Source organism: Nanorana parkeri, unplaced genomic scaffold (genome assembly GCF_000935625.1).
Source record: "Nanorana parkeri isolate BGI_ZX_2015 unplaced genomic scaffold, ASM93562v1 scaffold181, whole genome shotgun sequence".
NCBI classification, from domain to species: domain Eukaryota; kingdom Metazoa; phylum Chordata; class Amphibia; order Anura; family Dicroglossidae; genus Nanorana; species Nanorana parkeri.
In genome coordinates, this window is record NW_017306449.1 from 434,747 (window position 1) to 548,974 (window position 114,228).

At 42.9% G+C, this 114,228-nt stretch overlaps 4 protein-coding genes across 5 annotated transcripts in view; 3 read left to right on the plus strand and 1 right to left on the minus strand.

Moving 5' to 3' along the window:
* SUPT6H (SPT6 homolog, histone chaperone) overlaps positions 1-5,488 on the minus strand; it is a 44,205-nt gene extending 38,717 nt beyond the window's left edge. Inside the window, exon 1 of one of the 2 annotated variants that reach the window (XM_018555025.1) lies at positions 5,485-5,488. The gene's annotated coding sequence lies outside the window, so the exon portion shown is untranslated. Of the gene's footprint in view, positions 1-3,682; positions 3,824-5,484 lie in introns of those variants that run through there. The other variant, XM_018555024.1, reaches the window with a different exon arrangement.
* Positions 4,305-11,374, plus strand: SDF2 (stromal cell derived factor 2). Its single transcript, XM_018555026.1, has 3 exons — positions 4,305-4,527; positions 8,555-8,751; positions 10,696-11,374. Exons 1-3 carry the CDS (start codon positions 4,356-4,358, stop codon positions 10,981-10,983), a joined length of 657 nt encoding a protein of 218 aa, XP_018410528.1. The 5' UTR covers positions 4,305-4,355; the 3' UTR covers positions 10,984-11,374.
* Positions 11,375-32,760: 21,386 nt separating this feature from the next.
* Positions 32,761-106,913, plus strand: KIAA0100 (KIAA0100 ortholog). Its single transcript, XM_018555030.1, has 39 exons — positions 32,761-32,968; positions 43,124-43,256; positions 45,435-45,484; positions 46,325-46,487; positions 49,387-49,505; positions 52,979-53,039; positions 54,451-54,664; positions 54,914-55,022; positions 55,105-55,229; positions 55,730-55,797; positions 56,312-56,457; positions 58,146-58,264; positions 59,890-60,053; positions 61,887-62,172; positions 65,108-65,313; positions 66,234-67,326; positions 70,141-70,332; positions 71,530-71,732; positions 71,807-71,925; positions 75,528-75,748; positions 77,927-78,117; positions 78,390-78,489; positions 80,860-81,041; positions 86,058-86,352; positions 87,566-87,723; positions 88,183-88,389; positions 89,457-89,556; positions 89,649-89,831; positions 91,254-91,375; positions 92,786-92,941; positions 94,124-94,245; positions 94,782-94,962; positions 95,812-95,898; positions 97,481-97,591; positions 98,065-98,200; positions 98,661-98,791; positions 101,672-101,773; positions 104,327-104,461; positions 106,471-106,913. Exons 1-39 carry the CDS (start codon positions 32,766-32,768, stop codon positions 106,645-106,647), a joined length of 6,870 nt encoding a protein of 2,289 aa, XP_018410532.1. The 5' UTR covers positions 32,761-32,765; the 3' UTR covers positions 106,648-106,913.
* Positions 106,914-112,036: 5,123 nt separating this feature from the next.
* LOC108785835 (uncharacterized serine/threonine-protein kinase SgK494) overlaps positions 112,037-114,228 on the plus strand; it is a 12,158-nt gene continuing 9,966 nt past the window's right edge. The window contains exons 1-3 of the mRNA XM_018554990.1: positions 112,037-112,129; positions 112,913-112,996; positions 113,284-113,352. Coding sequence (XP_018410492.1) covers positions 112,037-112,129; positions 112,913-112,996; positions 113,284-113,352 — 246 coding nt within the window. The remainder of the gene's footprint in view (positions 112,130-112,912; positions 112,997-113,283; positions 113,353-114,228) is intronic.

Sequence of the window (114,228 nt, forward strand, 5' to 3'; positions counted from 1 at the left end):
TGAGCTTCCACTGTAAAGCTGGCAGTCGGCTTTACAAATGTAAACACAGTCCCAGTGGCTAGTCTGTTTAAAGGTGCCCGCTGTCAGTGATGTACATCTTTTGCCTTGAGGAAGGGACCATGCGTGGCCCCGAAACGTCGGCTCTTTTTGATTGTCGTGACACAATTGTCCAATAAAAAGGACTTATTCATTTTGAATTATTTTTGAGTGCTGGTGACCTATCTTCTTCTACTTAGTGATGTACAAGACACATCCGTAGCAGCCAAAGGGTTAAAGGTCGGAAGAATTTAAACTACGGTTTCATTTTAACTACATATACATGATCTTTGTTTGCAAAGTTCACCCTTGACACAGGAATGCCAGGGTTCTATGGGTGTCTAAAAAGAAAGAAAGCCAGAAGTGAATCCTTTCAGACACGCTGTCTCGGACTCAAATTTTGGATCAATAAACTGAAAAAAAAGGGGTATAGGTCACTGTTCTGATTCTGTGAGGTTGGTGTAACAGCTGTAATAAGGCCCATAGTAGGTTCACAGCAGCAGCATAGGGGTTACATAAAAGAACTTATATGCCAGTCACACGTCACATATAAACTGCTTTGCAGTATACTAAAAGCCATGATAACAGATGGGGGATCTACTACTGTTTCAACCAATTATATTTGTAAAAGGTTGTAAGGTTTATGGTTCCTTGTCTGTAACTGCATAAAGTAAGCCACTACCCTTTACTGGTCCTCATTGATGGATCTGTGAAACATGCCACTAGAATAGATCATGGATCCAGACAGAGGTTAGCAGTATGTGACATGCCATGGGCCCATAGGGCTCCCAAACTGGCACACACAAAGTTCTAATCTAACTAACTATAGCAAACTAAGCAAGCTTTATATTATTTCCTTTACTTTGTGGATATATACCAGGAGCAGTTCAGCAGGAATAGAAAAGAAATACAGTTGCTTTTGGTATTTTTGCAAGTTTATAAACAAACGTAATTCAAAGTTTTAGAACATTCTTACTTTAATAATAAACAGATCCCAGCACTAGATCTGCTGACAGACTCCTCACACTAAGGAATTTATACTAAACATTTAGGCTGCTATTGCTGACCTCTCCATCCTATTAATATACATTCCTGGTCTGTCATGTCTTGAAATAAGTATGCAGATTGGGAGTCCTGCCTTCGCTCTGGTTTTTCTGATCTGCATACATGTTATGAGTCACGAATACCAAAGGTTTTTGATCCAGACTGCCGGCAACTAGCATGGTCAGAAAACGTTCAGCAATTGCTGCCTATATATTCCTCTCAGTGATAATGGCCCGGTCTCTGCTGCAAAGCTCAGCTGTGTGTGCACATGAGATCCTGGAACTCAGGCCTGTATTCACAGCAGTGCAGTAAAAATAGAAGTTAGAAAGACACTAACTTGCTGGCTGGAAGACATAAAATGCAATATTGATATTAGGGATGCACCGATACTAGTATCGGTATCGGTGCCGATACCGAGTATTTGGGTGAGTACTCGTACTCGCCCAAATGCTCCGATACCTAGCACGAGTACTTCCTGTATCAGGAAGCCGGGCAGCGCATCATTACACGCTGCACGGTTTCCTGATAGGCCAGGAAAAAGCTCCAGGAAGCTAGCAAATCCGGAAGCCGGGCGCTGTGTAATGACGCAGCGCCCAGCATTCTTATTGGCCGGGAAGCCGGCGCCATGCTCCCTCGTCATCTCATGAATCATAATATTAAGAAAGTGACCTTAAAGCATTAGTAAGTATTGCTTAAGAAAAAATGTGACATGTCCCTTTAAGAAAAAGTATCGGTAATTGGTATCTGCGAGTACTTGATCAAAAGTATCGGTATTCGGTCTTAAAAAAAGTGGTTTCGGTGCATCCCTAATTGATATACAAGATTTTATATGTCTCGGGCTACCAAGAATAGGTCAAATCAAAAGATATGTTTTTCTTGCTATAATAGAGAAATCTGGCAACACTATGCATTCTTTTTAAACCTGAATAAATCACACACTGTGTTTGGGGGTAATCAGAATTTAAACCTCTTTATTGTCATTCTGATTGCCTCCTCCTTTATGTCTAATGACACAAAGATATGTCAACAGTGCTGAGAGTGCAATGTTTAAAAAAATACATTTGGTGTTTGAATGTAAGGGCCAAGGTGAAAAATATTTGCCATTTTACCGCTTAAAATGGTGCATGCAGTTTGATTCTAAAGTAAACTTTATGTTTGTAACACTGCATTTGTGTATGTTATTTTAAATGAAGGATGGTATTTCATTTTCTATCTGATTAATCGAAGAAAAAAAAAAAAAATCGGCCAAATTGGCATCCATACATTGTGTTCATACAGCTGACGGGGTCAAGGCTCACTAACAGGGTTATTCACAAAAGGTTGAAGAGTTTGGTGAAGTGACAACATAGCTGATTTGGAAAAATTCTCCAATTCAGCTCACTTTCCAGTTCAGCTATTTTGTCCTAGATTGTTCACTTCTCCTGCCTTCACCAAATTCTTTTGTGAATACGCCTGTAAGAGTTTCTTAGGCTGGGTTCACACCTAGGCGTATCGAATATGCGTGTTGTCGCACATTTCGTGACGCGAGTTTTTACCACGATTTGCGGTAAAAACACGTGACAAACGCACGTTTCCGAGGGCTACTTGGCTGTATCCCAATGGAAACGCGACAAAAACGCTCCTGTACTTCTTTGGGCATAGGGCGTTTTGTAGCGCGTTCATACGGCCTGTAATACGCCCAGGTGTGAACCATACCCATAGGAAATAATGGGATTTCGGTGTTTAAGCGTTTTGCAGAGCGTTCGAACGCGCTACAAAACGCCCAGGTGTGAACCAGGCCTTAGACTGCTGGGATGGGAGAAACATCCCGATCTCTTGACACTCTAGTAAACAATTCTTTTAGATACTTCCAGACGAAGCACACTTATTCTTTCAGTCACATTGCCCTGACAGATCCTACCCTCCCCCTCTATAGATGAATACTTACCTCTATCCGACAGCCGCTGTCACCAGTGGTGTGCATCCTGGCCACACGTATGCATTAGAGCCCCATGGTCCTCTATAGGGCTGTATTTTTCACCATCTACCGTCCTCTCTGGGGCACAGCCCTCCCTTGGGGCACAGCCCTTACAAGTCCATGGGACTGTAATGTGCAGGTGAATCAGGATGTAAACAATCACAGGAGTCGCTGGTTTGAGGCAAGTACACATCTGCGTAGGCGGAGATTGGTTTAGGTCAGGGTAACAGGCACCCCAAAAAAGTGCACTTATTTTTTAATTTTTATTGAACATGTAGCAGCAGGAATTTGCATTGCTTTCTGTCTGCAGTTCAGCTATAAGGAATACATGGGTCAGGAAACTGTAGAACTAGACCTGAGGTGTTTATAGAACACAATGACACCCGCACTAACATATGTCTACCTATAGACAAAGAGAACAATTACTCCCAGAAAAGAGACGGCCTGTCGGGAAAGCCCCCAGTGGCCTGTGTGTGGCTGTCAGAACCGAGTAGGCCGCAGAGCTGTGTGTTCAGGCCTCACCATCAATGCAGAGACCGCTCTATCTCCGCAACATCGCCCAGAGGTATGTCAGGCCTCTGGAAGTGGCAGCAAAGGTACAGGGCCCAGAATGGCGGCCCAAGCACACGAAGAAGGGTGCCTCACCTCAGCTGCCAGGCGCCTCCTGTTCCCGTTCGGTTCTTCCTCTACCGCAATGTGAAAACTGAGAGCCCACTTCCAGCAACGAAACAAACGGAAGGGAGAAGACTGAGAACCACAATGTGACGCCACTTCCGTCCGCACTGCACCCCCTCTAGCTCCCTCGGCCGAAGCCCCCAGCACGCATGCGCGGAGGCGTACCTACGCTAGACTCGTGTTCTACTGCGCCTGCGAAGCTGTAGATTCATCCGGCGCATGCGTTCTGCACAGCCATACTACATTGCGTAACATAGGCCATGTTGTGGTAAACAAATGCTACCGAGTAAAGAAATATGCAGACCGAAACCTCCTGTGGCTTTCCAGTTGGCACACTATAGAGATCTTTAGTGCTTCAGCGGTTAAAATGCTGCAGATAGTCCACTATTAATGTTATGCTAAGAAACGTTTCGTTCCATTCTACGATTACATAAACAGTTTATTTGTATAATAAATTAGATCTAGCTGTGTTTTAAAGCCTGGACTAGCAACGGCTATCTACGAGATTGAGCTTTGTCATTTTGCCAGCAAGCAAAATGGCAGTATGGACCTAACAGTTTCCGGTATGGCGAATTGGTAGCTTCACTTCCGGGTCAGGTTAGGTACGTTTCCTGTGTGCTCCCAACCGGCGGCGGCGAGAGCAATGATGAAGGCGCAGGAAGGAGCGGGCTCTCTCCTGCTGTTTATCACCCCCTTGTTACTTCCACAGACCTTCGCCTCTGAGCTGTCAGTGGTGACCTGCGGCTCGGTGGTCAAGCTGCTCAACACTAAGCACAACGTCCGCCTGCACTCACATGACGTCAGATACGGCTCCGGTAAGGCTCTAGGGCTGCATCTCTGTGATGGCAGGGGTGTGACGTCACTCAGCCAGCAGTGCCTAGTCATGTCTACATTGTGTGTCTTCTGTTTATTTTTTGATGCTGTTTGTGGTCAGTTCATTAGGAAAGGTAATTCATTCATTCAATGGCTGTGACCACATATTATGATTATAATACAGGATTTATAAAGTGCCAGCAATTTTGTGGTTAGTTCACGAGGAAAGTCCATTCACTCAATGGCGGCAACCACTTATTATAAGGATTTAAATTTACATAGCGCCAACAGTTTGGCACAGCGCTTTAGGAAATCAAGGGTACAGATACAATTCAAGGAGGGATCCTATCTTCCAAAATGTTACCCCTGTCAGGTCTGTTTCACACGAGCACAGATAGCCGTGTACGTTAAAACCGTCCAAATCTCTGCTCCTGGCAATAACAGGTGTTGCATACAGTCCTTGTGTTCAAGTCAATGACAGGCTGCGTCTGTACGCTGGTAAACAGTGCTCTGAGTGTGTACATGTGTGCAAGTTTGGCGCTATTCCCCGGGCACAGAACGCTTCCAGGGGCATACGGCTTAATCTGTACAGAAGTGCACGCTTGGAGCAGCATTAACCAGCGTACAGCCACAGCTTATCATTGACATGTACAGTGGGGCTGCATGCAAAACCTGTGGCTCCCGTATGTATAACAGAATACTGCTGCACTCCTTACCGGGTATCCCTGTCAGTATGGGTGCTTGAAATGACGGCAGATAGCGCCGCCAATACTGAAACCTGTTACAGATGTCACCAGGACACCATATTGAAGTGAAGAACACGTCTGTTTATTGGCGCTTCATGTCAAAACAAATAACGTTTCGGGGCCACACTGGGTCCCCTTCATTTCAAGCCTGATGAAGGCTTTGTGTGGCTCCGAAATGTTATTTGTTTTGATATAAAGTGTCAATAAACAGACGTGTTCTTCACTTCAATATGGTGACATCTGTAACAACCTATTGCTCTCGGACGCAGACATCTCATTTAAAGATTTTCCTTCTATTTCTATTCTGGTGACTCCTTAACATTTTCCATGTTCCATCAGTTTCAGACCAGGTCACCGGGGGAAAGCTGTCAATACACGGCTCGAATTTCAGTGGACGAACAGTGACTGTATTCTGCCAGATGCAGTCACTATTCGGGTATTCGCACAGCCTCTGGTGCTACGGCTGCCTGAATGCAATAGCCGGCAGCAGATATTCCTCCATCTATGCTGTTTAAGATGGAGAAATATACTGATTTATGTGGACGTGGCTAGCTAAATTCTCGCTGGTTGATTCTAACCCTTCAACACTACCTGGGAAAAAAGTTTGGGGTTTAGATGCACTTGAATGTGAAAACATCATATGAGTTGTTCTGTAATAGTGATTTATTTAGTGAAATGTAGGGGTCTGGTTATAAGCAGAAATATGGTCTTTCCACAGCCATATCACACATTTAAAATATACAAATGGCCTATTTATTGAGAACAGCACTGTATTTAAAGTGACACTAAACTCAGGCGTTAAATCTTAGACATGCATTCAAGTACCTTCACTGTTAAATGTTTCTTATTTGTGTATCACTCGGCTGTAGATCCTCAAACCATCTCTGAATTGGTGCTGACACTGCCCTTCCTTCTGGAGGGTGGCTACTTTTGTTCCCCATGGTCCCTGTGTGTGTTGTAAAGTAGTCACCGCTCCAAGCTCACTCATGTGATAAACTACAATCTCACGTTTTAGTTTACTAATTTGTATTGAGATTGTAGTCATAGGACAGGAGTGAGCTTGGAGTGGTGACTACTTTACAACACACACAGGGACCATGGGGAACAAAAGTAGCCACCCTCCAGAAGGAAGGACAGTGTCGGCACCAATTCAGAGATGGTTTGAGGATCTGCAGCTGAGTGATACACAAATAGGATACATTTTTGTTAAAGGAGAACTATGGGGTAAGTGTTTTTCCCCATAGTTCTCTTCAGGGTTACGGGAGGACACAAACTAGCGTCCTCCCGTGACCCAAAGCTCAGTATACCGCAAGCTGCAGCTGGCGGTATACTGAGACGGCCACAGCCGGGACGGATCCCGACATTACTGTCGAGATCCACCCAGCTGCGTGATTGACAGCTGGCTCTGCCTATCTAGAGGCAGAGCCATCTGTACCCGCCCCCTCCCCCGTCCGTTCCTCCAGTCAACGCTGGAGGGGAGGAGGGGGAATCCCCGCAGGGAGCCATGACAGTCACCACTCTCTGCAGGGACAGGATCGAGACGTGAGCGATGGTATGTGTTTGCTCACTTCCCGATCTATTGAGTCGACGTGTGACAGTTTCATTGTCACACTTCGGCTCGAACTATGAGGTTGAGTGAAAAGCACTCGCCTCATAATTCTCCTTTAATAGTTAGGGTACCTGAATGCATTTTTATGATTGAACTCCAGAGTTTTAGTGTCATTTTAACAAATGTGTTCCTAAATGCTATGGTTCTATCCTCTGACCCCAATGTCACTGTGCCTTCTTTAGTGACCTAGGAGTCCTGAGGATGGAGCCATGGCAGGGAACACATGCATGTGGCACTCACAGAAGGACTTTGGTATTATACTCTCTTAAAGGAGAACTATGAGGTGAGTGATTTACACTCATCCTCATAGTTAGAGCCAATGTGTGACATTATAACTGTCGCACGTTGGCTCTATTGATTGGAAAGTGTTTAAACTCATATCGTTGCTCGCTCACTTCCCGATCATCTCCCTGCAGAGAGCGGTAACTGTCAGTCCCCGCAGGGATTCCCCCTCTCCGATCCTCCAGAGCTGACTGGAGGAATGGATGGGGGAGGGGGCGGGTACAGATGGCTCTGCCTCTAGATAGGCAGAGCCAGCTGTCAATCACGCAGCTGGGTGGATCTCGACAGTAATGTCGGGATCCGTCCCGGCTGTGGCCGTCTCAGTATACCGCCAGCTGCAGCTCGCGGTATACTGCGTGTGGATCTTGATAGTATCAGCTGTGTGGATCTTGACAGTATTGTTGCGATCTGTCCCGCCAGCGGAGCTCTCAGTATATTACGGGCAACAGCTTTCTATATACTGAGCTTTGGGTCACGGGAGGACGTTAGTATATGTCCTCCTATGACCCTAAAGAGAAAACGTTTTAAAAAAAAGCTTACCCCATAGTTCTCTTTTAAATCCTCCGTCCTGCTTCCTTCACCTGCACTGTTCCCTCGTCTGCACGGGGGTTGGTAACCCAATGCTGCAGATATCGGAGCACTGACCGGTCCCCAACAGACCCCTTGTGCTGATGTCTTTCCTTTTCTGGATCATAAGAGAACCCCACCACTAGACATCCAACAGGAAGTACCCACATCACCCAGGCAGTGACATTTGCACCCAAGGAAAGACCACAGTGGAAATAAACGGAAGAAGAAGATTCCAGTCTAAAGCGTCACATAACTGCGACTTACGGTAAGTTAAAAGGGCATTTAGACATGATATTTATCTATTTCAGAGATCAGGGGGAGGAGTTACTATTTTTCTGGAGATCAGCTTTAAGTGCGACAATGATTGCTCGATAGAAAACAATGTGGGGCCTCAAATGATGTCTTATCCATTTTTCAGGTCGCCAGCCTAGTAGAATTGAACATTTACAGGGTTATTCACAAAAGGGTGAAGAGTTTGGAGAAGGCCGGAGAAGTGAACAATCTAGGACAGCATAGCTGAACTGGAAAGTGAGATGAATGGGAGAATTTTTCCAAATCAGCTATGTTGTCTTAGATTGTTCACTTCTCCTGCCTTCTCCAAACTCCTCACCCTTTAGTGAATAACCCTGTTAGTTTACTTGGATCTGTTAGGAACCATATCTTTTTGAGGTTCCAGAGAAAAGGCACCCTTCCTCATCAGTGGAACTTTGAAATAGACCCCAGGAGGTTGCATTCTAGGTAGTTAGCATAATAGCCAGCTTAAAAATGAAATAGTGATTTATCCGTGTTCAATTTGATAATCATTTTATGATTTCTCTTTAGGCAGTGGTCAGCAGTCAGTGACTGGAGTCACTGCTGCAGATGATGGCAATAGTTACTGGAAAGTCCGTGGAAAAACCTCCACCGTGTGCGGGAGGGGAACACTAATAAAATGCGGACAGTCTATCCGTTTTACACATGTCAGTACTGGACGCAACCTCCACAGCCATCACTTCACCTCTCCGTTATCAGGAAACCAGGTAAGCTGTGTTAGTGTGCGATAGGGCTGCAGCTAACGACTATTTTCATAATCGATTAGTTAGCCGATTATTAAGTTACGACGTGGGCGTGGTGTAAGCAGCGGGCGTGAGCGGCGAGCGGGTATACCGGCGTAGGCGCGAGCGGCTTAACCGACGTGGCGTGAGCGGCGAGCAGGAAATTTGAATTTTAGCCGACGAATCGACGATGGAAAACGTTGACAACCTTTTCCATCGTCGATTTTAATGGCCATACTTAACAAAGTATGGCCATGTTGGCAAAGGGGCAATTAGGGCTTTTCTTGTATCATTAACAAATATATGATTGCTTTAAAAAAAATGATTAAAACCACTTAATTGTCAAAAACATTCATAAATGTATTACAAACATCTCTTAACATTTAAAAAAATGTGGTTTTATTAGTTTGGTTTTCTGGAATTTAAATAAGTGCTCGTTTTGTCTAGGTTAAAAAATAAAGTTCTACTCACCCAAAGCTCAGAGCCAGCCAGCTGGCACATTGCTCCCCCTAGACCAGGGGCGCCCACTATTTTTCGTCTGGAGATCTAATTTTCAAATGACGAGCTCATTGAGATCTACCAACGAAAAAACACCTGCATTCAGGGGCGGGAGGGGGCGTGGGCGCAGCATTAGTGCCTGTGTTCCACTATATGCGAGCACTATTTTTGCAGATCGCACTGGACCGGAATGCAGGCACTAATGTGCCTGCGTTCCGAGTGTGGGAGATCGCACTGTGGGCGATGCCATTGACTTCAATACAGCTCCACACCCCCTCCCGCACCGGAACACAGAGAGTCGGACGGCTTACATTCCAGTGCATTCCAGTACATTACAGGTCCTGGCGTCCTGTCCTCCCGTGGTGCTCGTGTGGCCGACATTGCACATGGGGTGTCCTGCACCTTTCCATCTGCAGCGTCTGACACATGCAGCCGCACGAGCACCACGGGAGCATAGCCGTAGCCAGCTCCTTTTGCGCCTGAGGCAAGATGGGCACCCCTGCCCTAGACTGTCTCCTCCTCCTGTTGCAGCATTGGAATCCTCCTCGACCTGATATCTATATACTGAATATAGACATGATGATTTACAGGACCTTAGACCACTGCAGTGGAGGGGGAGAGATTTTTTTACCCTAGACAACGAGCAGGTAATCCCTGGCAGTGCAGGGGTAGCTCCACTGCAAGGGCAAAGGTCAATTCCTGGAGTTGTTCTTTAACAAACATGACTGTAAAACCTATAGGGCACCACATCCAGATCATTACCGGACCCAAAATGCATCCTAATGTATCCCTATACTATTTCTGGTCTCTGTTCACACCAGTGCAATCCTTTCCAGATCAGAAAAATACTGCATGCCTCATTTTGTCTGGTTTTGAATGCGATGGAACTGTGGGCAGGTTCACACCATTTTCCGGACCAGATCTGGTCTGGAAAATTGTGTGAACCTGCCCTCAGGCCTTGTTCACACGGAAAGCGTGTGCGTTCCAGAGCGGTAGCTGCTGGAACGCACCGCGTTCGCTGAGAAACTTCCCCTTGGGTTTTGGGGCGGGAGGGGGCATGGCTGTGCATTGTATTCAATGGCACTGCTTCCATGTAGCTCGCGGTATACTGCGGCGTCTCAGTATACCGCGAGCAGTAGCTCGCGGTATACTGAGCTTAGGGTGACTGGAGGATGCTAGTTTGTGTCCTCCCGTTACCCTAAGGGGAACTATGGGGAAAAGCCCTAACCCCATAGTTCTCCTTTTAAGGGGTAATGGAGTCACGGGCAGCAGTAAAAAGCTGAGGTTAAAAATATCAGACCTGACAGTGCATCAAAATATTGGATAGGCATTGCTTCGGGTCTTAAGCAGAGAAAGACAGGAGAACCTCCTTTTAGAGGGTAGTCCATGTTCATTATTCTGCTTAATGTGTGTATTCCTTTCTCTGTGCAGGAAGTTAGTGCATTTGGAGATGATGGGGAAGGAGACATCCTAGATGACTGGACTGTCGTTTGCAATGGAGAATACTGGCAGCGAGATGAAGAGGTGCGGTTCAAACATGTGTCAACCAACGTATTGTTGTCTATCACAGGGGAACAGTATGGGCGTCCTATAAATGGGCAGAGAGAAGTGCACGGCATGACGTACGCAAGTCAGCACAACTACTGGAAAGTAATGGAAGGCATCTTCATGAAACCGAGTGAGCCTCCAAGGACTGACTACATGCACTCTGAGTTATGACAGCCGCAACTTAGACTTTATAAAGTCCTCCAGTCTTCTTTCTTAACCGCACAGTGTTGAGTTCGGCAAGGATTTCTCAGAAAACCTGTAAAGCTCAGAGATTTTAGCAATGAATTCAGGGGCACGGTTTGAATGGTGCATCCCTATGTCGGTATTATTCTTATCATTTGATATTTTAATGTTAAGGGAGCATGGGGCCATGCTGTTTGATAGTATGGCCATGCATCAGCAGAACAAATCCTTCTTCCTATTCTTGGCAACAAGTGGTTTAAAATACAAAGGGTTCAAATAATAATTCTATTTGTTAATGTCAATTCGAGAACATTTGTGTATGCCTTACCAACTCCTGTATTCCGTTTTTACTGACAGACACCTTTAACATATGGCAAAAATCATAGTGATGCCAAATGCTACCAATTGTATTATTCTTCTTCACTTTTCTTTCTTTCATTGTTCACTATGTGGTTGCTATTAATAATAATCTGTATACCTTCACCGTATCCTATGATGCCATACAAAGCAAGCATTGACGTTTAACGCATATGTCAAGGCAAAAAAAAATCTATTAAAGGAGAACTATGGGGTCAGGGCTTTTCCCCATAGTTCTCCTTAGGGTAACGGAAGGACACAAACTAGCGTCCTCCCGTCACCCTAAGCTCAGTATACCGAGAGCTACAGCTTGCGGTATACTGAGACGCCGCAGCTGAAGCGGATCCCGACAATTATGTCTGGATCCGCCCAGCTGCGTGAGTGACAGCTGGCTCTGCCTATCTAGAGGCAGTGCCAGCTGTACCCGTCCGTTCCGCCAGTCAGTGCTGGAGGATCGGAGGGGGGAATCCAGTCCCTCCCCTGTCACGGCGGAGAGCCGTGACAGGATCGAGAAGTGAGTGAACGCCGGTATGTGTTCGCTCACTTCCCGATCTACTAAGCCGACCTGTGATAGTTTCATTGTCACAGGTCGGCTAGAACTATGAGGATGAGTGAAAAGCACTCACCTCATAGTTCTCCTTTAAGTACATCTCTAAAATACATTCACTTTCCGCCATGTTTATTCCTTTAAATACACTGCAAGTATGGAAAAATACAGGTGGATGTACCAGAAATCTAGAATGATCCTATCTTTTTCTTTAAAGGGTAAGTTTACTTTCTCACAAAATGTGAACAAATTAACTTACTGACACCTCCGCGCCACACATACCTGTGTGATGCCGATTTATGTATTTGTGGTTCCGAATTCCTAAGTATGTGTTGTCAGAGGTTACAAAGAACACAGATTTTTTTCCTCTTCTCCATAACCCCTCCTTGCGTACAGGCATAGAGAGTACATAACGTTATCAGCACACAAGATTCCTGGCAAAATCAACAGGTAAATATGGCACTTATCGAACAAATATAACAAAGCACGTAATGGTATATTTAGCAGATGAAAATGGAGCAAATAGGAGAAGTAAATTTAAGTGTGTTGTGCTGCACCAGTTCTAAATCTTGTTGGAAGCCTGCTAGTAGCTTGTTTAAATTGCCAGCATTTGCATATGATCTGTGTTCAGCACTCCCTCAGTTGTGGTTTGCCTATGCATGGAAAAGCAACAAGTTTACTTTAATACTAGCAGCTGAATATGCTTTCCCTTAATTCCCCCTGCACTCTGTTTGCCTGCTGCAGCCCTGTGCAAGTTGTGGCTCAGAGCTGCAGGGCTGAGGACTCTCACCTTCTTTGTGTGACAGCTCTGGGTGCCTGAGGCGCCAGTAGCCAGGCACCAGAATTATTATGTGGGAGGAAGGGGAATGAATCTCTGTTCCCAGGCACGTGACTGCTCAAAACCTGATGTATACATTGTTCATAAAGGTAAGCTTTGGCCGCAAAAGGTATAAAAATACACTTTAGGTTAGCTGGGTTGTGTGCGGTTATCCATGTGTTACATCCAGAGGGCCGCTGGGGATATAGTCTGTCATGTCCTGTGCCGGGTGCTGCTGGAGCGACTTGCTGTCTGTACGCTGAACACAAGGAGCCACTTGCTCCCGTACCTCCGCCAGTCAGCAAACATTTTGTAATTTTTAGAAGATTACAAGGTAGTCTCTGATTAGAGGAGAGTGGATGATGTCACGATTATCACCTTATCCAATTAGAAAAAGCCTTGTCTTTAGTGAAAAAAATACAAGATGTTTGCTGAATGGCAGCAGTATGGGAATAAGCGAGTTCAGTGTACAGATGACAAGTCGCTCCAGCAGCACTTGGAACAGGACAGCACTGATTGTATGCAGCACATACTACTACAGGCAACTTCAGCATCCCCAGTGGCCCTGTCGACGTGACACGTGGATAATTACCAAGCTGGCTCAATGTAAGTTTAAAAACTAGATAATTCCTGGAGTTCCGCTTTAATTTGAAGCTCATAGTATGCACTGTTCTGTTCACAATAGAGATTGTTTCTAAACTGACACTGAGCAAATGCAATGCCAACACAATCAAGGCACTAGACCATATATGTGTATGTGTACACCCTCACTCCTATAAACCAGATTCATTTACGATGAATGTATAATAGTGCTTTCTACAATCTGTCACATTCTAAGAAGTGTAGTGGGCTACATATGCAACTGTAATAGCATAATACTACTTAAAGAGAACCTGTTGCTGAAAAGATGCAACAAAAACAAATCGGGAAGACCATTTAACCCCTTCGTGACTGACGACGACTTTTGCCGCCGGGACTCTGTTTAAACTTGTAGAGCCGACTGTCGGCTTTACAACAGAAGCGATCCTGGCGACTTACCTGTCGCCAGATCGCTTCTGCGTCCCGAAGAAGGGGCCGATACTTACCATCTTACAGAGCTAGAGCTGCCTGTAAGATCTTTATTTTGGATTTACTGAACTGCATACTTTTTCAAGGAACTAAGAAAGATTTGAAGCTCTTGGCCAGCAATATAGCCAGGCAAGTAGCATTGTCAGGAGTCAAAGATGGCAGCCTACATGTTTCTTTCGGGAACATTTTCATTTTGCTAATCAGCAAAGGGATAAAACCCTGGATCAGTATTGTACAAAGAAACCTTTCCATTTTTCAGGTTTTCTTTATGTTTTAGAATGGATGGGGGAATTGAGTGTTTGTTTCTCCTTCTGCATGCGAAGCTGATAAGATAAAACGCTAGCAGTGTATGCCCATCCTAGAATAGAAGCCAGGGGAAATTTTTTTTAATGGGAACACAGACAGCAATTAAAATGTGTAGAGGTTTTCATGAGGAGGAATTGGTGAGACATTCACAGGTGTTAATGTGGCCTAAAGAGACTCATTTAGGGCAAAGTAACCATGTCCCCTAAACCTCCTGATACTTACCTTGCCAGAGCTCCCCTGCCACTGCTTCCTACATTGCAGGTGGCTCCAAAATCCCTGGTGTTGGCTCGTGTTGCACGCTATTGGGAAAGGTGACGTGACTCATTTGATAAAACTGACAGAACAGAAAGAAGTATCCCATGGATCCCTGACTTGCTTTAAAGTGCAAGTCAGTACAGGTATTAAAAACCAAAGCTGAAAAAAAGAGATTTTCCTATTTACACAAAAGAGAAGACAATTCAGAATTCATCGTCAAATATCAACGTGATGTAGAAATTTTTATCTGCACTCTTAAAAACTGCTGTGACACTTTACTGCCATAATAATGGAAACCTGCCATTGCGGACCCTATTCGCAGAACACTGTGGTCCGTAGTGCATCTCAACTCTGAAATTGAGGTACACGCACCTGTGTCTATATGATTTGTAATACACACTTTAAACATTCATTCATTTAGAATCACTGAAGGGCGAGGTCATTCTGCGATTGTGCCACTGCCTTCATATTGTTGATGTTTACATCTATGCCCAGCCTTAAAAGAGACATTCACTAGGCAGCGGTGGCAGCACAGAAGCTGAATGACTTCAGCCAGCCAGCCTTCGCTCAATCTGAATGACTGAATACCAAGGTCATTCAACTGCACAGCCCCTGCCTAGTGAATGATTCATTCAGGTCCAGGGGATATCTAAACATCCGCAATGTGACAACATTTCACAACCTGGCACAATGACCACCCCCCAGGATGAGCATACAAAGACTCAGATCTTTACAATAATGCAACTATCTGACCGCGTATAGAGGAAGATCAAAACCGCACCAACCAAAATGATGCTGGCTAGCAAATTTCAGGCAACTACATATTTTCTGATTACCGGAAACCTGTAATAATAGAAATGTGTAGCCTTCCATGGCAGGAAAATCTTAAACTGACCAAGTTGCAATCTGTGCAATTTCCTTTAGATTTACCAAAAACTGTGTAATGTGAGTGGCCACCTAAATAATTCATTCAGGTTGTACCCAGTCTGGGCCTTGTACGATATAGTTGGTAGATCTAAAAGAAATTGTACAATCTGATTGTGAAATGTATGCTCAGTTAAATGAGACTGCGTATGGCTAACGTTACCTGGGCGTTAACTTTTTGTTTCATTTTGAAAAAGGTAAGTTGACTTCCCTGTCAACAGAAAGTGAGATGAAATCCCGGGTTGTCACCAGAATTAGTGTCCCCATTGTAAGATTTCCCCTCCATTTCTGTTATGGTGACAGCTTGAAATTTTTAATTTTTCTTCCACTTTCACTCTCGGTGATCACGTTCAGCAGGACAAATAGGGTGAATCTCCCTAATGGGCACGGATCGCAATAAAAACCTGACAGGTGTTCTAATCCCGCTCCATTCTATCCAAAACTATTGGAAAGTTTTGTCTTCAGGTTTACTTTAAAATACTGTGGTTTCAGGTTTGGAAGATAAACCATTCTGGACGGTATCTATGACTCTTCTAGTGGCCATTGAGTAGTCCAGACTCCAGGCTTCACAAATGAACTGAAATGCTGTATTTATTGACAGATTGAATATTATTGTACAGCCATTTATTAATTCAGTTTTGTGACTCCATCTGGTCACTCCAATGTTTCATAAGTTACTATATCTGCCCAGCTAAACAGAAATATGTTTGTTTTCCATGTCAACAGCTAGACAAACATTTGGAAATGGATGTGCTTGTGGCTTCTTATAGCGGCCCAGTTTATATGTATACCTTTATGACCACATTTCCCAGGTTTGTCCTCTCAGGAGGTGAGATAATGAGAGAAATATGTGCTGCCACTGCTGGCCTCCGAACACAAGGTGAGCGTGTTACTTCCAATGGGGACACGTATCCTAGTGAGCACTAAGAGGGGAATTCGCCTTACTTTGCAGAGGTTTACTCTCGCTTCATGTTGCATCTCTGGTGCAGGAAGTGAAGGGGGATCTTCTGATTGGGACACAGACAGCAACAAATAACTTAATATGGGTTTTAACACTTCCCTACACTATCTTACCTAAAAATAAAAGTTTGGGCTTTATATCTACTTCTTGATTGTCGGGACATTATGGTGCGTGACAGACCATTTTTTTCAAGGGCTGTCTTGACACAAGTCATGTTAACATGCGACACAATAAGCTTTAATGCACCTCCAAAAATGTAAATGGACCCATAGATTTAAGAGACTGCAGATGATCCAACTGTGCAAAATTGGCCAGTAGCAGGACATTTTCAAAGAGGGAGAATTGGCCAAAATGTACTAGAGAAAAAGTAGAAGCAGGAGTTTTACTACAAGAATTAAGGGGCCGCAGATGGCGCAAGGCCAGGCCCAAATTTACTAAAGACAGCGCACAGCCTGGGATTTTACTACAGACATGAAGATCCTGCAGAGGATTAAGCAGTCTTAAACTGACCAGTAACAAGGCAGCTTTAATTAGGGATAATAGGCCTAACTAGTATTTTATCTATGGGAATGGGCGGAGCAGTGAATGATATAGTGTAAGGGCGGTTTAGGTGCAGATTGTTCTTGCACTTAGTTTTTTTTTCCAAAAGATGCAGCAATATGCTCTCTACCCCTTCAGTTCAGTTCAGTTCAGAACCCCAGTTCACTTACCTTGGAGTCCCTCCTCTTTGAGCTTATGTTATCCAACAACAGCTCCCTGGGGGATCCTAACTCCTCCGATTTATCCAGGTTGTACCCCATACCTCATATGGTCAGATTTTGTTTCTACCGCAGTTTTGTAGCAGATTGCTGCATTTGTTCTTTCTTTTGTTTCTTTATTTGTTACCTTGATATATCCTTTGTCATATCTTATTGTATTGTCCATTTGTTTGTATATTCTGTCTTCTTGAAAACCGAATAATATACAGCATTTGTGAAAGAAAAATGTATTCTCTCTTGTGTTTTCATTTCTCTTTGTTGGAAGAAGTAAAATAATTCACGAGGATGGGGTGCGTTTGTGTAAACTAATATCTGAGCTACAATGTATCGCAGATATTAGCCGCAACCCATTGTCACCAGGACAAAGGTTTTTCTGCACACACTTTCTAGCTTATCTAGCAGAGGTGCCCTCACATACACTGTATTTGTTTTCACCCCTTCTACCACATCATACTTATTGATATCACCATGTACAAAGAATAGTTAGTGTACAGAAAGCTGGAGTGGTCTTCTCAGTAATGAGATACTAAGGAGTTGGTGCAGCCACAAAGGAACAAAGATACACATTGCTGCACATGGAAATTAGAGGTGCAGGCACGGCCTCATAGAGACACCACAAGAACTGGTTTTGCCAAATTTCAAGATCTGGTTTTGATTCATTTAAACTGATTCTGGTATCAGCAACCTCCAACTCTGATTTGCTTTGTTAACTGTGCCTAAGCAGTACCTTGAAAAAACCTAACTTTTGTCATCAATGCCTGTTGAGAAACAGCACTGCTGACTCTGACTGCTGGTCTTGCCAGATTTATGGCTGGTTTGCACCAGCTAGTCTTGCTGAAGGCACAGACACTGTTGTGCGCTGGAAGGAACAGAGCTGATGAATTGGTCCTGATACATTCCACAATTTTTCTTGTTGTTTTTGAAGTTTACTGAAATGTAACAAGTGATTTTTCGTTCAGTTCTATTCACTGCAGTGGCATTGCCATTCAATGGTTTGCATCACAGAGTGTTGCTCTGAAAAACAGAACTGCATGCATGAACTGATCACATTGAAAACAAGGGTTTTTGCTCATCTTCAAACCAGCCGCACTCCACGGATCTTCATGCATAAATACAGACGTAAACCAACAAAAAATGTATTTTGTTTCGCTATTTTGTTTTTCGGGATTGGGTGTGAAAGTCAATTTGGCATTACATGTTTACTTTGTTTCTTTTTAACTTCTGACACCACAAACAAACAAATTGAGTAAAAAAATAAATAAATAAATAAACCAGCGTGCGGTTCCCCGGCAATTCATACTAGACCCTTTAGGTCTGGTAGGGAATTTTAAGGGGAAACCCCAAATCCAAAAAAGAAACGGGGTCCCTCCTAAAATCCAATACCAGACCCTTAATCTGGGCAGCAGCCTGGCAGGGCAGGAAAGGGGGACGGACAAGTGAGCACCTCCCTTCCTCCTCCACCACCACCATACCAGGCCACATGCCCTCGGCATTGGGAGGGTGCTCCATCCAGTGCAGCCTTGGTCGGCCTCTCTGAGCTCTCTTTCTGAGCTCTCACTGTTTCTATAACAGGTGCAGGCTAATTAACAGAGAGGTGATGTACCTGTTGAGAAACTGCTTAACCCCGTCTTAGCCAGGGAACGATGCCCTTTTCAACATCTCACTGACATACACTGAGTCATATACCCTGTCACAATATTAATTTGTGGTGCTTCTGAAAGGAGAGAGTCAGGAGAGAGAGGAAGGAGAGATAGTGAGGAGTGACATCTCGTGTTCCTGCACTTGTTCCCCTGCCAGCAGAAGGGAGAGAGAGCTAAGAGAGACAGCCAGGAGAGCATGAGGAGAGACAGCCAGGGGACTGGCTGACATACAAACCAATAGGAAGATGTCACCAGCACACCAAACGATGATAACAGCAATCAAGTGCTCATTTATTGACAAATGCTGTCTCTCATTAGCAAGCGCTTTCGGGGCCACACAGGGTCCCTGAGCCTGATGAAGGGGACCCTGTGTGGCCCGGAAAGCGCTTGCTAATGTGAGACAGCATTTGTCAATAAATGAGCACTTGATTGCTGTTATCCTTTAGTGTGCTCGTGACATCTTCCTATTGTCTACATGTGGCGGCGCCATCCGCAGTCATTTCAAGCACCCATTTTCATATTATGGGAATCCCGGTAAGGAGTGCGGCAAGTTTTCTTTTTTCTTGGGTGACATACAAGACTCTGACACTTACAGATAGTGTGAGAATAACCCTCTCCCACACATTCCTATTGCTCCATCACTGGACTATTGTCACCTATAACGGGGCTGTTTGAGTTAGAGTTACTAAACAGAGATCTGACAGAGCTTGCTTAGAAGAATACGCAGGCTGTCTTTGCTGACCTCCACCTGAAGATGCAGCAAAGTGGATTGGACGGCAAGCTTGGTCAATAGTGAGACGGGAGCATTTCGGGGCTGCAGCAGTTTTTATCTCCCGATGACCAAGTGCATTGGCAGATGGCTTTGAAATGTATCATAGATTTGCATCTGTTGAAAGTCTCTTTATTTTATCAGCACCTCAAACAGCCCAGTTTGAGGTGCTGAGCATGTAGTAACTGTTCTTGCAGTATTGCCTTTAACCAACTAAGAAACCCAACTTCACTCATATAAAATAGCACATAAAATACAGCAATAATATTGTGGTTTTATGAACTGAGCCTGTTGTGCCACTCAGACAATACCTAGATACCTAAATAAATTTGCTAGTTTTAGGCACCATTCAGACATTTTCACTACATTGTGGTATGACACCACACTCATATTAATGTGTCATATTAGGTGCGGTTTTGGTGAGGCAGCCCATCCATTTTGAGCGGGTTTCCAACACATCACAATACAGCTTTCAAAGGACCTGCAGCATTTTATTAACACAGTATGCCACAATGCCCAGGCAATTCACAACTGTGCGTTGTGGTGCACTAAAACACACATGTATTGTAGTGTGCTGGCAAGGCGCATTGGGGTTTCATCAAAACGAACACAATGCAGTCCATTTTGTGCGTTTCCGTAACATACAGTAAAAGGGACGGTTCCCTGCATGTTACCACAGTCCACAGGTCTGTATAGAGGCTTAATGGAACCCACAAGAGAAAGACATCCATTGGCTCCTCAAGAAGAAGAGTGTTCCTAAAGAGACACCCCCAGATTTTAGCTCCGGTGGTACAACAGATGTATCTATCTTGAGTATATGCATTAACAAATGCTTAGATACGAAACCCCGATCTTTCCTTTTTTTCTTCACACTTGTAGCAAGTCCTCTCCAATGTTGAAACTGAATTGTCTTAATTACCTGTAAGTTTGCATTTCTAAAGTATAACCCTTTGAAGCTACAGCAGCTATCTTGAGCTCACCTTCATTTCTTGTTATACTTCAACCTCCATCATTCATCAATCGCTTCTCCCCCTAAACTGAAGTGTTATTGGCTCCCCTCTCGCAGCTCTTAGCTTTTTCTAACCGCAACCATTTTTTTCCTGAGCTTTATGAAGAACACATCCCCAGCCTCCCTTTAGTTGCGCCTGCAATTAATCAGCAGACTGCAGAGCTAAAGTCTGCAGTCCCCCAGTGGGTAGCAGGGAGAAGCAGGCACATCAAAAGGCAACCCCGGGTATATGTTCTTTTATATTATTATTTAGAAAAAGATCTGGGGTAGACAGCTGTCACTCTTACAGAAGCCTTTTGTCCCCTCCCACCATTCTCGGAGCAACAGACAGATCACATTATAGGGTCTCAAACCAGGGTATTTCTTGAAAAACAAAATGATTTGATAGGAAAATTATAATTGCAGGGGAACAAGGGAAGGTATTATAAGTGTACAGTACACTATACTTTAAAGGGCTTTTTAAAGGACTAACTAATTATATCAGAGGTTCTAACTGACAGCATGGCCGGCATAAACACCTGACTACCTATCTTTAGTCTCATTACATGAGCAAGAAAGCAGCCTCCCTCTTCTTTATCTTGTCCACCGTTAGGTGCCTGTATGGCTAAACAATTAGTTGTCTGTTGTCTGACAGTTTTTGAAGTGACCAGGTTGGTTTATAGTTGTAACGATTGTATCATGTATACCTTCTTTCTTTGCCTGCACCGTTCTTCTATGTATGGTGTAAATTTGAAAAATTGAAAAAATAAAGAATTTATAAAAAAAAATTAAAAAAATTAAGGGCTTTTCCCCATAGTTCTCCTAAGGGTCACGGGAGAACACAAAATAGCGTTCTCCCGTGACCCAAAGCTCAGTATACCGCAAGCTACAGCTCGCGGTATACTGAGACGCCGCAGCCGGAACAGACTCCGACATTGCTGTCGAGATCCACCCAGCTGCGTGATTGACAGCTGGCTCTGCCTATCCAGAGGCAGAGCCAGCTGTGCCCGCCCCCTCCCCCGTCCTTTCCGCCAGTCAGCACTGGAGGATCGGACAGGGGAGGGGGGGAACCCTGCAGGGAGCCGTGAGTGACAGTCACTGCTCTCTGCAGGGACAGGATCAAGAAGTGAGCGAGCGAAGGTATGTGTTGGCTCACTTCCCGATCTACTGAGCCGACCTCTGACAGTTTAATTGTCACAGGTCGGCTCAGATTATGAGGCTGAGTGAAAATCATAATTCTCCTTTAAGAAGAACACTAGGGAAAATGATTGCTGCAGCGGAGGAGGAGACAGGCTGGAGGGAGAACTGTCGCAGCCAGGCCGAATCAGAGGACCGAGTGAGTATAACTAGGTTTTCAGCCCTATACCAAAATGAGCAGTTAACCCCTGCAGTGCGGGGGTAGCACCACTGCAAGGGTTAGAAATAATTTTCCCTGGAGTTCTGCTTTTAGCTTTAATAGAAAAATATGCAAACATAATGTGCAAAAAATTTTATGGAATCAGCATGCTTTTGATGTGAAAGTGTAAACAAGGCTTCATCTAAGTGTCACAAGTTTGCTTCGATTTTGTTAACCAGTGTCACACAGACTATTCCACAAAATAATAAAAGTATGAAGAAAGGAGCCACATAACTGCAAGATTCCTCATACATATTTAGAGACTAAGACAAAAAGAACAGCCCCAGGCAATTTGGTGCGTGCATAGAAACAGAGATTACAGACATGACTGCACTCTCTTGCTGAAGAATGCTCTACATACATGGAATCCAGCTACAGGCAATGCTTTGCATACCAAGCAAAAGCTACATTAGTATTCTAAATTTGAATGAAAAAATAATTATACAGCAAACAGCTTGATGCAGTCATGTTCAGTGCCAGAAGCAGTTGGAACAGTTCTCTGCAGAGGCAATTACTCAAAAAGCCGTGCAGCAAAGTAGAACACCGTGCAGGTTGCCTGTAGACCAGAGTCATACATTACATTGATTACAATATAAAAACAACAATGTGAAAATCGCAAAAATAAAAAGCTCTAAACAAATTGTCATGTGAATGGTGCAAATTTTACATTAGCAATAATGGATAGTTGTTACAATACACGGGCTACAATGGGATAATAGTTATAATACACAGGCCGCAGCTGCGACATTGTTACAATACACAGAAAACTACAGGACAATTGTTACAAAACATAGGCTCCAAATGTACAATTACACAGGTCTGCGACTAAAAAGCTGTTTGATTATTTTCATCTAATTGCCATGTATTTTGGTGTGCTGAAAACAAATAAAATATTGAAAAAACTCCTAGACGTCATGATTTGCCACAACATGCAAAATTGTCTTCAAATATATAATTTTTTTATTTTTTGTTTATTCTGACACGGCTCCGTGTTTCTCTCCTGGGCGGCCGGGAGTGGGAGACTCCCGGAGCGCCCGGGAGAGTTGGGCTGTCTGGAGATCAGTGTCCCTGGTTAACTGGTAACCAGGGACGCTGATTTCTCTACAAGTGGCCGGAGCCAGCCGTGAGATGACGGCTGGCTCCGCCCAGCTGTCGGCCGGCCAGCTACGGCTTTCACCTCGGCTCAGTCATCTGACATATACCGCAGCGCTGTACAGAGAATATTGAGCCAATCGGGTCAGTCAAGCTTAGAGCGGTGGAAGCAAAAAAAAAAAAGTGTGGTGTGCAATACAGTGAAATGTAAAATTATACAGCAATCAATGCAGAATGGCACCGGCTATAGAGGACTACAAATCCCAGCAATACATTATAAATACAGTGTATAATGTATTTATGGGATTTGTGGTCCTTTATGGCTGATGGAACCTACACAGCGCAATATACCATCAGCTTTAGAGGAATACAACAAATCCCAGCAATACATTTATATAGCATGTGGGGGGTAGTCTTACCTGCACACTCTTCAAGCAACTTTACTTTCTTCCGAGATCTTGGGACTGTCGGCAGCTGCCGTTCCCCCACACTGCAGTCTCCCTGCAACGACGTGATCATCTTGGCGGGCAGCGTCTTAGCGGGCAGTGGTAGGAGAGAGCTCAGAGCTGGGAGAGGCGGGGAGGAGGTGCGGCGTGTGGTGTGAAGCGTGCGGAACCGGGAAAGGGGCAACTAATCGAAAGCCGACTAATCGATGATGGAAAATGTTGACAACATTTTCCATCATCGATTTTAATTGACTTAGTCGATTAGTTGTTGCAGCCCCAGTCACATCAGTCTCTGTACAGAGGAGCTTACACTCTAATGTCCCCCCCACAGTCACATCAGTCTCTATACAGAGAAGCTTACACTCTAATTTCCCCCCACAGTCACATCAGTCTCTGTACAGAGGAACTTACACTCTAATGTCTCCCCCACAGTCACATCAGTCTCTGTGGGGGGGACATTAGAGTGTAAGCTCCTCTTTACAGAGACTGATGTGACTGTGGGGGGGACATTAGAGTGTAAGCGGCGGATCCAGATATCCCTGGATCCGCCGATGCAGCTTTATATAATGTATTGCTGGAATTCAGTGGCGTAACTAGAACCTTCAGGGCAAGAAACTATGAAGGGCCCCCCCAACACCCCGCCGCCATGAAATTGTGTGGTTAAAAGGAAGGCTGTCGAGGTCCCCAGCAAGCGTGGGACCTCAGGCAGCCGCTTCAGTTTAAAAATGTAGTGCCGGTGTTCTGTCGAGAACGCCAACCCAGTATCTGCGTTTGCACACAGACGGATCCCTGTTTCCTCGATCATACTAGCCTGTGCACAGGCGCAGATGCTGAGGTCGGCAAATTCGATTACATCAGTATTCTAGACAGAACACCGGTATCTGTGTTTAGTATCGGGACATTTTCACGAGTATGAGTATTGAAAATGCCCAGTATTGGCACCGACTGGTGCATACCTACTTAAAAATATAATGCATTGCTGGGACATGTTGTCCTGCATAGTTGGTGCTATTCTGCCTTGCTCTATAATGATTACACAGCAGACTGCCACCAGATATGCAGGACTAAAAGTCCCAGCAATACATCATAATAAAAATCAGGGGGGTGCAGAATACCACCAGCATCCCCCTTCCCGGTCCAGATTTACCTGACTCTCATGCAGGACCCTCTTCTGTGTCTCGGTGGCCAGGTGTCCCCAGTTATTTACAAACACTGGAGTGATCAGACGATCACTCCAGTGTTTGTGCTGCACACGGAGGACCGGTAAATGTCAATGATACTTACCGATCCTCCGCTCGGCCATGCACAGAGCCGCTGTCATCCTCAAACTGACAGGATGACAGCAGCTCCGCTCTCGTCCCCGCCTGTTTCGATCACGATGATCGAGCGGTTTCCCCTTAAAAAATTTTACCAGACCAAAAGGGCCTGCTATGGCCTTTGAGGGGAACCCCACGCACCTTTTTTATTTTTCTACTGCAGACTGTAAAAAAAAAAAAAAACTTTTTTTTTTCTTTTCTCTGTCAATTTGCTGCAACGCAAATTCGTCCGGAATGAAAATTTGTACATATTAACGCTAACGAATTTCGTTGTAAATTTTCGTTATCGGAAATTCGTATTTGTTTGCATCTGTCATTTCTGTCATTGGGAGATTCGGATGTACAGTTCCAAAGTCAATCATAGAGGCCCAATCTCTTCTATGGACAATATTGTGTAGAACTGAACTGTCCGATTATACATTTTACAATCTGCCTAAAAAATACCCAAATCTAATATTTGCTGCATGATGGAAAGCAAAATCACCGGAAAGATTCCTATATCTACGAAGGACTCTGCTGGTGAGATTTCTGTGTCTACACACCCGCTGTTAACATTATGACCTGCTCCTAAAATCTTATGGGGATTATTTTATGCAATGGAGAATGCAAAAGGAGTCATTAGTACAAGTAAAGGTAGGTGGGAGCAGTGGCGTAACAACCGGGGGGGCAGCAGGGGCGCGGGCCCCGGAAAGAGATCTCTATGTTGGGAGTATCCAAGGCATAAAAAAGTCAACGGCTGACTCAGCCCAGCAGGCTCCCCCATGTAACCGAAATTTTTATTTTGAGTCAACTTACCCTTGAAATGTTTCCTGGGCAGCCTTGGACATCCTGCCCTTTGCAGCTGTTGCAGAACTACCCAGATAGCAAGCAATTGAGCTGCAAGTTTGAAAATGACTTGCTAAAGTATTGCAGACTTGCCAAGCTTCACAATTTTGTTGCACAATTACAGCAAGTCTGCATTGCAAGTTTCCAGATCAACATGCTTTACAAAAGTGCTGTACACTTGCAGGGCTCTTCCTAAGACCTGCAGGACTCTTGCTGTAGACTTGCCAAGCAAATCTGCTACAAGTTCAAAAAGTGTCAACTAGAATTTGTGCTGCAAGTGTTCTGCAAGTCTACAGCTTGCCAGGAATGTGTGCAGCAAGTTAACAAGAATTACAATTTCACCCTGCCACAAGTTTGTGGCAAGTTGTCCTTGCTATCTGGGTACAAGACATTGCAGTAAGACTTGGGCTTCTATCTCTGGCATTTTCCCTTTACAAAAAATAACAAATAAAAAAAAGAGCATGATTTGATAAAAATGGTATAATGCAGTTGTGGGCTCTCTAGCTTCCTTGCCACTATGGAACTATACGATCCAACATGCCACTCTGGGAACTTGCTCTTCTACCGCAGCTTTGTCATCTCAAGCTGTCTTGGTATTTCGAAGGTAAGGTTCAGGATGTGGATTACCTAGGACTGGTCAAGTTGTAGATGATTTTTGGATCATTATTGGTCATAAAGTCCCAATATAGGTAAAGTGAAGGTGAACCACCCCCCAGTGTAGTGATAAAATCAGAATTGGTTAAAATGAGAGCTGTGAAGGGTGTTTCAGCTAAAGTGCTGTCAGTGGGCAGGATGTGGCGGGGAAAGGATGTAGATGAAAAGAGAGACTACAAGTGGGAAAGTGGTGAGGATAAAAGAACATGACGGCACTGATTGTCATTCAATAAGAAGAAACTTGTATGAACTAGAGGGCTTCATGACGATGTCATGCCCGCCAAAAAGGTACAAAGTAGGCCCGTAACAGCTGCAGCCGCGGTGCCTGATCTCCTCCCTCAAGTTAATGTCTTTTCACAATTTTTGTCAGCCTGTCATTATACCTTGTACTGGTATGAATTTCAAACAATATATACATTTATGAAGCGGTTACTATTGCTTTACTGTCAGCATACAGCTGCTTACTTTTTTCTTTTTACCTTTTTGGCGGGCATGACGTCAGCAATTGTTCTGTTCTGGTTCATTTCACTTATCTGTTGGTCTATATAATGTTATGTGATGTCTGAGCACAAGGTCATTGCTGAGCCTGATGAAGGGGACCCTGCGTGGCCCCGAAAGCGCTAGTTTTGATGTCCTGAATAAACAAGCACTTTGGATTGCAATATTTTTCGTGTGCTGGTGACATCCATCTACTAAAACACAAGATATTTTGGCAAGCAACGCAGTTGATTTCAGCTGTACATTTAGATGTTTGCCTGAAGTTCAGCTTTAAGGGTCTGACCAAGCAAGCCCAAGGAATTCCTTGTGCTAAATTAACCAGTTTTATGTCTAAGTGAAAGTCCTGCCTGAGAGCAAGCACCCAGTTTTGGGGGGTTATTTTTACAATCAGCCACTGACCACCAAAGCTGGGGGATATATTTACAATCAGCCTCTGACCACCAAAGCTGGGGATATATTTGCAATCAGCCACTGACCACCAACGTTGGGGGTTATTTTACAATCAGCCACTGACCACCAACGCTGGGGGATATGTTTACAATCAGCCACTGACAACCAACGCTGGGGGATATGTTTACAATCAGCCAATGACAACCAATACTGGGGGGCGGGGGGTTGTAAATATAAGTCCAATGTGAAACGTATCCCTCCACCACACACGATGGGTCGGTCTAAAGCTGGCCATACACCTATACATTATCTGCAGATTTTCTATGGTCAGATGGAAAGAGTAAGATACTGAAGCTTGACCCAGTTGGAGATTCCTCCTTCCACACAGTTTAGCGTAGATGGAGGAATCTGTTGCACTTTTTCCATCTGACCATAGAAACTCTGCAGGTAATCTATAGGTGTATGGCCAGCTTTACAGTGCTTTTATTAGCCAGGGGGAAGTCCCACATTCGACCTTCTTCTTAATCACTTCTTAACAACCTAAAATGGCCAGCGTTCTCACCAGATGATGCCCAAAAGACAGAAACACACACCATAGCGCGTACCATCCAGAATATAAAATTATATTATAAAACCTTACTAAATAGAGATTAATATAAAACTCTGAGCCGCTGGTGTTCTATTATTCCATCGGACCCATGATTTTATCGGACTTCCGGGGACGTGTGAAGGGCCCGGCCGTGTGCACAAGCGCATTGCGGTACCAGGTCCGTAAATCTCAACGCAGCTTATCAGCGGCTCCTAGTCCAGACATCTGATGGATGTCCAACAAAGCTCCCTATGCCGCATGTTTTCACGTGTAATGTTTATAAATACAAAAGTAAATAATATATACTATTTCTTACTTACTTTCTTTTTTTCTTTATAAACATTATACGTGAAAACATGCGGGATAGGGGGCTTTGTTGGATCCACACATGTGCAGTAGCCATCAGATGTCTGGACCGGTACATGCATGGTAGTCTGTTAAAGTTTTCGACTAGGAGCCATTCATAAGCTGCATTGGTCCATGAGTTTGACGGACCTGGTGCTGCAGTGGTGCTTGCACGCTCAGCACACACCCCCTCCCCGAAGTCCGATAAAGTCACAGGTCTGATGGAATTAGTCAATCATTACAAGCGCTTTCGGGGCCGCGCAGGGTCCCCTTCATCAGGCTCAAAGTAAACATCCTTACAATCAAAAACCACCACCTATACACTGAGTGGCCAGATTATTATGACCAGCTGATGTTTATAGGCTAATTAGCTATAATTAGCTATAATTTCGCGCTGAAGTTGCTAGAGGGCCAGACCATTATAAATAGTGAAGCAGATTGTCTACCACAGCAGAAGTGATTTGTGAAGATATGGATAAACAATGCAATTTAACAGCCTTTGAACGTGGGATGATTGTTGGTGCTCGGAGCCACGGAGCGAGTATCAGCAAAACAGCAGAATTTGTTAAATGTTCAAGAGCAGCAGTTGTTAAAGTGTTTAAAGACTGAACTGTCAGCCGAAAATCTGGGTCTGAATGTGCGAATTGTGGCAGTCAGCGATTAGTCAATGTTAGGGCAGAACGGAGAGTGGCAAGACTGGTACACGACAACAGAAGGGCAACAGTGCAGTGTCAGATTCCTCGCATCACCTTTCAACATCTCGTGGAGTCACGAGGCGGCCCAACGAAGTCATCATGTGGAGTCATCTCGTGGCCCAACGAAGTACTGATGGGGTGGTCATAATAATCTGCCCACTCAGTGTATATACACACAATAAAACTGATAATCATCCAGAAACCCCACCCCTCGGCGTCTCAGTGACATCATCTTCCCGCCAAGTACATATAGGAGATACAGGAACTGCAAACAGAAGCAATACAAGAATCTCATTGCATATCAAAGATCAGAGTGTATATTTATAAGGAAAGTGTAAGAGCAACATTGTCATCCATGGAGACGGGGACGTCATGGAGACGGGGACGCTCGTCCGCAGAGAGAGAGAGCCGTCAGCGTCTATACACTGTGTCAGTGGGCCGTGCTACTGCGCATGCGCCGCAGGTCATCAGCGGTTGGTCAGGTACCGCCTCCTTCAGAATCAATAGGAGCAGAACGCCGGTCTGTGCTCAATCATTTTAAGCTCATTATAGGATCGTGACTCCATTGGATATTTGATATGGGTATCCGGTGGGCCATGTGGTTCCAAGCATGGCGCGGCCTCGAAAGCGCTTGTAATGACTGACATCAATAAATGGATTTTCACTGACGTTTAAGTCTTTGTCGTGCTGGTGTGCTGGTTCACAGTTTCTTGAATTTTGTCAGGTCAGGTGCAAGACTTTACCCAATCACAGCACAGTACACTGTGAGAGCCATGATTGGGCAAAGTAATGATGACTTTGCCCAATCATGGCTCACGCAGCCAAGTCCTGTCAGGTGGCGGAGAAATGTAAACAGTTGGGTGGAGCTAACGGTTGTGTCATCGCTAGCTCCGCCCAATTGTTTATATTTTGCCGCCATCTGCCTGAATCCCATTCTGCGGCGGGAGTTGTCGTTAGCAGATGGGTCAGTGGGTGTCTGGTTCTTTTTTTGTTATTTTATACTTATTTTTTATTTTCATCAAGTCGCCCTGCTCGTGGACAACGCTGGACCCCATGATTGACCCTAGGATTAGGTCAGTGGATCCATTTATTTTTTTTAAATAAAGAACTTGTCAAGCCGCCTCTGTTTAGACCTTTCTGCTGCCTTTGAAACAGTTGACCACCCACTTCTCCTTAATAAACTTAATTCCCTTTGCCTCCAATACTCTGCTTTCTCATGGTTCATCTCCTACCTATCTCAGCGCACCTTCAGTGTCAATTATAACCAAAGTAGTTGTGCTAGGATGTATTATTAAAAAGATTAACCAGCTGCAGCAATGTCTATCAACGTGGTCAAGTGTGGGCCGGTGTGCTACGCTTGGTTGTGTGTGTTCCACCTTTTAATTAATCTATGAATTATATGTAGAAATGTGAAATATCACAAACTGAATACAGTGCCAGTGATCAAATCCTTATTGCAACTGTATACTTGAATACATGTCAATAAGGGGAATAGGTTCGTGCCTAATTAAATATTAAATATTGGTTCAATATGGTGATAGGTGATTGTAAATATGAAAAATGAAATAAATGAATAAATATATATATTGTCGTGTGAAATAAGTTATTTGTGAGAAATAAATTATATTATAAAAACTGGTATGAAATCTAGCTTAAACGAGTGAATTTCTACCGTCTGACATTCAATACTGATAGTACTTCTGAACCAACCGAAGGCTACAAGCCAGTGTGCAAAAAATCCTTATAAAAACCACATCTACTAATATAAAATATAAAGTGGTTATGGACAGTGAAATTCTATTATCCTCCAAACGGCGTTGGAAATCCGGGGGATGAAAGAAGGAAGAGAAGAGAAGAGACATCAAAAAAGGGGATGGGCTCCCTATGTGTTCAAAAGTGCGTTTAAGTATAATGTAATGGCATAAACATCCCAATCCTGAGGCCACTTTGTGTCAATAAACAGTATCTTTATGTAGACCGGATTCTGCAAAGAAGCAAGGTCTTTCGATCAAAGGGCAAAGGAGTTTAAGAAGCAGAGGTTAGGCGAATGATACCAAGTGTCTTTTACTTGTAGTTCCGTCTATGAGTCCTCTTTAAGACTGCGGAGAAGAGAACAAGATGCTCCACTGCCATAGTTTGTGCCCTCTTCGATTGGGCTCCTCGGTGGCCACAGCAGTTTCCTCCGCCCACCTCAGCTGCCATTGGTGGGAGAGGAAGACTGCAGAACCGCAGATGGCCGGCTTCTGCAGGGCGTAGTTAAGTCCGGGGCAGGGTAGGGGTTAGGTGGGGCAACTGGTGGCGAGTAACTTTTCAGGCCTGGCAAACGCCCCCCACTGCCGCCATAAGCATTTAATCTCTCCCCTCTCGGTCGCTCTGCTGCTGCAGAGGCCAAGAGGGGAGAGATGAAGTCCTTGCCGTGGCGGGGGGCATTTGCAAAGGTATCAAAGAGGCCTGGGGGCAATTGCCACCCTGCCCCCGGGCCCAGTCCGCCCCTGGGTCAGACTAATCCAGCACGTTATTAATATGAGTGCCCCACTCAATATGGCCGCAAGCGAGGGGCAGACTGAGTGGGGCAACTATGAGCGCAGAGAGCTAGCTCTGGCTCTGGATGGGACACTACTGCCGCGGCAATCGCTCGCTCGCTCGCTTCTGTTTTCTCTTCTCCTTCTCGGGCTCGGCCGCTCTGTAGCTGCAGCAGGCGAGAAAGAGAAGAGAAAACAGAAGCGAGCGAGCGATCTCCGCGGCGGTAGTGTCCCATCCCTAGTCCCGCCGGCGAGGCAACATTGCTGACATTCCACTCGCCCCCCCGCAATTTTCACTCGCCAATTGCGAGGGGGCGAGTGGAAATTTTGAGGCCTGTACTAACTGACATATCCGTCTGGATGTCACAACATTTCTTCAAACTCAACCTTTCAAAAACTGAGCTCATGATATTTCCTCCCCTAACATTTCCCCTGAGATTGTTAACACAACGACCTACCCCTCCCCTCATGCCAAGGTCCTAGGTGTCATCCTTGACTCGGACCTCACCTTTCTTCCCCACATCAAATCGCTATCCAAATCCTGCCGCCTTCACCTTCATAACATCTCCAAAATACGCCCCTTCCTCACCAATGAAACTGCTAAATTACTCATCCACTCCCTTGTTATCTCTCGTCTTGACTATTGTAACTCCCTCCTCATTGGCCTTCCACTACACAGGCTATCCCCCCTTCAGTCTATCATGAATGCAGCTGCCAGACTCATTCACCTAACCAACCGCTCAGTGTCTGCAAACCCCCCTCTGCCAATCCCTGCACTGGCTTCCACTCGCCCAAAGGATACAATTCAAAATGTTAACAATGACTTACAAAGCCATCCACAACTCTGCCCACGGATATATCTCAAACCTGGTCTCAAAGTAACACACTAACCGTCGGCTCCGCTTATCCGCTTATCCCAAGACCTCCTGCTTTCCAACTCCCTTGTCAACTCCTCCCATGCTCGCCTCCAGGACTTCTCTAGAGTCTCTCCCATCCTCTGGATCTCTTTACCCCAACCTGTCCTGGCATTCCCTAAAGAATCATCTCTTCAAGGAAGCCTATACCACCTCAACCTAACCGCTCAACCATCACGTTCTCATACAATTCACTTCCCCCTCCCTTTTAGATTGTAAGCCCTCACGGGCAGCGGCCTCCTTACAATCTTGTCTTGATTTGTATTGTGATTGTAATGTCTTCCTTATATTTTAAAACGCTGCGCAAACTGTTGGCGCTATATAAATCCTGAATAATAATAATAAAATTGTTGGCGCTATATAAATCCTGTATTATAATAATAATTACTTATCTTCTAGCTTTCCACTTTATAAAGGAGAAAATATATCAGGTATACATGAACGGATACACACACATATACATTGTTTTATTTAGTCTGCCATTAGTATTTATCTTTGTAAGGCGTTGCTGACATTTTGGTAATCACTCTCTTGGGTCCAGCGCGGTCCCAACTTTGCTATCTAGGACCTCGGAGAACCCTTGATGGACAGGATGCAGAAGCACTTGGTAATGGTTACCTCACTCAGAGCATAGGCCCACCCCCTCACTTCCTGTTCTTGAGACAGCGGCCTCTCCTCCCCTGAAGGGCGGAGTCTGCATGCTTCCCTCGGAGGGGGCGTGGTCTGTATGCTTCCCCCGGAGGAGGCAGGGTTTCTATGTTCTCCAGGAGCGCTGTGAATCAGTCAGGCACCGGACGGCCGGTGTCGGTGGCCCGACTCCTCGGGTAGGCGCTATGCCGATGGTCTCCGCTCTGCTCCTGGCCTTGCTGCTGCTGGTTGTGTGCGCCGTGCTCCTAGCAAGGTGAGTACACGGGAGGAGAGCGCGGCCTCGGAGCTGGCCTGGGGCTGCCTTCCAGGTAGAGCTGTCAGACGTGGCGCCGAGGTGTCACTGGAAATAGCCGTGCCTGGCACCGTGACAAATACATACCATTACTGTGCACTGCTATAGGGGAAGTGTCATGGCTGGGCACTGGTGACAGGCAGCCAGCTGTGCCCCTCCAGTACAAACCATCGTGTGCTGGGGAGCAACTGGTTGTCCTGTGCAGGAGATGGAGGTGTGCCATAGGACGAGCTCATCCTTCTATTGTCTGCATTGGGCAGGTCTGTATGTGTCTTCATTCTGCTGAGTGATTGACCCAGACCATGCAATTGCCTGGCATCATAACACTGACAACACTGCTGTATCCCATACTACATGCACATGACATGACCGGAGCAATTTACCAAAATTGGAGCAGTGGCCCATGACAACCAATCAGCTTCTCTCTTCAGTTTGTCCTGTTAGTCTTTGAAAATGAAAGAGAGAAGCGGATTGGTTGCCATGGGCCACTGCTCCAGATTCTGTCTGCTCCAGTTTTGATCCATTCTCCAACATGTATGTACAGTCTCGGGTAGTTTCATATCTGTGTGTCCCTCCAGTACATGTCTGCTCATGCTGGGAACTGGTTGTCCTCTGCAGGAAGTAATGATGTGTCATGGTTCCATTGTTTGCATTAGGCAGGTTTGGTAAATACCCTGGTGATTTATTATCCTTACATCACCATGCATGCAATAGCCAGGGTATGACAGTGCCTGGCACCATAGTACCAAAACATTGGTACCTTCACCACTCCATATACACTGTGCATGGTTATTACACATCCACACATGAAGTGTCATGTATGTTTTGTCTCATATCTTGTCACAAATCTGATGATAGGCAGTTCATATCTATGTGTCCCTCCAGTACAAGTCTCCTAATCTCGGGGGGGAACTGGTTCTCTTCTGCAGGAGATAATGCATTGTGTAATACATGTGCAGGTGTCGTGCTTGTTATACATGTGCGAATGTCACGCATGTGCAGTTGATGTGCTTGTCATACGTGTCCAGGTGATGTGTTTGTCATGCACGGCCAAATGATGTGCCTATCAAATACATGTGTAAGTGACAATCTTGTCATACGTGTCCAGGTGACGTGTTTGTCACACGTGTCCAGGCGATGCGCTTGTCACGCATGTCCAGGCGAGGCGCTTGTCGCGCATGTCCAGGCGAGGCGCTTGTCACGCATGTCCAGGCGAGGCGCTTGTCACGCATGTCCAGGCGAGGCGCTTGTCGCGCATGTCCAGGCGAGGCGCTTGTCACGCATGTCTAGGGGATGCGCTTGTCACGCCTGTCCGCGCGTCACGCTTGTCACACCTGTCACACCTGTCCGCGCTTGTCACACATGAGTTGACACGTGAAATGTTGGAGATGAGAAATCTTCTCGCTCAGTGCTGATCCTGAGGAAGCATTAGAAGCTGTCCTCCTCTCTCCATAGAATGTAAAGCTCTTTATTCCATGCTGCCACATCTAATTGGGGACAACATGCTGCCTTCTGCTACAGTATACGTGTTCAGTTGACATGTTGGTTTGTGAGACTGCTCCACTGCACCACCTTACTTCAGCCATGAATAGATCTGCATTGTAATATAGGGGAGTATCCTGCTGTGTGTTTACATGTACCATACAATCTCATGACCCATGACACACTATGGATCCTAGAAATCACTCTGCTGGCTCTAGGGTGCAGCTCTCTCTCTCTGACAACGGACGTTCTGCAGTGTTTCGGCCAGTGAGCGAGGGATACTAGAAGCAACTGAGAGTTCTATGTACTGAGCTGCTTCTGCCAAAACGTCAGCTCTATATAGAGTAAACGAGGGTTATAACCCCTGGCAGATTTGTTTTTGTTTTTTTGCCATTTGTATCCCATTGGGAAGATTTGCCTTCACTTCCTGTCTAATAGCTGCAACAGGAAGTGAGAAAGTGAAGGAAATTAAGGGTTGACCGATATGTTTTTTTCCGAACCGATACCGATTATGCCCCTTTCAGGCTGGTAACCGATATCAGGTAACGATATTCTGTTTACATCCAGCGCCGGCAGCTGAATGTAAACAGCGGGCAGTGGGCCTGATATGGGTCGAGACCCCTACTGATGGCAGTAAAGGGGAGCCTCCACCCCCCACGGCCCTCCTGCACCATTCATCTGCCGGCGGCTGAATTCTGCAGCTGAATGTAAGCAGTGGGCAGTGGGCGGTGCAATAGCCAGCCTTTTATTGGCTAATGCATTTTGAATAGCCAATAGCTGGCTGGCTATTGCACCGCCCACTGCCCGCTGTTTACATTGAGCTGCCGGCTCTGGAATCTAGTCTCCAGCAGATGAATGGGGGGTTCGAGGTGACTGTGGGGGAGCGGAGGCCTTAGTGTAATGTCTCTTGGCATCCAATACACCTTAGCAACATCTGCTGTTTCTTTTGTATGCTGGCGGCCGCTGTCGGAATACCCAAAAAAAGCCGGCATTTTCCGACTAGCTCCTTAGATGATTGAGGGATGTCGGCCAAAGGGGTGCTGACAGCGTCACCCAATGCGCGCGTTTCAGCCGGTTCCTTAAGAATTGGCACAGTGTATGGCCACAATTATTATTGGTAACATCGGTATTTGTAACCAATATCGATAATCTAAAAATGTGTGAATTTCGGACCCAATTATCGGTAGATTCGATAATCGGTCGACTAGGGCTGCAACAACTAATCGACATAATCGATTATAATCGACTATTGAAAAAGTTGTCAACTTTTCCAATAATCGATTAATCGAGGTCGACCCGCCAAAGGAAATCCCTTGTAGTAAGTAGGTTTTGGACTTCCGAGTCTATTCCTGTTCTGGTGACAATCCAAAATGTGGGATTTTCTTTCCCTCTCAGGCCCCGTTCACATTGAGCGGTTCGCAAATCGCGCGATATTGCGCAAATGCTTGCATTGAGCAAGCTTGAATCGCGGCAAAATCCGCTACAAAAAGTGTCCTGCTGTAGCGACCCGCGACAGCAGGACCCTTTGCCCCATTGCCAAGCATTGGAGCGCGATATCGCGCGGTAAATAGCCGCGATATCGTGGGAATTACCGCGCGTTAAATCGCTCAATGTGAACTGGGCCTCAGTGATGGTGGTCACCAGGACAAGTAGAGAGGGTGAATCTCCCTCACGGGGAATACATAAATGATGACTGCAGCTGATTGGCTGAAAATGCTCTGCCTGGCTTCTTCAACAAAAGTCATTTGAGTAATTGAGTTTTGTCGAGCTGACAGGGCCACGTACCGTAAGAATTTCAGCCGATTCCTGTGAATTGCCCAGAATTCGAGCAGCCTATGACCAGTTTAGCTTTTAAAGAAGAACTCCGGTCACATGAAATCTTAAGCCTTGCAGTGGGGTTACCCTGGCATTTAATAGGTTAAAGGAGAACTATGAGGTGAGTGATTTTCACTCACCTCATAGTTCTAGCCGACCTGTGACAATGAGACTGTCACAGGTCGGCTCAGTAGATCGGGAGGTGAGCGAACACATACCGGCGTTCGCTCACCTCTCGATCCTGTCACGGCTCTCTACCGTGACAGGGGAGGGGCTGGATTCCACCCTCCCCACTCCGATCCGCCAGCGCTGACTGGCGGAACGGACGGGGGAGGGGGCGGGTACAGCTGGCTCTGCCTCTAGATAGGCAGAGCCAGCTGTCAGTCAAGCAGCTGGGCGGATCCAGACATAATTGTCGGGATCCGCTTCAGCTGCCGCGTCTCAGTATACCGCGAGCTACGGCTCACGGTATACTGAGCCTAGGGTGACGGGAGGACGCTAGTTTGTGTCCTCCCGTTACCCTAAGGAGAACTATGGGGGAAAGCCTTAACCCCATAGTTCTCCTTTTAAGTGCTCTTTTGGCTAGGGATCTAAAACAACAAATATATACTCACCTGATCCTCTGATCCGGCTGGTTGCTGCAACCTCGCTCCTTAGGTGGTGTAATGTCTCTTGGCATCCAATACACTGTATTGTGCGTGATAACTCACGGGTTCTTAGACCGCTGGCGCAGAGGAGGAGCACTTAACCCTTGTTCTTCTTTAACCCCAGAGTTCTTCTTTAAGCAAATTTTGTACTGAGGAAATGGTATAGGCTGCCATTGCTGAGCTCCTTCAGAAGGTGCTAGTTGCCTGATTCTCATTATGTGCTGATGGTATGTAAGTAGAATGAACAGTTTTTTTTTATTACAATTTTTTTTTTTTTTTAGTAAATGGTATTCATTGGGCAGGACACCTGCCTGGCATAAGAACACTAGGGGAATAGTTAAAAAGCAGTGAATGTTTCATTCACCAAACATTCACTGCACACTGTGACACTTCCTATATTATAGAGAAGTTTTGGCCTGGATCTGGATACTAGGTGCCGCACCCCCGATTAATGATTTACAAAAAGTGGAAAGAAAAGTGGTGTTTTGGAAGCACCAAAATGACAACTCCAGACGACAATAATACGTAAAAAAAGTGTATTTAATGGTATTGGTTTAAAAAGAGGCTCATAGCCAATTCATAAAAGCAACCAGCTGAGTAGATGTATCCCTATAAGCTCATTCCGTTTACAAAAGACCTTCCATTAACAGTATAGATGTTTAAAGAGACATGATTCACATTTTGATTAATAATTGGTAAATAAACATGATCATTGATTGCTGTTGAGGTGTTCTGAATGTATAAGTTGGTGGTGATAATTCTGAAGCTGGATTACCATGGCCGGGGCGGGGGGGGCTTTTTCAAGTGATCTGCCCCGCTCTACGTTTAGCTCTGCATGTCTCAGGCATCGGGAGATAGGAATTGCACAGCCCTGTATAAGTTTTAAGATTCTATAAATGAGTTACATTAATCTCTTGAGTACAGTACAGCGATCTACCTTGTGTAAACTCAACCGGCAGACAACCTTTGTCCACAGAAGACAACCAGCCCAGTATTGTGTGACCTGAAGGGCGGATCCATAATGCATGGCAGTACCAGTTCTACATGTGTGAAAGACAGAAAAAAATGCTATATATATATATATATATATACACATACACATACACATACACATACACATACACATACACACGTGAAACTCGAATAATTAGAATATCGTGCAAAGTTCATTTATTTCACTAATGCAACTTAAAAGGTGAAACTAATATATGAGATAGACTCATTACATGCAAAGCAAGATAATTCAAGCCGTGATTTGTCATAATTGTGATGATTATGGCTTACAGCTCATGAAAACCCCAAGAACCCCAAATCCACAACCTCAAAAAAGTAGATTATTACATGCAATCAATAAAACAAGGATTGTACATAGAACAATATCGGACCTCTGAAAAGTACAAGCATGCATATGTACTCAGTACTTGGTTTGGGCCCCTTTTGCAGCACTTACTTTTGCACGATATTCTAATGAATCGAGTTTCACCTGTATATATCTATCATTAGTACATACCAGGTGCCTAATTGATTTTCCTCTACATTAGTATATAAATACAATATTAGTATCTATATAATTAGAGCTGCAGCTAACGATTATTTTCAAAATCGATTAGTTAGCCGATTATTGAGTTCGATTAAAAAGGTTGGATTCAACCTTCTTTACGCTTTTATATAACGTCCTCATTATTATCATTGTTGACCTTATTTCTGAACTGCCATGCCGAATACAGCTGTTAAGTTGTGTGAGTTTTCTGATAGACGGCCGGTTATTTCAGCTTTCCTTACAAATCTCACATCTTAACACTTTTTGTATCAGCTTGACGCCTGGCATACTTAATCCTTGTATTTGCTGCCTCATTACGCTGCTCGTTTTCACTAGAGGTAAATGTGTCAATGTCTATGCTGCTGTGCACTTAAAGTGCATGATTATTTTTCCCACTTTTTTCTCTTCCATTGCATGCTTTCCAATAGACTTCTGACTCCGGTAGCATCCTGATGTTGTGCCGCAGATTTGAAGTCTCACGTTCACTTTGCAATGAACCATGTTGAAATGACCACTGGAACAGCTTGCACAGTCTTCTTTTGAATCTACTGCTCATGATCAGCAATGGACCTGTTTTCAATGCGGCATGAGCGCTGGTGTACTCAGCATCACTTTTACAAAGCGATGCACTGAGGGCTTGTTCACACCAAGCGTGTTCCAGGAGCAGAGCAGTTACAGAACGGATCAAAACTGAGTCCAATGTATTCCTAATGGTATTTTGGGCTCTAGTTCACACCGCAACGTTCAGTTCCAGAGCATGTAAAAAAAATTGCAGCAAGCCCTATTTTACCTGCTCTGGAACGCATGCAAATACATCAAAAACACATGCAAACGCCCTGGAACGCACTGAAAGCCCATTCTAAACTAAAAAAAAATATTTTAAACCAAAAACGGCGTTGAACGCATCAAAAACGCAGTATAACGCACTGCGTGTGCAGAAACTCATGCATATCTGGTCTGCATTTGGTGTGAACAAGCCCTAAGAAGTTTGGGATTGTATCCTGTAAGATACAGGAATAAGTATCATACAAGCTGCCCTGTAAACCATTAGGCCTCATTCACACGCAATGCAAGAGCAACATTTCACACATTTGTAAATGCGTATATATGTAAACTGTACGTAATCCCAAAATGCATCCTTTTTAATAGAAACTTTACTGTACGTGCGTATACGAGAGCGCACGTAAAATATGCAGAAATTCCGAGCCCGGACACAGCTTAGTTCCATTTTTCTTTTTTGAGCATCTTTGCGCAATAATACTGCTCCATACGCACCTATGTGTATGGAGCGATTTATTTGCATATGGGGAAAAAACGCGGCGCGCATCCATGCGCAATACTGCTCATGATCAGCAATGGACCTGTTTTCAATGCGGCATGAGCGCTGGTGTACTCAGCATCACTTTTACAAAGCGATGCACTGAGGGCTTGTTCACACCAAGCGTGTTCCAGGAGCAGAGCAGTTACAGAACGGATCAAAACTGAGTCCAATGTATTCCTAATGGTATTTTGGGCTCTAGTTCACACCGCAACGTTCAGTTCCAGAGCATGTAAAAAAAATTGCAGCAAGCCCTATTTTACCTGCTCTGGAACGCATGCAAATACATCAAAAACACATGCAAACGCCCTGGAACGCACTGAAAGCCCATTCTAAACTAAAAAAAAATATTTTAAACCAAAAACGGCGTTGAACGCATCAAAAACGCAGTATAACGCACTGCGTGTGCAGAAACTCATGCATATCTGGTCTGCATTTGGTGTGAACAAGCCCTAAGAAGTTTGGGATTGTATCCTGTAAGATACAGGAATAAGTATCATACAAGCTGCCCTGTAAACCATTAGGCCTCATTCACACGCAATGCAAGAGCAACATTTCACACATTTGTAAATGCGTATATATGTAAACTGTACGTAATCCCAAAATGCATCCTTTTTAATAGAAACTTTACTGTACGTGCGTATACGAGAGCGCACGTAAAATATGCAGAAATTCCGAGCCCGGACACAGCTTAGTTCCATTTTTCTTTTTTGAGCATCTTTGCGCAATAATACTGCTCCATACGCACCTATGTGTATGGAGCGATTTATTTGCATATGGGGAAAAAACGCGGCGCGCATCCATGCGCAGCGTATTATACGGTAGTGTGAATGAGGCCTTAGTCCTTTTTTAAATGTAGCTTTGAAATGTAAAAATGTGAATGGTTCCTTGTAAACTGTTTCTGGAGAGTCAGAATGCCCAAATGCTTCTGCCCCCATTTATTTCTCCCCGACCCATCGTCCTCCTCAATAGGGAGCTGGATTCCTTAACCACCTTCCGTCCATGGCCGTTTGTGAACGGCCAGATGGAAGTCTGCTCAAAACAACACCTTTTTTATTAGGCCCCGTTCACACCGGGGTAATTCGGCCGCACGGATCCGCCGACATGAACAATCCCATACATTGCTGTGTGGACCGGTCATGTGACCGCACGATCCGAACCGCCTCCCATCCGAATTGCTCCCTGAGCTTTTTTTCTGCGCTGATCAGCACGGTTTCCATGCAGCTTTCATTAGTGTATGACCAGTAGTTATATTTGCAAAATTCTTCGAATATATTAAACAAATGTGTATTAAAAGTTGTAAATACCTTTTTATAAAGGTAATAAGTACGGAGATCAAGTGCTGACCATCTGAAAATGTTAATTGCTGGACTGTCAATTTCGGTTTTCTGGTTTTGGTTCTTTGTGAGTGACCTGGACAAGCATGCAGCAATTGAAATATCATCTTTCCACCTGCCTACTTGTTTTCTGGATTAGAGACTCAGAAAGCATTGAAACAAGAAGATCCGCATGACAGCAAGACAACCTACATTTACATAACTAAGCCAGCAATGGCAACCAACTATACTTCTATTTTACCACAATAGTAATGGATGCTTAGCACAGACTTCAAGCAGAGTTGTTGAGTCAAAGAACAGTGAACTTAAAGAAGAACTCCAGGAAAAGTAAAAACTTACCTTTTTATAGTGGGACTACCCTTGCACTGCAAGGGTTAACTGCTCATTTTGTGTAGCTGTATTAAGGTGCCTATACACCTTGCGATTATCGGTCGCAAATCGTCCACGGATGGTCTTACGAACGACAATCGATCAGTAGATGGGAACCCGACAATTTTTTTTTACTGTACTCCGGGCTGCATTTCCTCAAACGGCCCAGGCTGGAAAACTTATTGAATCGTACAAAAATCGATGGATTAGTGATGTTTTCGTATGAAAAAGAACGCAGCAAGAACACTGCACATGATCAAAGGACAAATCCTTTCTAACGATCGACGCAATTTGGCCAGTTAGTATTGCTAACGAACGATTATCGAAACAACATTGGTCTGTGCGCGATGGGCTATTTGAGCTAGAATCGAAAGGGGGTTCTTGGCAGCAAGGAAAATTCCCGAATGATAATCGCAGAGTGTATGGCCAGCTTTACTTGCCTGATCCTTGTTCTCTTCAGGCTGCTAGACTGGTCCCCTCAGCCTCTTCCTTGCCTGAGCTCCAGTGTTCTAAGGTCCATTGTCTTGCATTAGACGTGAGGGCGAAGATGCCGTGAGACATTCCATAGCCAGAGCGGAGGTGATTGCCGACCGCTGTGGGAAATCCCACTGCAAGGGTGAACTTTTTTCTTAGCTGGAGTTCTCCTTTAAAGATGTGAGATAAAGATAGGTCATACTCCAATGTATATACTCTGTAGACAAAAAGGTTTCAAAGAAAAGTAGGGCTGGTAATGATGAAAATTTCCGTGTTCGATTAATCAAAATTTTTTTTTCATCAATTAATTTCGATTAATTATAACGCACATACAGATCCAACTGCATTGGCCTATACACATACAGGCAACAATGAAGTAATAAAATGAACTAGGATCACACTAATCCAGCATGTTATTAATCTGACGTGCCCCACTCAATATGGCCGCCGCTTCAGTGGGGCAACTCAGAATAATAACGTGCTGGATTACAAATGTATTTACATAGTATAGTAAAACAGCAAAGCCCTAAGGGTGATTTAAACATAAGTATTAGCTTAATATTTGAAGTAGCCGCAGCATTCCATTTCATGTAAGGACCTGATTGCAACATAATATCAGTAAATTTCAATGGGCACTTTTCTGGGAGCGAGATGGGGGAGGGGGGTTAATGGAGAGCCACATAGTGCATATATATAAGTTTAAGATAAGGCAGAAGCTTGGTGCTTCTTGGGCAAACTCCCCGGCCCAAGTGGCTCCGTCGGCTAACGAAGGGAAGAGGGGTGGAGTCCGGTGACGTCACGGACATCCACGTCACCAGACTCCTCCCCCCTTCCCTTCGTTAGCCGACGGTGCCACTTGGGGAAGGGGGCAGGAGTCCGGTGACGTCGATGTCTGTGACGTCCCGGATCTCCGACGGGACTCCCGGAAGCCGGCGGAGAGGTGAGTCTTTTCATTTTCGATCAAAATTATTTTAATCGATCAAAAAGTTTAACGATTAATCAAGGAATTAATCGTTAATTTTCCCAGCCCTAGAGAAAAGTAATAAATACATAAACCCAAAGACCTGATGGAGCACTCTGTCTTTTTCTACTGTGTTTCTATTATTACATCTTTTTTTGTGTCCTTTTACGCAGATGGCTGCTCTATCGCCTGGCCACAGGTTGGTGTCAGAGAAAACTTGGGGCTGAGTTAAGAATCGGTAGCCTGGGGTTCTTGGGGTTCCAGAACATCAGTTTGAAGTTTGGAAAGCAACAGCAACAAATCTTGGTGAGAACTTGATGAGCTTCCTGCGAAGTGAGCTGAACAGGAACTGTTTTTCCTCTGTTCCTTTTGCATCCCCTGGGTGAAAGAATATTCAGTAAATAAGGAAAATCGCTTTTGAGCATGTCTTAACCTTTTCCTGTTTCCTGATATGTTGACATTGGCAGTGGTGTTTAATGGAACAGGTCACATATCTGTTCAGTTCTCTTAATACAAGTTGCAAAAATATGTCTGTTTTTCTAAAGCTGGTTAGGTGGCTAATCTGCAAATGAGCTGATTTCCGTCACCTGATGCCCAGAATAATTTGTTGTGTTTGCCCACTCTGCTTTGAAGGGTAAGCACACTGTTAAAAGTTTTCAGAATTCAGCTACAGCAACTTTCCTAATATAACCATAAACCTCAGATGCTGAGAAGTTAGTTTTAATAATTAATAACAACCTGCCCATTTGTGAGGTCAGGTACTGATGTTGGACGAGAAGGCCTGGCTCGCAGTCTCCGCTCTAATTCATCCCAAAGGTGTTCTATTGGGTTGAGGTCAGGACTCTGTGCCGGTCAGTCAAGTTCCTCCCCCCCAAACTCGCTCATCCATGTCTTTATGGACCTTGCTTTGTGCACTGGTGCACAGTCATGTTGGAACAGGAAGGGCCATCCCCAAACTGTTCCCACAAAGTTGGGCGCATGAAATTGTCCAAAATGTCTTGGTATGCTGATGCCTTAAGAGTTCTCTTCACTGGGACTAAGGGACCAAGCCCAACCCCTGAAAAACAACCCCAAACCATAATCCCCCCTCCACCAAACTACACTTGGCACAATGCAGTCAGGCAAGTACCGTTCTCATGGCCAGACCCGGACACGTCCATCAGATCGCCAGACAGAGAAGCGTGATTGGTCACTCCGGAGAACATGTATCCACTTATCTAGAGTCCAGTGGTGGCGTGCTTTACACCACTGCATCCGCTGACCTGGCTCTGTCATTTTACATGGCCTACCACTTCGTGGCTGAGTTGCTGTTGTTCCCAGTTGCTTCCACTTTGTTATAACACCACTAACAGTTGACCGTGGAATATTTAGTAGCAAGGAAATTTCATGGAACACCTGAAACCAATGATTTGGAGGGATGTCCCAATACTTTTGGCAGTAAAGTGTATATGATTATATTCTGATACTTGCTACGGAGGGGGTTGAATTCTGAAGGTTCACTTAAAACAAATCTGTTAGGAGTAGGGTCTTTACCAGCTAGTAGGACCAGACATCTTAAACTGTTAAGGTCCCCACACACCTTACGATAATCGTACGATAATCGTGGGAAATCCCGAGATCGTACGATTATCGTAAGGTGTGTGGAATCCGTGCGACCTCTACTACTGTAAGGTCGCACGACTTTTAACTTACGGACATGTTCGAAAACCCGCCGAGCATCGTACGATGTTTGGCGGGTTTGTGGCATGTTCGTACGATAAAAGCCGTACGGGCCGGTGTGCGCAAGAGCACATTGCCCGTTCGGCATTGCGGTCATCGGAAGCCCGCCCCTCAGCGGGCGGGTTCCCACCTTGGACGGGCAGATCGTACGAGCTTTCAATAAGCATACGACCATCGCAAGACAAAAGTCTTGCGATGGTCGTAAGGTGTATGGGCACCTTTAGAGTAATGGGAGCCCTACTGTATATACCAGTGATGGGCAACTCCAGCCCTCCAGCTGTGCTTTAACAACAAATCCCAGCATGCCTCTGGGAGTCATGCCTGTAACTGTCAGTCTTGCATCTCCTCATGGGAATTGTAGTTCCACAGCAGCTGGAGGGCTGGTGTTGCCCACCCCCGCTGTAAATCATAACGCTGGCCATGCACATGGCAACTTTCATCCAGCTTTCAATGACAAAATTACCAAACAGATCATGGCAGCCCAATCAGAATTGGTGTTGGTAGATGGTCCTGATCAATTTGGTTGTTGTAATTGAATGCTGGTTGAGAGGATTGACATTCACTGAAGATTGCCATTGTGTTTTGGTTTTTTTTTTGTGCTTTTTTTACTGAAAGGGTTTTTGTGAAATTGCTGTGGTTGTATTTTATGGTCAGTGGAGTTTTGCTTAGCAGACTTCTTCTATAAAAAGACAGAAATGTTAATGTTTTTGTTCCTTTCAAGTAACATTGAAATCAGCGCTGTAATGTTGTTTTTTTTCTCTAAAGGAAATTGATAGTATCTGGGTGTCTAGCAAACTACTGAATCATGAGTTACAGTAAGTACTTCATATTCCTTGTAGTTCCTGTGTGTCCTGTCTTTCCTGGTATTATCCTTCTCATTTGAGCTTGTATCTGTGTTGTGTGTACTGTATGGTGCTTGTTTGGGGTTTTTATAGAGAGCACTTCTTCTTTTAACCAGTGGTTGCAACACACGTGTTACGGCATGTAGCCATTGTATTCGTGTGTTCATCACAAATTCTATTTTTGACTAGATCCTTTTTTAAACCTCCACAGCATAAACATTTCCAGCATAAACAAAATCAAACAAATATGTGTAAAACAAAGAAAAAGGACAAAACCAGGGGCACATTGTTGTAGCGCATATGATAAAGCACCATTAAGCAGATCCCGTATTAACCAAAAATAACATTAAAGTAAAAATACAAAAAAATATCTAGACAAGGGGTAGGCAACCTTGGCTCTCCAGCTGTGCTGAAACTACAAATCCCATAATGCTTCTGCCCCTGAGAGTCATGCCTGTGGCTTGCAATTCCTTATGAGATTTGTAGTTTTAGCACAGCTGGAGAGCCAAGGTTGCCTACCCCTGATCTAGACTGATAGTTGAACCATTTAGACCAGGGGTAGGCAACCTCGGCACTCCAGCTGTGCTTGAAACGTCAAATCCCGCCATGCCCCTGCCTCTGGGAGTCATGCCTGTGGCTGTCAGAATCTTGCAATGCCTCGTGGGATTTGTAGTTTTTCCACAGCTGGAGTGCTGAGGTTGCCTACCCCTGATTTAGACCACAACTGAGAGTGCTTGTTGTCCTCTATATTGATATGTTATGCGCTCATACTCTACAATTCTATCCAGTTCAGAAATAAATACTATTTTTCAGTCACTACATTGCTCTGTGTTTCGGAGAGGTGCGTGTTCGAACAGACCTTCAAGGATTATCGCTGCCTCGCCAGAGAACCCCCAGCACTTCGTCAGAGGCTGCCCCCGGTGGAAGTGGGGAAGGAACAGCAATTAGCCCATCTGTGTTAAAAGTCTTATCACAAGTAAGTTGTATTTGTGGTTCTGAGAACGGTAGACCGCTCCATGTATGTATGACAGACCTATCACATTGCTGCTTTTTCCATGTTTTGGTTGATGGTAAATCTGAGTGAAGTGAGTTTTGTTTCCTATTCCTCCCATAAAAAGATTAACGTTTGCCTTTTTTCACACAGAGATTTTTTTGAAAGTGTCTGTGTGCGATGAGTGCATCTGTTGCTCATAAGTTCTCTTTATTGCCCCTTTTACAAACTCTACGCTTCCAATTTCTCTAGTGATAGTGACAAGTGAGGGCGCGATCACATCAGCTGATACACTAAAACGGACCTGGATTAGTGTTTGTTGTGTAGGGGCTGCGAGAAGTGGTGCTTTGCATTGATACAATTTTTTTAAACTTTATTACAATGTTACAAAATGATATTTCATTCACTTCTATGCAGTGCAGCAGTGGGGTAACATAAAGTGCAGTGCATCTGCATTTTTATGCAACACACCTCAACGCAGCAAGATGATGGGAACAAGACACATACTGTAGAAAGCAGTTGTTTTCTATATGCACTGGCATTTAGCCTGTGCTAATCTGAGCAGATAAATGCAACTCAACTGATGTGGTGTAAATGAGCCCTGATGCTTGAATTGGGTTCATGTCTGGCAAAGCCTGGGCTGGGGTTTTCTCTACCCGTAATCCATACTATTCCTACTTCTGATCTGTCAGCACTGGTTTGTTTACTGACTTTCTGCCACAGGTCATGCCATATACAAGCTTATATTTTTAGTGCCCAACACAACTCTTAAAGTGACACTAAAGTTAAATCTTAAAAATATATTCAAGTACCTCAACTAATAACATAAATGTAGTTTATTTGTTTATTACTCGGCTGTAGATCCTCAAATCATCTCTGAATTGGTGCTGACACTGTTCTTCCTGCTGTAGGGTGGCTACTTTTGTTCCCCTTGTATGTTGTAAAGTAGCCACCGCTTCAAGCTCGCTCCCTTGATGGACTACAATCTCACGTTTAAGTTGTTTTGAGTTTGAGGATCTACAGCTGAGTGATACACAAATAAGATACATTCTTGTTGCTAGTGAAGGTACTTGACTGCATTTTTAAGATTGAACTCCTGAGTTTAAAGGAGAACTATGGGGTCAGTGTTTTTCCCCATAGTTCTCAGGGTAACGGGAGGACACAAACTAGCATCCTCCCGTTACCCTAAGCTCAGTATACCGCGAGATACAGCTCGCGGTATACTGAGACGCCGGAGCGGATCACGACCTGGACGTCGAGATCCGCCCAGCTGCGTGAGTGACAGCTGGCTCTGCCTATCTAGAGGCAGAGCCAGCTGTACCCGCCCCCTCCCCCGTCCGTTCTTCTAGTCAGCGCTGGCAGATCGGAGAGGGGAATCCAGCCCCTCCCCCTGTCACGGCAGAGAGCCGTGACAGGATCGAGAGGTGAGCGAACCCTCCCGATCTACTGAGCCGACCTGTAACAGTCTCATTGTCACAGGTCGGCTAGAACTATGAGGTGAGTGGAAATCACTCATCTCATAGTTCTCCTTTAATGCCACTTTAATATTGGGATACCCTATTAGTCTAATGCTGCCTTTGTGCCTGAGGTGGAATCAGTTGCAAAGACCTTGTCACTGCAATCTCTGCGAGATGCAATATGCTGAAGGGTAGTTCAACTATATGGCATCTACCCATATCTGAAATCTGAGTTCTAGATGAATTTATGCTTTAATCAAGGTTATAAACCAAAGAGTATATTCTAAGATTATTGTTATCAAGGATTTACATTTGGTATTGTGTGCCATGTCAATATCAAGAATATATTTGCTATGACCTGTCTTGGACCATTGTGCTCGTCAGGCTCTTAACATACCTATTACCTTGGAAAGGAATGATCAGATATTGCTTAAAAGAGAACTATGGGGTAAGTCTTTTTCCCCATAGTTCTCTTTAGGGTCACGGGAGGACATAAACTAGCGTCCTCCCGTGACCCAAAGCTCAGTATATCGTAGGTCACGGTATACTGAGAGCGCCGCAGCTGGGACGGATCCCGACATTACTGTCGAGATCCACTCAGCTGCGTGAGTGACAGCTGGCTCTGCCTATCTAGACATGATCGAGAAATGAGCGAGTGACTCTATGCGTTCACTGACTTCCCGTTCTATTGAGCCAGCGTGTGACAGTTTCATTGTCACCCGTCGGATCGAACTATGAGGATGAGTGAATTTCATTCACCTCATAGTTCTCCTTTTATTATTACATAAGAACTGTAGGCAGAGTTTGCGTGTATTCAGTTGAACTGAATTTTGCAAAGTTTTAAGGCAGATGGGCGCTATAGGAACATTTTCTATGGATGCCTTAAAGTGGTTCTAAACCCTCCCGTTTTTTTTGCCTATATCTACTGCTATTAAGCAGTAGATATAGGCAAAAAGTAAAAAAAAAAAAAGAAAACGCTTTAACAGCGCTTAACACTTATCTTGTTTCGGCCGCGCGCTCCCGTCCGAGAAAACGAAACTGCTCCGCCGGCCGCAAAGCATCTTGGGGCGGGCGCATGCGCAGTTCGGATTCTCGGCCAGGAGACGAGCAGAGACGCAAGGTAAGTCTATGGATGCGTGCACCCGCATGCAGGCACCGCTGGATCGGAAGTGCCTGCAAGGACAGAGGAGTCAGCGCTGGATGGGAGAGCCGCCGCACCGCTGGAGGGACAGATGAAAACATCAGGAAAGAAGATCGGATTAAGAGACATAATTTAAGGTAAGTGCTGACATTAGCATGGGGGGGAGGGAAATTGTTTTAATCCTTTAATGCCACTTTAAGAGCATCATTAAGGAGAATGATTAAAAAAAATAATAAGCAGAAATGTAATATCTACTTCATCTTATTAATATTTCTCTGTCTTGCAGTTGCTGTCTATACATCTGGACACTGTGAATATTATGGTTCTCAATGTGGCCGAGTCTGAATCTTTGTGGCATGTCACATTTACGAAGATAAATGTAATACTGGACAGCGATGGGAAAAAGTAGGCACATACTTATAACTACTAGTATTGATATAAGGCAAGATACCTAATGCATGCACTTGCAGGATATGAAAGGAATGTAACCTTTGTGGATCTTTATCAGTTAATGTGTACAGAAACTCCTCTGCCATCAAGACACAGTGGATGGATTGTTGTTGGAGGGTTGGCCATTGTATTTTAAAGAAGAACTCCAGGCAATCAAAAAATTAACCCTTGCAGTGGGGCTACTCCCCCGGACAGCACGGGTTAACTGCTTGTTGGTCTCAGTGCTAAAATTAAGAAAATATGCTCACCCGATTCCTCGGTCCTGCTCGGCTGCTATATCAGTCCATGGGGCCTCTTCTCCCCCTGGTTCCGGCGGCCTAGAGACCCGTGACGTCGGTTGGATATGAGGACAGCGAGGGACATTCCACCTTCAGAGTGGAGTGGGAGAGATGTGAGTGGTCACCACCGCAGGACCGAGGATCAGGTGAGTATTTTCTTCCTTTTAGTCCCTAGCTAAAAAAAAAAGAAAAAGCAGTTACCCCTTGCAGTGGAGTTGTAGCCATATAGATTGCTTAGAGTTCTTCTTGAATGAATGGGGGGGGGATTGCATTGAAAATCTGAGGAAACCTGTTAAATCGCTAGGGTTCTTATTGCATTATTGATTGTTGTCTGAACCTTCTGAAATTACAGCATATAACCAAATTACCAAAAACAGAAACATTTTTGTCAAGATCAAGAGATTAGTTTGCGTAAGGCAGCTTAAACTACATGTGAACACAATCCCTAAAATCTCATATAATCTTTAACATTTTATTGCAATTATTCAGATTAAATTTTTAGGGTTTTTAAAATCTAAAGCTGTCATTTGATATACCTGGTAGTCCTGCTTGTTCAGGCACTTTGAGTCATAGGATGACCATGCTTTTTCCATTTCCCACTTGCTCTCTGCGTCGTTGCCTTGTCACATGTGTTTCCGATGGGAACTATTCGTGACCATGCTGACACTCATTTTAAAGACTTGTTTCTCTCCTGTCACCATCAGGAAGTCTGTCCTGAGCAAGAATATACATATGCATCTGGAGACAGTTGCATGTAGACAGGAAAGGGCTGCAAAGAAGCTGCAGGAGATCAGAAGTAATGAGATTAAAGAAAAAAAAAATGAAAAAACTTGGCTATTGTTTGATACCTCGTTCCATCCAGTTAGGCATTAGATCGATTTTTACTATAAACCTATAGTGAGAGAATACAAAATGCAGGCTGCCACTGCTGATTTCTCTTTCTGAAGTTGTAGGTTACTGAGTCTGAGTCAGGGTCTCAAGTATTGTAGCTCAAAACAGCCATGCAACTAGGATTGTTAGGAGGAGGTTGGCAATGGCAGTTATCCGATTCCTTTATTGTTTCACCTAGCTGTCTGAGTCCTGCAATTTCTATGTTGGATAATTAGTAAGAGTTCAGGTCTGCAGTGACCACAGATCAAAGTTGGATTTTGTCCAGCTAGTCCTGCACTCTCCTATGTTGTTTAGGTCAAAAGATGTGTGCGACACCAGGGGGAACAACGTGCACTCTTCGAGTAAACATTTATAGGTGTCTGTCATCAGTAGGGCCATTTATAGGCAGATCTGCCATGTAGAAATAGCAATTACCTACAACTCCTTTTCCCTTTTTTTTTTTTAAGCTGCCTATTTAAGGGGTTAGTTTACCTAGTGAAGGTGCCTCATTAGTTTACAAATTATAGTGCTTTGTAGAGAAATTGAGCTTTTTGATTTCCATACCTGTAGGCTAAGCATGACTTGCCAAAAACAGCATCCTGAGCGATCTGCACCATCTTGCCTGTAAGCCAGGACTGATTGTCCATTGAGCAACGCCACCTCATCATGCAGGAATGAACGTGGAAAACGCACTCTCCCTCATCCAGAAATTCGCATATGCGCAGTTCATTCTCCCTCACAGCACATTTCGGATTTGTGGATGAGAGAGAGTACTCGCACCATCCATCCTAGCTTCTATGCAGGAAGGCGCGGATTACTCGGGGGGTGCTGCTTTTTTAGCCAGGCTTTGCGGAAGCCCCACTTTGGCCTACAGTTATAGAAATAAAACAAAGCACTGTGATTTGCAGACTAATAGGGGTCCTTGACTGCACTGTAATTTTTAGTAAAGGGTAACTAACCCTTTAAGTATTAGCTAAAGTTTTTTCCAACTTGTGTTCAGTACTCCAAGCACTGCAATGGGGCTTCATATGCTGACTGTAGCTGGAATACTTGTGCTGAATATGTTCAGTAGGGGCCCGCTGAGCTGTTTCTAGACAGATGTTCTAATCCAGGGGTAGCCAAACTCCGGCCCTCCAGCTGTGGTGAAACTACAAATCCCATGATGCAGTCGTGGCTGTGAGAATCTTGCAATGCCTCATGGGATTTGTAGTTCCACCACAGCTGGAGGGCCGGAGTTTGGCTACCCCTGTTCTAAACTATCAGAAGTTGGGTAATCATTTAAAAAACCCAACAGGGCAGGCAGTCACTTACAGGCCTCACAAGTAAAAATGGAATTTGCAGCTGTGAAAAAAAAATCTTTTGGTGTTTGGGTCATCTCCTAAACCTGGGTACACCTAAAAGTCTCGCAGATCTTTCCATCCACACTAGGAGTACGGATGAACGAATCTCCCGCTGTGCACATTGTATTCGAATAGTAGCACCTGCTGCTGTCAGATATTCGAGTAGTGCCTCAAAAGTTTTGTACAGCAACATGCATTTCCATGGTGGAGGCAGGCTTCTGATGTGAAGGGGGACTCTGATGTGAAAGTAGGGGGCTTCTGCTGTGAATTAGATCCTAATGTAAAGGAGGACTCCTGATTAGAAGAGGGAACTCCACTGTGAAGGGGGAACCCCCTTAAAATCCATACCAGATCCCTATCTGGCATAAGGGTCTGGTATGGATTTTGGAGGGGCCATACGTTGCTCCCTACATTTTAGGCTGGGGTGCCTTGAGATTTAGCATATTTTTAAAGGATGACATGACTGAAAAAAGGTTGAGAAATGTTGCTTCATGCTCGGCTATGGCAAACATTTTATTAAATGATCATTTTAAGCTTTAAGTTGTAAATTACAGCCAGTGATGTATTTACTATTGCAAACTTGTTATTTTGTGCTATTTTCTGATTTTTTTTTTTTTTGTTTGCTTTCTGAAGAAAATTTAGGATCGAAATGAAATGAGAGGATAAAAAAATAAACTCGCCACTAAAAGAAAACTTAAGCTGTAACCATTTAAGTACTTTGCTCTAAAATCATGACTGCTTCAAGTATGGATTATTCATGGTGGCTTAAATCCTATAACCTCCTATCATGCAATCAGATTTCAATGTTTCAGTTGTAGGTGTCCAGTGTTGGTTTGATTCTGGCACAGAACTGATGGTTTTTACTATATATGTTAGTGGATGAGGCCAACTAAGCACAGACGCGGGTGCATGGAATTAATATTGTCTTTTTGTCTTTCAGGATGGATTACACACTGAGCCTTAACCAACTAACCAGCAAATTACTAAAGAGCAGTAAGCAGGTGAGAAGTTTGTGAAAAGGAATACTAAAGTTCAGCGTAAGCTCTATTATATAACACTGCTGTGTTGTTCATCACTTTACAAAGAACATATTTGCATTTGTCTCTGTCTCCAGAGTTACTACAGCCTAATGCCATTACCATGACTGTACATAAGGAGGAATTGGGTGAAAGTTGGGTTGTGGGAGGAAGCCACAATGATAAAGCAAACCACAAATTCAGGAGCACAGCCCTACAATTCACATTTGCTACCCATGTAGTCACCATGCTATGATTTATATGAAAGCCTAATCAATAACATGGTTTGGAAATAAGCTTATCAGAAATGAAAGAGATTGATATTTACATTAAATGTATTATTGTGGGGGGTAATTTTCTACCTGCAGCTGCTCTTCTGCCTGCTTGGCCACTTTAGCCTCACCCTAGTAGGTGCAGTACCTAATACATGACCTGATTTTGCGGCCAAATATAAGATTAACAATCTTATTCTGTTACTTCTTTCACAATTCCTGCCACACACTGGCCAGGGAGTGGCAACATTGTTTATAGCCAGCAATTTTCCCCCCCACCTCTAGCATGCTCATTGGACTCTGAACCAGCATTCCTACATTGGTTTTGCCTTCCTAAACTCAGACACAGTGTGAGGGCAACCAATCAAGTGTGTTGCATGGGCTTTTGCTGGCACAGAATTTAATGACTAGAGGAAAGGGCAGAGGTATGAGCTCATCAGTCTGCTTCTTCACTGTCTATGCTGGGAGGCCGGGAGGTGACCAAGCTATGTTGCATAAGTGTAGTTGAAAAAGACAGGTCACCAACCTGGCTGTGCTGTCTGGCCTGCCTGTGTATGATATTGCATGTACAGGAAGTTTGACTATACTGTAAATGCTTTAATGAAGTACCCAGGGATTTTATAAAATGTACCCTTCCAGTGCAGCTATCCCTGTACTGCAAGGGTTAAGTGCTTATTTCATTCTAGGGGTGCAAAAAAATAAGATACTCGCATGATCCTTGGTCCTGCTACAGTCAGCACCCGCCTCTCTCCTTCTCCACTCGGACTGTGGTATGTCCCTCGGTGTCCTCACATCTAATGCTAGTCAATGGACCTGCATAAGACTTGATGAGGTCAGCAGTCCTTAGACTGCCGGAGCTTAGGGGAGAAGAGGTTGCGGGCACTGGTCTAGCAGAGAGGTGGAACCAAGGATCAGGTCAGTATATCTTCTTTATTTGAGCCCCTAGATCAAAAGAGCACTTAACCCTTGCAGTGTGGGGGTAGCCCGACTGCAAGGGTTAATTTTGTAATCCCTGGATTTCCACTTAAAGAATAATATTATTTATGTCCCAAAGCTTTTCTGTTAAATGCTTTTTTGTCTTGAACTTGCCTCCTATAATCATTGTTTATCTGGTATGGCTACAGGATGAAGCCTGTCTTGCAGAGCTGTCCCTGGCTCTATCTCTGGAGTGCAGCATCAGGGAAAAGCGCTTGCGTTCAGCCAGTGTAAGGGTGCGCAGCCTACATGCTGAGGTGCATGAAAGTCTCTTCAACAGTGACTTGCTGCAGAGGAAGCTGGTTTCAGCAGTGCAGAGCAACACTGAAGACAGCAGTAACAATGAGGAACAAGCAAACACAGGTTGGTACCAAGTTACTGGATTTGGACACTTCCTGACATTACCTATTTGGATATTGCTTTTGGCATTCTGATCATGTAAAACTGTCCATTCTACAGAATAGCTCTTTTCTGATTACTGTTTGGACACTGTTCTTACTTTAGAAACAGCATGTTTTATTTGGTGCCTCTAATGTATAAAGAGTGCTCTCAAATTTACTGTAGTAAATAGTTTACCTGGGATCATTTGATTGGTTTCATTTGCACTCGCAGGAGATGCTGCACCTCCCAAGTGGTTGCAGCTAGTGGAGCGGCTTCCTTGTAAGCTGGATGTGGGGTTTGAGAACAGCACTGTGGTCCTGTCTATGAACAGCCAACAGAGGTAAAGTCTCAAGGATAAATAAGACTGATATGTTCTGTATGCTGCACATTGGCTTTAGTGAAAATGCTGTGCTTCTTCCTAGACACCTAAACTGGACATTAAAGCTCCTTCAATATTGTTATGTACGTGAGGAGGATCAGTTGCCCATGCGCAGGTTCATTGGCACATCAGAATTGGCTCAAATGACCTCTGAACTAGTAGTGGAAGGTAAGGGGGTTGAATATTTGGAAAGTTAAGTTACGATGCACTGTAAGAGTATAAGCCATATCTGTGCTCCCCAAAAGGTAAACTCCGAGGGATTTCCAAGATAAATTAAAATTTGACTTGCTTTAGTGTCTGTAATCCTGTTTCTCGCTAGGCTTAGGAGCTGAACCTTTTATTTAATGTATAGTGGGAGTAGGGGTGGTCTCCATGTTTCTAGATGCACAAAAGAAGTCGTGAAACAACTTTGTTGTTGTGAATATTCACGAGAAAACCCTTTTTTTTAATTTTGTATTTTCTTCCCTTTTTTTTTTTTTTTTAATTTTAAGAATTCTGAACTTCTTTTAGTCTAAATGTAAGTGTTTCTGCAGTGTATTCGTATTGCTGCTTCATAGAATATTAACAGAAAACATTCTTTTGACAAAATGGGATAATACATTATTAATGGGCGTACAGTTTACCTATGTCATTTAATACTGTAATATCTGTCTCCAATTTCTGTCCAGATGGTCTGCTGTTGTCTCAGAGCCGACAGAGAATTGTCTGCTTGAACCACTTCAAAGCCAGTGTACAGGTAAGAGCCTATTCAGGCAAGAGTAAAAGCCAAATTCAGAGACTATACTATTATAAAGTGTCTTGCAGTTTTTGCTCAATCGTGTGCCACCATCACAGCTTTCGTAATGTCTGCATTGGCTATTAAAACTTACTACCTTTTCCCTAGCTGCATTGCTAGTGTCCAACCACAGAATACGTTTTCTGTACAGCACCCTGCATAGTCCCACCAACAATGAGCTCAAGTAGCATCTGTAGTACATGATCCATACTTTAGGAGACACTGGTGCAATAGACATTTACAACAAAGACGTATTCTTGTCCGTCCCGTTTATTCTGAACAATGAAATCTTGTTAACATGTACATGCTCATGATCAGCCCTCCTAACATTCCTTGCTTGGAAGTTTAAAAAAAAAAAAAAGCCTCCTTTTTAGGTTTGGATAGAGTGGGAAGGGGTAGAATCTCTATAATGCTTATTTCTGTCTTTGATCACACAAGATGCATTTTGGTTACTCTTACTCTTGCTTCCCATCAGGTCACATCCATTGATGTCCAGAGCAATGTAGCTCTCAATACTTGCATCATCCATTACCGTCACCAGGAGTTTTCTCATTGGTTCAGCTTACTGGCACTGAATAGTCAGTTACACAAGAACGCAAAAGCCTCAACCAAAAATAATCGGTGAGCTTTCTGATTATACATATTATTTTTCTTAAGATTATTCCCTTTGTATTTGTTGCTCTTCTTTGAGACCAGTAGCCCACTTCCACCCATCAGCACAGGAAGATGTGATAATATTTGAGGGGGAGTTTTAGTTTTATATGGTGAGCCATGTTCTAACAATAAATTACTCCATAAAAAGAAAACAAACTGTAAACTTTGAACACCTTTTGGTTTAATGCACTTGGAAACGTGTTAAATGTAAAAGTTCAGTTGGGTTTTAAGTATCCTGCTGTTAAAGTTTTAAGGTTATACATTTAGACACATGCTTACTTTCGCATATACCGTTAGTTATCTTTCCATGTTTTGAAGTGATATATCTTTTAATTGTGCTTTCTTCACATACGTGCCCCACTGCTCATCTGACACTTCTGTAAACTGTGCAGTTCTCACTTTGACTTGGTTTTGGGCTGTGTGTGTTTGTATCGGTGTATTTAATATAGAAGTTCATTTATTGCTCTGCAATCAACCAATCCGCTCTCTTTTTTTTCTTTTCTGGGATATCCGTTGGTTGTTAGTGAAATGAGGTGTTCTTCAGGAAGATACTCCATATGTAAAAATGTAACAAGTGGAAGGGGGCTCAGATAGTGAATGGAAGGTTATGGAAATGGGAAGAAGACTGCACAGCAAATATGTTCCAAGTCAACATGCTTTTTAACCTCTTAATGTCGAGGAGGCGTAGGTTAATGCTGTAATTTTGTAAATATATGTGAGTAAAGCCGGGTATACATTTTGTGAGTAAAGCCGGGTATACATGGTACGAATTTCGTCCGGTTCCTGATGAACCGGACGAAATTCGCACAGTGGGTGCCGCTGTCTGCATCCTTCTGCCCAGCATCCCTCGATCAGCTGATCGGAGGAACCAGTTAGAATATCCTCTGCCAAGCGGAGCTTGAAGCCAAACAGCTGCGTGCTCTGTTCGGGTAATCTGACACGGCCGGTGGCTGCTCTCAGAATACAATGCAAACAGCAGGGTCATTCCTCCATCCACACTCTAATGTGGATGAAGGAATCTGCTGTATTTTCTCTGTTCAACCTGTGGGCTGAACAAAGAAAATATAAGCGTGTATACCTGGCTCTAAAGTGCTTGTGTGCAGGAGCAGGAGCATGTACCCACATGGTAGCCTCTGCCGAAGACTGAGCTCTACGTATTAGTAACCAGGCTGTTACTAACCAGACAAACCAGACACTCTGAGTTATTACTGTCATTTTAGTAAAACAAATACTGCTTTATTCTATACATCAGCGTTTCTCTGTTGCTACTGTCAAAGGGCAAAGCATGACAGACCTCTGTACTGCGTGCAAGCACTTTTGTAGCACTCGAATTAAAATAAAAGGGGCACAGTGTCCTGCTACTTTTCAGCTTAGGGTAGAGGACTGAGACTAGAGCAGCCTAAGCCAATGTAGTCTGTGGGAGGCTACCAGCTGAGGTCAGTAGTGGGGAATATCTGTGAGATGGGGAGGGTGATGGTTTGCAGTTGGCTTCAACTTTGTTGAAATTGCAGCTGTAATGTGAAGTTTTCTATTCCTCCAGTCACCAACGCACAAAACTCCCCCATTATGAAAGAAACATTGTATAATTAAAAGATGTGTTGTAAATGGACTTCATTATGTCTGTTTTATTTTTCATTCTATATGTTTCCTTTTAGACCTCTTCCTGTGATATTAGCACCAATCGTTTTCAGTTCAAACATCTCTAACGTCAATGTGTCTGTCCAGCTTGAGGAAGCCCAGCCATTTGCTTTGGGATTTTCATCTGTGTCATTGGGTGAGTCACAGTAGCCTCCTTTTTGATTTTGCTTGGTAGCGTCAGTGACGAAAAATAAGATCATCTGCCGAAAATACTTCAACTTTGTACATATAATACAAAGTTGAAGTATTTTCGGCAGATCTTATTTTTCGATATGTATCGAATGTACTGAAGCAGAAATGTCTTTCTCCTTTTGAGGGGTAAGAAAAGTAAAATTGTTGGGCAGTTGGCTGAGTGCCTGCAATCTATTTCTTTGTACACTCTTTTAAACGAAAAAGGTATACTATAAATCTTTGTGACAAGTTATATACCCATTTTAATGGGTTTCATAATTATAAGTGTGAATAGTAAGTATACAGGGATCCACAGAGAAACAGATCTCCTTTGGAATCTGATCTATAAAGAACAGCAGAATAGTTAAAGCGAGCTGCTGTTCTGTAGGATGCTCTGAGGGTACATGAGCTCTCATTCCACCATCTCTAGGTGGCTTAAATAGACCATCATCTAAGCTTCTGGTCTCAAGGATCGGGTTCTACTCTTTCCTGTCAAGGCACACTGTACTAGATCAGTAAGTGTTTCTTGGACTTTTCAGCATCTAGCATCTCTTTCTAAGATTTGCTCGGCTGTAATCTGGTCGTCTTTTCACATGTTCTACCAGTTTTGGCCTCATCTGATATCAGCTTTGGGCATTAAGTCTCTTAGGTGGCCCTGTAGGCTACATACAGTACCTGGGTTTTGTTGTTTTCTTGTATCAGTTGATTGCTTGATGTGTTACCCACCCTTCAGTTGGACTGCATTTAGAAGTCCCGAAGGTTATAATCTTCTGTTGTCCCTTAATGGAACAAGAAAGAAAATAGGATGTTTATACTTGCAATCCTTTCCTTTAGCGTTCATTGAGTGACTGTGTGCTGATGGTCATGCCCTCGGTACTGTTTTGCATCAAAACTGAGGCATGCTGGTAGTAGGAGGGGTTTTCCTGGGCTGGTGTTCAGTTTTTGGATAGCTAATATTCACTCCTCCAGTAGGTTAGGCAACATTCACATTAGCATTTCTTCATTTAAGTAAACTTTAAACTTTCCAGATCTATTTCTCCTGTGTTTAATTGTACTTGCCTTTTTGCAGTTATAGACGCGTCTGTGTGCATTTACGCATGTTCACGTGCATTTCCATGCATTTAACTGCATTTAGAGTTTGTAATTGGTTCTTGGATTCATAGAATTTAATTTTTTCTAAGCGCAGCTAAACTGAACACACTTAAATGCCCCGTTTGAATAACTATATCTATTTAGAAATATGTTCTAAACGCCAGTGTGAATGAGTCATTGAAGTCTTCCTGTGCCCCTCAATGAACTTGAAGAAAAGGATTTTACGTTTAGTACAGAAATCCTATTTTTGCTTGGAGAAAGGCCAATGTTTATACTGCCTTCTGCTCATGTTTGGATATTCACCTTAGGAGCCAGCCTTGGCAGGCAATTTTTTATTTTATACTATAAAAAACAAATTCTATATTTAGTTTATCGGTGCAGCTGAACATTAGTGTGAAAACAGAATAATCTCTACCATTGTGTTTTCTTCTTTCTTCATTTATTATTTACTGTGATTGTATACATTAAAAGTATCTGAAACTTGTTTTCTTCTTCCAGAGTTCAAGCACCTACGCACACAGAATCTGCACCAGAGGGCTGTTCTGTCTGTCAGTAATCTGTGTTGGAGAGTGGGGAAAGACTCTCACATCCAGCAAGCCCTTCACCCTCCAAATACTCACGTTTGGGGTGAGGCTTGTGTTCTTGACTCCTTTAGCTTACAGGTGAGAGGCAGAATATGAGGTGCCACAGGGTCTACTTTCTAATGGCATACATTATTTTGACTGATTCATGGAAAAGAAAAGTTATCCAGTATAATGTGGCCTGTAGATAATAACTGGTTTGTAGTGCTTTATTTTTCTTATCTGCAGATGTCTATAGTTTTTATTTATTTAAATGATATATGTGTCTGTGTCATATCTCACTTTAGTACTTCTAACACATCGCTTTGTAGTTTATCTCGATCATATATTACTTAAAGCCAGAAAAATAGCACATAAAGTAGTAGTGTCTTACTATCTCTTCCCTTTGCTCATCCAGTTTGAGTGCTGCCCTTACAGGAGGCAAGACAGATGTGGGTATTTTAGCTAAGTATATGTAAAAAATAGGGATGCACCAATATATCGGCCGCCGAAACATATCGGCCGAAAATGGCACTTTTGGCATAATGCTGAAAGTGCCATTTTCTGGCCAATACAGCGGTGCATCCATTCTTTCTCTCCTCCCCTCTGGGTGTTGCTCTGTGTCCCAGCGGGGAGGAGAGAAACTGTCACAGGCGGCCGAGCTCTGCGGGAGGAGATCGATGTGAGCGGCCAGCATCTCTCCTCCCCGCACTGCTCAGCCTCCTGTGACAGATCAGAGGAGATCAGTGTGTGGGCGGAGACAGCCAGCTCCGCTCTCTCAGCCTCCTGTGACAGCGTGTCAGGAAGCAGAGCGAGTACAAACACTCAGTGGTCAGTGATCGCTGAGTGTTTGTAAATAATTGAGGACATGGTATGTTTTACTACCGTGTTTCCCCGAAAATAAGACAGTGTCTTATTTATTTTTTTGCACAAAATAAGACACTAGGTCTTATTTTCGGGGGATGTCTTACCTGGCTGGGGGAGGACTGGACGAGGTCCCGGAAGGCGGCGTGCTGTTGCCAGTCCCAGCTGATGTCGCTTCCATCGTGCATGCGGGCGTGAGCTGCGGGCGTGTGGGCGGGAGCTGCGGCTGGCGTGTAGGCGGGCGTGTGGGCGGGGCAGGAGCTGCGGCCAGCTGGCGTGTGGGCAGGGCTGGAACTGCTGTAGGCTCGCTTGTGGTGGGGCGTGTGGGCGGGGAAGGAGCTGCGGCCGGTCTTTACACAGTTTATGTGCAGCTACCCCGAAAGTAAGACCTAGCGGATTTCTGCAATATAAGACCTACCACCGAACTAGGTCTTATTTTCGGGGTAGGTCTTATATTACAGAAATCCCTGAAGATAGTGCTAGGTCTTACTTTCGGGGTAGGTCTTACTTTTCGGGGAAACCACGGTATATCCTCAATTATGAATGAATGGGAAGTGATTTACATCACCTCCTGTTCATTCATAGTTGAAGTAATAGTAAACATACTCTGTTCTCATGTTATGAATGAACAAGAACACTCATAGAGGATTCCTGTTCACTTATAACCGGGGCTGCAGTAAAAGAGATTGAGGACTCAATCTCTTTTTCTATTTTAAAATGGAAATATCAGGGGTCTGACCCCTAATATTTCCTGAAGCCCCTAAAAGTACAAAATAAAAATATTTAATAAAAAATGATTAAATAAAAAATTAAAAAGTTTCTAAAAATAAAATATTTAAAACATTTAAAAAAGTTAAAATAAAGATTTTTGGTTTCGGCCTGAAATTTTTTGTTTTAGTTTTGAAATTTTCATTTCGGTGCATCTCTAGTAAAAACACAATGATGTGTTACTGGAAATATAGTCCATTTTTTTTCTTGTATTTGTCATTTTTGTATTTTACCGTTAAAAGAGGGAGTTATTTAGATCTATTATATTAATGATAATTCTTTTAATTTTGTTCTTATTTCTAGGGCAGCTACAACGAATCACTAGGTGTAGGCATCATGCAGGCAGACACCCTCCTCATAGACTCCACTGTGCAAGGCCTGCAGATAGAATTCTCAGACACGTGTGCAGAATGTCTCTCACGTGTTCTGAGTCTCATTCCAGTAGCATCTAAGTATCCTGTGTCAACTTCACAAGACCCTCTGTCTCTTACTTCTCCGTGTGGGGAAGCCACCAGCAAGCTGGCTGTTCTCTGGAAGGTGGATGTGCGTGTTGAAGACGTGAATTTGTTTACATTGTCCAACTTAGTGGGTAAGTAGGATCTCTTAATGCAGCTTTTATCGTTTACTCATTTCATAAAGTTACATAGTAGTTTTAGACTAAAATGTTGTGTTTAGGTGTCATACTTGTGCCATTTGTCTAAATCACCTGGAAGAATACCAAATGGAGGTATAATAGTGCCTGGATGCTCAGATATTATTTGTATCCTTGTATACAGTTTTATTCATTTGTTCAATGTTTTATTGGGGTAATTAAGGGCAGAAACTGGTTATTTGGCGGTGATATGTTTTTCCGGCAGACCATTTGAAAGCCCTCAGATCCAAGAAACTAATGTAATGTTCCTGGGATACTCTTTTCTCTGAGTGGTGATGAAACCAGTCATGAATACAATAACTAGGAGCAGCCTTGTGATCCAGCTCGAAGTCAGGAGCCCCACCCCCCCTTCATTCTTTGGTTTTGTAAGAATGGTTTGTTTTATTCTAGGGTTTTTGTTTCCCAAGACAATTTTAGAAGCTATAAAATGAAGGTGATTAACCACTTGAAGACCAGGTGTTTAGATCCCCTACCTGGCCAGGCCATCTTTCAGTGTTCAGCGCTGCAGTACTTTGACTGACATTTATTCCATCACGCAAGGCTGTACTGAAATGAATTTTATACCATTTTTTGGGGACAGATAGAGCTTTATTTTGGTGGTATTTAATCACCACTGCGGGTTTTATTTTTTACTATATTCAGGAGAAATTACTGAAAATTTTGAGAAAAAAAAGTTTTTTTTAACATTATGCTATAAAACAACTAATATTACCCACTTTTTTGGTAAAATATAAAAGACGGGGTCACGTCGGGTAAATAGACACCAAACATGTCAAGCGTAAAAATTGCGCGCACTCGCAAAATCGCAAAAAACTAGCATACCCAAAATTGGCCATAGGCGACGCTTTAAAAGCTTTTACCGCTCATCAGTTTAGTGTTATCAGTGATTGATGGCCCTAGAACTATTGCTCTCATTCCGACGTTCGCGGCGATATGTAACATGTGCGGCACTGGGTGTGTATATCAGGATAGAGTTTTAGATGTAGAGGATTTGGGGCAAAATGTCTATCTTTGGCTAAACCAAGATAGTCTCCTGACTTTCCTTTTAGAGGGGATGGTAAATTTCGATTTTGGAGTATTTGAGACTAAAAGGGGAGTTTAGATTAGAAGGAATATGTGTGCCCAAATAGGTTATAAAAATCAGTTTTCCATTTGAAGGGGAACTTTCTTTGTATGTTGGGTTTTTTTTGGAGAATGATTTTCAGTTGTCCCTAGACTTTAGAGACATTCACCTTTTAAACTTACTAAGGGTCCCCACACACCTTCCGATTATCGCACGAGAATCGCGGGAAATCCCGCGATCGTACTATGATCGTAAGGTGTGTGGAAGCCGTGCGACCTCTACTACTGTAAGGTCGCACGACTTTAAACTTACGGACATATTCGAAAACCCGCCGAGCATCGTACGATGTTCGGCGGGTTTGTGGCATGTTCGTACGATAACAGCCGCACGGGCCGGTGTGCGCAAGCGCACACTGCCCGTTCGGCATTGCGGTCATCGGAAGCCCGCCCCTCAGGGGGCGTGGCTTGCGATCATCGCAAGTACGATCTGCCTATGCAACATAGGCAGATCGTACGTTTTTTTAAGTACCTTACAATCATCGCAAGACAGAAGTCTTGCGATGGTTGTAAGGTGTGTGCCCAGCCTAAGGCTGCCAAAAAGTTTGAATTCCTGTTTGACATTGCAGAGGTTAATGAGTGGCTGTGTAATAAACCTCAACATGTTGTTGTTAGTGGATAGGTTGGAGGTGGGAGTTCCTCTGAGGTGGGGGAGTTCAGGGTGTCACTAACTTCAGGAGGTAGTGCCAGAAGTGCTGTGTTATGTATGTACGAGGCGATTTTCTGCTGGAGTATGTCACGGGGAAGGTTGGAGTTATTAGTTTTGATTTTGTAGAGGTTTGTGTAGAATGATTTGAAGGTATGAGAAATCTTGCTGGGATTTCCCAATGATGTATTAAATTGAGCAAGGTTTGAGAAGATGTAGGCGGTTGTGTATCTGCTGTGTAGTTTACGTGTGAGCAGGGAGACACAGATTCTGTGAATCCTGTCAGGGTCTCAAGACTGCCAAACATTGAAACATGGTTGGATCAGAATATTGGACCAACCTGGGCTATTGGAGACTTGTCTCCAATAGAGGTGAAAATGTGATCTGTTTTTTATGTGTTGTATAGGGGAGAATCAAAACTATATTCTTTGTTATCTGGGTGGGGAAGCCTCCACATATCACAGAGGCGTAGTGTATGAAGTGTATGTTTTAAACCTGTTAGGGGCTGCACAAGAGAGAAGGAACCTACTGGTATACAAGACGAGATTCACATCACCTTTCTCACCTTTCTGTTTAAACTTGTAGAGCCGACTGTCGGCTTTACAACAGAAGCGATCCTGGCGACTTACCTGTCGCCAGATCGCTTCTGCGTCCCGAAGAAGGGGCCGCCCGCCCCCCCCCCACATGCTTCCCAGGCTCCGTTGCCCCTCCTACAGGCCCGGGACCGGCTTCCTTGGTGTCCGCGGGGAGCTGGGGAGGAGATCGATGAACTTCCGTTCATCGTTCTATGGGACCGGGAGCGAGCAGATTTAAGGACCATCATAAGGTCAATGGGTATTGGGTCTAAAAGGAAGAGATTAGGGGAGATGATTAGGTAGGGAGTATTAAATAATGATTGTCAGATAAGTCCCCTAATGGGGAAATAAGGTACTCTAACTAAGCACATACCTGCATTTGTTTTAAGTTGGTGACAGGGTCTCTTTTAAGCAGACAAGCTATTTATTTATTTTTATAACACATATATATTCATATATGGCAATGCAATAATATATGTAGTTGACTGTGCTGTGATGTGGATGTATTACTGGCTGTCTTGCATTATTCAAGGTGCCTCTCAGGTGAGATTAGACCTGCTTACTCTGGTGGGAAGTGCGGAAAGCTGCAGTCTGAGCCTGCAAGGTGTGGCCTTATCCCTGCTGAAATCCATCACTGAGAAGATGGAACCATGCTGCAAATCCCTGGACATTAGTGAACCACTACTCTATTTCTCCATTATGTCCCTGTCTTTTTGCACTACTACCCATGAATTAAAGGTAGGCTGAGCTCTGCTTATTAGATGTATTTGTATTAATTTGTTTTCCGTTGTAAAGTAGCCATCGCCCCAAGCTCACTTCTGTGGACTACAATCTCATGTTTAGTTTACTAATTTGTATTGAAGTTATAGTCTATCACAGTAGCTTGCTTGGAGCGGTAGCTACTTTTACAACACACACAAGGACCATGGGGAACAAAAGTAGCCACCCTCCAGAAGGAAGGACAGTGTCGGCACCAATTCAGAGATGATTTGATGGTCTACAGCCAAGTGATACACAAATAAGATACATTTCTGGTAATAGTTAAGGCACCTGAATGTATTTTTGAGATTTAACTCTTGAGTTTAGGGTCACTTTAATAACTGTTGAGATAAGATGTCAGCCATACCTTGAATGCATAGTTTTCATTTAGTCAGCTGATGCATGGATTTGCAGCGCTTTGTTTTCAGTCAGTCAGCTGACTCATTTGCTGAGTGGCTGGACTTGCTTTGATTACAGATAATACAAAATACATTTTTTGAAACATTAAATCATATTTATATTACTACTGCACTGTGACTCTGTTTTCTAATGAGATGTTGATTCTTCTATTGTCAACTTCGGTCTAGTTTAGATTCCATTCAGAGCAAACCAAAGCGGAAAGCGGGGTTCCTTTTGGCTTTATTTCTAAGTTGAGTTTCTGTTATATGACTACATTTTTTTTTGTAGCAAAGCAATTCAGATTAGTATGGTAAAATATAAAGAGGAGACTAGAACATAACCAGGTACACGGAAAGTGTAAATATGAAATGGTTACATATTTACCTCCTAAATAATTGCATCACTTCACTTAAAATGATTATATTACTATGTAAGGTCTGTAATATATGGGCTAATTGGATGTTGCTCTTGGTTCAAGTATTCATCTCTCTTGTTTACAGGTGCAGTGTGGTGATGAGCTGCTTTTGCACTGGAGTCCCTGGGATCATATGTACTTGTATCAGCACACTCTGTCTACATTGCAATGCAAGGATCTACTGTTGACAACCTTAGCCAAAGGAACCCAGTCTGTGGAGGCAGCTAGAACTCACTCTGGTGCTTGTTCACCCCCACAAGGTCAAAGTCCAGTCACTGGTAGCCCAGGTGTTTATCGAAAGGGAATACAGGTTACTGTAGATTTGAGCTCTGTGAAACTGAGAGTCACTATTACTAAGGACAACCATTTTCTGTTCATGGCTCGGAACATCTGGCTCAATCAGCATGGAGGCTCTCTTCAGCTGCGCTCCCCTGAGATTACAGTAAATGCAGATGGGCATAAAATCTTTCTTTTAAAAGACATTGATGCACAAAGAATATCTGAACTGGAAGAAATGTTGCTACATCGCAGCCATTTCAACACCCGTCTCACAGAAAGGAACCGAGCCTGGGTTCTGGCTCTTAACAGTGTTTCCATGGAGTTTCCGCATCGCTTTGACTTCTCATGCGTACTTGATGAGGCCATAGGGGTTCAAAAATGGCTTAAAGGACTCCATCGCTCACCTCGGACTGGGCCGGAACCTCTACCACCCGATTTGGTGTTCAGAGTCAAACAGTTTTCTTTTGCATTCTTGGATGATGTCTTTGAAGTGAAACTGAGGGACAATTATGAGTTGATGAAGGATGAGAGTAAAGAGAGTACCAAAAGGTTACGGCTACTCGATGAGAAAGTGACTGCTCTCAGAAAACAACACGGGGAGCTGCTACCAGCCAGGAAAATTGAGGAGCTTTATTCATCGCTGGAAAAGAAAAATATAGAGATATACATCCAGCGGTCCCATCGCCTTTACGGCAATACTCCCATGAGAAAGTCTTTGCTTACCTGGACCATCTCTGATCTAGAAATAGTAGCCTTGGCTGATGAGTCTCTTCATGGACCAGACAAGGTGCTGGAGAATATGAAAGACATTGACAGTATCAGTCCTTTTCCCTCCGAGGGCTTGTCTTTAGTTATTCAGTGGTGTCGCATGATGAAGTGCTCTCTTAAAACATTTAATGGTGAGTGTCACCTTAAAACTGGACTCCAGTTTGTCTTTCATTTATTCCCAGCATGTGTGGAAAACTGCTGTCCTTGCAGTGCTCACCTTATCTCTGGGGCTGTCCCCTGCAGACAAATTACTTGATCCAGTACTGCTTCTCTTCTGGCTTGAATGATGGCCAGCATCATTCAACCCAACTCTTGTGAGCATCACAGGAGAATGCTGACGAGCAGTGCCATGTCATTATGTAATGATGTGACACTGTTCTCTGCAGCATTCAGGGCTGCCCACCACCAGAGAAAGAGGACCTATGACATCATGCAACCGAACTGAAGACACCTGGGAAAAAGCTATGTATTTTCATTTAAAAAACAAAAAGAAGAGGGGTGCTACAAGGAAAGGGGTGAGGGAAACAAGATAAACAGTTTATGCTGGAACATTTAGGTGGGGAGAGGAAAAGTTTTAGGATACATTTGGGTATTCAATATAGAAATAGAAAAAAAGTGATGTAGGCACCATTTATGAGTGTTCCTAAAATAAAAAAATAAAAAAAAACCTTTTATTAATAATTCAGAAATGTAAATATCTAGAAAAAATGCTGCACACCATCCACCATTTAAAAACAGAACAATGATGTTCACAAAGACTGCCTAAATGTATCCCCTAAATGTTCCTAATACCCCCCAGAGATAAAGCTGCTAGACATTCTGGCACAATAAAAAGGATCTGTGTGTATATATAGCTACTGTTCTAATACTTTATTAAATGACAGCAAGTCCTTCTTTAAGCCTAACTGTAAAGTCTCTTTTCATGGCAGTAGGTAGTCATTTTCTCCCAGAAATGTGTGGCCAAGCGAAGTCCATACACTGTGCCGGGCCTTTACAATGTTCTATATGTAAAATTTTATTTTGGGGGGATTTGTAACTACCTTAACCAGCTGCCGTCCGCCCGTAGAAAAAAAACGGACGGACGGCAGACTCACATCAGCGGGTTGCGTACCAGGTGACATTAGGGGTCCTAGAGACCCCTAATGTCTCCATAAAGAGGACCTGTCCGTGTGCCTTTGCTAATATATAGGGGGACTGTATCCCCCTATGTAATAGCAATAATAATAAGTGTAAAAAAAAATAAATGTCAGTCAAAGTACCGCAGCGCTGAATAGTGAAAAATGGCCTGGATGGGAAGGGGGTTTAACACCCCGGACTTCAAGTGGTTAAAGAGTAATTACACTTTTGTTGAGAAAAAAAAAAATCTATCCCCTCTGGGTGATCCGTGTACATTGTAAGGCCCCTTTTAGACGGCCGCTTTGATCGGGTCTGCCTGTCAGTTTTTTAGGCAAACCTGATCGGATGCCCAATACGAGTCTATGGGCAGCCGCATACCCCCGGTTCCGGCTTGGGCCAAAAAAACAGACGGAACAGCGTTCCATTTCGACGGACCAGATCATGCCAGATCGGGTGTAATTTGATGTAAACTGACACATGTCCATTTACATCAGATTCCCCATAGATACACATGGGGTCCAGCAGTTTTGGTGACATCCGATCTGTACAGCTCTAAACAGGAGGGGATCTGTGCATGGATCGTCTCCTGATCAGCCCATGTGAAAGGGGGATAAGGATTTTTACAAACTTTGTTGCAGTTTCTTACCTGTTTCTGTTCTGAGGAACAAGCTATTTGTTGCAGCATGTCTTTTCCAAACTAATCCCAGAGGGATTGTTCACACCATGTCCGAACCAGAACGTTTTTTGTCTGCCCCAAAAATGCATCCCAATGTATTCCTGGGCTCTGTTCACACCAGTGCACTTTGTTCTGGTGCAGGAAAAAAAAATACTGCATGCACGATTATATACGATCGAACCGTACTGGAACGCAGGGCACTGCGATACCACGCGTTCTGGTGCAGGTGATCACACTGCAAGCGGTAGGTGTGTCTGCGGTGCCATTAAAATGAATGGCACCACCACGTCCCCTCCCGCCCCAGAGCACGAGGAAGCTTTGTTTATGTGATCCAGCACTTTCATCCCACGGGACTGTGCGATGAACGCTCTGGATGGTGTGAATGGGCCCTTAGGAAGTGTCTCACCAAAAATGAAATTCCTGTTGCAAGGGATGCCAGAAATGATACTTGTATCTTCAGCCAGCCAATCACATTTCTGGGGTGTTCAGTACACTAATAGTGTACCGAACGCCTCCAGGTCACCATATTTAATTGAATTGTTTTTGACAGGTTTAGAACATTTACAGCAGCTACAATTTTAAATGGAAAGGTATTTTTAATAACCTTAAATTACAAAAGGGATAAATATATATGCTGTAATAATGTTTTAAAGATTTTTTCATTTTTATATTAAGTGGAGTTACCCTTTTAGGGTTGAGGGGCTCCCTTTTCTGGGAAAAAATGCCAACTCCAGGTCCCACAACTTTTACTATATTAAATGTATGTGAATTTTGGTAATGCCTGGACATACTTTGAGTGACTCATTGTGGAGAGACGGAATTCTACATTTCAGTGACGTAATCACTTCAGTTTACTTCTATGTTCACCATTCCTATGCTGGAACTAAAATTATCTTTGCAAAAGCTTAATGTGCACACTGCTCTTATACAAGTCCACGGGCAGTCTTCATTTTTTTGTTACTTAGTGGAATAGAAGCGCCTTTAATAACCGATTTGTATTTACAGATTTCTAGCATGTGAATTATTTTAAAGCCATTACAAACACCTCTTTTTCTAAAGTAAAATGGTCTGTGAGCAAAGCAAATGTAGGTAAAAGAAGATTTCCTTTGTAACTGGCTATTGATTTGAATTTTTTATATCCATTCATTTTTAGTAAGAATTCGGGACTACCCTCGATATCTTTTTGAAATCCGAGATTGGCATCTTTCGGGTAGACTGCTTGGGGCTGAACAAAGTGGACAAGCCAGTGCACGGAGAAAACAAGTCGTTAAGTTGGGAGCTCCCTGGGGTGATTCCGTTGTAGAGAGGAACATGCCACCCCTCAAATTCTTCTATGACTTTCACTGTGAGTAGTCATTTTCAGTATCTGCCATTTTCACAGTAGACTGTTATTATATCACAGTTTATTAATACAGCGTTCAAGTCTGTCTGGAAAAATGGGCCAACATTTTTTTTTTTCTTAGGCATTGAATCGCACATTAACATATTATAGGTTGTGATTGGCCAGGTAGCACACTTGTGTGATAAGCTAACTCTCCTCCACATCCCCTTGCTATTTTCACTGTACCTTTAGCTGCCCAAGGCTTATTCATACTTCTCTATTGCATCCAGTGCCTCATGTCTCTTTACTACACCCAGTGCCTAATAGCATACACAGAAACATCCTATACTAGAACCCTGCTGAACAGTGGTCTGTGGTGGTCACTCTGGCAATAACTAAGCCCGTCAGCAACATTTTACAGTGCTTGGAGGGAGGACTTCTTCGATGACTGTAAGCAATGCATGAAAAGTCTCTGTGTGATTTTTCTGCTTTCTGTATAAAATAGAACACAAATGCTGTGGTAGCATGCTGCCTTGGTAGGCACTGAGTGTGTTATAAGGAGGATCTTTGGGACCCAAACTGCCTGCACAGTTTACATGTAAAGGATACTATAAAAGTGTATGTCAAGGCAAAACAAAATAAAAACACATGCAGTTCATCTATGTATTGCATGCACATTTCCTTTTGTTTTATCCATTTAAAGGCACTGCAGGTACAGAAAAATAACTGTTGAATTGTCAGAAATGCACTTAACTCCCAAGCCCTGTTGTGCCTGAAAACTTCCAGCATCATTTGCTAAACTACTACACTCAGATCTCTAGAACAGGAAGGCTAATATTTCTGTAGTCCAAGATGAGAGCTAGGATGGGTCTTTGATGATACCCCGGGAGTGTGCAGAAGACACAAGACAGCTCTGAAATTCAGAGGTCAGCAAGAATTTATTAGCCGTTATAGAAATGCTTCTAATGGTAGGTTAACCAGACCAAAATGAAGCAAATACGACACATGTATTGTTAGGGTTTTTACATACACTTTAAGGCCTGCAGATTACGTTACACAAAAGTACAATTCTTTTACACTGGGTAACTCACAAAACACTTATCTGCTAACTTCACTTTGAAGAAATGGGCTCACATTTGCTAGTATTCATATAAAACAATGTCTGACTGAATGAGCAATCGGAGATGTTCTTATGACTTTCGTATATTGTGCTCACTGCAGCTGACATACAGCTATACACGATTGTGTGGGGACCTTGCTGGGACCCAGCCTGGACCTTGGTGGGCCAGTATGTCGACCTTCTTTCAAAAACGTCCGTGGATCCCAGCACTCCATTACCGTGGTGGGACAAGAGCAGGCTGCTTCTTCATGGACACTTCAGCATGGACATTGAACAGTCTAATCTTCATCAACTGGCAACTGAGGTAAATGTTCCTGCTAATACGTGCTGTCATGTTATAGTGGTAAAAGGCTACAGTTGTGATATCTGTTTTTGTAGGACCCGTATAATACAACCGAGAATATGCACTGGGAGTGGAATAAACTCAAGTTCGCTTGGAATCCTGGACAATTTACCTTCAAAGGGGATCTGGATGTCAATGTACGAACAGCATCTAAGTGAGTGGGGAAAAACTGTTTACTTGTCTTTCAATCCCATAGCTTATAAAATGTCCCTGATAAGACATAACACTACTAAAACAAGCAACTCAGGAGAAGAAGCCGCACACCACAGTCCACCAGCAACAACAACCTTCCCACCTAGAGGTTGCCTGCACCAGCACGTTTCACCCGTTTAAGGCTTAAAGGAGAACTATGAGGTGTGTGCTTTTCACTCACCTCATAGTTCTAGCCGACCTGTGACAATGAGACTGTCACAGGTCGGCTCAGTAGATCAGGAGGTGAGCGAACATATACCGGCGTTCGCTCACCTCTCGATCCTGTCACGGCTCTCTGCTGTGACAGGGGAGGGGCTGGATTCCCCCCTCCCCGCTCCGATCCGCCAGCGCTGACTGGCGGATCGGGAGGGGGCGGGTACAGCTGGCTCTGCCTCTAGATAGGCAGAGGCAGCTGTCACTCACGCAGCTGGGCGGATCTCGACATCGATGTCAGGATCCACTCCGGGTGCGGAGTTTCAGTATATCGCGAGCTGTAGCTCGCGGTATACTGAGATTAGGGTAACCGGAGGACGCTAGCCTGTGTCCTCCCGTTACCCAAAGGAGAACGTGGAAAAGCCCTAACCCCATAGTTCTCCTTTAATCGTAGAGACACGATAGATGTCTCTATGAAAGCCGTAAATGAGTGAAACACGTTAAGGCGGTCAGCTCCTAGGTGGCAACTCTGTGTGCTGACAGTTTTTGGCATTTAACATGGATTAAAAGTTGTTGGTGGACTGTGGTGAGAGGACGTCGTCTCTTGAGTTGCTGTGTTGAAGCGTGGGCTGCACCCCTGTGTTCCCGGGTGTTGAAGGCTCAGTGTTGGAGCAGTGATGTCTCCTTTGCGCTACTACTAAAACAAGAATGTACTTGGCTAAGACACTTAGTTTTAGCAATGTTGAACTGTGTTTAAATCCTGACAAGGGACTTCTTCTATTTGCTGCCTTTTGGATCTGTTAAATATACCATTGAAAGCATTTTTACATGATCCTGCTACAAAGTTTGTCAGCTAGTAACTTCCTATAATCTCTCCCTTTGCTGTTATTAGTTACATTTTCCCAACTCTCTCTGAAGATTATAGAACCCCCCCCCCCCCTTTAGGTTGCAGAGAAGAGAGGAGGAGATGTTCTGTAGTCCTGTCCAAGGGTGTAACGCACAGTGCTCTCAGTAGTGTTTTTATACTTATGGATCACAACTGTGGATTGGGAAATAAACGGGGCACACTCGGGATCAAGGAGTCACAGCTACAACTCTAGCAAGTCATTTGACATTCCCATGTAATAATGTTGTGCTAGGTATGTATTTAGCAGTTCAAGGAAACAGATTGACATGCATGAGTTTAAATCACACCAGGAATAATTGCTAATCACATGTAGGAGTGATTGGAGTGATGCAGTTATGCAGTCTTGAGGAGATGACGTGTTCTGGCGGTTGCAGTGATGCGGCCTAGAAGGAGGTTTTTTTAGTCGAACAGGATAGGTTGGTAATGCAGGCTTGATATCCTGGGAGTGGATGTAGGCAGAGCAATCCCTGGATTAACTCTGGATGGATGAGCAGTGAGGATCCACTCTGGATGGATGAGCAGTGAGGATCCACTCTGGATGGATGAGCAGTGAGGATCCACTCTGGATGGATGAGCAGTGAGGATCCACTCTGGATGGATGAGCAGTGAGGATCGACTCTGGATGGATGAGCAGTGAGGATCCACTCTGGATGGATGAGCAGTGAGGATCCACTCTGGATGGAGGAGCAGGCAGGATCAACTGTTGATGGACGAGCAGTGAGGATTAACTCTGGATGGATGAGCAGAGGAGAGTAAACTCTGGATGTCAGAATGCAGTTATGCAGAGCAGCAGTTCGACAGTCTCTCAAGTCAAGTGGATAAAGCAGAGCAGATGGTTGTCAGCAGTATTGCAAGGAGGCTGTTACGAGCAGAGCTATAGACAGTCTGCTCACTGACAGCTATAGAGGATATGCCTGGGGGTTCGAGAGTGATCACAGTGAGGAGGTCGCTTGGGGAGGTATTGCAGGAACACCAGGCATTTTAAATCTGGCGCCTTAATCCAGGTAATAAGGAGGAGCAGAGTGACGCCGCAGACAAGAGGGCAGCCCCACCTACAGATTGCGGAACGGAGGCGAGGTGAGTACATTACACAGGGCGTCAATGCTGCTTATTCATAGATGCAGTACTGTGAATGTTGTCACCCTAAGGCAAGAAGTTACTGGCAGAATTGCTTGGTGGAAAAAAAAAAAGCTTGAAAAAAGAAAACTAATGCAGCCTCCATGTCTGAGGATTAATAAGCTGCAGTATATTACATTTTTGCTCTTGGGTTTAGAACTATTTTAAGATAGTGGTGGTTACAAGGGGATATAAAAGTATGGCAGGGCTTTGCACACTTAAAGCCAGCAGTTGCAGGGATGTTTCAAGTTTTTTTACATGTTTTTTTGTTTAATTTTTAGGATTAAAAATGTTAATGTATCTTTTTAATCCGGTAAATTTAAAATAACCGGCAGGCAAAGCACTTTAAAATGCTGACTGCAGTTCTTCACTTCTATGCTATATACAGTAGAGAGAGAGTGCACTTTATAATTTAACATTCTGCTGTTCAACTCTATTCAGAATGTGCTCACAATGGAGTAAGTTTGGAGGAAGGTGAACCTCTCCCTGTTTCTGGATCATACATATATAGAGTATATAAATACATAAAAATCACATTATTTTTCTTAACACCTTACCAGAAATTAGGCTGCACGTTGGAGTAAACTAATCACACTTTATTCAGTTGCAAAATTCTGTTTTTAAATACACTCCCTGGCCAAATAAAATTCACCACCTGGATTTAGTTTTGTTATTGGGGTTGCTTCATTTGGCCAGGTCTAGGTTCAGCAATGTTACGTGCCCAAAAACTGAGGTCAGCTACCTACCTGAATATACTGAAGGACCAGGTTTTTCCATCAATTGATTTTTTCTTCCCTGGTGGCACATTGGGCATATTCCAAGATGACAATGCCGGGATTCAGCTGGCTCAAATTATGAAAGAATGGTTCAGGGAGCATGAGACATCATTTTCGCACATGGATTGGTCACCACAGAGTCCAGAACTTAACCCCAATGAGAATCTTTGAGATGCTGGAGAAGACTTTACGCAGTGGTCCAACTCTCCCATCATCACTATAAGATCTTGGTGAAAAATGAATGGGATAAATGTTGTGACATTGCATAAGCTTATCAAAACGATGCCACAGCAAATGCGTGCCGTAATCAAAGCTAAAGGCAATCCAGTGAAATATTAGAGTGTGTGACTTTTTTTTGGCCAGGCAATGTACTTTTGGCATTGGAAGTTGTGTGGGAGATAATTAGGTAAGAGCACAGAGGGAACCACCAGGGTACATTTGGTGATACACTGTACCAGTAAGTTTATAGAGAATTGAGCTGTGTGCTTATATTAATATTCTGATCACATGATTTTATGCCTATAGCTATATATGTATATAAGAAAAGAAGTAAGCTGTAAAACACAATTAGTTGACAGTATTGTATGTAATGTGTACTAAATCCCCCCACAGGTATGATGACTGCTGTTTCCTTCACTTGCCTGACCTGGTTATGATCTTTGACCTGCAGTGGTTATGCCATGGGAACCCCCATGATCATCATAATGTAGCACTTCGTTCCCCTGACTATGTCACAGAGCTTTCTTCCATCCAGCCTCATGATTCTTACCGTGCCTTCCGCTCTGCGAACCTCAATCTTTCCATTAAGATGGACCTGTCTCAGTCACATGCTGGTGGGTGACATGTACCATTTGTTTTATACATACCCGTACTGTTTATTCTGTTATACTGTACCCGCTTCTTAGGTTGCACATGTCTCACCACAGAGATGTTAATAATAAATGGAATTTATTATTGCACAAATGCCATTATTAATGGCATTTGATAATGGAAATGGTGCAAAAAATACATTGCACGCTGTTCACGTGTTTTTCTGCTTTAGGTCTTTACTGTCGGTAAGTAATCTGTCTTTATCACAGGGACTGTAACATCTGTACAATGAGCTCTGGAGCAGGCAACATAGTGGCCAGTGCTACAAAGAAAAATGTTCTAACTACTTGATGTCCTGGGTTTTATTCTCACCAATACACTACTTGGAGTTAGTATGTGTTTTCATGGTGTAGCACAGTATGCTCAATTTTACTACCACACAGTTAAAAGATATGCTGGTAGGTTACCTGTCTCTCACCCACATCCACGTTATGTATTCTGCATATGATCCTACAAGGAACATTATATTGTTAGCTTTTCAAGGGCAGGGAGTGATGTGAATGGTTCAGTAGTCTCTCCAAAGCCCACAGAATATGTGAGGCCTATAGAAAAAAAAGTAAAATAATTACAGGGGTGTTTGGAAAGTAGAAAAATCACATAGCACTTCATGACATCACTATGGCCTTGTACACTGAAGCTCCAAAATTAAGCCGGTAGCTGTAGAAGAGGGAGCTACTGCTCAGAGACTGACTCGCTTCTCACTAGCTGTACTGTGGTCCTGGATAAGATCGAGCATGTTTATAACCAGTAGAAGGAAAGAATGAAAATATGCACAAAATGATGGTGATCTCCAAAGGTTTATTAGCATAAAACCATAAAAATTAGAGTGCAGGACTAGACAAATCAGAGGTGCCAGGTAGCCATGACCCCCATACATTTACAGCTGGTGTCTAACTTTTTGGGCTTTTTCCTCTTGTCATCAATTGAGCTGGCTACAAAAAAAAATTCTGCTCACTAATGGATTGGACAGGCTGGCTCCTCAATTTCAGAATTTTTCCACCCCTTTTATAGTAACCTACAATTGCTGACATGTTTCACACTAAACAGTGCCTTTTGTGAAATGTATAAGACTATTACAAAGCACAATTTAGTGTGAGACATGTCAAGGTCTCTATATTTGTTTTGATTTTATGCTAATAAACTTCTGAAGACCACGGCCATCTTGTGTGGATTTTAGCTTAATCATTGTACGGCTTTTCAGCATACATAGGTTGCTTTGCACCTTGGTAAAATATATGTAGAATGTAGAGTTTCATTGCAAGAACTCCCCAGGATGCAAGTCTGCGACAACCGACAATGCACACCGAAAACCTTGTCTATTTTTATAAAAGTTGGATGCATGCTAGCATTTAGTGTTTGTGCGAGAGACAGTCACAGCTGTCATTAGGGAACACCTGAGCACTGGCTGCTGCTGCTGTACTAGAATTATGAAAAAGTGCAGGCATTAGAGAATGCTATACCAACGGTCCTACACACAGGAGCCAAGATGAGGAATAACATACACCCGACCCACTATTTTTTTCTTCAACTTTAGGCTACCCCATTCAATTTATACGCTTCTCACCCAATCTCTGACACTAAACCTGACCTGTAAATGAACACTTGCACTCCTTACCAACACGAAATACTTTTATCAATCCTTAAACTCAAACCTAACACCTAAACATAACCGACACCACCCAGGCTCTGCACCAAACAGCGCAGCGCCAAGATGTTGACATTAATGACCACAGGTTTACACTCCAGCTTCTCACATTTGTTCATGCCAACCAAAAGAAAAAAGAAACATGCTGTGGACTGTTCTTGGAAATAATGATTGTTTTTGATTGACAACTGGTAGAACACTTATCAAAAAAGAAAATAAAATTTCCAAGTGTATGGCCAGCCTAAGACCTGCAGCATCAACAAGACATCACAGTTTACATTTATTTTGATGCAAAGCGAAGTGAAATTCTCAATGTTGGCACCTGTGTGTATGAGGCCTTTGTTCTTTGTACAGTACTTTGTTCTTTGTACAGTACTTTGTTCTGTGCAAAGCATGTGTAATCTGATTACCAAAGAAATATTTGTTGTTCATGCTGCAATCTGCCAAAAAAGCTTAGGGACTGTTTAAAAAAAAAGGTATATTTTTCTTTGTCTAGAAGTGTGCCAGCCTCGCATTTTGTTATACAGCAGCACCTTACGCTGGATGCAGAATTTCTGGGCAACGTGGAGCAGTGTGACTCGCCCCATCTGCCGAGGGAAGCTGTTTAACAATCTGAAACCGGGAAAGAAGAAGCTTGGACAGCACTACAAGCAACTCTCGTACACTGCATTGTTTCCACAGCTACAGGTCAGAGAAAACCCCACACACTCTGAGGCTGATTTACTAAGGGGTTTGGGAATGTTCACGCAATAAATCATGTGAAGATTCACTTTAGTGATCCAGCCATGTAAAAAGAAAATCCATGTTTACTTACATTATGTAATTTGCACATGATTGGATAAGTATTCACACAATTTACCGTGTTAACATTCTCAAATCCTTTAGTAGATCAGCCTCCATGTTTCGATACAGGGGGGCATGTTTAAGAAAGTAAACAGCCTTGTTTTCTTCTTCTCCAGATCCACTATTGGGCCTCCTTTGCCCAGCAGAGAGGAATTCAAGTAGAGTGTAGTCAAGGTGAAATCTTCACCCGCGGAGTGCAGAGACTCATACCACAAGGTAAAGTTTTAGAGATCCTCTAAGGCCTATTTCAGTACAGACATTTGTGTCCGTGGTATATGCATATGGATTTTGTAGGTAGGCTCATATGGGAATACCCACACACACCATGCATGTGCTAAACAAGTATACACCAGAGATGAAGGCACCAATTCAGACCCAGCATAGAACATGGCAGAACACGTGCAATATGCAACATTAGTGATATGACACACATGCAATATGGATCGCATTCATCCCTAAGAAATCATGTATTTAGAAAAAGGTTATGGCATCCCAGCAAGCGCAGTAGAAACATTTGTACTTAAGATAGGATTTCCTGTCAGTTGCTCTTCTTGCAGATTTGCCAGCCCATATTTCAGCTGCTCCAAAACATAGAGCTACTGTAACATAGTGTGATTACATATGGTGTTCCTGTACACCTGAGAGCACCATATTTATGTATCCCTATGCAAAGATTTCACATGACTAGTAAAGGCATTTATGTCATAAGAAAATATCAACCACTTACATATGGCATTGACACAATGTAAGACCAGTGATGTCGATCAAATCAAGGGATGGACATGGTCAGCAAATGATAATTAATTGGTACTAAGGGACCCAAAGTGTGCCAAGAAAATATTCCCCACAACATTTCACAACCACCACCAGCCTGAACCGTTGATACAAGGCAGGATGGAACCATGCTTTCATGTTGTTTATGCCAAATTCTGACCCGACCATCCAAATGTCGCAGCAGAAATTGAGATTTATCAGACCAGGCATCTTTTTCCCCCAATCTTCTATTGTCCAGTTTTGGTCAGCCCTTGCAAGTTGTAGCCTCAGTTTCCTATTCTTCAATATTCTATGTGTTGCGCGTTCAGAGATGGTATTCTGCATACCTTGATTGTGAGGGAAAATTTCTGTAGATCAACAGTTTCTGAAAAACTCAGACCAGCCCGTCTGCCACCAACAACCATGCCATCTTCAGTCACTTAAATCGCCTTTCTTCCCCATTGTGATGCTCAGTTTGAACACCAGCAGATTGTCTTGACTATGTCTACATGCCTAAATACATTGAGTTGCTGCCACGTGGTTGGCTGATTTAGATATTTGTGTTTAATGAGCAGTTGAACAGGTGTACCTAATAGAGGGGCCAGTGAGTGTATATCACACTGTTCCTTTACTTCCATTTACTGAGCAATTGCTTCTTCTCGACTGCATCTGCTGGGTTATGTTTCAAATGTGCAATGCATTACAAAATTCCCCTTCACTAAGTAAAGGGGACATCTTCCATTTCATTCCAATAAATATATGCACGTATTTGTGACAGTGTCCCCCTATTGATCCATGAACTTGGTCAGTTGCAGTGTGTCTGCATCCCTAGCCACTCCTAAAGTATAGGGTCTTAATCAGTAGTAAAGATCAATATGCATCAACAAACCGCAATCAAAGGGGATTAATCTGTCAGTCATCTGAATTCTGATTGGCTGCTGTTTGTTATTGCAATATCCTCTTCAGCTTATTTAATAGGCATTAAGTGTCTGATCTAGTTTCAACAATGAATCTGTTTAGTCTGGGCATAGAATATAAGAAGTTACAGTTGTTGAAATTTCCCATCACATATGAATTTTTGAACATGGAATGCAGTATTAATTTATGTGAATATGTTTCTCTTTTCACTGGTTCTGGCGAATGTGGACATCATATCCTAACTAAAATGTATGTATTGCTTTGTGCTTGATGTTTGTGCATTGTTTCACTTCATAGATGCCATTCATCGTACATTAGCTGTTCAAGTGATTATATGTTTAGGTAAAGTAAAGTAGAGCTAAAGCCAAACTTTTTTTCAGTTTCGGATACAGTGGAGAGGGATTAGAAAGCCTGTCAGATTTTTTTGCTGTCTGTGTCTCTGTTAGGGAGATTCACCCTCTCTATTTGTCCTGGTGACCATTAATACTGAGAGTAAAAGAAAATCCTACATTTTGAGTCACCAGAATAGGAATAGAAGGGAAATCTTCCAATAGAGACACAATTTCTGGTGACAACTAGGAACTTCTCTCACTTTGGAAAGATTTCCTCTTACTTCCCATTGTAGTTATGGGGTAGGTAGTAAAGGACTACAGATGTGGAAAAAAACTGGCAGGGGTTATAGTCATCCCTTACAATAACTAAAATAAAAAAAATCTATTTTGGATTTAGCTCAATTTCAACTTTACTTTGTTTGCAATAATGTGAAGTTCATCTACATTTTTATTAATTGTAGCATATTCCGAGTCCCAGAGTTTGTGCTCTCTCTCTCTCTCTCTCTCTCTGTCCCTGAGTTTATTGGCTGAAAATTTCATCTTTTGGTTCTTAACTTACTGCTTTATATCCTTATCTCCTTAGCTGGTACAGTGATGCGTCGTCTCATCTCAGAGTGGAGTGTGCCACAAATGACCAGCAAACTCAACCTTGTCACTGTACATCTCATGGCCTCTGCCTGTGATGAGAATGCTGATCACCAGCTTGACAACCTGGTACAGAAAACACATCTGCTCAGCCTTTCATCACTGAGCTATGACAGACAGGTAGGGCTAACAGAATGGGCAACCAACAATAAACTTAATCAAGATTTTAGCTGATTATGCCTAATGATATGTTTACTTATTGATTTAAAGGGGCTTTCCAGTTTTGGCAAACAGTCCAGATCCGACTTCTTCCCTTTTGTTCCATTAGGTGGGCAAATCCAGCCTTCCAGCTGTGCTTTAACTACACATTGCAACATGCCTCTACCTTTGGGAATCGCATCTGTCAGTCTTGCAGTGCCTCATGGGACTTGTAGAGCTGCCCACCTCTGCGTAGACGCTTTAGTATGATTGCTGTCCAAGAGCTCTCATGATATTTTAGCCACTGCTGTCCTCAATGTTGTACATTAAAGATTTCCTGGAAATTTTTAAATTAACCCTTGCAGTGCGATTAGCCCCGCACTGCAGGGGTTAAAGAAGAATTAAAGTGTTTTTTTTGGCATATATCTGCTACTAGTAAAGCAGTAGATGTATGGCCCAACATTAAACAAAAAAAGTTGGCGAATACCAACAAACTTAGCTGCATCAGCGGCGCTCGCTCATGCTGTAGAAGTCCTAGTTCCCAAACACTGTGAAGGAGGAAGTGTGAGCAGGTGCATGCGCAGTACAGAGCGTCGTATGGGAGAGGTGGAGAGCACCGCTGACACTGAATGGACACAGCCAGGCAGCCTGGAGCATGCACGCACGACAGACTCCGAGGGACCCGAGGAGTCTCCACTGGATCAGAAACTGGCACCAGCGCTGATGGACTTTGGAAGAAGCTGTTCGGATCAAGAGGCATCACACCAGGAAAGTCCTTAAAGCAGTATTGGGGGTATTCTTGCTTTAATGTCACTTTAAGTGCTCATTTGTGTCTAGGTTAAACAAAAAAAACGTATACTCACCCGAAGCTTTGATCCGGCTTCTTCTTAGACCAGTCCTTCTATCTCTCCCCCTCCTCTGCAGCAGCTGAAGGTCCCATAAACCATCACATCTATACACTGCGTATAGATGTGAGGATGCTGAAGAAGATTCCAATGTGCTGTGAAGGAGGATACAAACTGCAGGAAGCGCGGTGACAGCTGGTCGGCTTGGAGCTTCGGGTGAGAATATCTTTGTTATTTTTGTTCCTAGACGGAAAGGAGCACTTAACGCTTGCGGTGCGGGGGTAGCCCCACTGCAAGGGTTAATATGTTTTCCTGGAGATACTGTCCACATTTCTCCACAAGAGAACAAAGGAAAAGGCAAGAGCCCACAGGAGGCTTTTCTGGGTGTAGTACCTTGAAATACTTGTTGGATTAACAAGTATATGCAATATATTAAAAGTTCTGGGGGTGTTTACTCACATTTGGGTGGTTGCAAGATACCCACTGGGGTCATGAAACCATATAAATCGCCTGTGAAGAATATGACTTTCTCCACGCAGAATGTCACAGATAATGAGGTTGCACTGGATGCTGTATTCCTGATGGCTATTGTTATTTAAATGTATTGGGGAAGGGACTCCCTGAAAATTTTTTGGGGACAGCAGAGGTGCACATGTTGAAGAAAGACAATTGAGTGCCTTGATTTGCAAGGATATATTGATGTGTAATACATGTATTTGGAAAGCAGCTTGAGCAAGCCTGCCAATCCTGTCTCTCATTGAGAAAGAAGAATAATCCCTCAGACTATCAGTTTTTTGCTAGTTTCCTAGGAGAAGGCGACACGTCTTTTCTGCAGCTCTTTTTTTTCTTCAGTTTATTTTTACATTCAAGTCTCTTCTCTGCATCACTGCTTCATTTCATTTTCAGCTTTATCTCTTCAGTTGCAGCTTTCTGGCATAGTCATCCGTAGTCTGGTTTTTGGAGTATCATGTCTAGATTCCACTTTACTGGATTTGTAGGAATAGACTGGAAGTAACCTTTGTACATTATGTTCTGTGTAGGGTGCTTTTCAGACTCTGGTGAAATGTAGCTGCAGTTAACCTTTCAGGTCCAGAGCCATTGGCTTTCCCTCAGCGCTTGCCCTGCTTAGGCCATGCATTGGGAGCAACCTCAATTACGTAAGCCGCTGGACATCATTATTCCCCATCCAGCCAGTTTTGCATTGGAAGGATTAATGCCACAGGACTGTGCTGACATGATACGCTAGGTGAACTGACGTGCTCCCATGTGTTCTGCACTTGTTTTCCTGCCATACAGCTTTGAAGAACCATCTCCCCGCTGCTCCTCCTGCTTGAAACGAGCCATGTGGAACTTTGGTCTTCGATCTGTTCCTGCGGCATGCACACAGTGATTTTGACCACCTCCAGCTATTTGACCCTTGTCTGCTACCAGCTTTTTGGGTTTCATTAGTACCTGAGGCAATGGCTCTTATTCTGAAACTGTTACCTTAGCACTTGGTGGCAACATGTCTGATTCTAGAAATGGTGTCCCAGCTCACTTCCTACTAATGTGTCTATGACTGCTTGCAGTGAGCCTTCTGAAAGTGCCAACATCTGCAGCCTGGATTCATTATGTCCTATAATGTATGTCCTCCAATTTTAGAATCTGTTCCATTCTTGGAATCCTATTTGGCTCTGTCGGTTGTGGCTGGGCCCTTTCCCTTCTTAGCTGAGTTTAAGTCATTGCATGTTGGCCATGCAAGATTTTATGATCCAAATTTCCCAAGTTATTTGCAGACTCTTTTTGCAGAGGCCTCAAGTGCACTCCTATGCCCTTCCCTGAAGATTCTATAATTAATTTGCCCACAGGCATGGGCTGCAGAGACGCTGCCATGCTGTTTGCTCCCCCTTAGCGCTTATTAGCTCTGTATCCGTTTAGTGAGGATTTTGTATAGAGGTGCTCTAGTCTCACTGTGGATCTGGCAGTGTCCCTCCTTAGTGTGGTGGCTTACTATTCTGTTAGAGAATGTGCCTGTCTCTAAGGATCCAATCAATAAGCAGTTGGATGCCCTTTCTGGATATCTGTTCTCTCTGGTTGGCCCTGCCCCTCATACAATTCTGGCTGTCACCTTACTTTCTCGGACTATGTATAACTGGTCAGAATTCCTTAAAAGATATCTAACTGCTACCAAGGTTAATCCCTGTTTCTTAGAATGCATGGAGCTGGTAGTCATACATTTTAGCTATGATGTTAGCTAAAAGCCTCTTATCTAATTTCTTGCATGTGTTTCATGTCAGGTCATACGCATAGGGCACTTTTACTAAAGTGCAGGACTGTGGAACCTCTGTTTAGAAAGTGTGTGATTCACATGGTCTTTGAGTGACAGCGTCTCTTCTGCCTAGGTGTTGGCAATGCCATCAAGGATGCTACTGAAACCTAAGGAACAGACTGCTAAATCTTCTCCCTCTTTTTCTGTTAAGAAACGCCTTTCATTTCTCTACTTTCCCGACCTCCACGTCGAGATCCCCCCCTGTCTCCACCAAGCTTGGCTTCCAGTCTACCTGTAAGGTCTGGCACTCAGCCTGCCAAATTCTCAGACAAGCCTTCAATTGCATGAAGTTACGTTCACACTTTCCAGAGTGGGGAGAGGTTTGTTACCCTTTGTGGACATTTGGACTGCTTGCATCTCTGATGCTTGTTTGGGCTACAAACTTTATTTTGCTCCCTGCCGCTCCCTGGTTTCTCACCTCTAATCTTCTTATGTTACTGCACAGATTAGTAGATCTCTATCGAGCTTTCTTGGTTCCTCAGGTTTAAGGTGTCATTACCCCAGTTCCTGTGGAAAAACTGAATTTTATTCAAGTCCCAAATGGGGCTTTTACCCCATTCTGGATCTCAAAGCTCTGAATGTCTTTATTCAAGTCCAAAAATTCTGCAAGAAATCTACCAATTCTGCCATCACCTCCCTTCACCAGGGGTACTTTGTGGCTTCTGTGGACATCAAAGATGATTACTTACCCTTGTCTTTCCACTGCACCAGTGATGCCTACAATATGCCATGGGGCTCCTGCACCACCAGTTTGCAACCCTACACTTTGTCCTCTCGTTTGTATTTTGGGTATTCACCCAAGGTGTTGGCTCCTGTACTTGTCATGCTGTAATTTCGGGTCATCCCCATTGTGTTGAGGGAACAGTCAGCGTTGGCTCTTTTGGACTACGTTAAGTTGACCGTTCAGAAGTTACAGCTATAATGATAGATCATAAACCGTCATAAATTTTTTTGTAACAGACACGTCCTTTTGGAATATCTGGGTTTAGACCCGGGCACTGCTTAGGCCAGAGTGTTCCTACCACAGGAGAAATTTAAGACACTCCTGTCTCCAATTCAAACTCCCCAGTCCAGGAGCCATCTGATTCCACTTTTGCATGAGAGCCCTTGGCCTGATAGTTGCCTCTTTTGAGGCAGTCTCATTAGTAAAGTTTCACTCCAGGCCTCTACTACTTAACATTCTATTATCATGGAACAAGTCAATCTGGACAGACCGATTCATTTATCACCAAGCACCGGGTTGTCCCTGGCCAGGTGGCTCAGGAATCTGACTCTGGAGTTGGGGAATGATAAAGTTGTAGGCAATGCTTTGCTACAAAACTGATGCATGTTGGTAGTGGGGGGGTTTATCATGGGCTGGCCTACAGTTTTTTGTTTGCTAGTGCCCAATCCTACAGGTAGCACTAAACCCAAAAGTATTGTTTCCCTCAGTAGACTCTAAGAAAAGGATTTTATGGTGAGTACAAACACATTTTACTTTTTGTTTAATGTTGGACCGAAACAGCTGTTGTTTTTTAGCCAAAGCTGAATATGTAGAAGATATCACCCAGTTTTAGGGCTTTTGTTCCTATCGGACAGATTAGCATTCCCATACAAGTCTTTGGAGGGCAAAACCCACCAGAAGTAGGTCATGGGGAGGTCATCTGCACCTGTTAATGAATTCTGGATGATCTTATAAGTTCTTCAAACTGATGCCATCTGCATAAGCCCAAAGCCCATCAGCGCAGGACCTTACTGCTGTTGTTAGAATTGTTTTATAGTACATGTATGGAAAAAAATGTAGACTTGTGTATATAGCATATTTGTTCTCTCTTACACCATGTTTTGCTAACTGCTTATTGACAGGAACTGTCTCCCACTGGTGAAGAGAATGTTATCTATACCCACCGGCTCCACCTGGTTGACCTAAGGGCTTCTTGGACAACTCTTAACAGAGACATAGCATTTGGTCTTTATGATGGCTACAAGAAAGCAGCAGTTCTGAAGCGCAATCTCTCCACAGAGGCCTTGAAAGGACTCAAAATTGACGCCCAGTTGCAGGCTAAGAAACTGAAACGCAGCTCCTCTAGCAAATTTCCTTCTTCTAGGCAATCAGCACCACCTGTTGTTACAGGAAGGAGCGAGAGATCTCCATCCGGAGGTAGGAAATGTGACTGGAGTTTTTACACTAGAATTGCTAGATGTCTGTTATGACTAGGGATGCACCGATACTAAGTACTGTACTTGGTACAAGTACAGATACTTTTCGAGCTCCTAGACTAGAGAAAAATTCAAAAGTTAGGAGGCAGCTGCCATTTGTAAGGAGCACACGGAGCTTCTGGGATTTGTTCATCTCTGTTTTATTGTATGATTTTGTTTTTATAAACATATATAAATGGATGCACCGATACCATTTTTGCAAGTACGAGTACTGATACTTGCCCAAGTACTGATACTTGCCCAAGTACTTAGACACAAGTACTGATAAATTTTTGTTTATTGTCATGTGACAGTTTTTCTAAAACAATATCGACTAATGATTTCAGGACAGTGGTGGAGAGCCAGAGCCAGGTCCCGGCTGCAACCCTGGTAGTTCTCATGAAAAATGTCAAGTATCGGCACTGGTATCGGTGCATCCCTAGTTATGACATGTTATAATATATGCATTTACAGTTTTTATAAATGTATGTTTTGCCTATTAAGTGTTTTTCTGTGCTCAGAGGTAGATAACTGCAAATGTGGTGACTTTTTATTATTTTATTCTTTTTTACCTCGTCCTATTGGTTTGAATGCTAACTTGCAGCAAATAAATGTGCTGCTATCTCCAAATCACATAAAAGGGTAAGTCATTCCGAAACTGATAATTCAGTTCTTGGAAAATGGCATCAAATTTAGTCATTTGGCTTCTGAATACTTTAGAGCATTCAGCAGTATTAGTTTAAACCCCTGACAGAGCCATCGTATATTGCTTTATGCTGCTCTATAGAATTTTAGCTTCCTGCTGGACTCGCATGTAGGAATATTTAAAAACCTTCAATATGAGCTTGGGTGACAAAATGGAATGGTGTAGACTCATTTGACACATCTAGGATTGCTTGTTAAAGTAGTGCCTCTTGGGTAACCCTACCTTTTCAAAGAAGCTGGTGAGTAATTGAGCTCCCTAGCACCCTCTTAGCCCCAATCTGTGCTTAAATACATTCAAATCATCTGGTCCCCATTCAGAACTGCACTATGTGGTCTGTTGGTGCCCTATGCACACTCACTGCAGACACGTGATGATTAATGTATTGAGATAATAAGTACTGGCTTCCAGGTAGGAATGGACTCGGTTGTTTCTTGTATGTTTATCTTTGTCTATCATTATCCTTCTTTAGGAGCAGACATGTTGCAAAAGTTGATTGAGGAAACTGATAAATTTGTCGTTTTTACTGAAGAGGAGTCTGGCGTGAGTGAGCAGTTGTGTGGAAAAGCTGCTTGTCAGGACACCGACATCTATAATCACAACTGGCTTATTGAACTGGTAAACTGTCAGGTAATGGCGTATAGATTAATTAATCTTTTATAGAGCTCTAAACAGGACAAGCAGCAAATAAGTACAATGTCGGGCAGCCTTAAAGTGACCCTCTGCTTTCTCCTTGCAAAGGAAAGTAACATGTTCACTTAACTGCCACCTACCTTAGCGGCATATAATTTTCCTTTCACTCTCCTGCTGCTAAGCTTGGCCCCTGGAAGTGAAAAGCGGAATCCCTGTTTTGGAGATAAAGACCCTTTTTGCCTCTGTGACAACGATGAGTGCCCGGCAGCCGTTTTCCAGTCATTTCCAGTTATTTTATTACATTTGGAGATTTCATACAACTTGAATTGACCATATTGTTCTCAATGCAATAAGAAAAGCCTGATGGAACTCTAAGAACATTCCACCATTTACATTATTAGTAAAAGAAATGATTCTTTCTATGGCATTTTATACATCTCACTCTTATGTGTACAGATGGTACTTCGAGGAGCTGAGACAGAAGGTTGTGTTATTGTGTCTGCAGCAAAAGCCCAACTCTTCCAGTGCCAGCACCACCCATCCTGGTATGGAGACACCTTGAAGCAAAAAACATCTTGGACCTGCCAGCTTGACAGCATGCAGTACTTTGCTACTACTGAGAGCAGCCCAAGTGAGGGTGAAGATAGCCAGCGCTGGCTGGAGGTCAGTCTTTGCTTTTGATATCATTTTACATATGACCATTAAAGAAGAACTCTGGGCATTTTAAACATTAACCCTTAGCTGCTCATTTTGGTCTAGGATTAAAAACAAAAAACATGTTCACCCAATCCTTTGCCCTGCCTTGTCCCTACAGCCTCTTCTCCCCCTGGCTCCGGCAGTCTAAGGACCCGTGATGTCACTATGTTCATTGACTTGCCTTGGACGTGAGGACATTCCACAACTGTAGCGAGGGGGGGAGAAAGGTGAGCGGTTACCGTAGACCCTAGACATATGAGCACATAACCCTTGCAGTGCGGGGGTAACCCCACTGCCAGGGGTAAAAGGAGAAGTATGGGGCAACCCTTTTTGCCCATAGTTCTCAGGGTCACAGGAGGACATGTACTGTGTTCTCCGATGACCCAAAACTCAGTATTAAGCGAGCTATTGCCCGCTATATGCTGACAGCGCAGCAACTGGGACGGATCCCAACAATACTGCCGAGTTCCACCCAGCTGGCTGATTGACAGCTGGCTCTGCCTCTATAGAGCTGTGCCCGCCCCTCCCCCATCCATTCCTCCAGTCAGCGCTGGAGAGGGGAGGGGGGGAATCCCTATGCGGAGCACTGACTGACAGTCACTACTGTTTGCAGGGAGAGGATCGGGAAGTCAGAGATTGGCGGTGTCTGTTCGCTGACTTCCCAATCAATAGAGCCGACCTGTGACAGCTTCTTTGTTACTGGTCGGTTTGAATTATGGGGATGAGTGTATTTCACTCACCTCATAGTTCTCCTTTAATGTTTAATATGCACAGAGTTCTCTAACTTCTTTTGATATTTACCACACAGGTTATATCTCCGTCTCAAGTATGTTATAAATCTACTGTCTTTATTGTTACTGTACATTTTTACAGTTCTTAGTTGACCCAATATATCAACATGTCAGTGCTATCTGTATTGCCCCGTGGTGTCCAATCAAATTTTCCTATAGTTGTTTTGAATATGATTGTGCAGCCTTGTCATTTGTAGCTTTTAGCTGTTCTTAGAAAATACAGTATCCCGTCATTTTCTTCAGGTGAAAAACATTGAGGAACACCGTCACAGGAACCTGGACACTGTGCAGGAGCTGATGGAGAGTGGTCAGGCTGTTGGAGGCATGGTCAACACAACTACAGGTCAGAAGCGTATTAGTAGCTGTTAGTAATAAAATGTAATAAAATGAAATTCTAATTCCAATCAATTTCTTCTGTTCGTTGATCCATTTTAGACTGCAGTCATTCGGTAGAGGCCCAGCAAAACCAGCAAGTCCAGAGAATAATATCCCGTTGTAATTGCCATATGTATTACATCAGTTACAGTCATGATATTGACCCAGAGCTGGCTTTGCAGATCAAACCACCTTCGACACCTTTACACCCAGAGAAGGAAGACTTGCTTAAAGGACAAGAAGGTACACTTTGAATCTGCTGTTGAAATACAAGAAGCCACATTTCAAAGCATTGGCAAAAACAGCCTGTGTTGCGAAGCCAGATTAGAAGGCAGCCATCTTCCCAGATTTTCAAGTTTGTGTATAGTTACTTAACTACAACCGATTAGTTGTAGTTTACTTAAGTGCAATCAATGAACACCAGGCTAACAGAGTTAGGCCAACCTTAAAGGAAAAAATCTTGTAAAGACTTATAAGATGGTTTTTATTTAAAGGATTTGCTAGCTTTAGGAGCCATCTCTTCTACGGTGCCATGTTAGGGTTTGTGCACAGAAAGCGTAAAGCCCGTGACACACTGCATGCGAAGCCACGCAGAGCTGTTGGGAACGGAGCTTCGCATGCAGTGTGTGAGCTGAGTGCAGTCAAATGATTGACTGCATCTTCAGCCAATCGGCTCGCACGTAACAACCGGATGAAGATGATCTTTTTCATCTCGGCACGCTCAGATATGCGAGCTCTCACAAGCTGACGTGCCAGAGAGAAAAAGACGTGACACACTACACGCAAAGGCTCCTTAACGTGATGTGTGTCACAGCCTTAACAATTGCCTTCTATTCCTGCGGCCAGAATTATTTTATCATTTGCTCGTGAATGAAATGTATAATATCCTCCCATCTCCAGAAGAGGCAGAAGAAAGAGCTATCCTCTTATGATACCTTACAGTTTTTACAGCTATGATAGTAACTTAAGGAATTATTTAGAAGTTGTAAAAAAAGACTGGTGTCTCTCAGGTTTAGCCTCTTGCAACTCCTGTAGCTTTAGAAAAAGTCTAGAAAAACAAGAACAATCTATTGTTTAATACCCTTCATGCAGAGATTGTAATCAGCAATTGTAAAGTGTTTATTTTTGTTGCAAGCTTAAAGGTGCCCGTACACCTTACGAATATTGGCGTTTTCGTCCAATATTCGTAAGGTTGAGGCAGTGTACAACCGCAAATACTGTACAATCGATCGACTTTTGACTAACCAGCAGGTTAGAAAACTTCGGTCGATCGTACGATTTTCGCAAGGTTGGTGGCGTGTGCGTCAAAATTCGTACGATCTACACTGCACATGCGGAGGCGAAAATACGTGCGGTCAATTACCGCAATTCGTCCAGGTGCTTTCTTTTAATTACCGCTGATCCAACCTTGCGATAATCAGGGCAGGATGGGGCCGCCGTACGAAAATCGTACGGTTCGATCATAGGGCGAAAAGTGCCGTCCGATGATCGCAAGGTGTATGGGCAGCTTAATACTGACAATTTAGCAGTTATATTTGTGTTATTAACTGTACCACCATCGAGATTTTTCCAGCACAAATGGTCTCCTCCTGTTTGTCTGTGCTAGTGAGTGGTATATGATGTATGATGTGTGCAACCAGTAATTTTTCTTTGTGTTATGTGTAGCTGCTGCAGATACATTTACCCTCAAACACCAACACCTGGAGATTTCCACAAATCCAGCACAGTATGCCATGATCCTGGACATAGTCAACAACTTGCTTCTACATGTGGAGCCAAAGCGCAAGGTGTGTGATTTTATTTTTTTGTTTTCTTTCCTGTTCTAGAGTCCAAGACAGAAGCTGTGTAGTGATTTTACACACTGTACACCACAGCTGTTCCTGTTTCAAGTAAACCCATTCAAGGAATGAGCAAACATTTACTATATTTGGAACAAAATCACACCAATACCAACCAGGGAATTTGTGAGGTGTAAGGAAGTAACACCTAAGAATAAGTCTCTAAAATAGAATTGATTTACAATTTCACTTTAAAACCATGATTGCATAAAATATATAAAGGTCATTTCGAGGGATCTCATATGAAGACAGATATTCCAAATACATTTAGGCCTGGTTCACACCTGAATGTTTTGTAGCGCGTTCAACGCTCGACGAACGCTCTACAAAACACTCAAACATCTAAATCCCATTGTATTCAATGGGTCTGGTTCACACCTTGCCGTATTTCCGCCCGTCCGAACGCGATACAAAACGGCCTATGCCCAAAGACATGTACTTCTTTGGGGCGTTTTGGTCTCGCGTTTCCATTGGGATACAGCCAAGTAGCTCACGGAAACGCGGTAAAAATGTGGGCCCGAACCGCGCGACAAACGCGCATATTCAATACGCCTAGGTGTGAACCCAGCCTTACAATACACTCATACATATGCCCTTTACCTTCCACACATTTATATATACACACAGTTCCATAAGCAGATAAGCTTTTTCTTGCAATGATTGCAATAAATTGCAAGATTGTGGCAATGTTGTGCATTTCTCAGAACCCAGAAAGCTAGCTTTCAATAAACAAATTGTGAAAAGGTGCATACCTTTTGTTGTGTTTGGCCAATAACGACAGCAGGGCAGCACAATGCATGCAGAAGTTGGGTGCAAGGCTATTGTATTTATAAAGACATTAAAGGAGAACTGTGGGGTTAAGGCTTTTCCACATAGTTCTCCTTAGGGTGACGGGAGGACACAAACTAGCATCCTCACGTCACCCTATGCTCAGTATACGGCGAGCTACTGCTCGCCGTATACTGAGAAGCTGAAGCAGATCCCGACAATTATGTCTGGATCCGCCCAGCTGCGCGAGTGACAGCTGGCTCTGCCTATCTAGAGGCAGAGCTAGCTGTACCCGCCTCGTCCGTTCCGCCAGTCAGCGCTGGAGGATCGGAGTGTGGAGGGGGTAATCCAGCCCCTCCCCTGTCACGGCAGAGAGCCGTGACAGGATCGTGAAGTGAGCCAACGCCGGTATGTGTTCGCTCACCTCCCGATCTACTGAGCCGACCTGTGACAGTCTCATTGTCACAGGTCGGCTAGAACTATGAGGTGAGTGAAAAGCACTCACCTCATGGGTCTCCTTTAATTAAATGTATATATGAATATAAATGAGCACAGTGATAGAATTGTGTCTTATGTTCTCCCCACACTTAGGAGCACAGCGAGAAAAAGCAGAGAGTGCGTTTCCAATTGGAGATCTCCAGTAACCCCGAGGAGCAGCGCAGCAGTATCTTGCACCTCCAGGAAGCTGTCCGACAACATGTGCTACAAATCCGCCTGCTGGAGAAGCAGATTTACTCTATAATGAAGGTGCAAATCACTATTTGTTATCTGCAAACACAATTATCACTGTAATATACTAACTGGAAACAATGTTAAAGCATACTTCTCAGCTTAAATGTAAACTGGCAGTAGGAAATAAATGTTTAACATTCAGCACCCATGAAAAAACATCCATTCTGACAAGCCCCCTTCACCTTCTTGCTGGTCCAAAATTGTGGTGAGCGACTTTACAGATTAATTGTAAATTGGGTGGCCCAAGCCATGTGAAAGACACCTGATGGTATGAACATATATTTCCTGTTGCCAGTATATGTGCTTATAAAAACTGCAATGTATTTTGTTTGAGATGTGGACAGAGTGCAGAGTTCAAGGGTTTTATTTCTTTCTGTGCGTAGGGGTGCAGTTTTCACCTGGAGAGGAAGGCTGAGACAGCAATAAGAACATTGTCAAACCTTCTTGCCCTTCCTCACTCTTCTAATAATGTGTGTATTAACGGTTTCCCTGTTGTGGGGATTTATTTATCACTTCCTGTACTGACAGGAGGTTTCGCGAAAATATCCCCAATTGGGATGGCAATAAAAACCTGGCAAAGGCTCAAAACCTTCTCTGCTCTATGCATAACAATTAGTTTTGGCTGCAGTTTGGCCTTAGGGGTGCGTACAGGCACAGTTTAAGATCCATCTATGCACACAAAGTTGGACTGTGGCACTTGCTGCGGCCAGGCTTTTACTAATTGCTGTAGTCACAAAGAAGGGGTTTGGAGGCAGACACAGCGGCTTCCAGCTGATTATCACTGCCATTTGACAGTGAAAAACTGCAAAACAATGTCACCTAGATGCTATTTTTTGTAAAGAATGTGCCTTTCTCTGTCGCAGAGGCACTAAATATCTTGGTCATTAGGGGTTGGACATAGCCTTAGAATAGTGAGGCAGTTTGCAGGAATGTCTCCAGGGCCACTTTGCTAGTTTACCCATCCTTTGCAGATATGACTATCAAAGCACAAGTGTTCAGTCTTATCTAGAATCTCCTGTGGGCAAGCAATGGCTGGATTGGTCTGATCACTTGAAAATTGTATGACCAACCTAAGTCTGGACAGTTAGTTTCTTGCTCCTATGATACATTATGATCATCAATACCATGTGCCAGTGCAGTGAAGTCTTCTTCCATCCCCTATAATATCTAAAGAATAAAATGTGTGTTTTGTTACAGCAGCTGCATGACGAGAGTAAGAATTATGTGTTGCATGAGCAGCACCAGAAACTTCAGGCTCAGCTTAACCAAGAGAAGATGGACTTGCAGCAGAAGAGTGAGGAGCTGAACATTCTTATTAGGTAATTTCTAACAGGCAGATCTGGGCAAGGTTTCTTAGTTTTTTTACCATCTTTTAGCAAGGGAACATCTGATATGGTGTTTGTCAAATGTTTGTCAGCCCTGTCATCGCAACCAGGGCCGGCCTTAGGGGTGTGCGAGCCGTGCGGCCGCACAGGGCGCCATGGCAACAAGGGCGCCGTGCGGCCGTCACAGCTCGTCCTGACGCACAGGGCGCCTAAAGGCCTAAGGCCGGCCCTGATCGCAACCCTTGCAGTTACTGAGTACAACCTATTCTGTTATTGAAAAACAACTGCCCTGTTCCTGTTTCATGTATTAAACAGAATCTGAAAGACTGCTTCTCTCTCTAGTCTACCTTCAAAAAGTTCAAAAGAATGTTCTTTTTATCATGTATTTTTGGGGCTGCAAAGGTGAAGCAGTGCTTGGATGAAAAGTGCATAGCCATGTGACTTGAAATATAAATAAGATGTCCCCCCTTACAAAGTGGAAGAGCAGAACAGAAGCTGCTTAGATTAAACAGCGGTGGTTTATTTTTCAGGTGCTTCAAAGATTTCCAGCTGCAAAGAGCAAACAAAATGGAGTTGCGCAAACAGCAAGAAGATGTAAGCGTGGTCCGTCGCACTGAATTCTATTTTGCGCAAGCACGTTGGCGCCTCACTGAACAGGATGGACAACTAGGCATTGCAGAGCTGGAGCTGCAGAGGTTCCTGTATAGTAAGGTGAGAGCAAGCATTACATTTATTCTTTTCCTTCCTTTAGGATTTGTAAGTGGAAAGTAAAAGTTAAAGTTTTGTTTATCCCTGACTGTAGAAATTATAATGTGTGTTGTATAGAGAGCTTTTGGAATTATATATTGTGTACAGATGGCTAAACCTATGCAAGTCAGACTAGCAGTGTGCACAACTTCCCAACTGATAAATCTCAGCAGTGGGTTGTGTTGGATAATTTGGTCACTCTTGAGAAAAGCTGGCACTTCTTCCCCACAGGTATGCTTTCCTAGCCATAAACATGTATGCTTGTGTAATCTGAGTGTGTGTGTTTGACAACCTGAGAAAAACATTTGAACTTATGGAATGGTGGCTGGTTTACTGTCATTCTGATGTCTGTCTTTAACCTAACAGATATTAAAAGTTTTAAAGATGGCTTCTTGTGGCAGCTTCTACAACTTAGACTAGTATGAACGAGCAGTGTGTCTCAGGAATGAAGGTGATGATCATGAGATAACGCTACTATTTAGGTTCATGATTTTTATTTTCTTATATTGAAGGACATACGGTAATACTGTGAATTAAAATCGCTGCCAAGATCTACAGTAAAAAAAAAAAAAAATGGCCTCGCCCTGGACATCTTGCCCCTCGTCCAGGCTTCCTTTTTTGTTTTGTGCTCTTGCCATTTACGTTCCCCCAGGACCTACAAATTCCTCTCTCAGGTTTCTTACTGCACTCACATCAATGTGTCAGATGTCTGTCCTGCTTTTTATTCCATACAGGCAGTAGGGCACCAGGGTTGTGTTGGATTAAGAGAAATTCAATAGAATGTAGAGTTTAACTAAATGCTTTGTTTTTTAGGTAAATAAGTCTGATGATACAGCTGAGCATCTCTTGGAGCTGGGTTGGTTCACCATGAACAATCTGCTGCCTAATGCAATGTACAAGGTGAGTACCTAAGGGCTACTCAGTAACCATTAGCCTTAATTGTAGCCACTGGATTAAGCTATGTGAAAAGTTCTATAGCTTCTTATAGGGACTATGCTGACAAATGTTTGAGCTGTCATCGCTGCATTTTCTTCTGAAACTACAAGGTGCCTGACTGTCAAGCTGATCCAATGTCTTCACTACTTTGAGTCACTGACCTGGAATAAGTATCTCGATCCAGTGTTCTGAATTCACAACTACATACAAACTCGGAAAGTACTGGAGCCAGAGATGAGCAAGCTGCTGGAATTAAAAGGAAGGTTTTTGGCAGAGGCAGTTTATTTATATCAGAATAGCTGTACTGTAAAATGAAACTTCAGTTTTAGTGCTTTTACACTTGGAGTGCGATGCCTACCCCCCTCTGCCAAGATCTTACCTGAGAGACCTGCTCAGCACTGCACTTCCTCTTCCTAAAATCTTTTCTATTGGTCCCGGCCCATCCCGTGTGTACATGGACTGCAGTCTGTATTCAATCCTATAGAGAGTTCATGCTCTTTTGGGACAGGCAAAATAATGGTCCATCTCCCAGGAGGCAAGGCACTGAACAATAGCTATGGTTTCCTCATCCCTTAAAGTGTATTTTGCTGTCATTTCAGAAACCTCCACTATATGTTTGTTGTGTTCTCATTCACACAGCATACGTAAAATATATTTTCTTAATATTTCATACCTTCTTAGATGTTTCTTTGGAGCAGGCCTTAGGGCAGCTACTAGCTACTCATGCCACAGTGAGTCTGTCCCTAAGACAAAGGGTGGGTGGGCAAAGTAAGTTTTCTTTCAATAACATAAAATGCAGGAACCCAAGCTTCATTATCTTTAACCTTATCTAAGGACAGACTGTGTTTAAATCTAGTTTACACTGATAAGTCGATATGCCAGCACAGTACAGATGTGGTTAATTATGGTAAATACCAACTCCACAGCCCCCCCTTTGAAAGTACAAAGAATGGAAACTATCAGTTTTGGAGTTTTAAGAAAGCAGCTAGTAAAATGGTAAGTAACATGTTTGTTTTATTTTTTGCTATGTGAATGGGAACATGCAACAAATATAAAATAGGTGTTATCTCAATTTGGCTGCAAAAGTGGATAGACACGTTAATGTCCTTGTAATGTTTACCTTCCTTTTTAGTACCCTACCGGAAGCTGTGGGTTATCGTTATTAATACTTGTGTATCCCTTAGTAACTGAGCATTGATACTTCAGTTGGCATTGCTTACATTGAAAGAGTGAGGTGATGGGGGATATCTTGTTCCACACCCTCTGACCAAACATTCCCAGTGTGGGTTATGCCTCCCTTTTCAACCTGAAAAGTTTACTCCTCTGAATAAAAAAAAGATAGCTGGATCACAGGGAGGAGCTTCTGTGCTGTGCAACCCTTCAGGACTCCAGTATACCCAGTTAACGCCAGAGCTGATATTTTTGGATGGGATTAACAAATCAAAAGATGATACATAAAGTAGTGTTTGCTTCTCTTCATCATTCATTATGTAAAAATCATTTTCTTCTGCTAATATAAGACTTTGGATTTTTCTATCACACACAGGTGGCACTGCGACCCCAGAGCCCTGCTCAGTCTGGCAGGCAACTTGCACTAAGGCTGTACAGCAAGGTTCGACCACCTGTTGGTGGCATCTCAGTCAAAGAGCACTTTGAGGTAAGGTCATTATAGTCTCTTTCTGTTATATTTGGTAGAATTAAGTTTGTTGTTCGCGGAGTTCAATATTATTCCTTATGTTTCATAGAAAATAAAAATGAAGGCACTCATGGGCCAAATAATAAAACGTACACATTTACCTTAATGATACAGCGCAAACATATTATGGTGCTCTTTGCATCATACAACCATAACCTATAACATTAGCTTCTGCCCCAGCAAAGCTTTAGGTTTGTCCCTATATAGTCACACAAGCACTTGCAGTGTCCTTGTGCAGATAAGAACATGAAGACAAGGCATCAGAGTAGATATTATTGGCAACCGCTCTAGTTTTCCTTTTCCTTCGGGTGTGTATTCATGTCAGTGTTGTATCTGCCCAATTTGTCTTTCTCGAGTGCCAGAAATCAAATGTCAGATATGAGCAATGTGTTTTATAGTTTCCATTAGTAACAGAATTGTATCTTGGCTTGTAGGTGAATGTGGTGCCTCTCACCATCCAGCTGACACATCAGTTCTTCCACAGAATGATGGGATTTTTCTTCCCAGGCCGCAATGTAGAGGAGGAAGAGGTCGGAGATGAAGAAGACAAATCAAAACTTGTTACGACAGGTGAGGACCATTTTGACAGTGTAATGAATAGATTTGTTGAATGTGACTGGCAGCTGTTCTACTTAAATAATGGGCTAGGGGTAGTTTCTGTGATCGCTGTCAACTTAGCAGCATGGTAGAGTTGATAGGAGTGAAGTGCTGCAATCCTGGGGCTTTTTTCTACATAGTCTACATATTCTTTCCCTCTGTTTGCATGCCCACACAATCTAGAAACACTGGTTTGTTAACTAGAGTCCACTCAAATCGGTCCAAATATGTAGGTGTGTGACGACAAAACTATAGATTGTGGCTAATTGATATAAGCTGATGTAAATATTAATCTGTAAACTGATGTGTACTATATATTCCCTGTACAAATGCAGGAAATAAATGAATGTTCTGTAACTAGTTTGTATGCACTTTGGTCTTCTACCGGGTAAGGAATTGCATAAACCTTTCTGTTTTTTCCCCATTGTCTTAGGGATGCCAGTAGTGAAGCCAAGGCAACTTATGGTAGCAGAAGACACAGTGTCCCTTGGTCCAGGGAAAGGCGTTGGACAGGGTTTAAATCGAACAACAGGAGTCAGGCGATCATTTAGAAAAGCGCCAGAGGTATTCGATATAAACCACATGGAACATAAATTCCTATAAAATACACTGTAGGTCTCTGCTTAGAGGACAGGTTCACTTATTACCTAACCCCAGCCCTCCTCCCTAGCCTCCTTAACTACACTAAGCTGAACTAGTAAACATTTCCCTCACCCATATCTCTCCCTTGTGATGGCCATCTCTTGACATGACTGGGAGAATTTTTATGTCTTTATTGTCTATTTAGAGACACAGCTTTGAAGAATTCTGAGATATAGGGTTATGCTGCTGCCTCCAGGAGAATTGGACACTAGGCAAAAAAATGTATAAGGGTGCCACTTTAAGGACATAACCCCTCTCACGCACCAGTTTTGATACTCTTCTGTATTATTAATTTAGTTTGTTTTGTTTCTGCAATAAGATTCTGCTATCAAAATGCTGCTAGTTGATTCATGCCGGATTTATTCAATTCTGGAAGTTTCTCTAGCTAGCCAACTACACTGATAGTTTCTGCCGACCTGAATCTACACTGGTAAATTCATGCAGGATATGATTAATAGATTCATAAGGTCAGGCCAGTATTTCCTGGGGATTCTTGTTATGTTGGGAACAGGACCTTGGAGTTGTGAGTAAAAAATAACCGAATGTTGGTTTATAAGTTTGGGTATTTTCCCTCCTTTTTTTATTTTGCTTGGGCTGTGTGCATTTAGACTCCTAGAAGACCCTTTATGTGTATTTTGACTGATTTTTTTTTTTTAAATTTCCAACCGCCTTTTAAAGAGGCTGGGACTTTGATTTGATGACACATTTAATTTTGCTATTGTGCATATGCGGACTGCTTTTCTGGATTCTGCCACGGCAGTACTGTATGTCTTTGTCAGAGAGCCTCGGTGGGTTCATTCTCAGCCATTTCCATTTGCAGTCGTTCTACTGGGTATTCTGCTGTCTGCAACAACTGGATACATTTCTGTATATTTCCCTTCACGTCGGTCAGGGCCATGAGCATTACAGGGGAAAGTTGTGGCATTTGAACCTTTTTATTTTTTAGAGATATGTCTGTTTCAAGGTGGAGGGGCGAGCACACCATGACTTCTGAGAATTCTTCCTCTTGTATCTTGTACTATATGTAAAGCAGAAATCCCCTCTGGTAATGATTGTGTTACTTGCACTGTAGTTAAGAACAAATCTGACCATACATTGTCATTTTCTAATACTGCTCCTTCCTTGTTGGGGAGATTCTTCACTTTTCATTACGAAGTCTGAATTTGCTTCCACTATGGAAAATTTGTAAAAACTTGTAGAACCTGTTCAGAAGGTTAAAAAACGTGGAAAGCAGAAATCACCAGCACTTGTGTCAGTGAGTTGGACAAGACTGCTCAGGCTGGTTTTCAGACACAAAAAGGTTGCCTCTCTTATGTCCATACCTCGGCTAGAACAGTTTCCGAGTTTGTGAAGGACCTTATTTGTTTCTTCATCAGGACAAGGTTGTTTTGAGATCACAGGTTTCCTTTTTAACCAAGGTGGTTTCGGCCTTTCATTTGAATTAAGATACTGTTTTACCTTTCTTTGCCCAGCTCCTGTTTATCCTATGGAAATTTCTCTTCATTGTTTGGATGTTGTGCGGCTACCGTGTTTCCCCGAAAAAAGGACACTGTCTTATATTTTCTTTGGCTCAAAAAAACACACTAGGTCTTTTTTTCGGGGTAGGTCTTAGTTTTTTTTTTTTTATGTACAACAATCCACACTTATTCATGTACACAAATATGGTGATATGGGGTGCCGTACCTTTTCCAAGAGCAATTTGGTAACCAAGCGTTGGCCAGAATGAGTGAAGCGCACTTTCACTATCGATTCCTCACAGGCGGAGTTCATTTGGTATCACTCCGCCTGTGACAGGAGCCGGCGCTATAGAGGAGGCATCGGCTTATGCGGCTCTGCTCCATGTGCTGCCGCCTCGCTTCCTCTAGCGCTGGCTTCATTGGCAGCGCTGATTCTCTCCTGCCTCTCCCGCGGCTCTTCAAGTTCCCCCTTATGTAATCACTGGCCCCTGGAATGGTCGCAACTAGGTCTTATTTTCGGGGTAGGTCTTATATTTTAGCAATTTCCAAAAATAGTACTAGGTCTTATTTTCGGGGTAGGTCTTATTTTCGGGAAAACAGGGTATTCGAATTAATCTGTCAGTCACAACTTCCATTAGGTGTTCGGATTCTTTATTTGTCCTACCAGAAGGTCCTAGAAAAGGTTGTTTAGCTTCTAGATCCACTATTTCTAAGTGGATGTGTCAGGTTGTTGTTCAGTGAGTTGTGGGATAAGGTACCTCTTTTCCTGTTTGTGCTCTTTCTACTCGGACAATTAGTACTTCTTGGGCATTTCATAATCAGGCTTCTATTGCTCAGATTAAGGACGCAACTTACTCTGCACTTCACAGTTTTGCAGTTTTATAAAGTTGATGTTTCTGCCTTATCTGATGCTAGTTTTGGCAGAAAAAAAAGAAGGCTGTCACTTTTTATATGTGAAAGCACACGGTCTTGCCAATTTTACAACTTTTGTTGCAGTGCAGTTCCTACACAGGCTAAGTGCCATACAACCTTTCCTTAGTATAGCAACCCACAGTAGGCAAAGCTGCACACCACCAATGAAAAGGCTTCAGATGACATGTATACAAATACATTTGCTGATTGCAATGCCTTTTCCTTTCTACGAAGTAGAGGCTCTTTCCCTGACCGTCCCCGCAGGTACAGAATATATCTCTGTCAACCAAGCCATGGTATGTAGTTTCCTGAGATTATCTGATAGGGATTCATCATTGTGCATTTCTCTGCAGCATTTTCATCTACGTGACAGTTTGATATTATAATAATTAACTCACACAACCTTTTAAAGTTTGTTTTTCTTTTCTCACAGCATCCCGTGGATGATCTGGACAAAATGAAAGAGCGAGCTGCCATGAACAATTCATTTATCTACATAAAAATCCCACAGGTGCCTCTCTGTGTCAGCTATAAGGTTGGTGCAGATCTCCTGATATTTAATAAACTTTGTCTTTGTTAGCACCCAGCACAGGGGCAGATATTATTCTGCATTTTATATTAAAGTGACCCTGTTGAGAAATTTTTAAATCGGAAAAAAAGGTTCCCCTATAAAGCATTCTACTTGCTTGTATTTCTGCCTGCCCCACCGATCTTCGCTGTCTCTGCACAACACAGTAGTGACATAGGGGATGGAAAAAGAAACTACAATACTTGGTGGGGCATCACTCCAGGAAGTGTGTTGGAAATAGAGGATTCTTCAGGCACCATAACTGTTGAATAGAGGGAGTTCAGCTGTAGTATAGGTAAGTATGTCTCTGCTTTCCAGTGAAACCTTTTCTTCTGATTTCCAGGGTTGTACTAAGCACTTACATTTGGCAATGCATTGGCTTGCTCAGCTGATGTGATCAGATTTAACCACTTGAACTCCGCGGTGTTAAACCCCCTTCCTGTCCAGGCCATTTTTCAGTATTCATCGCTGCAGTACTTTGACATTTATTCCGTCATGCAACGCTGTAATGAAATTAATTTTATACCATTTTTTAGGGACACATAGAGCTTCCTTTTGGTGGTATTTAATTACCACTGGGGTTTTTATTTTTTAATATATTAAGGAAAAATTACCAACATTAAAAAAAAAAACAGTTTCTCCTATATTAAATGATAAAACATTTATTATTACCCAGTTTTTTGGTAAAATATAAAAGATGGAGTCACGTCGGGTAAATAGACACCAAACATGTGAAGCCTTAAAATTGTGCACACGAAACCTCCAAAAAACTACAATACCCAAAATTGGCCCCAGGCGACGCTTTGAAAGCTTTTACAGCTCATCAGTTTGGTGTTCTCAGTGATTGATGGCCCTAAAATGATTGCTCTCACTCCGACGTTCGCGACGATATGTAACACATGTAATTGTCATTTTTCGCACACTGGCGCATCGAACGCGTATTTACGTTTTATATGTGCGGGTGGGGGACTTAAAAATGTTGGGGTTTTTTAAAACTTTTTTTTATATGTGACTTATTTTTTTTAAATGTTTTATTTTATTTTTTTACACTTATTGTTATTGCTATCACATAGGGGGATAACAATCCCCCTATATAATAGCAAAGGCACACTGACAGGTCCTCTTTATGGAGACATTAGGGGTCTCTAAGACACCTAATGTGACCTGGGGACCGCAAAAGAAGCTGATGAAGCAGAGATCTGAGTCATCTGGCTATAGCAGCCAGATGACTGACAGGTGAATGCGGAAGTAATGTATTGCACATCACTTCTGCATTCAGACCTCGGAGGGAGTTCAGCAAGGAGGAAGATGCTGATGTCCCTCCCATCTTACCTCTTGACACCCTCCCGAGCCGGTCGCGGGCCGCAGATGGGCTAGTGGATCCCGGGATTGAAGGTGAGTGGGAGACATTCCATCATAAAGAAACGTTTTGAAAAATTAAAAATCCATGGAAATTGTCCAGTTTATTGGAAATTGTATACTTGTGAAAAATGAAATAATTCAGGAGAGCAATGAATCAGAAAAGGGGGAATTGTTTAGTTACATCAGGTTGCTTGGCAGTGGTTTGGAAAAAGGCAAGTGTTGGATTTGTGGCTGTACCAATAAAAGATCTGCCCTTTCATGGTCAGTTAACTTACAGTATTGTCTGTCCTAAGGAAAAAAAACTGTCCATAACTAAGAATTCTGACATATTCATATGAAAGATCTTTCCCGATAGTGCAAACCTGATATCTGTTGAAGTCCACTGGCTGGGTTGGATTTTCCTTGCTAATCGTTGACACTGTTGATGCCTAGTAGTGCCCTCTAGTATGTTCAGTGGATATTTTTGTAAAGTTCTTTTGAGTGTTCAGATCACGCCTGCATATCCATGTGCCACCCAGTGTCTCTAAGTAGCTTTAGGCTGTGCAGAGACTGAACAGCAGGTTCTGTGACATCTGCCTATCATCATGCCACTTTTATGCCACCAGGACCTTCCACAACTTCCTTCACACTGCTGATGGCTGTTGGCAGCATCTCAGCGGTGAAATACTTCTTCCTTTATTCCAAAATACTGAAAATGATTGCTGTCCCTTTATTGATAAGTTAGAGTACCCCTAGGGGTGATAATAAGCCCTTCCAATGGAAAGAAGTACTTGCTATCACCCAGGAGAAAAGCTGTACTCAACTCGCCGTCATTCAATCTTTGGAAGATATGCCTAATCTTTTTTTTCAGGGGTTAGGCCTTACTGTACTTTGTCTATCTTTTTGGCTGTATTGCATTTAGAGAAGTAATTTGCAAAGAGAGTATTTGTCTTGCATTATTCTCGATCAATTAACCCTATGCTTACTGCTACCTATTCCAACACATGCCTAGGTCAATACTGCATTTAAACTATGGATTTTTAACTATATTGTAACGCATTATATGTTATGTGGACCAGCCTTATAAAGTTGAGGTCAGTGTGTTTTTTGTTTTGTTTTTTGCTCTGTTTTACAGTAGTTAAAGATTATTAAAACTTGTTTTATATGATGCATTTACAGGGTGAGAAAAACAGTGTGGACTGGGGAGACCTGACTCTGGTGTTGCCTTGTCTGGAGTATCACAACAACACTTGGACATGGCTAGATTTTGCCATGGCGGTGAAGAGGGACAGTCGTAAGGCTCTGGTTGCACAGGTAAGGTTTGCTCTGACATTTTAGCTGCAAATGTGTAAATATGATCAAAATGAGACATTTGTCCAAGTTCAGTCAGAAAAACAAAACTAAAAATCCTGAACCTGTAGTTGCAAAAAAAAACCTTTAGAAGGTGTAGTTTAGTTTACTTTAATAGAGAAAAAAAATGCTTCCTGATTTCTAAAGCAATTGGACTACCCCCTGGATTAACCATCTGCAGTAATATTACAAGTTGGCATTTGTTTTGTGCACATAGGGGCTCAATGAAAAAGAAGCGGCATGGCCGTAGAACTATAGAGAAAAGAAACGAACACAGCCTATTTATAAAGCACAGCTTTAAAACTGACTGCATTGAAACTACATGAGCATTAGTTTGAGGAAAAAAAGCTGAGAGTAGAGTCCCGTCATCTGACCTGTCACAGGAGCAGTTCTCCAATCACAGAGCTTTTGTATTTTCTTTCTAAATTGCTTCACGTCCTGTCTTGCTACTACCTCCCCCTTTTTTTTTTTACTTTTTCCCTTTCTGACCCACCAAGTATAGCTCTTATGACACATTTAGTATGAAATGACTAAAGATGAACTTCTAGCTAAATATATTAATGTGCTCTTGGTAATGTTATTTGTTTCACAATTTTATATTGCATTAAATGATTATATTGTATGTTCATGGAAACATATAATTCCATTTGCATTGGCTGTATACACTGATCTATGAGTTTCACCACCTTCTACTTTCACTTTCAAGCAGAAATCTAATAATAACAAAACAAATATAAAAAGGGCATTAAACGATAACAGCGCTTGCTGCCATATTTACCTTTACATAGCTGTCCTCTGCAGTACCTATTTTTGCAACTAGATGTCTTCAGTATAACACCCAGCATCGTTCTACCTACTAACTCTTAGTCCAGGTTGTCCTGGACCCACCCCAGCCTGTGACTGGACAGGGAAAAGGGAAAGCAGCACAGTGATGAGTTCATTTTTTTTTACTCTTCTTTCTCTTCCTGTTGGCATGCTCCTAGTCAGCACATGAACTGATTGATTCATTGAGCTGCTTCTTCCTGTCACACTCCAGCCCTGCTATACAGGGACTGCAAGAGGCTGATATTGGGTGAAATTCAGGTACTTACTTTGCTCAGATTCAAAAACTATATACATTTAAAGATGTATTAATGATTTCAGAACTGTATAATTTTGTATATTTTATATTTGCCTAGAGTTTAGCTTTCCATTGTTCCATCAATCAGTTTCTTAAGGCTTGTTCGCGCCATCGTGCTGTGATATGCACGTTGGTGTGATTCAGTGCTGTTCATTGTTAATGGCACCCCAGAGCGTAACCTTGCATAGGGGTGCCAAAAATGCTACACTCATGGGTGCGTTAGGCAGCCTATTTAAATGAATGGATTGTGTCAACTCAACACAGGTTAATGGACATGTGTTAATGAAGCGCAATGGTGTTAATAGGCCCTTAGCGGATCATCTTACAAAACTACTGTGATTAATTATGTCAATAAATGTGCCAAAACAAAAGAAAGCGCCTCTCCCTTGTGTATTAAAATAACACATTAAATGTATTAGTAAATTTCAATCAATGTACTCGCATTTAACTTAAAACAACACGCATCTATGGACGGAGAAATTGGTCACGGTAACACATCCACATCTGAATGGCGACCGATTCATCAACTACCCTATGCTGACTACTGGAGTGTGCAATAAACCTCGGCTGAACGCGTTTTCGGGGACTCACCCCCTTCATCAGAGCCGGGTGTGTCCCGAAAACGCGTTCAGCCCGAGGTCTATTGCACACTCCAGCAGTTGGCATAGAGTAGTTGATGTTGCGGTCGCCATTAAGATGTGGATGTGTTACCAGAAGGTTCCAGACTCTTTGTGAAGAGTTGAGTTCCAGGTTATCATGAGCGCTGAAGATTACTGCGTTGCTGGATGTCAATAAATGTATCTAATGACATGTTCAATATGCCAATTGACACGAATTAATCTATACTGTGCAGGTCATTAAAGAGAAGCTGCGGCTGAAACCTGCTGCAGGCGCAGAGACAAAAGGCAAGGCTGAAACAAAGACTGATATGAATCAACAGGAGGAGGACGACAAGGCAAGACTTCTCATTGGACTCAGCATGGCTGATAAAAATACTGGAAAGAAATCCATATTTGGCAGGAGGAAATAAACTGTGGACATGTATTAGATGGCCTTTTTGGCTGTAGAGCTCAGAGAATTACTTACTGGATGTCATACCCTAAGCATTCTGTCTAAGACAGAGTTTTGGATGACGTACCTGTGAGAAGATCAGCACAGTCTTGCCGATGTTAAGACTACCGGTGTTGCTATCTGGAATAGCTTGTAAAATCATTGTGGGGGAATATTTCTCTTTCATATAGAAATGCAGTATTCCAGAAGATCGCGCTAAGGTTATGAGCCCTACACATCACCAAATCCATATCACCTTGTCTTTTCTCCTCTTTGTAGGCTCTAATTCAAACTTTAGTTCTTCCTGTATGACAGCCCCTTAACTGGGAGTTTGGTTATGCCCATAAATTGGGCTTGGAGGTAAGGAGTTAAATAGTCCTGTTCTTGGTTCTCCTGCCCCATGGGGAGGTTTTGTTTGTAGGAGGATACTGCGATCCCACTCGGGTTCAATGTTTTGACTAAGGAGCTGTTATGCACTTAAAACTAGAAATAACTGATCAGTCATTTTTGTTCCTGGAATAATAACATTGAGACTTTTTGTTCCTTAACCTTTAGAAAGCACCGAGGAGCTGGTGTTGGGCAGGACTGTTCAATCTGTTTATTTCATATCCCGACTGATTCAGAAGACAGCCTAGCTGTGTAGTAGCTGTCATGGAGGATCAAAAAATGTAATATTGTGGGAGGGGTTAAAAGAAGTAAGTGCATTCAGTGAATGTTCTGTCCGAGGGTAATAATCCTTAGACAGTGAGTCACACAAGCAGCAGTATGTCTTGGGATTGTGCCTGAATTCATAATGAAGGCAAATGTCTGACCAAGAGCAGCACCTGCCACTAAAAGCTGAGCACTTAATAGGAGCACCGAATGGCACAGTAGAAATGGCACCATGTCTTTACAGCATTTCTGTACAGTACACTTTTCTTTTAACATTGCATTTACTTTTCTTGGTTCACACTGTGTTCACAAACACTATACGGTGAAACAGCTATGAATTTAAACGGGAACAGACCAGCAGGGTTTATTTAATATCATTGCAGTGATGTGCTGTAACTTGACAACCATTCAGATTGGCTTTTCAAAGTTCTGAGTTGCCAGACACAATGAATGCCGACTTCCACTTGGTTATTCGGTCATTTTGGAGTGATTTCAGACTTGCTAAACTTTTCCTCTGAGAAGGACAGATTGTAAAGAAAGATTCTGCTACTTAGATATCTATGGGACTCTTATAAATGTTTCACACAACTTTCACCCAGGATTAAATCCAGTTTGAAAAATATGTGGGTCTTGCGTGGAAACATTTAAAAATGGACCCCTATCTGTATCCCAGTGTCGGGACATCTGATATTACTGCATTTTATCAGGATTAGGCTTTGCAGTTTTAAATGTACATTTACATATTCTAAACAAGCAGTAAATGATCTTTAAAACATTCCCTAAATAGCATACCTAGCTTCAGGCACTAGGAAGTAGTTAATCATCAAAGATCACGTCTGACTCTGAAGTCAGGTTGAAGTCAGATTCTAAATGACAGCAATAGGTAACCACTGTCTAGATCTAAGATGGACTACAATTTCAGTGCCTCTGTTTTTAATTTTTAGGTTGAATTCCTCCACAGTATCTGCAGCTACAGGAATCAGTGAGGGTTTACTGCTTGTTAAGACTATGGAAATATTTGCATGTCCACAGTCTGGCAACATGTTTACTATAACGTGTCAAAGGTGACATATCTTTTAATGGACACCAACAAAAATAAATGAAGAGCCTCCCGTAATATCACTAAATGGGGAGCCTAAATGGTGCAGAGAGCTCCATAGTACACTAGCCTATTGAAGTCATTCACAAATTAGTTTTTATCCTAGTGTAGCAATTTTGGTTTGTTTGCTGTGAGATATTGCTCATCACTGCTGCTAAACTAATGCTTAAAGCTCTATATGCCTTATGCAAGGAAATAGCTCCTGTATGATAATATATTATGTAGTCCAGCAATAAGGACCAAGTAAAATGCTGCAGTTAGGAAAATATTTAAATGACTAGAACTGGTAGACGTGCTTTGATGTGAACACACTCTCTTCCTCCAGTAGATGGAAGGACCCTGATACATGAAGTATAAGCTCCCAGTCTAACCACTCACTATCCAAGAGGCTGCTGCATGTTGCCTTCACTCTTTTTGCCTCACCATTAACACTGTTGCTGCCAGAAGGATCTGTTTCTGACCTCACTAGCTGCAAGCGTTTATGTGACAAGCATCTAATGAACATTCAATGAAAATAGCTTCCTGATAATAAAATATTTATTTTTCCAGAGATTAATTTGTAATTCTGATATTTCTGATGTCATTGTTCTGTTGCTGACTCTTTGGCTTTCCCCACAGCCCTTGTGCTCTTATTCCTATGTTTTATTATTGCAGAGCTAGGGGCTGTATGTTTCCAGGGTATCATCCCACCGATATGGAAGGCATGGACTTCACTTACCTTTGTAATAATACAGTAATGATTATGGTGTAAGAGCATTTCCAGAGGTGGTGTAACTTTTTATAAATGTATATATACAGTATACATATATATATACATATTTATATGCATTGAGGCGGGGCTGGGTGCAGTTGTTGCTGCTACATAGGTGTATAAACTCCTGCTCTCATCTGCAGACATTTGCACTTTTTGGTACGGATTGCTCTCCACCAATGATGATTAAAAAAAATCATATTGTTACTTTTAAACATAAGCAGTTGTTGTGTGTGGTTTTTTTTGTGTCCTCTTCTACAAATATATTTACTATAATTGCTAGAATGTTGTTTAAGTGTACCTGTTGCACATACATCACGGAGCAGGTAGTGCATGGACTCAACGCTCCCATAGATATGTGGATGGAGAAAACATCTGGATCGTGCGACAATTTAATGACTATGTGGATACCCATATAACTACATCAATAAAGTTGGCACAAGGGCTTACTTGGCATCAAAGATCATGTTTATACCATCCAAAACTTATCATGAACCAGCAGCATGACAACATCACTACCTCAAAATACGATGTTTAATCTCCAAATCAACCCCTTCTCAAGCAGCAGTTGATGTCTCCCAAGTACAGATATTGCTTGTATTGGAAAACCTATCGCAATTGCTACTGTTCCCAGCTACAAGCCGGCACTGCTTAGGATCCACCGCCTTCTCCTCTTTGTTCTTATTACCGTGTATGTTTAGCAGTATTGCTGAGCATTATGAAGATTATTTTTAGCCTGGAGGTGCTTAGATCATGCTGTACATTTCACAGCCTGTGAAAGTCTATGGCCAAGTTAAAGTATATTTCTGTATCCTTTTGGATAGTGTGATAGTTATGCCTGATGTCAAGTATGTATCCCATTTATGGAGTTCCCCTCCTCCTATTTGAACTGCCTATCACTGTCACTGAGAGTGGAAATCTGAAATTATAGGGTTGTCCCCCGAACAAGTAAGGGGAAATCTTCCAAAGGGGTACTTGTTCTGGGGACAATTGTCTTGAAAGCAAATTCCTCCACTGGTGCACAGAGAGCAACAAAAAGGGCATTGGTTTCAACCCATTATCCATTCTCTACTTACCCATGACCATCCAGAGCATAGTAACAGGTTTATCCTATAGCTTGCCCTCTTTGTTGTTGATGCTTCGCCAGACAATCACTCGCCCACCCATTCATGGTCCAGGCCCATGAAAATACCCAGTACTTGGGTTTGGGGAAGCAGATGACACTACCTTCCACCCACAATGCAGTTCTTCTTACCAGAGTGATCAATTACCAGACCTGAACACTAAGACATGAAGGTAGGGGAAGGTCCAACACTGCGTTTATGAAAGTCTTTTAACTCATGATTTTGTCAGATGAACAGGACAGTGGCAGACTGCAAGGAAAGCAAGAAAGTTTCAGTAGCAGAGAAGGTAGGTATCAAGAGAACCTGTCACTTTACCCTAAATGGTTTTTGGGGATATTTTCCATGCAAAAATAAATCGCCCCTAATGATGTGTGTTCCATGTGTGAGCGGTGCTGCAAGTTAAGACTCTTACTTTCACTCATTCCATGGAATAGTGTAAGCGCCAACATTCAGCCACTGAAACTTACAGTTCAGGCGACGGAACACTAAAGATAGCAGGTTGCTCGCTCTGCACCACATCTATTCATAAAATGTCTTGTATTATTTTCACAGGGTAGAAGGCATTCTGTGAATGGACGAATAGAGGGGCAGATGAACAATGCAATCTACCCTCAATCAATCCCCCCTGAAAATGCCTGTTGCCTAACAGTCCTATTCATTCACAGACTTTCATACTTTGAGTAAACGATCCATAACAAGGAGAATAACCTCAACTAAAATAGGAAACTAGCCATGTTACTAATGTAGTTGAACAGGAAATGCTTCACTGGGTTTTATTTTTCCAAAAATACGCCGCAGCAAACAGACCATTGCCATACATGATATGTAGAAGAATTACACCCATGAATAATGCAGTACTAGATAGGATGCATAAGCAACGGCCAGTACTTAGCAGCAGATTAAAATTGTTTGTCCAGCTAAAGCGGATTACCAATAAATGGCAGCCTCCAGCAGTGACAGCAAGGTACAGGTAATAGAGGGGAAGGGGAAAGAAACCTTATACAAAATATACATTAATAAATAGTTTCATAAACTAAAACGGATATTAAATTCTAAATCATAGCTTTATGCAAAAAAAATTGTTCCCTATTTTATATACTTTGCATATTTATGTTACAACAAAGTTGATTGACAAAGCGGTCCTATATATCAAGGCTGAATACATATGTGATGATGGAATACAGGACAGTATAATAATAAAAGTTTATTATATTACAGCTCTATAGTTTATTGAATTCTCTTTTTTGCTTTATTACACCTTTACAGTGTATTTTAGCATGTATTTTGTTTTATTACAACTCTACAGTGTATTGAAGTATCTATTTTATTTGGTTGGAAATATTTAATCATTATGGTCATTTTCATGGGAGAGTCTGAACTGATTTACTAAATCATTTTTTTTTTAAGTATTACTTTTTAACCCTAAATTGGATAACCCTCCCCTTTCTTAGGATTAATTGTCTAAACTGATTTGATGAAATGTCTAAACTCATTTACTGAATTGAGTATTTTTTTAAATATTCAGCTGTCCTTTTAACCCTAAATTGGATAACCCTCCCTTTCTTAAGTTTAGTTTCTTGCTTTTAAGGAATGTACCTCTGTGTCACCCAACCATTGGGTTGCATCTTGGAAAGGGCTGTTGAATGGGGACAGCTTGGCAACATCACGTTTTGGTCAGCTATGGGCAACTGGTCGATCAATAAAGGACAGATTGACGACGTCGCATCACACTGGCCTTCCGGAGATGAAAGTGACAGAGCGACCTCTCCCGCATTGCATATCCTTATTCTTGCCTGAATTTCCAGTTTGGTCACCAGCTGTGCAGCCAGAGTTAAAGGTCTTGTAGTAACACTGTAATGATGCAAAGTGTGCGCTATAAAGAATGAAAGCTTTCATATAGGTAATACTTGGTAGATAATGCTTAGCATCAAAACAATCGACGTAATGCAGATGTGTCCTCCGCAACAAGCACTATGCACGTCAGTCACTTTTTACCGCTCTTCAGTTATAACATTCACCTGCTGAGCTACAATTATGTAAGAATATACCTTTTAAAGTGTTTTTGGTACTGCAACAGGTTTACGTTCAAGGATAACTAGGTTTAGAAAAAGAAATCCCCTTTGATTATGATATGATTAAGCACCTCCTCAGAAGCTTGAAAATCACAGCTCTGCAAATATAACACTTTACCGGGAATACACACTGTAGGTGATCTACACAGGCAATGGTGTGTCAGTGAGAAGCCTTTGAAGCTGTTAGTGCTGACAAAATTGCAAATCAAAACCACATCTATTAGATTTTTCCATTAGAATCTTTGTGATTTTATTAAGACACAATTTGGATATCAAGAAGAGTGGCAAAGTGCAAGTACTTGTATATAACATAGCTACCTATAACTTTTTCAGGATAAAATATTAAAGTCATATTCAAGGATGGTCACATATGGCCCAAATAGAATTTGTTAGCGGTACTCACTGTGTGCAGACATTGGGGGAAATGATTGTCGTGAATCTGGGTAGCCAGACAGTGCAAAGATAGGCAGACATCTCAACACTTGATGAGAGATCTATCTATGTTTGGACTAACAATACTAATTTTTCTATGAATGTATCGCCCATAGATTCTGGGATGTGTTGCTAAAGGATCCATTGGTCCAGTGCTGAAGGTCCTGAACTGCACAGAACAGAAGGTCTTTGCCTTAAAGGTTAGACATTTCATTATTTTCCTCTGAACTGGGTCTGCACTGAGAAAAAGAACGTAATATGTGTCCTTTGTTAGCCATGTATTATTAGTATTATTATACAGGATTTACATAGTGCCAACAGTTTGCACAACACTCTACAAAATGAAGAGACACAGTACAGTTACAATACAATTCAATACAGAAGGCTTATAAATATTTCATATATTTAGTACACCTAATGTAACTTAAGTGCCACCTAACACTCACCTATACTGATTATTACCTATAATTCTATATTTGCTCCACAGGTATTACCCAAAGGAGAAGTTCTGCGACGCAACACACTGAAGCAATGTAAGGAAGAGGTCAGCATTCAGGTAGGCTGATGTTTTGGAGAGAGCCTCTAAAGGGGCTGAAGTGTATGTAAAGCCAAAACCTTTTCTTACTCTTGGATAAAATAGGAAAGGGTTAAAACTGCTGTCTGGGCCAGCTCCTATCCATTCAGTATACTTTAATGAGGAACTTTACCCTTATCTTTGAAATAACAACACAGGCACCTTTAGAAATGCTCGGTAATGACAATCTACAAACAGATACTTATAAATAATTTTTGGCTTTTTATCTTTTGCATACATTATTTGTCTTTTCCTCCCCATTCTTCTCACAGTGGCCATTTTTTACTAAGGGCAGATTAATATATCTCCCTTACTTCCTGGAACTCTGGCACATGTGACTAGGACATGTGACCATGCACAACATCTCAGAGGAGGAAAATGCCTTTCCCTGAGACCTTGAGAGATTACAAATGTGATTTCCCAGCAATGATCTGCTGATGTAACCTTCCCAGGATGCAATGCTTGGGCACAGATTACATCACTAATGCCCAAGAGGACCAGGAAGTGGAAACTAGTAATTGTATGCAAAATATGTTTGTTTAACTAGTGAATGTAAGTTGATTTCATATGGGCATGCAGATCTTCATGCTGATGTGATTTTTAGTGAAAGGGGGTAGAGGTCCACTTTAAAGACATGCTTGATACTGATCACCCAGACATATAGTATAAGAAAGTGAAAAGATGTCCGACTCAGGAGTAAAGTGCTGTGCAAGGACTCTGAATGTGGCAGATGTTTTGTTTAATAGCAAGCATGTGGCCAACTTTGTGGGAGGCTGTCACTGGCCCCTTATTAATTATGTATACCCCATAACACTAGTAGCCTATGCTACTAGGGCATTCATTAATAATAACTGAGCT

Coding starts and splice junctions, on each gene's coding strand:
- SDF2 (XM_018555026.1), top strand. CDS start 4,356: ATGATGAAGGCGCAGGAAGGAGCGGGCTCTCTCCTGCTGTTTATCACC. Junction 4,528..8,554: donor TGACGTCAGATACGGCTCCG/GTAAGGCTCTAG, acceptor ATTTCTCTTTAG/GCAGTGGTCAGCAGTCAGTG. Junction 8,752..10,695: donor CTCCGTTATCAGGAAACCAG/GTAAGCTGTGTT, acceptor TTCTCTGTGCAG/GAAGTTAGTGCATTTGGAGA.
- KIAA0100 (XM_018555030.1), top strand. CDS start 32,766: ATGCTTCCCTCGGAGGGGGCGTGGTCTGTATGCTTCCCCCGGAGGAGG. Junction 53,040..54,450: donor TACTAAAGAGCAGTAAGCAG/GTGAGAAGTTTG, acceptor GTATGGCTACAG/GATGAAGCCTGTCTTGCAGA. Junction 89,557..89,648: donor CATGGTCAACACAACTACAG/GTCAGAAGCGTA, acceptor GATCCATTTTAG/ACTGCAGTCATTCGGTAGAG.